The sequence below is a fragment of the Phocoena phocoena genome, chromosome 4, assembly GCF_963924675.1.
Source record: "Phocoena phocoena chromosome 4, mPhoPho1.1, whole genome shotgun sequence".
In the NCBI taxonomy this organism is placed as follows: Eukaryota; Metazoa; Chordata; class Mammalia; order Artiodactyla; family Phocoenidae; genus Phocoena; species Phocoena phocoena.
In genome coordinates, this window is record NC_089222.1 from 47,409,051 (window position 1) to 47,553,229 (window position 144,179).

A 144,179-nucleotide genomic window follows, 5' to 3' on the forward strand; every position below is an offset into this window, starting at 1 on the left:
TCTTCTCCTCCCTCACCCTTTGAACGCCTACTCATTTTAAGTCCCAGCTCAGAGCTGACTTCCACTAATTCCTTCTCATGCCCCAGGCAGAATTAATCTGCCTTCTTCTCTGAGGCGTCCACAGAACCTCATTTGTGGTGGCATGTGTCATGCATTCTGTTGTCCTCAGTAGTTTACATCTGTCTCTCCCTCAAGCCGGTGAAACTTTTTAAAAAAGGAACTATTTTCACTTGCAGAGAAGGCAGATGAGTGGAAATATTTAAAAGGGAGCAAAGAAGAAAAATAGAAAAGCAAAAGAGAGAAAACATCTTTTTTAAACGGTGTGGAAATTATAGAAAAATTTTATATTAAAAAATCCAGGAGAAAACATTCTCTTTGAAAATGTATTAGAGGGTTTTTTGTATTTTCAGTATTTCCAACCAAACATTCACCCCCAAATTCCCCTACACGTCCTCCCTGCCCGTGAGGAGAATTTATCTGCCGATGAAGGAGAATTCTGCTGCAGAACGTGCAAGGCTCCTCACAAAAACAGGAGCTCCCAGGGCTGAGGAGAGGCATTTGCTGCCCTCACCCACTTCCTGGCTCTCCAGCTTCTGCAGTCTCCTTCTCTCCTATTTCTCTTGCCTCTATTCTGACTCCTTGCTCCATCTTGCATGTTCTATGTCTGGACCGTCTTTACACTTTGTTCTGGCTCCCTGGATCTTGTCTTACTGTCTGTTCCCCACATTCTCTTCCGTCTGTGACTCAGCAGGACAAGATAAGTCCTCCCCATGTTTATTCTTGAAGATGAATCATCCTGGGGAAAAAGCAGTAGGCTGATAGACTGAAAGCCCAGTCAGATGCACTAAAGGTTATTTAAAGCCCTAATGTTTGTGGATTCGTGTTTTTAGAAGAAATGAGCAGATATCATAGATGATCCTCCTGAGAGCAAATGAATGATTATAGATTTAGAAAAGAGAAACTGAGAAAAAGCAAAGGAAGCTGATAATAATTAGACTGGAAATATAGCGGTGAGAAATGACAGCTGTACCTTGTTTACAAGTGGAATTAAAAAAAAAAATGTTGACCAGCTGTTATAGGGAACCAAGCAGAGACAAGAGGCTTAAACTTCCCCAAGTGTAGACATCAATGCCTCCCTCCTACAAGGGTTATTATTTCTCAAGGATGATGTTGAACCCCCATCTCAGAGGATTTGAAAAGTTTAGAAACCACAGATATCAGATGGTTTGAGTGCAGTTCTGATCTTTTGACTGTTACAAGTTGAAAACTTCTCTTTTCATTAATTATTTTAAATGAGTTCCCTGCAGTGTCCATATGCTTTCTGAGTGCCTCACTGAGGAGCAGGTTGTGTTGCCTGCACTCCCATCGGGTCCCTCTTTGCAGGTAGGATGCTTGTACAGAAATTACTCTTCAAATTCTTAGACACTCGGAAGCCTATAACAGTCCGAAAAATAGAGCATTCTTTTGCACATCTTGTTTCCAAATCCTCAGAGATCATTCACTTCTGTTTTCTAAATTAAGCTTTCTTGTCGACTCATCATATTAGCCTAGCACAACAGCTGGAAGGCTCTAAGACAATACACTTTAAGTAGCTGCTATTTATAGTATTTCACATGGAAAGAACAAAACCAGATTGTCAGAGACTCTGTTCTGAAGCTGCTTTAGGATATCTCTTTCTCTGGTATCAGATCTGAAAATTAAGATTATTGGGGGGAATGGGTTCTTATTCATAGCAGACTCATTATATATATTCATGGCATTCTGACTTCAGAAAGGTGGCAAAACAAAAATATTCCTCTTATGTATTTTGGCCTGTTGGCTGTTCTTTCTGAGAACACAGATTGGCAGCTGAGCTATAAACCTTAGCAGTCAAACCATACTTCATTTCACTGCAACCTACAAGGTGAACACATGTTACTTTCATGCTTTTCTACTTTGTTTTCTTAATTGGTTGAGTTTCGCAGGGAGAGAGGATGGACACTGTATGATGGTTGAGGACTTACTTTCAGGAAGTGATGGAAGCTCTGGAATTTGGGGACATTCCTCCTCTGGCTCTTCCCTAAAGTATTTCTCAGGGTCTAGAAGAAAAGCTGGTTTATTGACTTCAGGTAGTTCTTTCAAGTTTCCAATGCTTAATGACCTAAAACCGCCTTTACAACAGCAGGTTTTAAGGGAGGATGGAAAAAAAAAGTATAATATCATTAATTCCTCAGAAAGGGCTAGCACATTTCCAAGTTAACTTTTTTTTAAAAAAAAATCTAACCTCCCTGTTACTCAGCTGGCACAGCTGCAGATCAGCAAACCCTATAAACACAGCTGTTCAAGATAAATCCATGTTCCTTTTATGCAAAGGGACCAAAAGAAACTCAAGGCTCCCCATTCATTTATTTTTCATTTTGTATTCTTTGCTATTTTCCCTTGAAAATGAATATTCTGCAGTTTTGGAAAAGCTCCAGTTTCTCTTTTATCTGCAAGAAAACTGTAGGCTTTGTGAGATGGAATCTATTTTTCAGCGTTTAACAACATATCTAAAATTTTGAGTTTGCAGGTTCACTTTCATTTTGCTAAAATGTAAACCAGATCTTTATTATTGTATCTATGATACACACAATGAGATAATGGGAAGGAAGACTCTTAATTATGCCCTTACAGGCAAAGTCTTGGACAAAATTAAAAAGTTTTCTTTTTGCTTCATGGGATAAATGGATAATGGAATGGAAGTCTACAAAAACTTAGTTCAAGATGTGATTCTATGTTTGTTTAACTGTTAGCTCTGTGAAGGTAAAAACTGTCTGTGCTTTTGTCATTGTGGTAGCTCAGTATCTAGGAAAAGTAAACGAACAGGTAAGTAGCACCTGCTCAGAGACAAGTCATGTGCCATGTCAGTGGTTCTCAAACTGTACCAGGCATCAGAATCATCTGCAGGGCTTATCAAAGCATAAACCACTTGCACCATTCCCGTTCCTAACTTAGTTGGGTGGGGATGGGGCCCCAGAATGTACGTAAATTCCCAGTGATGCTGATGCTGGTAGACCAGGGAACGTACTTTGGGAACCAATGTGTTATATTAAACCAAAGGAGAAATCTTCACAACTTTTAAAGTATCATTATGCCCTTTTGACAGATGAGGAAATCAAGGCTCAAGATGCTTTAGTAACTTGCCTGAATTTACATAACTGGTAAATGGTAGACCTTGGACATCAACTCAAGTATATTTCACTCTAAAAGTCATGCTCCAAGGTATAATAATAATAAATAATATTACTAATAAAACTGTACTGAGTTTCTACAATATGCCAGGCACTAAGTGCTTCACATATATTTTCTCATGTAATCCTGACAAAACCCCTATAGAGTAGATTAGTTTATAAATATGCATTGAATACTAACAAATAATAATGTACCTTTTGACAGCAAAATTTCAACAGAAATGAGCACATTTGCTCTGTGAAAGTGCAGCTTCCCCTTGGACATAAGTTGACAAAAGATTTGTAGTGAGTGAAATATTCTCGTCATATGATGGAGCTTCGAGAATGATTCTCACTACTCTTCTAAACAACACACTTCAATATGATAACAATTCTTTTGTTTCAATTACTTTTTTTTACAGTTTTTTTCTGGTCAGCCACACTAAACAAGTACGTTGTTCTGTGTGGCTTTGGGCTTTCTGAGAACAAAAATAGTTTTAATTTTATTTTTATCTTTTAAACACTTAGGAGAGAGAATTAACATCCTGTGCCAACTCTATTTTGGAAACTATAGTGGGCACTTTCCACATGTTTTCTGGTTTAGACCTTATACTTCTGCCTATTGTACACTGTGAAGGCTTGGACAAGTCACTTAATATCTCTGAGCCTCGCTTTCCTCCTTTGTTAAAATGAGATCACAAGAGCTTACTTTCAGATTTATTAAGGAATACCAACATTCCTGGCACATGGAGTAGTTACTTGTTTTCTTCACACCAATCTATAAAATAATAACATGATAAAAATATATCAACAGTGATTACTTACTGAATGGTTTTTTTATAACTTCACCATTGTAAAGGTTATGTGTTTTTTTCTTATAAACATTTCTTTCCTTATATTCATACCTAAATTTATAACTTCTGATGGTCTGACATTGGAAGAAAATAATTTATGATGAAACAAAATATCAACCACAAAGGATGAACAGACACTTTCTGGCTATAAATATACACCTTTAACAAAAAAAATCTCTATCCTGTGGACCTAAGTAGTGACAATTGTTTACACTAATCAAGTTTTATCTTTGAATAAAATGCCTACTAGCCAGGTGATGGTATAAAAGGGTAAGAGCCACGAAGGAGGAGAAGCTAGTTAAGCAAAGGTCCTGTCCCCATAAAAACTGGAAGGTCAGAGAAAAAACTATGAAGAAAATGCCACAGAAACGCACATTATCCTTGCCCTGTGTGTAAATTATATGGGCTAATCAGTGGTATGTGTCAAAAGCTCTTTTATCCAGTGTTATGCCTGGATCTTCATTTATGGTATCCAAAATGCAAAAAGAAAAAAAAGTTCAGTGCTTTTGAGGCTTGTTATATGAATTGATAGATTAGCTTGAATCCACAGGAAAAGTTTTTATCAATAAAACACAGGAAGTGAAACCAGTCCATAGTTGTATATAATTCCAGTCAGGAAACAGGAAATGGTCTCAAATATATTTAACATTCACTGTCACAGACCTCAACCTTAACAGCTACAAGCCATGTTTCCAAAAATTGTTATTATTCTCTTGGAAGCCTCAGGCCAGAAAACATACCTATTTTTCACAAAATCATTGAGAGCCATGGGGTCTGCCCTCTCCCTTCTGCCTCCTTTCCTTGCACCCTTTAACCCTTTGTGACTACTGCTGCCCTTAACCTTTATTCCCTATTTTGCTACACACTAAGCAGCTATAGAACCTTGAGATGTTTCCTATACTCTCAGCCTCAATTTCCTGCTCTGTATGAGATTCTTACTGTGATTTTAAAGGAGATAAGATGGATGAATGCTCAGCGATGTGTCTAATAAATAATAGTATTCAATAAATGTTTATTTCCCTCCTTCCTTTTCCTCTCCCCTACTTGACTGTATCTCCCAAACCCAAATGAGCTTAAAAGTAAAAGTTTCATTTTAGAGTAGTTTTAGAGTTACAGAAAAGTTGCAATGATAGTACAGAGTTCTGGTATACCCCTCACCCAATTTTCCCTGTTGTTAACATCTTATATTACCCTTTGTCACAATCAATACTGATATATTATGATTAACTAACCTTAGTATTTTATTAGGATTTTCCTAGCTTTTCCTAATGTCCTTTTTCTATCCCAGGATACCACATTACATTTAGTTTTCTGACTCCTTAGTTTTCTCTGGTCTATGATAATTTCTCAGACTTGCCTTGTTTTTGATGACCTTGACAATTTTAAGAAATATCAGTCAGTTTTTTTGTAGAATCTCCTTCAATTTGGGTTTGTCTGATGTTTATTTATGGTTACACGAGGATTATGGGTTGTTGGGAGGAAGATAACAGAGATGAAGTGCTATTCTCATTATATCTTATCAAGGGCACAGGCTATCAACCTGACTTACCACTGTTGATGTTAACTTTATCACCTGGCCAAAGTTGTGTTTCCCAAGTTTCTGTAAAGTTACTTTTTCCCTTCCTGTCTATACACTACTCTCTGGAGGCAAGTTTCCAAGCACAGTCTACACTTAAGGAAGATGAAGAGGAGAGTTAAGCTCTACATCCTTGATTGGGGGGCGTATCTACATAAATTATTTGGAATTATAGATTTTGTTTTTAAGGAAATCTTTGCCATCCAAAAGACTGATGGTAGGTAGCAGCTTTTCCCCAAATCACACTGGAATGATCTCCCTCACAACATACTATCTCCCATGAATAAGACATATTATTCAACCCTCAGAATGGGAGAAAATATTTTCAAACAAAGCAACTGACAAAGGATTAATCTCCAAAATATACAAACAGCTCATGCAGCTCAATATCAAAAAACAAATAACCCAATCAAAAAATGGGCAGAAGATCTTCACAGACATTTCTCCAAAGAAGACATACAGATGGATGGCCAACGAACACATGAAAAGATGCTCAATGTCACTAATTAATAGAGAAATGCAAATCAAAACTACAATAAGGTATCACCTCATATGAGTTAGAATGGCCATCATCAAAAAATCTACAAACAATAAATGTTGGAAAGGGTGTGGAGAAACAGGAACTCTCTTACACTGTTGGTGGGAATGTAAATTGATACAGCCACTATGGAGAACAGTATGGAGGTTCCTCAAAAAACTAAAAATAGAACTACCATATGACCCAGCAATCCCACTCCTGGGCATATACCTGGAGAAAACCATAATTCCAAAAGATACATGTACCCCAATATTCATTGCAGCACTATTTACAATAGCCAGGACATGGAAGCAACATAAATGTCCATCAACAGAGGAATGGATAAAGAAGATGTGGTACATATATACAATGAATATTACCCATCTATAAGAAGGAACGAAATAGTGCCACTTGCAGAGACGTTGGTAGACCTAGAGACTGTCATACAGAGTGAGGTAAGTCAGAAAGAGAAAAACAATATTGTATATCACTTATATGTGGAGTCTAGAGAAATGGTACGGATGAACTTATTTGCAAAGCAGAAATAGAGAGAGAGGTAGAGAACAAACATATGGATACCGGGGGGTGGGGGGGAGGGGTTTGGGATGAATTGTGAGATTTGGAATTGACATATACACACTACTATGTATAAAACAGATAACTAATGAGAACCTACTGTATAGCACAGGGAACTCTACTCAGTGCTCTGTGGTGACCTAAACGGGAAGGAAATCTAAAAAAGAGGGGATATGTGTATACATATAACTTATTCACTTTGCTGTATAGCAGAAATTAACACAACATTGTAAAGCAACTATACCCCAATAAAAATTAATTTTAAAAAAAGACATGTTTATTCAGCCACTATCCGGGCTTTGAAGACAAGAATGATGGTATCTTTAGAGAGTCATTTTAAATAGTAAGAGAATCTGTAAAAATAAGAAGTTGGTGGTGGATGCAGGAGAGGTAGATTACGGTGCAGTTAGGTCTTGCAGTTACTAGGTTAAGAATATATTTTTTTCCTCAGAAAAGTATAACTGAAATAAACTGAGGTGCAAAAGTTTGAGGGAGGTCTATCTTTGGACAAGTTAACACCAGACCTTAGTTTTTCTCCAAACACCCTGAATGGTTTCCTGCTTTTACACTCTTTGTTTTCCAGCTCTCTCATCCAGTGGCATTTAAACTGAGTATCTTTTGTATGAAACGAAAGACTTTGTCTATCTCCACTAAAGAATTTAATCCACAGAGGGAAAGAGGAAGGCGGACAGTAAGAGAAACTCTTCTAGAGAGTCATAACAATCTGCACTAATTAGATGACTGCCTAGGAAATGGAGCCATACTGATAAAACTCCAAGACAAAGGGCAGTTCTATGAACAACTAGACTGTAGAATCAACTTCGATTTACAGGCTAACCTACTGCTTCTTTTCCATAGACATTTGACTTCTTGGAAGGTGGTTACTATGGAAATGTACAGGGAAATGGAAAGAGGTGAATATTCCTAAGAGTCCAATATTCCTAGTGGTCGAATACAAAGAAGCTAAAGAATGTAATAAGGAACACAGATAGAGTTTAAAACTTTTCCAAAAATGTCTTATGTGGTGATGCAAGAAGGGAGCCTACTATGGGCTCTGGCATCCTTGCCATCAATTCTATGAGAAGGAAAGACTCTAAATCTGCCATCTCTCTGTTCTGGATGTAGGAAGTAGGAACGATGTGTTACAAGTCCCCAAGTGCCCTAAAGGAAAGTGAAGGTGCCTAGAGTAGTGGCTTACCCATAGCAGGTACTTGACAAAACATTTGATCACTTGACTCAGAGACCAGCAACTTTTCAATATGGTCACATGTTGCTTGTCAGACAGGCAGAATAGAGCCGTGGCAAAGTGTACTGACTCTGGAGTTAGAATGCCTGCTTTGGGGTCCCTGGCTCAGCTCTTGTTCATTGTGTAAATCACTTAACTTTTTTCTGTCTTGCTTTCCTAGTTATGAAATGGAGATTATAATTGTAGATATCACCAAGGATTATAGTGACAATTAAATGTTAAACATAAAAAACCCTAGAACAGTGCCTGGAATATGGTAAGAACTCAATAGTATTGGCTACTATCTCTTTAAGAAAGAATAATACAATATTTTTCACTCAAAGCAGGAGTTCCAACACCCCCTACAGCCAGTTCTAATACTCTTATTTTATTTTATGTTTGTATTTTTTATATTTATAATATTCCTATTTTATTTTCTCACATAAGCTCTACTGGCAGAATAATTAGATAATCAACAGCTTATAAATGATATTAAATATCAGTTCCCATCTAATAATAATATGGAATTTAGAACATAATTATTTCATATTTCTAAGGGACATTAATTTTAAGTGTACCTTCTGCCTTATATAAACTTACAGAGAAATTAATGGAATTTATGTTTCATTTCCCATCTAATTATTTTATCCTGGTTTCTAATAATCATTTCCCCATAAATATTTTTTTAATGGTAGCCAAAGAAAAATTTGTCAGATAGTAGAAGATGGGGTAGATTTGCTCTTTGTTGCCCTAGAATAAGATGAAGATGGATGAGAGCACATCCTACAAATGGATAGATCCGACCTACAATTAGAGCCCTTCTATAACAAAGAGTGGTTGAATAACAGAGAAGGCTATCTGCACAATGGTGAGTGCAGCCCGTACGATATATTCAGAAAGAGGCTGGGATGTGCTTCTCTCAAGGCCTCAAGAAGAATTAGTCTAGCAGACATCAGATACCTCTTTCAAGTTCATTATCAAATTATTAAAGATTAACAAATGTGAAAAAATAATTAAAAAATAAAACTGATGATTTATCAGAGTGGCAATTTAAATTAAAAATAATAATTTTTTAAATTTTTAAAAATTTAAAATTTTCAAATTTAAAATTAAAAAAAAAATAAAACTGATGATTTATCAGAGAGGCAAGTTTACATTTTTTAAAAAATAAAACTGATGATTTATCAGAGTGGCAATTTAAATTAAAAATAATAATTTTTTAAATTTTAAAAAATTAAAAATTTTTTAATTTAAAATTAAAAAAAATAAAACTGATGATTTATCAGAGTGGCAAGTTTAAATTTTTAAAAAAATAAAACTGATGATTTATCAGAGTGGCAATTTTAAGACAATGACAACAGTCAGTGCTGGTTCAGAGACAGCCATTTCTATATACTGCTGGTGGTGGAGTCTTCACACCATTGGGATGGCAATTTAGCAAGATTCAGAGGCCTTTAAAACTTTGACTCAGCAACTCCAATTCAAAGAATTTATTGTAATGATTAATTCAGTCAGGTACTCTTAACACATGCGCATGAAGGTATTTCAATAAATGTTTCTCAGTTAAAATTTGTAAACAGCGTAAATACTTTAAAAGAAGAGAATGTTTAAAAAGCTACGTGATAAATTCCTAAGAGGTCATTTCGAGTACTGATGTCTGTAGATACTCATATTAAGTAACTCGGAAGTGTACTGGCTGTATGTTTTTAAGTAGTAAAACAGGTTATAAACTGTGTGTATTATATCCTCACGTTTATAAAATGTATATTTGTTTATTTGTATACGCATGCTCAGAACAAGACCTGAAGAGTGAAATGCCTAAGTGTTATTGGGTTTGCTGCTAATGATTTCTTGTCATCTTTTTCTTCTTGCTTGTCTGTATTTGTAATTTTTCTCCTAATGAACATGTACTATTTTCATAATAAAGAAATACTCTAAGGTTATATTGTCTAAATTATTCATTCTATCTACAATTTTTCTAGATTACAATAATTTTGTGTTAATCCTGAAACCAAATATTGCCATAGGTTAAGAAAAATGCATGTCCACTGTGGTTTTTGTTCCCCCATTTACTTTTTTCAGTTATTTCTTTTTTTCCCCACTTTCTAGTGGTAATATGACTTTTGCAGAACCTACAGAAGGAGAAAAATCTATTTCTTTGTGTCAATTTTTAACTCAGCATTAGGACTTCCTATTTTCTCTTAAATTCTATATTCATTTGCATATCCCCAGGACTTAAATTGAAGACGACATTTTACCACCTACCTACTTCTCACACACAATACTATAAAATACCTTAAGCACTACGAAAACCTGGCATTTATGTATAAGACAGAACATCATAAATGCCAAGCTTTTATCCTGGAAAGAGAATCTTAGGAGTTAAGGTGAGAACATGGCTTTAAATTATTAAACTTTTCCTTCATTTTTCATGTTTCTTTCATTTTCTATTGGCTTTTTTCTTTCTTCATCTCTATCTTTCTTACTCTTCCTCCCCCTGCATTTAAACATCCCTCCACCCGAATACACACACCAAATGTGCTTTTCCCCTTTTAGTCTCTCTAAATTCTTTCACATATTTACTTTTCTTTCATACTTTTGCATATGGACAAGAACTGGCATGATTTTCTCCTTGGATTTCCTAATCTGATTAGAAATAGGGCACATTCTTCAGAATAATACTTTCTTAGGGAAAAGGTGATCTGTAATCTCTTCAGTACTGGATGGAGGCCACAAGAGACATTCTACATCTGACAATTGTATTTCATTTGTAGGTTTTCTCCATAGGATTCATGGACATGTTTCTGGGAGAAGTGAGGGCTGTACCTGCCAAGTCAATTCTGAGGATACGTTTTTAACCTTTTCCTTTCAAATAGTTCAAAAATTCCAAAATGATATTATTCCCTTCTATCTCGTTATTACAGTCTTAAAATTTATTTCAATTCACTCATTTGAATTAAAGGCAGAAATTGTAAATATCACAGGTATTTTGGGATGTGTTGTCGCTTGAAAAGATGTGGTATAAACAGAGATAACTTTGCTTTTTACTGCCGGAAACATCTCCCAAGGCCCACAGAAATGTATAACGAAGGTGAGATGATCACTCTGCTGTAGTCTTATCTCCTCTGGCAGAATGCAAAGCTCTAGTTTTAAGAGAAATCTGTGAAGTTAGGAACGTATACATCAGCACTAATTTTCAGAAGACGAGTAAAGTGTCATGGAACAATAGGAAATGAAATAAGATGGATAGAAGTCAGGAAAGAAGTCAACAGTTTAAAGTGCCAATTTTTAAATCTAAGGAAAGGCTAATTAAAAAAAAAAGAATAACTGAGACTGTCATAAGTAATGGGAACTTAATATCTTGGCTGAAATACTCAAACAGGAATCTGTGACACTTGCATTCACTCTTCTAGGAGTGTCACAGGAAGAGAAACAATGGTCAATCTGTGTTATCCTGGGGTAACTTTATCTCCTGATCTGTACAATTGAGTTGGGTGACTGGGTGGGGGCATTTTATTGTACACCAAGTCTTTCCATTCTCAGCCCTCTATTCTCGTACAGGGTCGGTCATGCTGTATTTCTAAACTGAAAGATTCTTCTGCCTGAAAGTAAAGTGCCACTTGACATTTCAGCAAGCCATAATTCAAGGAAATGGAAGAACAAATACCAAAAGGTAACTTAGTGTAACAGGATGTTTAAAGGGGAATTTTTTTTTCTCTCCTACCTCGTCATCAGAGGTCCAAAATGTTTGAAAGCAAAATAATTAATTAATTAAGAGGTAAAATGTATTCCCACATTCCAAAGTGAGGTGCTAGATCAATTCCTTGTGCAGGCCCACTTTGTCAAGGAGGTAGCATCTTGTGATACTCAGGCCAACCACCACTCTAGGATAGAAACAGACTAAGGATGCAGCAATCCTAAGAGAGGACTGCACTGGAGAGAGTCGTAGGTGTGCACTGAGAACCACTCCCACGGGAGAGGAGGAATGCTTCCCCCTCAGTTCTAGCTCCTGTTCACATAAACCAGGCAGAGAGTTTAACACATGCCCCCTGGGGTAACCATTAGAGGGACACAGTGAACCAGTGACTCATTAATATCTGAAAAAGTCTACTGTGGTTGAAAGTACCCCAGTGAGAGGAGGAGAAGGGGTAGCTGTGGAGCAGTTGGTGTGGCAAGGACGTGTGAGCTTCCTATTGGTCAAGCAGAAGTTAACCCAAGAGAAGCTGTGCAAGAGGCGAGGCTGCCAGTGTGAGGAGACTGGAACAGAAAAACCCCAACTGGTGGGTTTGAGCCCCAAGAGTTTAGCCAAAGAGTGCATTAATTTAGAAAGGTGCAATGCAGAGGTCTCTGCCTGGTGTCATCAGAGAACCCTCAACTGTACTCCCTTAATGTAAACTATGGACTTTAGTTAACAATAAAGTATCAATATTGGTTCATCAATCATAACAAATGTACCACACTAATGTTTGACACTGTGTGGGATAGGCGTGGGGTATGTAGGAATTCTCTGTGTTTTCTAGGCAATTTTTCTGTAGACCTTAAAAAAAGTAATATAGGCACACGGTAATACAAATGCCAATTGTATCAAAGAAAATACAATGAACAAAATTGTTTTCTCAAAAGATTGTTTAATATGAAAGGTGAAATTATGAGAGCATGAGTTAGCAAGAATATGGGAAACAAAAGAAACAATTAAAACTGCCTGGCATTAGAGTTAGAGGAATGTAAGAATGGGATCCATCAGAGTGGCATGAAAAGAAGAAATGGCTGAACAACAGGAAGGAAAGGCTAGAAGTCATAAAAGGAGAGTGATATCCAATATTCAAAGTCAAGCTCTTTGAACTTCTGACATATATACCTCTGTGTACCTTACCAAAACCAGGAGTAAAATCTGACATACATTCTAAGATGGACAGGTAACTAGCTAGGTAGATACATACATACACATATACACACATATATTGCTTTTAAAGAAAGGGGTTAATTTCCAAAATTAGGTTGATAATGGAATAGAAACAAGAGACTGGAAGACACAGAACAGAAGTCAAGCATTCAACAGAGACAAGAAGTAAGAATCAGATATCACCCTGAGAACATACGTTCTCCCGTTGCTACACACACCAATAACCTAAATGTTAGCAAAATCTTGAAGTAGTCATTGAACATTCCACAAAGCACAGAAGGAATTTAGGGCCAATTTTACTCTTTACAGGTAAGATGTACTTACTTGTATGTTGACTCTTTGTTTTTCTTATCAAGTAGAGAATGTTTTGATGGGTCTAACCATGATTCCTCCTTAGAAAGCAAAGGAATTTCCTTTATGCTTTTCTCTTGAATCTTATCTTCCGTTAAATTAGTATTTCTTTTAGGAAAGGAAAAACAGTTCTCAAGTCGCCAATGCTTTGCCTGAAGAAACAGAGATTTACTTTTATAAAATGTATTTTCCTTGAACATTTATATGTGTCTAACATGTGCTAGATTATTAATTGAAGTCCTGGGGACACCAGAAATGAAGATGATATGGTTCCTGAACTCAAGGAGCTTACAGTCTTCTAAGGGAGATGGGACATATACATGTAACTTTAATAAAGTTAGAAAGTGATGTATCATAAGAAACAAACAGATATTTTCTGAAGAGATAATAATGAACTGCTAAAAAGAAATTAACATTCCCACTTTAAAATCCTGTATAGCAAGATGTATATTAACTAAAAAGAAAAACAAAGCTTCGGTTGAAGAACTGTCTGAATTTTTCACACCACTACTTTCTTTGCATCTTCCCCTCCCCAAATCTCAAAAGCCAGTCCAATTACTGAGTACTTTTTCCTAGAAAAATATATGTGTTACATGGTAATTTTCGCAGATCTTGTCTACCGCTCTTAATGTGTATCCATCTAGTAAGAGCTCCCCATTGACAATTTATGTTTTAAATACAGAAGCAATTTCCTTGTCTTCTATTTGTTCACACGGTATCCACAGGAACGCAGCAGGGAACACAGCCTGTGTGATATGAGGGAACGTTAGGGATCCCCAGCATATCTGACTGGACTATGAATGATCAACCTTTGTCAGAGGATTTACAAAGTACAATGCCTACAGGGGTCAGGAAGGCAGTGTCAATGAATAAATCAAGTCTCGTATAAGATGATAAATAGCAAATGAAAGTCAGCCTCAGTGTTCATAGGCAAAAGGGAAACAAAGGTGGCATTACACTGACTTAGAGGGAACCCATTTTCCATAAAGGGGGCCACAGCTACTCTCAGGGAATGACATGTTCTTTTCCAAGAGAAGCAAGAAATTTGGATATTATATGAAACCTCTTAATGTTTAAACGTGGGCAACTAAATCAAATTTTAAACACTGGGTGAATAGGCTCGATCAAAGTCACTGGCCATCAAAGCAATCAGCTGAGGAGGGGTGCCAGTACACACTCTGCCCAACACAACAGTGGTCAGTGCTGAGATGGACACTGAAGAAGCACAAGCGTCATCTAATTTCTTTTTATACCACAATCATCTGACAGTTTCTTGGGATAAATGTATCTCCACAGATAAACCATCCGTACCCCTATCTCTCCAACTCTAGAAATAGACGTAGCACACCACATACTTTTAAAAATCTAACTTGAAAACCAACCTCAGATCAATAGCTATGTTATAAAACTGATTCACAGTTATTAAAAAAAAACTTCTTTTTTGAAATATACTGAATCACACTGCATTAAATTTTGAATACTTTAATCAGACTGAATGTGATTGGAAAATGAAGCCTTAGTGTAAGAAATTAAAATACACGATTGCTTTTCCTTTTGTTTTTATAACTGCTAGAACAGAATTAATTCCACGAAAAGACAAATGCAACATTCAAATGTAGGTCAAAAGTCACTACACTGTACAAATCAAGCTGGTTCAGGAAAAATTGCTCTGATCCGAGCTATATTTAAGAATTGAGTCTCTTCTTATCTCTGTATTTCCATCTGCCTCCCATATCTTTCTGTTCTTTCTGTGAAAGGGTGTCTCTTCTCACACTATGAGAAGGACATTCACTGTTGCTTTTTTCCAGTATCTACTAATTTTCTCTCTTTCTTCCTCCCCTGCTCTCCATTGCCCTCCCCTCCCACGGCCTCCTATGGCCCTTGGAACTAGCGGCACCCATATCCAAGACAGCTTGACAAAAGTGAGTTCTTAAAAAACATTTAAAGCTCAAGCAGAAGGGACTAGAAAACCCAGCTGTCCCCCGCTTTGCCCGCCTTTACTTTCTAAAACTACCCAGCTCTGGTGGCTCTTTTCCTATCTCGAACAGAAGGGAAAAAAACCAAACTATTTTCACGCAGGCTTTCTGAGGCTGAGTCCTTTGAAATACAAAAGCAGAGATGTGGATGGACCTAGAGACTGTCATACAGAGTGAAGTAAGTCAGAAAGAGAAAAACAAATATCGTATATTAACGCATATACATGGAACCCAGAAAAATGGTACAGAAGAACCAGTGTGCAGGGCAGAAATAGAGACACAGATGTAGAGAACAAACATATGGACACCAGGGGGGAAAAGTGGCAGGGGCGGGGGGCAGTGGTGCGATGAATTGGGAGATTTTGATTGATATATATACACTAATATATATAAAATGGATAACGAATATGTGACGACCTATATACATGATGAAGTTCATCAGTTTCATCAAATAGCTGATTTTACTGTTGATTTTTTTTCTTTCCATCCTCCCCCATCCCCTCCTTCCTTTCTTTCCACTTCTCAAGTTAGTTAAATCAGTTAGAAACCTTTTTTTGAACGTTCATACGATTTTCCTAACCTCTGTTACCATGAGCTGTTCTTTTGCATTTGTATCACGGATTGCTGTTTCCAAATGTACCTTTTTCAATTTCCGTATCAGACTTTAAAAAAAAGTGTTACATCACTGCAATCATTTAATATTTGCACATTTTAGAATTCTGGCATTTCTGTTCATTCAGGAGTACTGTCTTAATTCCAGTAAGAACAAACTCACAGAAGCCCCAACTCTGAAAAGATCGTTCGACCTCACGAAGACTGGATAATTTCCGTAGAGATGTGTGAGCCGGGCGGCCGCTTACTGGTTCTCTCCGCCTCTGAAGACTGCAGCATTTGTGTGACTGTTGTCTGTGGTGCTCCTGTCCAGATCTTTGGTCAGGTAGAAATATCATTTTCTTATTATTCTAATATTTACTTGACATTTATTATGAGCTAGGCCTGATTTCCATTTGAATCTCATCGGCCATTCAAGTTCATTAGTCATGAAAGAACTGACTTCCATTTCTGGAACTGTAGCTCCAGGCCTCCCTTATTAACCAAGGCAGTTCCATCAAATGGAGGACACTGGAGACATGAAAAGTTTGGGGCCTCAACGCAGCTCAAAATGTACCAGGATTTCTGAGAAAAATTTCTCCTCCAAAATAAGTGGATCCCTTCAATTTCAAAATTTAGTAGAAACACACTACAATGTGGATGGATTTACTGCATTATTATCAAACAGATGACTATGACAGCCAAGTAAGAATCAGGTAATAATCAAATATAGAAAATTTTAGGAAAAAACCAAACTCTTCTGTTCATTGTCTGACTTATTCCTGCCTAAATAACAATTGCTAATGTTTGCTGAGTTTCTCCTGTTCTAAGGTCTCTACATGAATAATTTCATGTAATCTTCACAATTGCCCATCCCATGAGGGACGAATGCTCATTATTCCTATTTTATAGATGAGGAAACAGAGGCACAGAGAGTTTGAATAAATTGCCTGAGCTCACAGAAGCTAATAAGTGGTAGAGTTTGGCGTTTGACTCAAGCTGGCCCATTTCAGAGCTCATGCTTTTAACCCCTTCCTCCGATGAAACTAAGCTGTGATTTATACCTGCTTACAAAAAAACAGAAGAAAGAAAATATTTATTGTCTCACATTTCTTTTCTTTTTTCCATTTATTTTCATGGGAACTCAGCTCCTGTTCCCTTTGTACTTTGGGGGACAAAATATCATCCCGATCTGTTTCAACCAGCACTGTTCAGACATGGTGGTGTGAGCATAGCCTGGAACCTCAGTTTCTATCTGGCCAGTTAACATGGTCCTATTCAGCAGCCTCAGGTGCCACTCTCATACCCTGAGTATGGCGATTCTCTTCATGCTGGAAGACGAAGTCTGTTGTTGCTCCCTTTGTGAAGTCGGCTTGAGGATATCAACCTGTGCTGACAGAATTCCGTACAGCCCTTTAGGACACGGAGGGTGATGGTAAATCAGAAAATGATGGTAAATTGTGCAGGTAGACCGTTTTGGGCCGGGTAATGCGGAAGTCTCCAAGAGCTGTACAGCCTCTTCTGCTCTGTAAATAAGGCAAGTGCTAGACTCTTCTCAGGAAAAAGAGTGTCTGGGTGGGAACTCAAATCGGTGTGTGGGCAGGTGTGATGAGACAGCGTGGGGCAAAGCTGGCATTCTGAACATGAAAGGAGTTGAAAAGCTGCTTCTGGCAGTTGGAGAAGTTAATGCAATGTTGACATTGCTATATGGCCATGCCACATGGGCTCCGGTGAGATGAGGTGCAAAAAAAAAAGAGTGTCTTCAAGCGGGTGTTGTCTGGAGTATAAGTCCTTTAGATGGTGCTGAAGCAAGAAATAGGGCTGTTCCAGGTATGGGTGCCACATAAACTGTGTCCACCAAACACAATCTGTACTGCAATTTTATTTTAATTAAGAAATATGTGCTAGTAAAACTGCTCATTTTATACCTTTGATAGTTTTCCTTAGTTATTTCGTAAAGTCTTTTTTTTGTATAAAATACAAAAAATACTACTATTTTATAGTATTATTAGAAAATTGAGCAGGTAATCAGTGACACAAAAATCCCAAACTAACTCAGGATGACAATAATGTTAGATGAAAGGCCAGGACTCTATTTAAATTATGTTTACGGTCTCATTTCAAATAAGGCATATCTTAACTGTTTATTCTCAAACAATGCATGATATATTACTGACAATACTGCGTTCCTAAATTGGGGGATTGATTTGACGATATATTAACAGAGGATTTTCAATATTGAGAAAAATCTGTTTTTCCCCATGAATTATTTAAAAGAAGTCTGATCAATACATATGTTTTCTTTAAAATACTCAGATTGATCGTGTCTTCCTTTATCTAGAAAACAGACAAGACCTGATTCATAGTTATCTGCAACAAAAGGCAGTCAAAAATTATAAAGATAATGTTAGAATTTTTTCAATGTACCTCTGTATTCCAGATTTTCAACCACCCCTCAAGATCTCCTGCGGCGAGGTATCAATTTGACTTATCAGTAGACACAATAATGGAACCAACAACGTTATGAGCCAAAAATTCAGCCAGAAGGTGCTTCTTAAATGTATCCCAGAATCTGACATACCCAGATCCTCCACATGACACCAGGTTGGCTCCCCCTAATATGTAAGAGAACCTCTAATTAGGAAACTACAAACACAAGAAACAACTTCCTCACTGGTTTGCCCTGTAGAAAGCATATGGATGTTGGAGAGGTGAGTAGCCCCAAAATCAACTTCCAGCACTCTGATTCTCTCAAATATAAACTGGAAAAAACCCTATGATACATTCACTGGTTTTTGTTGAATATTAAATGAGATAGGATGTATAAGATGTTCCATTAAATCTAGTTACCACTCCTTCATTCATTGTTTTGATATTATTTGGGTTTTTTAATTTTGATAGAAGTAATCTGTTACTTCAAATAAACTTACAGAATACTAATTTCAACATTATAATAATATTTCAGTTACGTAAAACACATCTTTCTTAATTACCCGTTGGACACATATACCAAAGAAGTAAAACTCCTCTTGCACAGAGCTGGATGCGTATATGTAGTTATAGCAGCATAGCTATTGATTCCTCTATGTAGCTGTATGCTTTGAATTCTACTTATGAGCTTGTTTTTTAATCTTTCATCAAGAATTCATTGTAAGTCCTTATGGAACACTTTCTTGGTTCATAGGCCTAGAACTAACCTTTTCATTTTCCATTTTTATAGGCTTGTAGAAGAACTTTACCTAAATTATTCTTCTGTGGCAAAGTTCCTATTATTATTTGATAAATCTGTAGACTTCCAATTTGCTTCACAAATGTGCTGCCTATTAACAATCGTATCTGTTTAAGGTAGAAATAATGGTATGTAGCCGCTTCAGTGGATACAATTTGGGAATACTGATAGCAGTAAGAAGAATTAGTGTTGAGAGCAATTTCAGGATAATAGTTCATTTTGTAAGTATAAGTGCGTCCTGGAAAATAGTTTTAGAATCTGTTTCAAGGCCTATTCTAAATATTTTGCAATGGTTCTAAAACTCTATAGGGGTATACCTTTATCGACTTTTAATGCAGAAAAATTATATAAGAAAATCATGCAGATTTTCCATCTGCAAATCGAATATGAGAGAGTGAATGTGGAAAACATGGTTCAGATTTCTTTTTTCAATCATATAACATATATATGTCTAGATTCCTATTGTTGAGGAAAAGTATTTCTAAAATTAAAAAATTACTTTTTTAGGTGAAAGGTCAAAACTACGCATTGTTCTCAGGAGCAGATTTTTACTCTGGGAGCATGTAGGCTGCATCAACACCACACTAACACAGCCATTGAAGACAAAGGGGAAATTAAGCAAATAGTTATTCAATCTATTATAATATCAAATAACTATGGTAAATCATACGTTAGCATACATCTTAGAAGAAGCTCTAACCAGAACTCTGACTTATTCTGGAAAGGATTCGTAGTTGGTAAAGACACCCAAAGCATTACCCATAGCCCCACACCAAAAAAAATTAAGACAAAGAGCAGGCAGCTCTCTTGACCTGGGATCAGCAGTTAGCAGCAGCTATTTCAAATTTTGCTATTGCCCCCAATCTCCAAGTTTCTCACTATTTTCTCATAGCCCACTTTGATAATAAGTGCCAGTGTGGTCATCTCAAGACTCAACCCTTCTACCCCATGCAGACCTAAGCTTTGGCTCATATACTTGGAGCATATTTCTTGCTGTGCCCTCCACCCTACCAAATCTCTACGCCATGGCTACAACACCAATTCTGATTGTTGCCCAGAGTTTTTCCTCACTCTGATCCTGACATACACAGCACTGTATAAATTGCTTGTGGGGTCTGGTCTAGCTCCTGTTCTGGACCCATCCTCCTGAATCCTAACCTCGTCTGCCACGGCCTGTGGCTTCTTGTGACCTGGTGCTCACTGTTTGCTAGACGCAGTCAAACTCTACAAGACCTAGATCGGATTAGATTGAACTTTCTTTTTGTTCCCTGCTCCGACACTTTACAATATATCAAAGCAGTCTACAGTCAAAATATAAATATATATTTTACCTGTGGCTGCAATGTTTTTTCTTGCTTCAAGGAAGCAAAGCCTCATAACAGCTTTATTGCACTCAGTGTCTGTCTCAAAGGAACAGGCTCCCAGAGTAGCCTGGTCAGACGTGGGGTGGGTGAAGCAGCTCCTCCCGGCACCAGGAAGCTTTTGAGGCTCTCTATCTGAGATGGAGAGAAGCCAGGTGTCTTAAATGAAGAGACATATGCTTTTCAAACAAAACACTTATGAAAAACAATAGGCTCACCCCCATCACAGCCTCCAAAGACTCCAGCAAATCTCACAATATGTTTCCAGTCAACATCTACGGAGGCTTGTGCTGTTCACTTCCTCAACCCCAACTACAAGGATTGCTTGATTCCATCTTTATTTCTCATGCTCCGTACAAGCTTACTGTGTTTTCCCTTGATGTGAATTAATAGGGACTTCATTTTATAGTCCCTGCTAACACCTTAGAGATCCTGATACGTTCAAGACAAATGTGATTTTAATATCATGGCATTTTCAACTTATTAATCATTAATATTAAGCTTGCAAATAATTTAATGAACATGAGATACGACTATGTAATGTATTTCAATGATCATTCTTAAGCAATATTATTTCAGTGAGTTACCCTGGAAAGGATATTCCTAATGGTGCTTCAATGATCTAATGATATCATCTCCAAGCCACACTGATAAAAACTGGGGATATTCATCTCAGAATCTATAAACAGTCTGCACACAGTTATGAAAAACCTATACAGAGGTGTCTTCAAAATTTCAAAGCAAGAAATCTATAGCAATGCCTCTTGTGTCTTTTATACATTTGACATTATCTGCTTTTCTTTCCTATCTGTCTGTCTGTTTTTAATCATAGCCACAATTAGGTTCACTATCAGAACAAGACTGTGCTCTCCTGAGGACTAATGCAGACAAAGATGCAGAATTCCACCCTCTCCATGGAGGGTTCAGATGAACCCTCATGATTAGCTCTTTGGACATAAAGCAGGTCCGAGTTTTGTGCCTGCAGCCAAGTAAACTCTAAATCTCTTAAGTTAGTCATCTTCTTCCTAAAACATTACTCCCTTAGCTTTTCACACACACACACAAAAGCTGTATCTGATGACCAGTCCTTTCATAAGGTCTAACTCAGCCTCTGTGAGTTTATCCAGTTGAGACAACAGAACCTCACTGGGCCATGAGTAATGACATATTCATTACCCAAATAAATAAGTCTAAGGAAAAACCTTTAGTGTCTAAAGAAACTAAAATAAAATGTGAAAGGCAATTGTCAAGACATTTTGCTTAAGTATAAAATATTCATCTGCTATGCTAAACTCCCATCAAACACAAGTTACTCCCATCTCATGCTTCTCACAGATTTCTAAAGCAAGAAATAATTTAAGATTTCCAGGTGGTATAATATTTAATACAAGCTCTAGATTGAGCCTGAGAAGCCTATCAAGTGAACACGAGTTCCCATTTTCCTACCAAGGGGCACCCAAGGTTCAGCCAAAGGCAATTTGGCGAGGTTTATTGGCAAAAAATAAACTAGATAAAAATGAGAGGCCTGCTCCCTGCTGTCAGTAATTCAGAAACGCTGATGTAGCATAAAGAGAAGGAACAGCAGCCATGGAGAATTTGCTAAGCCAAGTAAATCTCAAGGTTCTTTTTAGTCACTTTGACGAGACGACATCACTAATCCCTTGTGCTTATAGCCAATCATCTATAATTTAGGAGCAAGCTGCAGCAGGTCCATGAACAAACAACCAGGCTTACTGTGGCTGAACTCAGCCACATTATTTTAGTTGCAAACTTAGGCTCACCCGATTTTGATTTTAGCAGCCGCTGATAATCAGGGTGAAGGATATAGTGAGCATTTTCTGTGCTATTGTTCCACAGGACAGTTCCTCCATCACAGCTCCCTATATGAGCCAAGACAGAGAACAGAACTTGCCTCAAAGTTAGATAGAAAATATGAACAACAGCAATTAGAAGAAATCATTGTCAAAATAACTTACATGGAATCTGGTACTTCGTAAGTTCTCACTATGTATTTGGAGACATGAATGAATAGTAATTACTAGTTTTTTTTTTTTTGCAGTATGCGGGCCTCTCACTGCTGTGGCCTCTCCCGTTGCGGAGCACAGGCTCCGGACGCGCAGGCTCAGTGGCCATGGCTCACGGGCCCAGCCGCTCCGCGGCATGTGGGATCTTCCCAGACCAGGGCACGAACCCGTGTCCCCTGCACTGGCAGGCGGACTCTCAACCACTGCGCCACCAGGGAAGCCCATTACTAGTGTTTTTATTAAACTTTAGAACTTAGAAACTTCATGAAATATCTGTTCAGTAAGTGTGACAGAAATTATTGTGATATCTTTTTCATTTTATAGTAATAAAGCATTCAGAATAAAAGCTTTGTAACTAAACAGCTTGAGTCTGAGTCCCAGTTCTACCACCTACTAGCTGTGCAACCTTGGGCAAGTTATTTAACTTTACTTGATGCCACAAGTTCCTCACCTACAAACCTTGGTTAATAATTTTCTTTTTTTCATAGGGCTGCTGTAAAGAATGAAAAGCACTTAGTACCTAGCATATTACAAATACTGAAAAAGTGTGAATAATTTTTATCCTATTTGTTTATTATTGAGTGAGGGCAAACAAATTAAGTCCTTCTTGGTTTCTGTTTCCTACAGTCTTCATGTGTGTATGTGTGTGTGTGTGTGTGTGTGTGTGTATGTATGTGCATGTGTGTTCTTTTTTTTAAATTGAAGTATAGTTGATGTGTGTGTGTTCTTTCAATTCCTTCTCTTTTATGTCCTTTATTGAATGCTACTTTCTCCAATATTAAAACTTTCCCTATACAAAGTCCTTCCCTACTGCTCATTACAGAAAACATAGAAAAGCCCAAATAGCGAGGCTAAGTCTGACCAAGCCTGTCTCGGGAGGAGCAGTGCATGCCCAGACCACTGCTCTCAGCAGTCCAGTGAGCAAAGCTCCCTAGTGAGCAGAGTGCCAACATCAAGTGGAGAGCAGAAGACAAGAGCTGAGTGGGCTGTACTCATGGTGTCTTTCTTGGGATTTGGAGAGAGAAGAGAGTAAAACATGCTGAACTCTGTAAACTGCCCGAGGATGATGGGTTTCCATGGATTAGCTGTCCATGGGAGTAGACTTCCAGCAGCTACATAGCAAATTCAACTGCAGAGTTGGCCCCCCAGAAGATAATCAGGCAAGTTCTGAAAACAATGAAACTTTAAATGTAGATAGAGCAGGAAACCTTGCATTGTAACACTTCATAGATATCCAAGCTCTTTTCCTGTAATTTTTCATTCCTCTTAATTGATGACATTTCTGGTTCTATAAAAAAAAATTAGTCTGTCAAAATACAGACTTGATAATTTCATGGTGCAATCTGTCTCTATAAATTTATTTCTTTGGCTGGAAATGATTCAGCAATTTCTGATCCTCTTTAATATATCATGTCAAAGTATGCCTGTAGATCCTTTCAAGAGCTTGGATTTATAGACGTTTCATGAGACCAGTCTTTAACCAATGTTATTTAGACTAAATTGTGCCACAGGGTTAATGTGTTTCCATTATAAAATATCTGAGTACCACGGAAGTGTGATTTGTACCCAACAGCCCTAATGCTGCTCCTCAAAAAAGGACAATGAAAATAAAAGCTTGTATTTACTGATGAGCTTATTGTGAGCACTGGGTTAAACCCTTACACAGATTATCTTGTGCAATCTTCACTATAAACCAAGATACAATTTTCACAACTGATGGTCAAGTGAAGGTTCAAGTAACCTGTAACAAGAATTTGTGAAGGTAAAAATGCGGTGCATACGATATCATTACGGTGTTGTACTCCTCCCTTCCATTCTTCAGGCTGGATGAAAAACTGATTGAAGTTTTTACTTAGAGTAAAACAGAGTAATAGCCCTAGTAAAAAAGGATATAGCGCTTAGCTGCGGATATAAAAGTGATATAGATATTGAGTAGCCATCATGCACTTGGATGGTATGATTTGAGAGGTCTAAAAGATGCTGCTGCCCAAAATTTTATCCCTACTTGTCATCCATAAGGCTGAATCTCCACACCAAACTTGCTTTTGGATTCTCTCCTGAATTCTCTGGCAAATTATAAATATTTAATATCAGAAGGTTAATCTTCCTTTCATAATCATTAAACCAACCATGCATGCATCTATCAGATTAATTATCCACAACCAAGACCCTAAAACAAAATTTCTCCAACATGGAACCACCAAAAGGTTTTTGACAGTAACAATAAAAAAGGGTAGAGTCTGTGGGTCCTTTTTCATACAGCATCTTGAGGAACTATATTTGTGGAACACTTGAAAATGCCACTTCAAAGAAATGGGATGGAGGACAGATATGTTTTCAACAGAAACAGTAGTTTTGAAAAGGTCAGTACTCTGGGGCACGTCTGGTGAATTTGAGGACAGACCAGAAAAGACAGAGAATAAAATGTCTTGTGCCTGGTAGGGAAGGGAGGAGCCTAAAGTTAAATTGGGGGGGGCATCAAAATATGGGGACACCGTGTTTCCTCTTGATTGCAACTCTGGCTCCCAGCCTCTGGTAAGCCTCTCCCTCCTTCTAGAGCCACACACATTTCAAAGGAGCATTTGTAACCCCAGGCTTGGTTTCTCCACCCACGTTCTCTCTTCACCTTTCTGAAATCTTGCTTTCTATTCCGCCCATGCTAAAGGTCTCCCAACTGCCCTGCCAGTGTAACTAACTCCTCACCCTCTGATGGATGTGAGTTTGTTCCTGGAAACTCTTCCGTTTCCAAACACCCTGCTTCTCTTCCTGCCTCCCCAACCTTTCATTCCTTGTACTCTACTTCACCTCCCTTTTCTCTATTTCTCTTGTTAATATGGACATTACTCACTGTCATTCCTCCACTCCCCTCTCACTGCTCAAAAGGGCTTGTTCAGAGATTTTGTACACCACCGTAATTTCCAATCTCACTTCTGTACAAATGGCTCTTAAATTTATCTACATTTAGAACTTTTTCCAGTGTTGAGTCACTCCCACTTGACACCTGACAGTTCCATTATAGTTTCCATCATCAACACATCAAAAATCCAAATGTTTCATCTTCACTCCACAGGAGGACTCCCTAAATTCCCAAAATTGGTTAATAGACCAGAATTCCACCTTCCTGCATGGCTTTCTTTTCTCTAGTCAAATAAAATACTCAGATTCTTCCTCTGTGATATGTTACATATTCATTCCTTCCTTTTTATTTTAAATAACCAACGACAGCTTCCTAGCTCAGCACTCACTAGCTCATGGTGGAAAATTTTTAATAGCCTCTTAACCCATTTCACTGTTTCTAGGCTACACATCTCTGGTATATTCTTCATCCTGCAACCAGATTAATCGTTCCATTCAGGAGCTCTTAATATACATTCATTCTACAAGCATTTCTTTTCTCCTTGGGAAGTCCCTGTTCATGGTGCTGCAGGGGACAGAGCCATGAACATAAAGTGACTAAAATGCAAAGTGAAATGTGCTAAGTGCCAAGGAAGTACTGACCAACTGCCATGGAAATCCAGGTGTAGAAATCACAGAAGGCTGAGTGAAGGGGTTATTTTTGAGCTGGACCATAACGGATGGGTAAGATTTGGAAGAGGAAGTCGCTCTAGGCAGAGTAGGGAAACAGCATGATCAAAAGGTAAGGCTAAGGCCCTGTTAAAAACCATTTCTTAGTTTTTTCGATTTCCTACATGACAAAATTCAAATGTCTGGGGGCCTGTTATTCAAGATCTAATAATATTTGGATCCAATCAACTTTTTTAGAGTTTTCCCCTTTATCCTTCTATCCTTGGTTTTCAAAGTAAAATGTGAATGTCCAGCTATTTGAGAGGGCTACTAGAAGCCACAGGGTAAATATGGCATGCCTTCCTAAGTGTTCATTTTACTCAAAGGGCTTTAGGGAAAATATTTTTATATTAAAAATAAAGATACATCCCACTACTGGGCATATACCCTGAGAAAACCAAAATTCAAAAAGAGTCATGTACCAAAATGTTCATTGCAGCTCTATTTACAATAGCCCAGAGATGGAAACAACCTAAGTGCCCATCATCGGATGAATGGATAAAGAAGATGTGGCACATATACACAATGGAATATTACTCAGCCATAAAAAGAAACGAAATTGAGCTATTTGTAATGAGGTGGATAGACCTAGAGTCTGTCATACAGAGTGAAGTAAGTCAGAAAGAAAAAGATAAATACCGTATGATAACACATATATATGGAATTTAAGAAAAAAAATGTCATGAAGAACCTAGGGGTAAGACAGGAATAAAGACACAGACCTAGTGGAGAACAGACTTGAGGATATGGGGAGGGGGAAGGGTGAGCTGTGACAGGGCGAGAGAGAGTCATGGACATATATACACTAACAAACGTAAGGTAGATAGCTAGTGGGAAGCAGCTGCATGGCACAGGGATATCGGCTCGGTGCTTTGTGACCACCTGGAGGGGTGGGATAGGGAGGGTGGGAGGGAGGGAGACGCAAGAGGGAAGAGATATGGGAACATATGTATATGTATAACTGATTCACTTTGTTATAAAGCAGAAACTAACACACCATTGTAAAGCAATTATACTCCAATAAAGATGTTTAAAAAAATTTTTAAATAAAGATACATGAATTCATGAAATAGAATGTAAAATTCACCTGGATTTTATAGATAGAATGCAAGTTTTCAAATAACTTTCTTGCTTGTAGGAGCTGTTTTGAGCTGTTAGGAGTATTCAGAGGCTGTTTCTGAAGCACATCTCAGGTTCAAGCCAAGCAATACTCTTACTGCTCTCTAAGTATGCTTTGCATTTCTAGCTGCCTTTTTTTTTTTAATTTATTTATTATTTATTTATTTATTTTACTTATTTTTGGCTGTGTCAGGTCTTAGTTGCGGCACGCGGGATCTTCGTTGAGGCATGGGGATCTTTCGCTGTGGCACGCCGGCTCTTCGCTGTGGTGCGCAGACTTCTCTCTAGCTGTGGTGTGTGGGTTTTCTCTAGTTGTGGTGCACAGGCTCCAGGGCACATGGGCTCTGTAGTTGTGGCATGCGGGTTCCAGAGCTTGTGGGCTCTGTAGTTTGTGGCACGGCGGGCTCTCTACTTGAGGTGCGTGAGCTCAGTAGTTGTGGCGTGCAGGCTTAGTTGCCCCACAGCATGTGGGATCTTAGTTCCCTGATCAGGGATAACCCGCGTCCCCTGCATTGTAAGATGGATGCTTTACCACTGGACCACCAGGGAAGTCCCCTAGCTGCTTTGTTTTTATTCATGATGGGTTTTTCAATTCCTCCATAGATTTCCTTTCACACACAGACCCACATCTACCTGTCTACACACCCATTTGTTAAGTCTATCTTGTTCTGTAGTCTTCCTTAATAACTAGTACTGAAAAAAATATTTCCCTCTTCTGAATTCTTACATCATTTGCAGTTTACTTACAACATTTAATTAATATTATATAGTCTCTGCTCCTCGGCTAGATTGTAAGCTCTCAGAAACCAGGGATCGTGTCTTATTCTACAACCCTCAGTGGCAATCACAGTGACCTACACATATTAAGTATTCAATAAATATTTGTCAAATGAAGGAAGGAAAAATTCTCTGCTCAGCTGTTACCTACTTGGGTAAGCTTTCCCTGACCATCCAAGCAAAAGACTCTTCCTTGAGTTTCTCATTCTTCATCTACATCATTTTTCTTTATTACATTATCATTAAGTGATATTGGGGTCTTGACCTATTTGTCTGTTTCTTTTCTGTCTCTCCTACCATAAATAGGCTCTAGGAGAGCAAAGACTTTGTTTCTTCCCCTCAGCGTCAGTAGTGCCTAGAATAGTACCTAGAAAATAATAGGCATTTCATAAAAACTTGCTGAATCAATATATGAATTATTTTATTTTTAAATCAATAATGTTACCTTAGTATTAATATAAGGCTTAGCAAGAAAAGATAATATAAATAAGGTAATTTGCAGTTCTGAAATTGTCATTAATCTCATAATAGCTTTATATGCATATATTTTTAATTTTCTCTCTACCTATTGGTAAGTTTGGTTGAAGAGGTTACCTTTTGGGAATGGAGAATGTGAGGGTGGGAGTGAGAGAGAAGTGATCAGCCCATATCTCTTCTATTATCTCTCAGACAAAATACAATGTCAGATGTCTTCTTTGCCAAGCTATCCATATTAACTAGGTATATTTAGGGAGTACCACCCAAAGGCACAAAATCCCTTTCATAAGATGGTATAAAAAGCCCTTCTGATATTTGACCTTGTGTGTCAAAATGGTGAGCAACTAATTAGCTGCCACCTTTCCCTTGAAACCTAACCTGAAACTTTCATTTGAAATGACAGTTATCCTTAAAATACCGTCAGAATCCACACTGTATTTCTTACTTTGTACATTTCCAAGATAACTATTTTTTTTGTTTGTACTTTTGCCAAAAGTAAAATTGAAGTGCAGAATGAGCCCATTCTTAGGCCATTTTAGGAGTCTGAGAGATTTGTTCTTTCTGACATTGAAGGAGTTTACTAGCTCCATTCCACACCTCACATTTGAAATCCTGGGAGTACTGCTACCGAGTCATTGTGTCTTCTTATGATGCCAACCTTATCTCTAATTCAGAATTTAGATATGATGAGCAACTCTGTGAAAGCAAAATTAGTTTACCTGTCCAGGGCAAAAATTTTTTTAATGTTTTAAAAAACAATCTCTTTTAGGATGAATGAGATAGGAAAATAACTTTTACCAAAACTTATCATGTAGAAATTGTCATGGTGAGAACAAAAGAACACAGTCAACTATTTGTTCCCTCCGAGATTAATTGTTCATGTTTTGTTAGTCCAATGATCATAAGAACGTATCTGTGTTCAATACATTGCTTTTTAGGCCAAAAGGATTATCTCCAAGATAGAGAATGAGGTCAAAATAAATCAGTTCATTTTTATTCTTTTTCCTAAAATTTGCGGAGTCCAATTTTGGATACTGAAACTGTCACAAAATTAGTTTTGAGGGTTACTTGTGAATTTCAAACATACTCGCCCCCTCCTAGCCTCCAACAATATTATTCAGAATAAGTCACAACTTTGGAAGTTTTCATTCTGATTCTTATCCTAATAATAGAAACTGACTGAGTCATATATAAGATTATGTATAGTTCCCTAGCAAGGCAATTATTAAGAATTTAATATCTTGTGATAGATAAGTTTTATTGTTGAGGAACTTCAAATCCCTAATCTCATTTCCCTTAAAAATACTTTTAGAAATAAAATTATATCAACAGCTATTTACTGACCATTTACCTTTTAAAGGACGCTACTATCAATCATATTTTCAGAATTATTTGTAATTATATGAAAAATTCTCTTTTTATTTGTATAAGTCTAGATATTTTACAGAGATAACACCTTCATAAAGAGAGGTTTCTCCTTTAACTAAAAGAAGAGAAATAAAGTGGAGAAAGCAAAGAGCTTGAGTTTATTTCTACAGAGAGTTGCAAATACAGAATCATGGAATTTTAGGGCATAAAATTAAGATAAAAATAAGATCAAATCTTAAACTATTATAATTATTTATTTGATTTCACCAGAACTATACATATTAGATGACTACTTTTAACAAATGCAAAGGTAATTGATCATCTATTCACTTAGTTTTACCAACATAAATACGGCTAGGTATTTAACCAGGTATTTTTTAACTGACCCTATGTCAATTCACAACTTTGTCTCTTAAGCATATTTTGCTTAAGGTGATAAGAAACATATTTCTAGAAGTTCTGAATTTGGGGCTTCTTTTTTCTGATGGAAATATTCTCTAGATATGAAAGGTCATATTTCTAAATAACCAGCATGGGCTCTCTGATTCAGGCTTTGCTTAGGCCCATTTCACAGTGACATTTTCCATATCTTGCCTTGTATGCTTCAACTCCCCAACTAGAATGTGATGTCGTTGAAGGAAGGAATCCTGCTTCTTCACTTTCAGTCCATCATTGCTCCTAACTCCATGTTTTCCATCTAGGTACAGTTTAAAGGTATTTGTGGAAAGGAAAGGGGAAAAATCATGGTAAGCTAAAATTCTAAGGTATTGTTAAGTTGATAAATGTGTGGGTTTTTATGTGTTTCTTCAAGTGCACAAAACTGATTCGTTAGCTTTGACATGACCAACCTACTCATTCATATTATTTATTTAAAAGAATATAATTGATCTCCCAAGATTTAATGACTCCGTCTGTAACTCAGGAATGGTGGAAAGAGCATGGACCTTGGCATAGAATTCTAACTCGGCTGCCTGCTAGCCTTGGCCAGGCTACCCAACCTCTTCAAGCCTTGCCTCCCTCTTTGTGAAAGAGAATTGGTAATACTTAGCTTTCTGGCTTACTGTAATGAGAGAATAGATTTGAATAGCTACTCTGCTTTCCTCTAATTCGGAGTGTAATTACTGGGTAATCAATCTCTCTAATCCTCAGGTTCCCTGTCTATTCAATAAACATTAATTAAGCCATTCAACAAATATCATTGGGCATCTAATGAGCCCCAGAAACTATATATATATAGCATATGTATATGTATATATATATATATATATATATGCTTATTAAATGCTCAGTATATATATTCTTAGGTTAAATAAAGTACAGGAAACTAAATAACACAAAGACAAAAGGGGGCATATTTCCACCCTGGGCGTAAAGAGAAACGTTCTGATGGAGAAGATATATGAATGAGACTTGAAATAGGAATAAACATTAGCCACATGAAGAATATTGGAGAGAGTTCTAGATAAGGGGAGAGAATAAAGGCATGGGGTTGAGAAACAGTATGGTTTGTATGGGAACAGTCTGACAGCAGGTTGTTATTTGAGTTTGGAATGTACACAAGAATGGGTGAGTATGAAGCTCAGAAAAGTCCAGGCCAGAGGACGTTTCGTGGGTTTTCTTGTAGACACTTTAAAAAGCTTTAAACAGGGAAGTGACATAGACAGATCGCATTGTAGAAAGAAATCACTGTAGAAATCATTAAAATGAGAAAATCTATTTAAGAGGTAAAAGGGAAGCATTACTAGAGGAAAGGACAAATAAGAAGGCTGTGACATTCATGTATGTAGAAATGATGCTCTGAATTATACATTTTAGTAGTAATAGGAACAGATTTGAAAACATATTTAGAACATATAGATAAGGCTTAGAGACTACTTGGTTGTGAAGTTGAGTGAGAAGGGAAAACCAAGGTGGGTGAACAGGGTGTCTAGCAATTAACTGAAGCTCCGAATCTAAGAGAAGCAGCAGATTTGGGGAAAGGGAATGAATAATACATTCAGTTTAGAATATGTAGAATTGGGGATTGCAGTCAGACGCATCCAGGAAGCAAACGGATAAGTGAGCTTGGAGAGAGAAGAGCTGAAGATAGAGATTTGAGATATCTATAAAATATTGCCTACCTTCCGAGAGGAAGCTAAGGATTAAGTTAGATAGTGTATGTAAAGTGGGTAATGCTACAGAGCACTGTGAATAAAATAAATTGGATGGCATATTTATGCACCTAACTCAATAAATGTAATTTCTGTTCCATCTTGGGCAGGATTATCAGATCAATTTCTTTATTTAAATAGAGCCTAAAGTTAAAGTTACAGTATAACTTAACAGCCTCCTCTGGGTTTTAAAGAAAGCTTAATAAGCTGACGGTCAATCTTCCAGTTATTTCTTCTCAAATCACTAAACTATTATGGAGTTGGCTTAATGGACCATCCTCCCCAAGCCAGAACCAAAAAACTGACCTGTTCTCTTGCCTCTTTTGCTAAATGCCTCTTGGTTAAAAAAAGACCCTGCAAAATCCATCCTAACGTAAGACCTTCTACTTAGGAAATATAATTTTTAAATTCATCAACATGAAAGTAAAACAATATAAGCGAGAATGCATTCATTCAACTTTCAATTCCAGCCACAGGGATCCAAGTCCTGACAACCTGGTGGGAGATGGAAAAGATGGAGGAAAATGAGAGGAGTGCTAAGTTTTCCTCCACTCATTTCAATCCTCCCAAAAATTCCTCCCCAAGATTATAGAAAGTGACCACCCACCATGTTGGGGAAGCTAGTAAAGTAGTCTTGTTCAGGCTTCAGAGGTGGCACTAGGCCTCTCTCTGACCAGACAATGACGCTAAAGCTGGCTGCATGCCAAACTGCTGAGGTACACCCAGGCCAGCAGGGGTGGCACCAGCACACATTGTAAACCATTAAATAAAACAGGGAGTAAGTCATGGGACTTCTTGCACCTTGAGGGTCTGGCCAGCCCCCGGGGCTCAAGGACATTCTCAGACTTAAGAGTTAAGACCAAGGCATTTATGACAACAACCAGAGCTGCAAACTTGCACGTAGGTTGATCGTTATCAGCTTGTGGCCTGGTGCTAAAAGCTGGGGTCCTTCGAGTGGCAAACTGAAGTCTCACGCGTGGGGTGGATGCACCGCCCTGGGACCTTCCCAAATGGGACTCCAGATTGCTGTTCAAGGGACTTCCCAGCGCTGCTTGGATCTGCATGTAGCTGCTTCCCCAATTCGGTGATGGGTAAACCTGTCTGTATCATTCTTTCTTAGTTAGTTATACTATTCTTTTCTTAATTAGTATACTGCAAACTTTGTTAACTCAGTAAACTCTCTCTAAATTCTTGTTTGAGTGTAGAGTGGTTATTTTGCCAGCGAATCCTACTAACCTTGAAACCGAAAGTAAGGCTTTCAGCAAAACACATCAATACAGATCAAATCATTGGGTGTTCTTTTAAACCACTTTTGAATGACTCTATATAGCTAATCTTTAAAAATGTCCCCCTGTAACCAATTAAAAAAACTCACATTTGATGCTATTTCTAGCCATGGATGTATAAAAAATATAACTAAGAAAATGGTGTGTCTCCATAGTTTTGACTAACGTTCATTAAGTTTTAAAGTTCTTTTCCGTTACGTTCAAAATTTAAAGTGGCTCAGCTGTATATTACACACCTACCCTGCCATGATATTAGAGAACTTCACTTATTCATTGCCATAGGCTAATTATAGAGGTCATTAGGCCGTAGTCTGCTGGAGTGGTTATGAGTCATTGATGGATCATGATTGTTCCCAGAGATGTGAAGAAGCTGTGTCTTTCAGTGTGTGTCTCTAATAGTATGTAGAATATACATGCTATTAAGAGCTATAATGAATGAACTATACTTTCTTTACTTATAGTCAAACTACCCCTGAAAACTAAGCTGTGTGTGTGTGTCACTATATTTTCTAGTCTGTGTTTACATTTACATTAGGCAAAAGCCTTCCCTGTGACTGATAAAAATCCCCAAATAAATACTGCTGGTTTTCTAGGTATAAAATCTGATTTAGTCCTACTTCAAACCATTAAGGTCATATTTCTATAGTGAGTAATCTTGTGCAAATTACCTATTAGAGCAATATTTTGTGAACTGTCGAATTTACAGACAATATATTTTCAAAACACATCACACTTTAATTTTCCTAGTGCTTATACAATGCCATAGAAAAGGCCATTTATGATCCCTTAGTTCTCTCAGGAAAAGAGGAAAGAAAAGTAATTTTCCTTATAATGAATGGAAAAATTGCTCCTTGAGAACAGTAAGTGGGCTGTGAAAGGCCCTTCTCTGCACTGATATGAAGGAGGCCCTAACATAGATTTCAGCAGGCTGTTCCCCTCTTGTGCTGTCATTGAAACTGAGTAACAAGAGAAGAAGGAATGAGTTCCTTTTACAGTTGAAGGAATGCAATTTATACATTAAGAATTTATTGACTATAAAATTTGGGAAACTTTTGGATTTAATCCCCAGGAAGTGGTATTATGTTTCTATCTGGAATGGTTAAAGAAGAAGATTCCCAACGCCAGGAGAAAGCAAATGTAACACTTCTCAAAGCCACTCAAACTACGTGATCATAAAGTATTTTACTCACAAGCATTCAGTCAATTCCAAATAGAGTTTCACTCACCTAGGTCACCAGTGAGTTAAAGAAGCAGAATCAGTCAGGATTTCTATGTTCTTTTTTCCTTTAGATTTTGATTTAAATAAAACTTTCTCCTTTTACCTTCCTACAGTTTTGCATGAAGCACATCATACCTGTCCCAGCCTGTAACCAGGATTTTCTTCTTAAGAACCAGGATGTGTGAAATATCCACAGCTCCCTCTTGCCCAACATTTAGTGTGTGGTGACGATAGCCATTGAGGTCCCAGACCTTCAAGAGAAATAGTAAAATCAGCTTTGAGACAAGAAAAGAAAATGTCTTCTTCAATGAGTACATTAACAGAGTGTAATAGGATTATTTTACACGGTTTTGTTTACATCCTGGACTAGGGTTGATTCACTTGAGATACATAATAATTAAAGAAAATCCTCTCACCATTTGAATTTAGCTATTATATTTATTACTCATTTTGTAACCTTATCAGTCTATTCTAATATTGTTGATTCAAAGGCTATAAATAAGTGTATATTTTTTAGGGGGAGACAATACAAAATCATGAAAAGCCACATTTTGGAGTCTGTCAAAATCCTGGTTCTTTCTCAAAGTGTCTTTCTAAATTTTAGTTTCCTCATTTACGACACAGGACCTTTACTCTTCAGGCATGCTTGGAACTTTAAACATCTAATACAGAGCCTGAAATACAGTCATCATGTCCTAGGTTTCCTATCTTCTGCCAATAAAACCTCCTGTTGACAGTGCGTGCCAGACCCAAGCCCACAGAAGCACAAGCAATTCCAATTTACCTCCTCAGGCCAGTGGGTGAGGATGTAGACGTGATGGGTGTACTTTAAGAGAGAAGGTCATTAGGTCACCAGCAGTTAAAACTAAGCCCTGCTATGAAACATTATTGGTTCATCATCAAAGAGCAAGTTGGCACCTTCTATCAAGATTAAAACACATACACACTTTGCCTCAAAAATTCAACTTCTAGAAAATCATCACCCAGAGACACTCATATGTATGAAATGACATATTTTGAAGGATATTCTGGATGCTTTGTTTACAAAAGCTAAAGATTTAAATCAACTTAATTGCTCACTAACAAGAGACTGAACATCAGAATATGGAACATCTACAGTAGCATATAATGTAACTATTAAGAAGAATGAGTCACCTCCAAGTGTCCAAGCTTTGCCCAGAGTCGACCAGCTATGGAAACTTAAAGCAAGTTGCTTTATCTCCTTGGGCTTCAGTTTCCTCCTCTGGTATAATAATAGTACCAACCATGTAGAGGTGTGTGTGTGTAAAGTGTTTAGCACAGTGCCTGGCTCATAGTAACCATGCGATAAAATTTAACTAACATCACTGTTGCTGTTGTTTGCATTCATATGAATCAATGTCCAGTACAGGAAAATGCAGAGCAGCATGGACAGTGGACTCTGCCACTGAGAAAAAAATGGTGCTCATGGTCTCGAAAGATGTACAAGAAACTAGTACCACTGGTAGCCACAAGGGAGGAGCTGGGAACAGGGGTAAGAAAGAGACTTTCTCTTCACTGTATATCCCTTTTATGTTTAAAATTTTATTGTGTGCATACATTATTCAAAACAATTAATTTCAAAACAGACACTTCAAAACCGTGATAAATAGGGCATTACTTTTAAATCTTTGATTGCATAGGTACTGGGTTTTAGATTCTAAATTATAAATGAGATTGGAAAATATCATTCATTCTTGTTTCTTCATAGAATATGGCCAGCGCAGCTCAACCTTGATTTACGCATCCTACATACCTACGCTGAAATTGTCAAAGTTCAGAATTCTGTTGTGCTATTGTGATAAAGATAAGTGTACCTTCAAAAGCTGTGACTATAATACTAAATTCACATTAACTTCTAACATGTCAAGGCTTGAGCTGAGACATTGAGGGGTATACATGCTCTTCACCCACATCACTTTGTTCTCCTCTAAATGTGGCTCTTACCAAGTCCACCTAAAATAATACCCACAAAAAAGTATTGTAAAGACCTGACTGTCTCCAGATCCTATCAAGCTGTGACCCTTAGCTGGGACCATTTTTGCAACCATCTACAAGTCTGCCCTACCCTAGACTCTATGACCAGTTATTCCCAAGATAGGGATAAAAATAATCTAATCCATTCCCTTCATTTTTCACTTCAGCCTTGTATCCAAGGACTGGTAAGTGGGATTCTCACTTGTTCCTTTTGCCTAAGCCACCGTCTAATACTCCAGTTCCAATTATTCTTGTTTTATTCTACCTTGACTTATTAGGATTGGGATTATCCCATTGCCTTCCCACATTTTACCAGTTCTCCCATGAACTAGATTACTTTACTTAAACACATTCTCCCAGTCCATACCTCATGCCATTACCCTTCCCAGAGGCCACGTTCTGCTGATTTCTAGAGATTCTCACTGCAACATGCTTCACACTGACCACTGCAGCCTGGAATCTCCCAGAATACTTGCCCCCAGCTTCCATAATATTCTACCTACATACCCAGGTAGCTTTCCACTACCCTCCCATGCAGCCTACCTGAATGCATCTTACAACCTAACACAGAAGGTACATCTAATTAACAGCCTTCTGACCCCAGTTAGGACAGAAATTTGAGAACCATTCAAAGCTTATTCAAGAAACTGCCTTCTGTTGCCTCAGAGTGTCACAAGTCATCTCTCATCCAACACTGTCATCTCTCTTGAAGCTGAGAAGAACAGAGAAGATTCACTGGTAAGCATGATTTCAGATTGTAAGTATCTAGTTTGGCCTGAAATTTTGATCACCTTTGCAAAGTAAAATACCACTTTCCTCCCAGAAGAAATTAACAATAGTTACAAAATTTAAAAACCGAGAGGATGAGATAGTGTTAGTTTGGGATGGATAATAAATAAAGTTATCATTGTCCTTCCTGCTTTCCTTCTTTTTTTTTTTTTTTTTTTTTTTTTTTATGCTGTACGCGGGCCTCTCACTGCTGTGGCCTCTCCCGTTGCGGAGCACAGGCTCTGGACGCGCAGGCTCAGCGGCCATGGCTCACGGGCCCAGCCGCTCCGCGGCACGCGGGATCCTCCCTGACCGGGGCACGAACCCGCGTCCCCTGCATCGGCAGGCGGACTCGCAACCACTGCGCCACCAGGGAAGCCCTGCTTTCCTTCTTTACTGTCTTATTACCTTCACATAAAAATGCAGATGACGAAATGGGTAACTTCTAAATATTCATTTTCCAAAAAATTTGCATCTATGCAATTTTTAAAGTTTACTTACTTGCCCTGATTTCTCATTTTATATACCAAAAAAAACCAAAAAACAAAAGAAAGAAAGAAAAATGAAAACTAGAGACATTAGCTGAAGCACATGAAAATGATTCAGGCTTCTTATTCCCCAGAGTGGTCCTCTATGGCTTTCTGAAATAAGTAAGCCAAGTTGTGTTTTGATTCTAAATAATTTATTCAGAAAAACCATTTATTCATTTTTCCTCAGAGGTTTATTTTCCTAACAGCTTGGTTATTAGATGGTTTGGGTTATTTAGCTCTTCTTATCTTCTCATCTCTCTTCTTGAAAGGCCAAAAATACCAACACAAATATAGCCAAAGCTGTGTCTCCTCACACAATATTTTAGCCCCCTCATATCTGGATAGAAAAGCGTCACTGTGTTCGCACCTTTACAGTCCCATCTGTGCTGCCAGTCAAAAGCCGTGTCTCATTTGCATCGAGGGCCATTGTGCTGATTTCTGCATTGCCATGGCAACCAGTAAACTGTTTGATTTTCTGCCCAGTGTCTATCATCCAGAAGGAAATCGTCGACCCCGCATCAGAACTGATTACCTACAAGAAAATAACACTGTAGAGAAATTAAATATAGTTCCAGAATCCACCATTTTTATTTAAATAAAAGATCCAGCCTGTGCATTTCCACCAGTGAGATTCCCCCAACAGTGACAATTTCGTAATGTATTTGCTTTCTTTTTATTAAGCTGATAACATTTCAATTTCTAGGCCAGAACTTTATCAGAGAAGATAGGAATCTTCTTTCCTTACCCAGCTTAGTGTCTAGAAGCCATCCTGAAATCGAATCCTACTGAAATAAACTTATAAATCTTTCCCATTTAGATGAGAAACTTGATTTTATCAGTCATGATGTTCCGACACTATTTACTATATGAAAAGAAACCTTTTATTATATATTAGCTTCCATTTAGCATTCAGAAAATAAAGCACTACCAGCCATTATGGGGAAAAGTTCATTTCAGCAAGTTGCTAGAGTTACTGCTTCTAATGCCATTAGTCCCTTTTTTTCCTCAAGGTACTGTGTATATTTTTACAACTAACACAATTTTTGATGGGTCACTAAAAACAAAGAACACAGGAAGGTTAAATCTAAATCTGCATATACACTCCAAGAGGAAGGCAACCAACAAATGTAAGAAGGGATAGGATTATATATAATAGTTCCATAGTAAGAAATTTAATAGTGTCAAGTAGATTGCTAATTTCAGCTCTAGGTATTTAGGCATCCTTTAAGAGATTTATAGGTTAAAACTACCTTGCCCATATGACTTTCGGACCCAAAGGCATGAAAGAAAAAACAAAAAAAACACTAAACATAAAAATGTGTAGATAGAAAGTTGCCTGAAGCAATATCTAGATTTTAAGAACATTTAAAGTGCATCGTTACCCACTTAGGTATTGATTACCAATGTATAAATATAAATGTATTAAGAATATGTTAAAATGTCACATTTTCATAATTAAATGGGTTAAAGTTTATCAAATATATGTTCGGAAGGCCTGGATAACTGGCTGTCATACATGTATTCACTCATTCATTCACTCATTCATTCACTCTACAGGCATTCACTGAACGTCCACTGGGTGCCAGCTCCATGGGGGCAGTGGGGTTTCACTGATGCATCCCTGCTCTCAAGGGGTCTATAGTCTAGGCTTGTACACTAGAATCACTTTAAAAATCACAGTTGTGTACCAGACCAGAGACTCAGACTTGATTGGATCAGGCAGTGGAATTTTTAAAGAGCTCTGCAGGTTATTTAAGTATGCAACCGGGTCAGGTACTACTGGGCTAGAGGGAGAAACAGACAAGAAGTAAATCAATGCCCAACAATCCTACAAGTTTAGAGGTATCACTCCTGGGTGATCTGGGGGCACAGAGAGTAAAACCACAAATCCATTCATTGGAGTGGGGAATGGGGATAAAATGTGAGGAGGATCAATCAGGGGTTGAAGATAGGAACATGTATTTATTGAGTGCCAAGCCCTTTACACCCACTACCGCATTTGATCTTTAAAGAAACTCTGTAAGATTATGTTATCACCCTCTCTCTACCAGTGATGAACTTGAGATTCTAATCAGTTAAGTACCATTCCCAAGCTTATATAACGAGGTTTGAATCCTGGGCCTTCTCTGACAGACACATCATAAGGCCTTCCTCTATTTCAGCATCCTACCCCAGATAATTAAGAGTGATGAGAAGACAGAACTTGGAGGCTATTCCAAGCATGAGAAACAGTAAGAAGTGTAATGGAGCCAGAGTACAGACGATGAGATAAATGGTGGAATATCAGGTGAAGAAGCAAACTGACGACAGATATTTGAAATCCCTAATGAGCAATGCCAGAGAATAATGGGTAGTGTGTACTGTTGTTTTTTTTTTAAACTGGGAAAGGGTTCATGGCTTTCATTGGTTATCAGTGGCATGTATGACTCAAAATAAAATTAGGAACAATCTCTTTGTTCTTAATAAGGAGGAGAGAGATATTGCATTTTTGTTGGTTGGTTTGTGAAGGTACCTCTGGCAGCAGTGTGGAAAACAAACAGGTTGTGAGAAGACCATCTAGAGGCTGCTGTATCAGTCCAAGTGGAGATGCTCACCTGAGACAGTAGTCCCAGAGGTAAAAAAGAAGAGGAGGGATTGAATGAAAGGGTCACCGTTTAGCAATCTTTATGCCTCAGCAAGGAACTGATCGTGAGTGTGGGAGCTCTCACAGACCTTTTTTCCCCTGATATTACAACTCTTAATCAGACAATTTCTTAAATGATGTAAAACTATGTCTATGCCACACATTTTCTCTCTGTGAAATCAAAAGTAGCTTCAAAGTTTAATTACCATTATTAAGCTACAGTGCAATTTCTAGAACAAAAGACCCGGATCTTCATAATAATGTGACCTAACACTTTAATTATCATTCCATGTAACTGTGTTTCTATTTGTTTTGGTTTGTGCAATATGCATGGTGGTTAAGCACTGGCTCAAGCCAGCATGCCTGAGTTTAAATGTCAGTGTCTGACCTTGGATTCATTACTTAATCTCTCTAAGCTTCAGTTTCCTCACCTATAAACCAGAGAGAATCATTGTCACTACCTTAAACCATTTTTAAGAGGTTGAAGTAAGCTAATATTTGTAAAGCATTTAGCACAGTTCATGGCATACAATAAATGTCATAAAAGTTAGCTAGCGTTACTATCCTATTTAAGCTTAATCATCTGACCTTTTATTTGGACTCATATCCCTTTTCATATCCAAAACAATTTAAGAAAAACATTTAATGTCTTGTTTTCTTCCAACCATGAGAGTGAATGTAGACAGCTACATTTCAGAAACCAGCTTTTAAGATGTACATTGAAATTTAAAATTATATCACACTTGGAATTTTCTCACATAACTATTTAAGAATTTGGATTGTATTCATTAAAGATAAAGCCATGAAAACATAATATTCCAAGCATGAGTAAAAATTTTGATAGTCATCTTTGAAGAAAAGGTTAGGGGATTTTATGGTTTCAATTCAAAAAGCGTTTATTGAGCATCTATTATATGCTAGGCATTTCAGTACTAAAAGACGAGTATTCCCTGATAGAAACAAAAAAGGCAAAATAAAGTAAACAATGTTCAAAGAAAGACTTGCTTACTTGTTTAAGACTGGCATCACGCACATTACAAAGCATTTCATCATCCACTCACCACTTTTATCTAATGTAGACATTCGATCAAGAATTAGTAACCTCTGCCTTTTGCTATTTTGCACTCTCCCTCCTCTGCCTTACCTGGCTAAACCCCAACGTACTGTTCATCACTTTTCAGCACTTTACTCATTTCACAATTTCTCACGAAATCGGAATCAATAATGACAACAGTGTACAGCCAGTCAGATTTCATTTTATGGCAATCTACCTTAAGGCGCAGTCTTCAGGAAAACAACGTGTTGAAATGCAAGGACCGACTATGTCACAAACACACACCTGGTATTAACCAGAATCTGCTCAAACTATGACAATATCAGAATACAAGAATAACAAGGCAGGTGAAAAGATGTTCAAAGTCAAGTGAGAGAGGAGGGCGTTTACCATCACTTAGCAGATGAAGTGGTTTGACTACAGGACCGTGAGGACCGTGTTTTTAGCAAGCTGTTTTCATCTGCAATAAACTCCAGGAATAAGTATTGGCATCACATTTATATGCCACATTTTGATGATACCAAGTCCCTTTAAGTTTTCAGTTTCCCCTTCGCTGCTTCTTATCAGATGAGACCTTAACCTTTGAGGACAGGGCCTTGGCGTCTGCAGAGCAGAAACGGCACTTTCCTAATAACTACACTTCAGTGCAAATGGACCCTGTGAGCAAATCGTTCTGATGGAGGCACGCTCCACCTTATGTACCTGAGTTAATAACTGTTTAGGAACATATGGGTCTTTTTTGTCTCTCTCATCTGAAACTGTCACAGCCAATCAGACAATTCTAAGATATGTGAGGCTCTATCCATGTCCCCTAATTGTCTTTTTGCTATTCCAACAAAAATAAGCACTTCTGTTCTCTTTTATATACATCTTAAATTCTAGGTCTAAGCAAGAAAAACCAAAAATTGCAGCAGCAAATATTACTGGCTACCAAGGGATCAGGACGTTTGACTTAATTGCTGTTTATAATTTTATTTTTTTAAGTCAGTGCTGTTTGTGGTCCCATAATATAAAGCAGGTTGTCTCCTTTATTTCTATTTCACATCAAATCTCTAGAAGTTACTTACCAGTAAGTAGTGAAGCGAGGAGAATGATAATATCTCAGAGTACTGGTACAAAGAATTCAAATATTTTAAGGCAGCCATTCTCTATTTATAAATCTTATTTGTCAGAATATCACTTCTTTGTAGATTAATTTGTAATTGGATCTTTCGGACTCATTTAGTTTGTCAAACCCTTTAGTTTGTCAAACCCCTACCGTATGCAAGGCACAGGATCTAGGCATTGGGGATCCAACAGTAAAATATTCCTGCCCTTATATTTAGTGAGGGAAGAGGGGAGAGATGCACCTAAATGAGAAGAAAAGCACACACACACACACACACACACACACAAACACACACACACACACACACACGATGTTTAGCGGTGATAAGCGTTATAGAGAAAAATATAACCAAGAAGGAGGTAGAGATCACTGAGAGTGGGTGAAAAGCTGGGGGCTCTGGGAAGGTTTCCCTGAGGAATTAGTTGAAGAAAGACACAGAGGTCAGGGAGGGAGCCATGCAGATACCTGGGTGAAGAGAGTCCCAGGAAAAGGAAACAGCAACACAAAAGCCCTGAGACAGAGTGTCCTTGGTATGTTCAAGGACTAGAAAGGAGGCCAGCAAGGCTTAGGCAGTATGAATAATGGGAAGGACCACGGGCTGTGACCACCTGTGATCATTATACAGGTGCTCAGAACAGTCCCCCAATCAGTAGGCACCCACAGGGATTAGAGTATGAAGTCAAAAAGTATCACTTCCCTTTTTTGGGGTAATTTTATTTAGCTTTTACTCCCACTTTGTTCTATGTATCTTTATACACAATATTCTTTGTCTTTCACAGAAAATCTACACAGGAGGTATTATAATTCTTATTTTACACATAAGAAAACATTGCTTAGAGAAATTCAATTACTTGCTCAATGGAAAGCATTAGGAACTCTGACTCTAAAACTTCACTATGTCCCTCCTTCTAAAAAATTGCTAAGAAAAACTGCTTCAAAAAATAGTTGAGACTGCATTGGACTTGCAGGTCCTGGTGCTGCAAGCTTGGAAGTTGTCACTCCATCCTAACAGTGAGTAAAAACCTGGAAAAGCTGAAAGATCAACAACTCCTCTTAGGTCAGTAAGAGAAGTGAGGTCACAGGGCAGATCACTGCCCTCCAAATTGGGGAGATCAACAGGCAGATCGAGAAAATCACAACCTACCAGAGCAGAAACTCATGAACTGAAAGCTCCCCAGGAAACAGAGCCAAGAGAGGAAAACCTGAACTGTAACTTACGAATCACTGGAGGCTCAAAGTGGATAAGTGTGAGAGTTAAAAATTCTGGGAGCTGGTGATAGTGGAGCCTCCACAAGTTTATGAGTTTTATTTTGAGGTTATGGACCAGGTTCTCCCTATAAATATTAGAGAAAAATCCCCTCATGCTCTGGCAGGGTCAGAGGGAAGGGAACAGCTTCAAAATACGTCAGACAGCTCTCTTCTTAACAAGGTCTGCCCTCAGGAGAAGATGTTTAACAGAGCCTAACTTGCTGGGGTTTCATCAGAGCCTAACTGATAGCCTTCTTGTTTCACCGAAGGGTGGAAGACAACTGAGAAGCATAGGTGAAGTGCACAGTCCAGAGGCACAGGCTCACCAAAAGACTGCGACCTAATCACAGAACTACAGAATACTCCCACCCCCGCCACCTGGCCACCACATCTCGAAAGGCCTGTTTACGTCAGTCCCTTTGGCCCAGCACAACATGTCCGACTATCAAGAAAATTTACAAAACATACTAAAAGGCAAAATAACATAGTCTGAAGAAATAGAGCAAGCATCAGACTCAGACATGGCAGAGATGTTAGAATGATCAGATCTGGAATTCAAGACAACTAATATTAATAAGCTAAGGGGTCTAATGGGTAAAATAGACAGCTTGTAAGAACAGATGGGTTGGGTAACATAAGCAGAGAAATGGAAATCCTTAATAATCAAGAAGAAATGCTAGAGCTAGATCAAAAATATTGTAACAGAAATGAAGCATGCCTTTGATGGGCTTACTAGTAGACTGGATATGGCTGGGGAAAGCATCTCTGAGCTTGAGGATAAATCAGAAACCTCAGAAACTGAAAAGCAAAGCGAGCAGAGACTGAAAAAAAAAATACAGTATCCAAGAACTGTGGGACAACTAAACAAGGTGTAACATTCACATAATGAGAATACCAGAAGGAGAAGAAAGAAAGGAATAGAAGAAATCCTTGAAACAATAATGACTGAGAACTTCCCCTAATTAGTGTTGGACATCAAACCACAGATTCAGGAAGCTCACATAACACCAGGAAGGATAAATGTAAAAAAACTACACCTAGGTATATCATATTCAAACTACAGAAAATCAAGGATAAGGAAAAGATCTTGAAAGAAGCCAGTGGAAAAAGATACCTACCTTACCTACAAAGGAACAAAGATAAGAATTACACCTGACTTCTCAGAAAACATGCAAGCAAGAAGGGATTGGAGTGAAATTAAAGTGCTGACAGCAAAAAGTCACCAACCCAGAATTCTGTATCCTGCAAAAACAACTAAAACTAAAGGAGAAATAAAGACATTCTCAGACAAAGAAAAATCGAGGGAATTTTTTGCCAGTAGACCTGACTTCAAAATAGACTAAAAGACGTTCTTCAGAGAAAAGAAAATTATATAGGTCAGAAAATTGGATCTACAAAAAGAAAGGAAGAATATTGAATAGGAATACGTGAAGATTAAAAAAAACTTTTGTTTTAACCTTAATTGACCTAATAGGTAACAGTTTGCTCAAACCAATAATGGCAACAATGTATTAAATTATATATTTAATATGTATTATGTATATACATAACGTGTAATTATGTATATAATTAAATTATGTACTTAAGGGAAATGAATGACAGCAATGATACATGGGACATGAGGGAGGAATTAGATTATTTTATTAGTATAAGGTACTAACACTACCTGTGAAACAATATAGTGTTATTTGAAAGTAGACTTGGATTAGTTATAAATGTATATTGAAAACTCCAGGGCAATCTAAAGAAAGTTTTAAAAAAATATATATATGACTGATAATGCTAAGAAAGGAAAGGAAACAGAATCATTTAAAATACTCAATTAAAACCACAAGAAGCAAAATAAAATGTAAAAGACAAAAATAGGAGCAAAGAATAAGGGCAACCAACAGAAAACAGTAACAAATATGGTAGATATTAATCCAACTCTATCAATATTAATCCAACTGTATCAATAATCACTTAAAATGTCAAAGGTCAAAATGTACAAATCAAGTCAAATTGTCAGAGCAGATCAAAGATAAGACCAACTATATATATGTAGTCTAAAAAAAACCCACTTGTGGCTCTCTTGTAGACAGTATATATATAGGTCTTCTTTTTGTATCCATTCAGCGAGCCTGTGTCTTATGGTTGGAGCATTTAATCCATTCACATTTAAGGTAATTATCGATATGTATGTTCCTATTACCATTTTCTTGTTTTGGGTTTGTTTTTGTAGGTCCTTTTCTTCTCTTGTGTTTCCCACTTAGAGAAATTCCTTTGGCATTTGTTGCAGAGCTGGTTTGACGGTGCTGAATTCTCTTAGTTTTGCTTGTCTATAAAGCTTTTGATTTCTCCATTGAATGTGAATGAGATCCTTGCCGGGTAGAGTATCCTTGGTTGTAGTTTCTTCCCTTTCATCATTTTAAATATATAGTGCCACTCCCTTCTGGCTTGTAGAGTTTCTGCTGAGATATCAGCTGTTAACCTTATGGGAGTTCCCTTTTAAGTTATTTGTTGTTTTTCCCTTGTTGCTTTTAATAATTTTTCTTTGCCTTTAATTTTTGTCAGTTTGACTACTATGTGTCTCAATGTGTTTCTCCTTGGGTTTATCCTGCCTGGGACTCTCTGTGCTTCCTGGAGTTGGGTGGCTATTTCATTTCCTATGTTAGGGAAGTTTTCAACTATAAACTCTTCAAATATTTTCTCAGGTCCTTTCTCTCTCTCTTCTCCTTCTGGGACCCCTATAATGCAAATGTTGTTGCATTTAATGTTGTCCCAGAGGTCCCTCAGGCTGTCTTTATTTCTTTTGATTCTTTTTTCTTTATTCTGATCCATGGCAGTGAATTCCACCATTCTGTCTTCCAGGTCACTTATCCATTCTTCTGCCTCAGTTATTCTGCTATTGATTCCTTCTAGTGTATTTCTCATTTCAGTTATTGTATTGTTCATCTCTGTTTGTTTGTTCTTTAATTCTTCTCGGTGTTTATTCTTTAATTCTTCTAGGTCTTTGTTAAACATTTCTTGCATTTTCTCGATCTTTGCCTCCATTCTTTTTCCGAGGTCTGGGATCATCTTCACTATCATTATTCTGAATTCTTTTTCTGGAAGGTTGCCTATCTCCACTTCATTTAGTTGTTTTTCAGGGGGTTTATCTTGTTCGTTCATCTGGTACATAGCCCTCTGCCTTCTCATTTTGTCTATGTTTCTGTGAATGTGGTGTTCATTCCACACGCTGCAGGACTGTAGTTCTTCTTGCTTCTGCTGTCTGCCCTCTGCTGGATAAGGCTATCTAGGAGGCTTGTGCAAGTTTCCTGATGGGAGGGACTGGTGGTGGGTAGAGCTGGGTGTTGCTCTGGTGGGCAGAGCTCAGTAAAACTTTAATCTGCTTGTCTGCTGATGGGTAGGGCTGGGTTCTGTCCCTGTTGGTTGTTTGGTCTGAGGCAACCCAACACTGGAGCCTAGCCGGCTCTTTGGTGGGGCTAATGGCCAACTCTGGGAGAGCTCACACTAAGGAGTACTTTCCAGAATTTCTTCTACCAGTGTCCTTGTACTCATGGTGAGCCACAGACACCCCCCGCCTCTGCAGGAGACCCTCCAACGCTAGCAGGTAGGTCTGGTTCAGTCTCCTATGGGGTCACTGCTCCTTCCCCTGGGTCCCGATGTGCACACTACTTTGTGTGTGCCCTCCAAGAGTGGGGTCTCTGTTTTCCCCAGTCCTGTTGATGTCCTGCGATCAAATTCCACTAGCCTTCAAAGTCTGATTCTCTAGGAATTCCTCCTCCCTTTGCTGGACTCCCAGGTTGGGAAGCCTGACATGAGACTCAGAACCTTCACTCTAGTGGGTGGACTTCTGTGGTATAAGTGTTCTCCAGTCTGTGAGTCACCCACCCAGCAGCTATGGGATTCGATTTTACTGTGATTGCACCCCTTCTACTGTCTTATTGTGGCTTCTCTTTTGTCTTTGGATGTGGGATATCTTTTTTGGTGAGTTCCAGTGTCTTCCTGTTGATGATTGTTCAGCAGTTAGTTGTGACTCCGGTGCCCTAGCAAGACGGACTGAGCGCACATCCTCCTACTCTGCCATCTTGAACCAATCTTAAAAAAAAAATTTTTTTAATCAACTCCAACAATGCATCAGAAGAATTTGGTTGGTTCAACTTCTGAAAATTAATTAATGTAAACCAGGGGGCCCCAACCCCTGGGTCTGTAAGGAACCAGGCTGCACAGCAGAAGGTGAGCAGCGGGCAAGCAAGCAAAGTTTCATCCGCTACTCCTCATCACGCCCCAGCACTCACATAACCATCTGAACCATCCCCCACCCCCACCCCCATCCCATCCGTGGAAAAACTGTCTTCCACGAAACCAGTCCCTGGCGCCAAAAAGGTTGGGTAATGCTGATGTAAACCATCATATCAATAGGCTTAAAAAGAAAAATCACATGATTATATCACATGATTATATCACATTATATAATCACATGATTATATCAGATGCAAAAAAAAAAACCCCATGACAAAATCCAACACCCACTTATGATTAAAAACTCTCAGTAAAATAAGAATAGAGGGGAACTTCCTTCACTTGACAAAAAATATCTACAAAAAACATGGAGCTACTATCATACTTAATAGTGAGAATCTTGACTCTTTCTTACTAAGGTCAGGTACAAGGCAAGGATGTTCCCTCTCATCACTCCTTTTCAACATTATATGGAAGCTCTGCCTAATGCAATAAGACAAGTAAAGGGGAAAAGGCATAAAGGTTGGGAACAAAGAAATAAAACTGCTTTTGCTAGCAGATAACATGATCCTCTATGTAGAAAATCTTAAAGAATTGACCAAAAAAATCTCCTGGAGCTAAGAAGCGATTATTGCAGGATTGCAGGATACAAAGTTAATATACAAAAGTCAATCATTTTCCTATACAGCAGCAATGAACAAGAGGAATTTGGAAATAATACCACAATACAATTTACACTAGCATCACAAAGCTGAAATAATATAAATCCAATAAAATATGTAGAAGATCTATATGAGGTAAAGTAAAAAACTCTGATGAATGAAATCAAAGACTAAATAAATGAGAGATATTCCATGTCCATGGTTAGGAAGACTTAATATTGTCCAGATCTCAGTCCTTTCCAAGTTAATCTATATGTTTCATGCAATTCAAATCAAAACCCCAATAAGTTACTTTGTGGATGGATATCAACAAACTGATCTAAAGTTTACAGAGAAAGACCACATACTCAGATGTAGCAACACAATATTGCAGAAGAAGAACAAATCAGAGGATTGACACTACCTGACTTCACAACTTACTATAAAGCTGCAATAATCAAGACAGTATGATATTGGTAAAAGAATAGACAACCAGATCAGTAGAACAAAATAGAGAGCACAAAATTAGACTACATAAATATAGTCAACTGATCTTTGACAAAAAAGCAAAGGCAATACAATGGAGAAAAGATAAACTTTTCAACAAATGGTCCTTGAACAACTGGACATCCACATATAAAAATATGAATTTGGACACAGACTTTACACCTTTCACAAAAACTAACTTGAAATGGATCACAGACCTAAATATAAAACATAAAACTCAAAGAAGATAACATAGGAGAAAATTTAAATAACCTTAGGTTTGATGATGAATTTTTAGATAAAACACCAAAGGTATAGTACATGAAAAAATAATTGAAAGCTAGACTTCATTAAATTTAAAATTTTCTGCCCTGCAAAAGACACTGTCAGGAGAATAAAAAGACAAGCCAAGATCGGGAAAAAATATTTTCAAAAGACATATTTGATGAATCACTGTTACCCAAAATACACAAAGAACACTTAAAATTCAACAATAAGAAAACAAAAAACCCAATTAAAAAAATGGGCCAGAGACATTAACAGACACCTCACTAAGGAAGGTAAACAAATGGCAAGTAAGCATTTGAAAAGATACTTCCCATCATATGTCATCAAGGAAATACAAAGTAAAACAAAAATGTGATACTACACATCTATTAGAGTGGTCTAAATCTAGAACACTGACAACACCAAATGCTGACAAGGACGTGGAGCAATAGGAACTCTCATTCTTTGATAGCGGGAAAGTAAGATGGTACAGCCAATTTAGAAGGCAATTGACAATCTTTTTACAAAACTAAATATACTCTTACCATATAATCCAGCCACCATGCTGTTTGATGTTTACCCTAAGGGGCTGAAAACTCATGTCCGCACGAAAGCCTGCACACAGATGTTTATAGTTGCTTTATTCATAATTGCCAGTACTTGGAAGCAACTAAGATGTCCTTCAGCAGGTGAATGGATAAATAATCTGCAGTACATCCATACAATGGAATATTATTCAGTGTTCTAAAAAAATAAGCTATCAAGACATTAAGATACGTAGAGGAAATGTAAATGCATACTACTGAGTAATAGAAGCCAATCTGAAAAGTCTACATACTGTATTCCAATTATATGACACTCTGAAAAAACTAAACTATGTAGACAGTAAAAATATCAGTGGGTGCCAGGGGTTAGGGGAGGTGGGATAAACAGGTGGAGCACAGAGGATTTTTATGATGCTATAATGATGGACATGTCATTATACATTTGTCTAAACTCTTAAAGCATATAACACCAAGAGTGGACCCCTTATATAAACTGTGATTACACTTGATGGTAAGGATGTGTCAATATAGTTTTATCAAGTGTAACAAATATACCATTCTACTGGGGAATGTGGATAAAGGAAGAGGTTATGCATGTGAGGGACAGGAGTATACGGAATGTTTCTGTACTTTGTTCTTAATTTTGCTATGAACCTAAAAATGCTCTTTAAAAAAAATTTTTTTTAAATAGTCTTAAAAAAATAGCTGAGGGGCCTCCCTGGTGGCGCAGTGGTTGAGAGTCTGCCTGCCGATGCAGGGGACACAGATTCGTGCCCCGGTCCGGGAAGATCCCACATGCTGTGGAGCGGCTGGGTCCATGAGCCATGGCCGCTGAGCCTGCGCGTCCGGAGCCTGTGCTCCACAACGGGAGAGGCCACAACAGTGAGAGGCCTGCGTACCGCCAAAAGAAAAAACAAACAAGCAAACAAACAAAAATAGCTGAGACTGTGTTAATGAGAGAGGCTAAGGAAAGGGTGATCTTTTATCCTGCTGATGGATTTAATGCACCTTTTATGCAGAAAATTAGACAACATCTGTCAAGGTTACTGTCATAAATACTCTCTGACCCACTAATTCCAGTTCTAGAAATTTATCTCACAGATATTTCCTCACTAGTGCCAAAATTTGTGCATTCAAGGTAAAAAATTACTACATTATTTGTAATACAAAAATACTGGACTCCGTCTAAATGCCCAGAAGAACTGATTAATAAAGTTTGGCACACCCATTTAATATAATACCATGCAGCTGACAAAACAAAAGAGGATACTCTGGATAAGGAGATAAATAAAATGATCTTTCGGCTGTATCGTTGGGTGGAAAATCAATGTACAGAGCAGTGTTTCTGTGCAAAGAGCAATTAAAATAATAAATATTCTTAAATATTAAGAATTATTATATACATCTATTTAAAAGTGAGTATACATATTTACTTGTATATGAATACAACAGCCCTTAAAGGGTTGCTCATGGATCTCATGAGCTGGTTGCCTCCAGGGAAGGAAACTGGTAGGTAAAAACAGGGATAAGAGGAAATTTTCACTGTATACCCTTTGTCCATTTGAGTTTTATAACACTGAAATGTATTATTCGTTCTAAGTAATCACATTTAAATAAGTGTGTGTGTGTATGTGTGTGTGTGTGTGTGTGTGTGTGTTGGTTTAACCTTAAGGCTAGGGTGTTTCCCACAACTCCATCAAGTGACCAGAGCTCATAGCCTCAGTATTGACATGTAACCAAGGACAGCCTTAAGCTGACCAGTGAAGAAAAGCCACGTTAACTGAAGGCTGGTCACTTGGAGCCCAGCAGTAAGCAGGCAAAGAGAAAGTTTTCACTCGTGTTCATCCAGTTCTGTTCAATTAGAAGCTCATTGATTTTGCCTTAAATACAAGCACTGAAGAGGTGCTTTGTAAGGTGGGGATAAATTTCCCTCAAGCTTGTCCCCTTCCCTCTGCTCAGATATTACATTTCCCACAGGAACTACCGATTGAATTGGTTAGATTCTCAAATATCTCAATTCCCCCAAAATCGTATGCAGAAACGAGGACAGGAGATGCACTGCCACTAAAAAATTATACCCCAGTCCCATGTTTAATGAATGATTGGCATCATGTTACCTGTGAGAGTGTGAGAGCTGGTCCTCAAGAAAAAACACCACTCTGGGTAAAGTAGAGGTCTAATCTTCAAATTTTCAAAGCCAACATCCCATGCTGAATTACAGGAGCCCTGTCAGGGATCTCAGGAGTCCTGCCCGGAGGCCGCCAGGCAGCCACTGTCTGACAGGTCTCTTTACGTACGTATGTGATTAATGTTTTTACAGGTAAAATGGGAAGGTAAAATGGGAAGATTCAGGAAGCCATTTTTGTATCAAATTGTCTCATACGCATATATTGTAACCTAGAAATTCATTCTCAAGATTTTACCTTACAGAGATAAAGTCATGAGTGTGAATATATTTATGCATAAAGAAATGCATAATAGCAAAATGCTCGTCAAGGCAAATGGATCAGTAAATTATGATACATACGTGTAATGAGACACTGCTGCCTTTTAAAACTGATGAAGTTGATCTACATTTAGGTACAAGGAAATAATTCCACTATGTTTCAGAATAAGAAAGTAAGTTACAGAACCATATTCAGGTGAAATAGTCTATGCACAGAGAGATATTTAGATATTTTGATGATGTTTCAGCAATATTTAATTCTTTACCTGAACCTACTGCGTTGTTTTAATTTCTTATAATAAGCAAGTAATGTTTTACAAAAAATAAATTATTTCAATGAGAAAAATAGTAAATATCATTGTCTGTCAAGATTTGATGATACTGATATATTTAGCCTGACGATAAATATGTCTAGATGCAAAACACACTGAAACATTACCTATTTTACAAAAACACATAAACCCACATCATTAGGATGAGAGCCATGGTGGTAAATCAGAAATTTTATCTATTCCAGTTTATATGTTACCTACAAATACATTTTTAAAGTTCCCCAGCATTCATGGGTTTTTAAGAAAAGCTTTATTTAAGGATTCTATGCAAAGACAGTTCATTAGAACTACCTCCAGGATACTGAGTGACTTTGATTCTTTCAAAATTGTGCATTCCAATGACTCCCTCAACCTGTCCCAACTTGTTCCGCCACTAGCTGTGAGGGCAAGCTTTGCTGGGTGAAATAAAGCATAAGGTTCCTTTTCAAAGGCTCTGTGTGGCTTAACATCACTTTCTTAGATTAGGATGCAAGGGTACCAAAAGGCAGGAAGATAAAGAAAAGTCACAGAAATATGCCATGTCACTTTCATATAGAAATAATGGTAGGTTCCCACTGATGACCAAATAGAATGAAATAATAGTAAAGTGTCAGCAACATGTTGAAATGACAATGGAAGGGAAGGTTTTCATTAGATTCAGATAAAAGGAAAGTCTTTCAAAAAGACACCAAACCAAATAACCAAAGAGCAAGCACCAGTGGACTGAAAAAGCATGGGTTCGTTTTGAACTTAGAAATAGCAGTAAAAGGAATCGAACATCCATTGGTGCTCAGAAGAGTGTTGGGAGTTGTAGGAAAACACAGAAGGGGAAGACAAGGATCTTTCCCTTCCATCAAACATGTGAGGGGAGAAAGTGAGAATTTAGCCAAGTGTTTAATTGGAAAACAACTAGAAATGCAACCGACGCGCAGAGAGGGGAGAGAGGTATGGTAGGAGATGTCCCTGGAGACCTCGGATGTCGAAAGGACCAGAGATGAGCCCCGGAACTGAATGTTTACCAGCAGGAACTTCGATGGCAGAGAAGAGAAGGGCAGAAAAAAACTCTTCCTCACCTCAAGGGACCAGAGACAAAGCCCAATTCAGGGGCCCCTCCTCCTTTCTAACTCTTCCCAACATCTGCTTTCATATGACACATGGGTAAAATAAAGAGTAAGAAATATCAAGATGTTAATAAGAAAAAGAGGTGTCCTAAAGCATCACCCTTCAACCTGAGAGGTATGGGGGAGCGGGGGAGACTTGTCAGGGCTGGCCGCCTGGGAGGAAGGAGGACGACTTCCAAGAGGCAGGACACAGTAAGGCAATGCTGCAGAGATACCTGTTGTTACCATTATTACGTCTATGCTCACACCACCCCCGCCCTGCCACACACACTTTTGAAAGTCAATAAACTGAAGCTTAGACACGATAAATAGTCTGCCCAACATTTGAACTCACATTTCTCTAACTCAGCAGTTCTCAAAACTTTTGATCTCGGAATCCCTTTATACTACTAAAAATTACTGAAGAATCCAAATAGCTTCTATTTATGTGGGCAATAGAGACAGAGACAGAGGTAGAGATAAAGACAGAGACAGACAGAGAAACATATATATTTACCAAAGTAGAAATTTAAACTGAGAAACTGTTAAAACACAGGAATACAAAAGCACATATTCCTTTAGCCATCAGAACAACGATGTCCTCACTCATCATAGAGCCTCTAGAAAGCTCCCTTATACACTCATGAAACAAGAGAGGAAAAAGTAAACAGCAAGTTAATATTATAATGAAAAGAGCTGTGATCTTGAAGATCTTTTGAAAGGATCTGACTTCCCCAGGGACCTGAGATCACGCTGTGAGAACTGCTGTTCTAACCTCAAGTCTATATTTTTCCAAGACTAGACCTTGGTACATTGAGTGAATGACCTTCACAATCTGGCTCTAAGCTCCCTTTACTGCCTCAAGTCCCACAGTTTTTGCCAAGTCTCCCAAAACTAGCCATACCAGAATAAACCCTCTCCCTGAAAAAAAATGTAGAGTCTGTACTCAAGCTTCTTTGCAGGTGGCCATGTTGTACCTTCTGTCTGGAGCTACTTCCTTCTCTCCTCTTAGGGGTTCCCACTCTAGATTTCAGGGCTCTGCTGAATGTCACCCACCCCAGCCCCAGCCAGATTTGATCACTTTCCAAGGATGGCACTTTTCTTTTACCCCTATTCATTTCACTGTACTCCATTGTTTCCTTGTGAGTTGGTCATGTGTCTACTTCCTCTTCTTTCACCCCACCATCCTGTAATGAGCACCTACCCAGCAATGAGCTCTTGGAAGACGCCCAGAACCTAAGTCTCCCTGACCTACGGGGGCAAAGAAACTGTGTGGCACGTGAATCTCTGATCCCTCATTCCTGGCACCTGAAACTTATTCAAAACTGTTTTATTTGCTTTGTCTAATTATTCTGAAATGATAAATTATCACTGGCTGATGGGACTGTGGGTGATATTATTTTCTTTGCACTTGACTGCAACATATTTTTACAATTATAAATGTTATACAACATTAAAGTGTTTCTCTATAACTTAGCTGCTAATAGTCAGGAAACACTTATGTATGACACACAGCTCTATGTGCTCTATATACATATTAATGCATTTAATTATTTATACTTTTAACAGCAGAAGTAAGTAGAGGCATGAATATCCACCTCACATTTGTACAGATTCTTTCTATATGATATTCCATATGTGCATAGTCTATTGCTGCCTGTAACTTGCATATCTTTGTGTTATCTTGGCTTTATCTTCATGTTCCAAATGGAAGATTCCAGACCTTCTTTGTGTCCCATTTCCTGAATTCCTCATGGAAGATTGCTCATTTTATGGTCAGGCCATAGCAGATCATAACATCAACACACAAACCTAGCACTTTAACTTTGCAGATCTCAATTAGCAGAATGTTCTCCTGGAAACAAATACATCTCTCAGTGGCCACCAGGGAGTCGCATTAACTGGTTGCGTTCACAAAGTTCAGTAAAACATTTACGAGGGAATGTTCTCCCTGAAGATGGAATTCAAAATGGATCGTTTTGTAAAGGATTTTTAGCTCCTAGAATAACCGGAAAACAGACTGTTTGAAGTAGTGACATGACACACTACTCATTACTGACAAAGGGCTCTCCTCCCCTTGCACCCAATCTGAACTACTCATTTCTGTGGAAATGCAGAAGCTTCTGCAGCAAGGAAAGAAAGAATGGGCTAGAGTTACTGTTTAATTGGCCACAAGCTGGATACCGGCTGTCTGCTTGGCTCCGGCTGTGCTGTGACTATCAGGCCTGAGGTGATCGTGGTCGCAGACGAAGCTCCATGGGTGCCCGCTCGCTCTGTGATATCCACAGGCTGGCCCTCCCTTTCCTCTAAGAAGGCCTGTGGTCCTTGCGGCGTCTCCACTCCAGAGGAGCCCGCTTCCTCATTGACATGCAGGGAGCGCTCCCACAAGCAAAAGCTGCAAAGCATCATTACCGTGGTCGGGAGACAAACAACACTCGCGCGGCATACCAAGTGGCACCACATTTAACTGAATCATTTTATTATGAATACATTCCGGGCTGCCACTGTGAGCCACTTGCCTAAACTACGCCGGCAAAATGGATCTTTGCTAATTACATTTCATGCATATTTCAGATCTTTCCATGGGGATGCAGGAGGATGGTGGTCATAAAACGGAACTTTACAGCCAGGTTCACTTGCATTTGGCATCAAAACCCAAACTAGCGGGTAACAAAGGTAAGTTCAATTACATTCCGTGTTGTGTTTGTTTTAGCTGGAATGTTTCCTCCTAGTAACTCTATCAGTGCTGTTGTGGTCACTGGTTGAAAATGAAATCACTCTTCAAATCCACCTGAATACACATTATTGCAGAAATACACACAGTTATTAAATCATTTCTTTTCCACATTTCCTTTTCTATATTTGTCCTTAGATTGAATTAAGGAAATAAGCCTCTGGCTGTGGGGACATGTCAGGAGAGTGACAGAAAAACATCATTACCTGCTTCAAGACTGAATTGTAAAACACACAAGTGACTGCTTTCTTGTGGCTTTTTACCCTCTTGCCGGAATCACTTTTCACTGCCAGCAATGCTAGCTGGTTATTAAATGAGATGAAAAGCCGTCCGTGGGCTTCATCAAAGTGGAAGAGACATCTGAAGTCCTGACTTTTGGAGAAAGAACAAGCTATCCTCTGGATGGACAGCTGGCGCCGAAAACCTGCATGAAACGTAACAAAGTCACAGGAGTATGTCAAGAATAATTCTAATTTTTTAGCCAGATTTTCTCTAGCTCACCCTCGATCCCAGGCAGGCTCTGCATAGTGCTGTAATTGTTCACACTTCTCTCATAGCACATATTTTTTGTATTTCCCTTCTCTGTTTCAGTATCTCCTCAACCGTAATCTCTTCTAGGGAAGGGACTGTGTTTTGCCTCAGTCCCCAGAAAAGTGCCTGCATTTAGTAGGTGCTTATGATAGGCAGAGTAATCATCTTCAAAGATGCCCACGTCCTAATCCCTGGAAAATGTGAATATGCTATCTTACATGCCAAAAGAGATTTTGCAGATGTCACAAATTAAGGCCTTTGAGATGGAGAGATTATCCTGGTTGACTTGGGCAAGTCCAATGTAATCACAAGGGAGATCAGAGTGATGGGATGTGAGATGGACTCTACCTAATGTTCCTGGCTTCAAGGAAGGAGAAAGGGGACCGTGAACCAGGAGAGCTGGAGAAGGCAAGGAAACGATTCTCCCCCAGAACCTCCAGAAAAGAAGACAGCCCTTGGAGTACCTTGATTTTAAGCCCAGTGAGACCCAGGCTGGAATTCTAACCTGCAAAACATTAAAGGTGTGTTGTTCCAAACCACTGTCACACTAGCAATAGAAAACGAATACAACCTCTTTCGATAGATAGATAGGTAGACAGATAATATATGTATATATTTTTTGATGAAATAAAAGACTTGTTATTAAATTGAAATCAAGTTCAGATAAAACACAGACAATTAAGACACAAAAAAATGACATGCAGATGGAACAAGGTAAACACTGAAGGAAATGGGAAGAGCAGCTCTGCAGATGCAAATGTTGCCAACTGTCAGTCATGGTGCAGAATTAACACAGGGCAGTGAGGGAGAGTCAGAGTGAAGACAGCGAAAATCCTCTCCAATAGGGGCCAGCAGGCCAGCTCTAGGGCCAAACTTTTGGGGTTCTGATTTTGGCTCTATCCCTTACTGCAGGGTGACCTCTAGTAAGTTTCTTTGTCTCTCTGAGTTTTTGATGTGGTACCTACCTAATCTGATGCTATGAAGAGGGAATGAGAGCCCATGTCAAGCATTTAGCATGATGACCAGTATGTGGTCAGTGCTCAGTAAATGTTTTTTTTTTCATTATTAAGTGTAGTTTATTCTTTTTATTGTATAAACATTAGAACCTAAGAGCAAAAAAGTTTCTTTCAAATAAACTAGTGCATCTTATCCAGTATGAGAATTATTTTAAATTATCTATAAAAGATGACCTCTGTTTACACGAGTGTTTATTACTCCATAGGGCAAGCTACCCAGTAGTTTTTAACCTATTTTAAATCATATACTCCTTTGGGGGAAAAAAAAATCATTTGAAAACGATGGTCCGTCTCCTCCTCCTAAATGCATATACCCATACATGCACACAATTTTCCACATAATTTCTTTGGATACATAGACACACACATCTCCCATACAGATCCTGATATCCCATGGGATAGGAATTCCTAGAGTAGTCATTATGATTAGCCAAAGATGTCCTCTTCTACCTTTTGATTCTATCCTACTCTCTTTTCCTACATAAGCCTCTTCGTATACCTCTTTGTTCAGGGTAAATGGGCCCAGTTCTTTCAACATCATAACATCATTTTCAGATCCCCCTCCACCATGGCAGCCTCTTGATTTTCTCACTTTGTCCTTTTTTTTCCATTTTCTCTCCAGGGGAGGATGGTTATCAAGGCCTTGTTTACTTTTTTTTTTTTTTTTTTTTTTTTTTTTTTTTTTTGTGGTACACGGGCCTCTCACTGTCGTGGCCTCTCCCGTTGCGGAGCACAGGCTCTGGACGCGCAGGCTCAGCGGCCATGGCTCACGGGCCCAGCCGCTCCGTGGCATGTGGGATCTTCCCGGACCGGGGCACGAACCCGTGTCCCCTGCATCGGCAGGCGGACTCTCAACCACTGCGCCACCAGGGAAGCCCCTTGTTTACTTTTTTAAAAATATAATAAGATATGTCCATGGTGTAAAATGCAATAGCACCGAAGGGATTTTTCTTCACCCCATCCCTCTCGGCCTCAAGTCCCACTCCTCAGAGACAGCCTTCTTTAACTATTTTTTTTTTTTTTTTTTTTTTTTTGCGGTACACGGGCCTCTCACTGTTGTGGCTTCTCCCGTTGCGGAGCACAGGCTCCGGACGCGCAGGCCCAGCGGCCATGGCTCATGGGCCCAGCCGCTCCGTGGCACGTGGGATCCTCCCGGACCGGGGCACGAACCCGCGTCCCCTGCATCGGCAGGCGGACTTTCAACCACTGCGCCACCAGGGAAGCCCTTCTTTAATTTTTTTTGAGTTACGGTTTTCCCCGTAACACCAAATAATAGCTGTGTGTGTGTGTGTGTGTGTGTGAACACAGCATATATTAATCATACATTGAATGACATTCTCCTCTGAAAGTAATGCAGTTACTTACACTCATTTTCTCCCTTTCTCTTCCCATTGCCCCAATCTAAACATTGTATTTTTTTAGTCCTATTGTATTATGCTTTAAACTAATACACTTACACATTAATTACCACACTATCAATATAAGACAGTATCTCTCTGCTCACTAATATGTAAAATGAATACCTTAGGGTCCTCAAGGACCTCTTTAAGCAAAGTGCTCAGAATTGAGCCAGTATTTCAGGAGTGTTCTAACAACAGTTACAGGCACTGTGACTTCTTTAAAGCAGTCTACTTTTACGTGAGCTGATTAAGCCACTCCAACATGCATTGCCCTTACCTTGGGGTCCTGACTGAGCAAAACTCTAAATCTTATTCCCATGAACAAATAATCAAGCCAGACATCTAGCATCCTACCTTCAAAAATCTGATGTTGTAAGCTAAAACTAGGATTTTTCTAGTTTCAAAGTGTAAAGATATAATCTTGAATCCTAATTCTATTATATTGATAATTCCTCCCTGATGTGTCCACACATCCCATGGAATACAGTAGATGGTCAATAGATATTTTCTTAATTTGTTGAAGGTTGTGGTTCATTTAACAACTACGCTTTTATCCCACTCACTGTTAAAAATATTAGCTAGGATAAGTCCAAAAATATAACACTTCCATAAAAAAGCTTGCCTCACTTCTACATGGTTATTTACCCAATTGCAGATCTCAACTAATTCACATTGAAATTTTATGAGACTTTTTCAAACATCTTGCAGAAATGAGTATGCTTGATGTATAGGGTAACCTCTCTATTTACTAACACTTATAACAAACTTAAACTGACCTAGTCAAATTCTACCAGATAAGCAGCATTACCAATCCCTCTAATCCCAAGAATATATATTTATAAAGTAAATTGGGTTTTCTTGGCAAGAATTTTTTATTAAACAACTTATTCTAGTTCTTAAACCTTACTATTTTTATTTAAAACATTCTGGCCACTCTCCAGAAAATGTTTATCCTCAAAAATATAAACTCTATAAGAACTAAGACTTGCAAATATATTTCAAAGTGTTCTAAATATAAATAGGATTGATAAGCTATTATTTTGAATGTTAAAACCACATAGATTAGATGCATCTAAGATTAGATGCATCTAGATCATTCTCAAACACCCATATAACTTACAATAGTCATATCAGCATTGTTCAAAATCCTGTCTTGTTTGGTATGGACTCCCTCCTAAAAAGCTGAAATTAACTTCATTTCAGAAAAATACTCTGGGGCATGGTTGAGTATAGATTAACAATAACTCAACAGTATTAATGGACTATAATTTCCCCAGAATCATTTTCTGCATGTTGTTCAAATCATTTATGTCAACTTTAATATTTCATTGACATTTAGTCACATAAATTAAATGAAATATTAAAAATAGATGAGTGATAACCTCTACTCTATGACAGGTGAGTTCTTGCTATTAGCAATTAAACTTAGAGGTGCGTTTTTTAAGCAAAATGTGTATATTCATTAATTTTTCTTAAAATTAGTTTTTACTTTTCTTCTTTCCCCTCTTCCCTTGAAGAACCCTTGACTCTCATAATTAGTGATCCTACTAAGTCCCCTTCCATCTTTAATTCTCTAATTTTTCTTTCCACTGAGAACCAAAGCCAACAACATTTATATACTGTCATCAATGTATAAAACAGTGTTTCAGCATTCTCCCAGAAATCATATCATGGTAGGTGACCTCCCATATGCTTTTCAATTTTTTCTACACTTCACATTCTATACCAGTGGTTCTTAATCTTGACACTAGAAACACCTATGCTGTTTAGAAATTGCTTATGTTTGAGACTTTTCTCAAACCTATTAAATCAGACTCTCTGAGGATGGGGCTCAGGTATTAGTTTTTTGGTTTTTTTTTTTTTAATTTCTCAAGTATTTTCATTGTATTGTACTTTAACTTCTCAATTTGGTTTTACAATCAACGCTAATCTCCTTGAACAAGACATCTTTCTCTCAGCTTAATCAGTAATACCATGTGGCTTGGCTTTAAACCAGATAACTGTACTCCCCTATTCAGTCTATATCTTTTTAATCAAGAAAAAATCTCACATTAATTCTATTTTATTAATCAAGTCCTTTTGCAAAATATCACTTAAATATCTAGTTAATATTTGAGAATCCTTGATTTTCCTTTTTTTGTATTCAAATTGACTTCTGAAATAGAATTAGGTCACATTTCAGAAAGCAGTATATTTAATATCATTTTCCATTCTGATATCCTAGAGAAGTTTTCTTTATTCTTAGTAGGAAAAATAAAGAAATTGGTAAACACCCAGGCTTAAAAATTATAATTGAGGAACTGATTATTTTTTAATTTATATTTTCCATATATTTTTATCTAAACTGTACTTTTTATTTTCATCATGATACCTGAGAACTTGTGATGCTTGTCCAAACTCAGACTTACTAAGCCTAGTCCTTGAAATGCTTTACATAGGGGCTCTTTACTTCATCTCCATTTTTATAGTATTAGGAGGAGTAAGCATCCAAGCTTGTGATTTTATATCAAGGCAAAATTTAGCTTTTCACATAATGATAAGGACTTATTTTTCTACTTAATCTTTATCTTGTTTCAACTGTTACCCAGTTAATAATGCAGGATTATAAAAGCAAATCCTGTATTATTCATATACACTAGCCCTAGAAACCAGTGGATTGGGACTCCAGACTCCAGGCATCTCGACCCTAGTTTTAATATTCCTCAGGTCTGTCAGCTTAGGTATATTATATTACTTCTCCATTTTCTCACCTTTATATGGAAGGGGACGCCGCCAGCTCTAAAATTCTGCCAATTTTGTCTAGAATGTACTGAAATTGCTAAATCCATTATCTATAGATTCCAAAATAACAACTGAAGCAATTTCAAGAAGGTGTATTGTGAAGATTGGACTAAAGAAATGTAGTCTGATTTTACAAAAAATTTCTTCCTGTCCCCTGCCAGAGATGGACAGAATCGTTTCACATAGGCATAATAAAAGTATAATGAATAAATAATAAATAAATTAACAAAGCTTTTCTTTTATCCTATAAATATTAGAATTATAAATGGGTAACTTCATGGATGGGTGGGTACAAAAATATATGTATGGATGGATACAGAATCTGTTTTCAGTGCACTTTTTAAAACCAAACAGCATTATGTACATATTGGCAACATGTCCAAATTTAATTCAAAGTAGTTAGGGGGAAAAAAGATTCATAATTTCCTAATAATGATATAAAAGTGAGGGAAAAGTAGAAGACAGACTTAGAGAACTGCATCAAAATGAGATTTGTTTGGCTGCATCAAATATTTGCTACTAACTCCTACCATCCTGTAGGGCATAGATATAAAATGACAATAAGAAAAAGAGAGAGAGAGCGTATATATCGCTAAGGGGATTTTGAAGACAGCAGCGCAGCAGCCCAGCTCTCCGGGATAATCCACAAAGATGGATAGCCTACTCGCAGATAATAGGATAACAGGAACTGAGGGCATTGGCTTTCCTGAATATACCTTTATGTATTAACAAGTCTATTTATTTAGAATTTAAGCCTTTGGATAATCCACAAAGGCATAATCAGTGAATGCTTAAAGGCAATTTTGTTTGACATGATATATGCTAGCACACATATTCTACTGAATAGCTCAGCTAATGTTTTTATCTTGAAGTAATATAACAGATCTTCCTTTAAGAAATATTTTTGCCATTTTTTTCCTCAGGATTGAGGTCCACCTTAAAATATTAGTGGGAGGTTAAAATCTTCTCTTGTGCTATTCATTGTTAAATTATTACCATAGCCATTATCATCTTTTTATCATTCTTTTCAACAAAAATAAAAGAAGACATACAGCTCTAGGACACAGATTTCTATTGTGTGTCTGTTTGTGTATTCTATCATTGACCTTGAAAAAGTCAAAATGTTTCTTAATGCTATGAATTGTTCTGCAAAAATCTCATTAATTTCCCAGTTGAAGTTCAGCAATAAATTTAACTAATATCAACATTTTATTTAATTGGCTTTCTTTTCAGAACAAAAGTCCTTTGGGGAATTGTTAAATTTCAGTTAAATTGATTTTTTTGCTATTACCATTGCTCACATAACACAGAAAAACATAACAGAATTTTTCGCAGGCTTTAAACAAAAGTTTTCTAACTTTGCCTTTCAAAGATCACTGTTCCTCTTTTACTTCACAAAGTAAACCTAAACACTTTAAATTTTTTTCTTTCTTTTTTAACTCAATATTTATACTAACAACTGCTTGGAAGAAAGTAAGTGAAAACCAGCTAGAACAAGGGAATCTTGGTTCAATTATCATTCCAGACTAGGTTTTTGTGGGGGGCCTTCCTGCTTCAAAGAAAAACAACTCTGAATAAAACATAATTTCTGCTGCCTTGCTGGACCTTCAGGGATTGGAGACAATCTCCACAGGTCCAAAAGAAGAAGGAGGAAAAAAAGAAGCAAACTTCACAAGGAGACAGTGGACAGTAGGCATAAATGAGTAGACTATAACCAGGAGAGAGGGCAGACAGCAGAAGCAAGAAGAACTACAATCCTGTAGCCTGTGGAACAAAAAACATATTTACAGAAAGATAGACAAAATGAAAAGGCAGAGGACTATGTACCAGATGAAGGAAAAAGATAAAACCTCAGAAAAACAACCAAATGAAGTGAACATAGGGAACCTTCTAAAAAAGAATTCAGAATAATGATAGTAAAGATGATCCAAGACCTCAGAAAAAGAATGGACACAAAGATCGAGAAGATGCAAGAAATGTTTAACAAACACCTAGAAGAATTAAAGAACACCTAGAAGAATTAAAAACCAAACAGAGATGAACAATACAATAATTGAAATGAAAAATACACTAGAAGGAATCAAAAACAGAATAACTGAGGCAGAAGAATGGATAAGTAACGTGGAAGACATAATGGTGGAATTCACTGCCACGAAAAGAATACAGAAAAAGAATGAAAAGAAAAGAAGACAGCCTAAAAGACCTCTGGGACAACATTAAATGCACCAATATTAGCATTATAGGGGTCCCAGAAGGAGAAGAGAGAGAGAAAGGACCTGAGAAAATATTTGAAGAGTTTATAGTCAAAACTTCCCTAACATAGGAAATGAAATAGCCACCCAACTCCAGGAAGCACAGAGAGTCCCAGGCAGGATAAATGCAAAGAGAAACACATTGAGACACATAGTAATCAAACTGACAAAAATTAAAGACAAAGAAAAATTATTAAAAGCAACAAGGGAAAAACAACAAATAATATAAAAGGGAACTCCCAAAAGGTTAACAGCTGATTTCTCAGCAGAAACTCTACAAGCCAGAAGGGAGTGGCATGATATATTTAAAGTGAAGAAAAGGAAGAACCTACAACCAAGGTTACTCTACCTGGCAAGGATCTCATTCACACTCAACAGAGAAATCAAAAGCTTTACAGACAAGCAAAAGCTAAGAGAATTTGGCACCACCAAACCAGCTGTACAACAAATGCTAAGGGAACTTCTCTAAGTGGGAAATACAAGAGAAGAAAAGGACCGACAAAAAGAAACCTAGGGCTTCCCTGGTGGCACAGTGGTTGAGAATCCGCCTGCCAATGCAGGGGACACAGGTTTGTGCCCCGGTCCGGGAAGATCCCACATGCTGCAGAGCAGCTAGGCCCGTGAGTCATGGCCGCTGAGCCTGCACGTCCGGAGCCTGTGCTCCACAATGGGAGAGGCCATGACAGTGAGAGGCCCATGTACCACAAAAAAAAAAAAAAAGAAGAAGAAAAAGAAACCTAAAACAATTAAGAAAATGGTAATAGGAACATACATATTGATAATTACCTTAAATGTGAATGGATTAAATGCTCCAACCAAAAGACACAGGCTTACTGAATGGATACAAAAAGAAGACCTATATATATACTGTCTATAAGAGACCCACTTCAGACCGAGGGACACATACAGACTGAAAATTATGGGATAGAAAAAGATATTCCATAAAAATGGAAATCAAAAGAAAGCTGGAGTAGCAATACTCATATCAGATAAAATAGACTTTAAAATAAAGAATGTTATAAGAGACAAGGAAGGACACAACATAATGATCAAGGGATCAGTCCAAGAAGAACATATAACAATTATAAATATATATGCATCCAACATAAGAGCACCTCAATACATAAGGCAAATACTAAGAGCTATAAAACAGGAAATCGACAGTAACACAATAATAGTGGGGGAATTTAACACCTCACTTACACCAATGGACAGATCATTCAGACAGAAAATTAATAAGGAAACACAAGCTTTAAATGACACAATAGACCAGATAATTTATTGATATTTATAGGACATTCTATCTGAAAACAGCAGATTACACCTTCTTCTCAAGTGCACACGGAACATTCTCCAGGATAGATCACATCTTGTGTCACAAATCCAGCTTCAGTAAATTTATGAAATTGAAATCACATCAAGCATCTGTTCTGACCACAACACTATGAGATTAGAAATCAATTACAGGGAAAAAAACCCATAAAAAGCACAAATACATGGAGGCTAAACAATATGTTACTAAATAACCAAGAGATCACTGAAGAAATCAAAGAGGAAATCAGAAAATACCTAGAGACAAACGACAATGAAAACACAATGATCCAAAACCTATGGGATGCAGCAAAAGCAGTTCTAAGAGGGAAGTTTATAGCAATACAAGCCTACCTGAAGAAACAAGAAAAATCTCACATAAACAATCTAAGCTTACACCTAAAGGAACTAGAGAAAGAACAAACAAAACCCAAAGTTAGTAGAAAGAAAGGATCATAAAGACCAGTGCAGAAGTAAATGAAATAGAAACAAAGAAAACAATAGCAAAGATCAATAAAACTAAAAGCTGGTTCTTTGAGAAGATAAACAAATTGATAAGCCTTTAGCCAGACTCATCAAGAAAAAGAGGGATAGGACTCAAATCATAACATTAGAAACAAAAAAGAAGAAGTTACAATGGACACCACAGAAATACAAAGCAACCTAAGAGACTACTACAAGCAATTCTATGTCAATAAAATGGACAACCTGGAAGAAATGGACAAATTCTTAGAAAGGTATAACCTTCCAAGACTGAACCAGGAAGAAATAGAAAATATGAACAGACCAATCACAAGTAATGAAATTGAAACTGTGATTAAAAATTTTCCAACAAACAAAAGTCCAGGACCAGATGGCTTCACAGGTGAATTCTATCAAATATTTAGAGAAGAGCTAACACCCGTCCTTCTCAAACTCTTCCAAAAAATTGCAGAGGAAGAAACACTTCCCAACTCATTCTATGAGGCCATCATCACCCTGATACCAAAACCAGAAAAAGATACTACAAAAAAAGAAAATTACAGACCAATATCACTGATGAATATAGATACAAAAATCCTCAACAAAATACTAGCAAACAGAATCCAACAATACATAAAAGGATCATACACCATGATCAAGTGGGATTTATCCCACGGATGCAAGGATTCTTCAATATACCCAAATCAATCAATGTGATACACCGTATTAACAAATTGAAGAATAAACACCATATGATCATCTCACTAGATGCAGAAAAAGCTTTTGACAAAATTCGACACCCATTTAGGATAAAAACTCTCCAGAAAGTGGGCATTGAGGGAACCTACCTCAACATAATAAAGGCCATATACGACAAATCCATAGCAAACATCATTCTCAATGGTGAAAATCTGAAAGCATTTCCTCTAAGATCAGGAACAAGACAAGGATGTCCACTCTCTCCACTATTATCCAACATAGTTTTGGAAGTCCTAGCCACGACAGTCAGAGCAGAAAAAGAAATAAAAGGAATACAATTGGAAAAGAAGTAAAACTGTCACTGTTTGCAGATGACATGATGTTATACATAGATAATCCTAAAGATGCCACCAGAAAATGACTAGAGCTAATCAATGAATTTGGTAATGTTGCAGTATACAAAATTAATGCACAGAAATCTCTTGCATTACTATACACTAATAATGAAAGATCATAAAGAGAAATTAAGGAAACACTCCCATTCACCGCTGCAACAAAAAGAATAAAATACCTGGGAATAAACCTACCTTAGGAGGTAAAAGACTTGTAATCAGAAAACTATAAGACACTGCTGAAAGAAATCAAAGATGACACAAACAGATGGAGAGATATACAATGTTCTTGGATTGGAAGAATCAATATGGTGAAAAATGACAGTACTACCCAAACCAATCTACAGATTCAATGTAATCTCTATGAAATTACCAATGGAATTTGTTACAGAACTAGAACAAAAAAATCTTACACTTTGTATGGAGACACAAAAGACACCAAATAGCCAAAGCAGTCTTGAGGGACAAAAAAACAGACCTGGAGGAATCAGACTCCCTGACTTCAGACGATACTACAAAGCTACAGTAATCAAGACAATATGGTATGGGCACAAAAACAGAAATATAGATCAATGGAACAGGATAGAAAGCCCAGATATAAACCCACGCACATATGGTCACCTTATGTTTGATAAAGGAGGCAAGAATATACAATGGAGAAAAGACAGCCTCTTCAATAAGTGGTGCTGAGAAAACTGAACAGCTACATGTAAAAGAATGAAATTAGAACACTCCCTAACACCATACACAAAAATAAACTCAAAATGGACTCAAGACCTAAATGTAAGGCCAGACACTATAAAACTCTTAGAGGAAAACATCAGCAGAACACTCTATGACATAAATCACAGCAATATCCTTTTTGACCCACCTCCTAGAGAAATGGAAATAAAAACAAAAATAAACAAATGGGACCTAATGAAACTTAAAAGCTTTTGCACAGCAAAGGAAACTATAAACAAGACGAAAAGACAACCCTCAGAATGGGAGAAGATATTTGCAAATGAATCAACAGACAAAGGATTAATCTCCAAAATATACAAACAACTCATGCAGCTCAATATTTAAAAAAACAAAGAACCCAATCAAAAAATGGGCAGAAGACCTAAATAGACATTTCTCTAAAGAAGACATACAGATGGCCAAGAGGCACATGAAAAGCTGCTCAACGTCACTAATTATTAGAGAAATGCAAATCAAAACTACAATGAGTTATCACCTCACACCAGTTAGAATGGGCATCATTGGAAAATCTACAAACAACAAATGCTGGAGAGGGTGTGGAGAAAAGGGAACCCTCTAGCATTGTTGGTGGGAATGTAAATTGATACAGCCACTATGGAGGACAGTCTGGAGGTTCCTTAAAAAAACTAAAAGTACAATTACCATATGACCCAGCAATCCCACTACTGGGCATATACCCAGAGAAAACTATAATTCAAAAAGACACATGCACCCCAATGTTCACTGCAGCACTATTTACATTAGCTAGGTCGTGGAAGCAACCTAAATGTCCATGGACAGACGAATGGATAAAGAAGATGTGGTACATATATACAATGGAATATTACTCACCCATACAAAGCAATGAAATTGGGTCATTTGTAGAGACATGGATGGACCTAGAGACTTTAGTACAGAGTGAAGTAAGTCAGAAAGAGAAAAACAAATATTGTATGTTAACGTATATATGTGGAATCTAGAAAAATGGTACAGATGAACCAGTTTGCAAGGCAGAAATAGAGACACAGATGTAGAGAATAAACGTATGGACACCAAGTGGGGAAAGCAGCGTGGGGAGTGGTGGTGGGATGAATTGGGAGATTGGGATTGACATATATACACTAATATGTATAAAACAGATAACTAATAAGAAAGAACCTGCTGTATAAAAAAGTAAAAACTATAACCAGGAGCCTGAGCCCTGGACCAGCAGTGAGTCGGAGGCACTGAGGCAAGACCGTTCAATTAAAAGGACAACAGGGGCTTCCCTGGTGGCGCAGTGGTTGAGAATCTGCCTGCCAATGCAGGGGACACGGGTTCAAGCCCTGGTCTGGGAAGATCCCACATGCCGCGGAGCAACTAGGCCCGTGAGCCACAACTACTGAGCCTGCGCGTCTGGAGCCTGTGCTCTGCAACAAGAGAGGCCGCGACAGTGAAAGGCCCGCGCACCGCGATGAAGAGTGGCCTCCGCTCGCCGCAACTGGAGAAAGCCCTCGCACAGAAAGAAAGACCCAACACTGCCAAAAATAAATAAATAAATTTAAAAGGACAACAAATAAGGAAAATGCAGTAGCCTCAGGACAGTAGCTTTACTCATTTTCATTCTGCAGAGACAAACACAAATCTTCTCTGGAGGAAAGCATTTTCAGTTTCATTCCTCAGAATGCTTATAGTTTAGCAATAGCAAAAAATTGAGGTAAAAATAAAAGATACCAAACATAGAAAGGAAACAATAAGGAACAATTCACCATAAGGAAGAATCATCAGAATAGTAAATATCTAATTTGGATCCCCAAGGACTCCAGGTATTAGAATTATTTGATAAGAAAATGCAGTAATTAATATGAAATTAAAGAGCTAAAAGTCAAAATCCCCTAAATGAGCAAACAACAAAAGAGCATACAAAATTACCAGGAAGTTAAAAAATGTTTTAGGAAAAAGTTACATTTTAAAACTCAATGTATAGGTTATATAGAAAGTGGGCACATCCCATTATAAACATTCCCATAAAAGTCAAGAATATGATAAGATGCCACCTGAAATGTGCAGGAGAAACCTCAATAAGGAATGGGAAATTTTTGTACAATTTTTCTGAAAGGCATTTAAAAAAATGAATAAATGGATAAATACAGGGTGTGCTTTCTCAATATTTTAAAGATGTCACCTATCAAATTCAATGTAAATCCAATCCAAAAATTAATATGGTTTTTCATGAAACATGAATACTGATCCTAACATTTACTTAGAAGGATAAGATGCCAGAGGATTGTTAAAATTAAAAACAAAAAAACCCCACAGAAGTAGGAATTTCTCTACCAGATATCAAAACATACAATAAAGCTATGCTGGTTAAAGCAGTGGTGTACTTACTCAGGAAAAGGCAAATAGACTAATGGAAAGAATAAAGCATCCAGAAACAAATTCATGTATACCTGGAAATTCAAATGATAACAATGGAACTTCAAACCAGTGAGGGAGAAAAATTTTTCAAAAGAAATTATTCAAAAAAACCTTGGATGTCCATTTGTAGAAAAAAAAACATTTTACACAAAAATAAACTGCCAAGTTAAATGGAAAAAAAAATTCGACAACAGAATAAGTATTAGCAGAAACTAAAGGAGAACACCTCTATAAATATGAATTGTGGAACATGTTCCTAAGCTAGATACAAAACCAGAGCCACAAAGAAAATCATTTCTTAGACTCAACTTCATAAAAATTTAAAACTTTTGAATGATAAAAATTACATAAACAGGGCTTCCCTGGTGGCGCAGTGGTTGAGAGTCCGCCTGCCGATTCAGGGGATACGGGTTCGTGCCCCGGTCCGGGAGGATCCCACATGCCACGGAGCGGCTATGCCCGTGAGCCATGGCCGCTGAGCCTGCACGTCTGGAGCCTGTGCTCCGCAACGGGAGAGGCCACAACAGTGAGAGGCCCGCGTATCGCAAAAAAAAAAAAATAATAATCACATAAACAAAGTTAAAAGATGTATGCTTGAAAGAGACAAGATATTTGCATCATATATAATAAAGGATAATCAATATATCTTTCAAACTACTACTATTGATAGTATTCCCGAGTCCAGTTGATAGGATAAAGGGCTTGATCAGATAACGCACAAAAAACAAGAAATATAAATGGCTAATAAATAATTGAAGAAATTCATCCTTATTTTTTGTCCATTAGATTCACAAAAGAATGAACACATTAGTGGTATCTATCATTGACAAGAATGTGGGGAAAGAAACACCTTTACACACCTCTGACGTGTATACCAATTGGAAAAATATTCCTGCATCTAAACCATCCTTTAAGAATTGAATCCCTGTTGACCCAATAGCATCGCTTCTAGAAATGTATCTCAAAGAACATATCACAAGAAATTAGTTATGTGGTCTTAAAGATGTGTGTGTGCATGTGTGTGTAAATGTGTGTGTGTATGTGTGACAGTTGGTTAGAGATAATATCTATTATAATCAACAGGTGATTGAATAATTAAAGTATGACCATCCATACTATGAATTACTATGTAGCAGGTAAAAATTCAGGTCTATGTATACTCACATTGAAAGATCTCCAGGAGATATTGTTTAGCAAAAAGCAAGTTGCAAGAAAGTATGTCTCACGTGATGCCACTTACATAAAAATTAATAATACATACTCCCTTGTATTTGTATACACACATAGAATGGTATACAGTATATAATAATAAATTATAACACCACATATTATTATAATACAATATGTTACAGTATATAAGTATGTGATATAAATATAAGACAATACACATCGTGTTAATAACAGATATTTCTTGGAAGAGGGATTGATTTGAAGGGGGCGTGAAGAAAAGGGATATTCACTTCTTGTACTACATGCTTTCTCATTTGTAATTTTTACAGAAGAGCATTAATCTGTTTACTTGGCATAATTTAAACAAAATGAAAGTGGCTTTGTCTCTGGATGGATAGAGGAAAGTTGAGGAGAGAGGGTACGCAGAAGGGGAATGAAGACACACAGGTAAGAGCTAGTCACCAGCACAAGAGTCTTTGAATTTTCCTTCCAAACCTTGGGTGCACAATACAGAAACCAGACTCTGGGAAAAATCAAAACCTCAAACAAAAGATTAAGTTACAAACTGATCTGATTCTGGTGGTCAAATCAGGATAAGTAGCCCAGGAGAGAAGAGTTAGGAGCAATAGAAAAGACTAATCAGATTCACTGGTTGAGATATTTCCCAGAGGCTTTGAAAATCCTTTTACTCCCATGGTGATTCCTCCTCTAAATGACCAAGTTACTGGCTCCCAGCAGGGCCTTGCCATCAGTGATTGCCATCTTAGGAGACAATTTAGGAGTCCAAAGCAAAATGCAATTGGACTATTACTTATACCAAATGCTATAGGGATAAACTTATTGCTTAATAATCACTGGAAAGCACAATAGAGAAGTTTTCCAAAAAAGAACTGAAGTAAGTCTCAGGAAATTATTTGGATCTAAATTACTTTGGTCTGAAAATCCTCTAATTTAGCAATTCATAGACCAAAATATGGTTCAATCAAAGGCTCTTTGAAAAAAGAATGCTTTCTCTCATTTTCCCTGTTCCCTAAATTAACCCTAGTCCTATAAAATATCCAAAAGAATTTTATGCAATAAAACAAAGGCTTAACCTGGTAGCTGAAAGCTCTGTTGTTTGTTGTGAAGACATACAGGCTAAGATTATTATGCATTTATCGAAGTGAAATGGATTTAGACTAATGTGAAAGACGGCATGACAAGCTTCATTACAATGTAATGGTTTAAAAGTCAAAGCAAATATAGGATGATAAAACTGACTTGAAAGAGGCCAGGTAGTCTTAACATTGATGATAGCTATACACAATCAATTCTGACTCTAAGAACATTTTTTCACTTGCTTTTAAAGTTACAATACCTTTCAGGGAATTCTATAATGATAAAATATCTGTTATTTCTTTCATATTTAGCTTTGATAAAGATTTGTTCATTTAACTAAGATTTATTGAGGACCTACTATGTATATAGCACAACCCAAAAAGAGAGCTGCAAACCTCGTGAATCCTGTCGGTTAGTTGATAGTTACACTATTTTATATGCTTTATTCAACATGTATTTAATGTATATTAATATGTGCTAGATACTGGGAAACACAAAAATGAATTCAACAAATAATCTTTGTCTTTAAGCACTCAAAATACAGTGAAAGATAGAGTATACACATACAACCTTCAAGTATACATGTCAGGCTGTGTTAAATTCAATAATGGGGGACTTCCCTGGTGGTTCAGTGGTTAAGAATCCGTCTTGCAGTGCAGGGGATGCCGGTTCGATCCCTGGTCAGGGAAATAAGATTCCCACATGCCGTGGGGCAACTAAGCCCGCAGGCCACAACTACAGCAACAAAGAGCCCACGCACCACACGGAAAGATCCTGCACGCGCAACTAAGATCTGAGGCAGCCAAAAAAAACCCACAAATAAATAAATATTTTAAAAAACAAATTCAATAATGGGAGTTAGAACAAAGTGCTAAAAGATCTCAGAAAATAGAACAACTAAAAGCTAAGGCATCAGAAAAGTCTTCATTCTGAATTTCTTTGGTATTTAAGATTCACAGTAATATGTATTCACTTCAAACTGTCAAAAAATAATCACTGGGGCTTCCTGATGGCGCAGTGGTTAAGAATCTGCCTGCCAATGCAGGGGACACGGGTTCAAGCCCTGGTCCGGGAAGATCCCACATGCCACAGAGCAACTAAGCCTGTGCGCCACAACTATTGAGCCTGTGCTCTAGAGCCTGTGAGCTACAACTACTGAGCTTGTGAACCTAGAGCCCGTGCTCCGCAACAAGAGAAGCCACCGCAGTGAGAAGCCCACTTGCTGCCACTAGAGAAAGCCCGCATGCAGCAACGAAGACCCAATGCAGCCAAAAAAAAAAAAAAAAAAACCACTGAACAAACACTGCAAGGTGCCAAGCACTGTGACTGATACCAAGTGTACAAGCTGAAAGGACACTGACCCTACTTAGGAAAGTTAACTACAATTTCAGTACAACAGAACACGTGTTCTAAGGAGGGACACACAGGTGCAATGGGAGTGCAGAGAAAGAAACACCTAGGTCTGTCTGAAAGACTCCAGAAAGTCTGAAACTTCAAGGATAAATAGGCTTTTGCCAGTTGAGAATGGAGGAGAGGGAACTGAAGGCAGAAAGAAGGGCACGTGGCAGAGCCATGAGGCAGCATGGTGGAAACAGGCAAAGTGTGATGCGGAGCATCAGATGAATGGAAGAGAAAAGCAAGAAGTGAGGTGGGCCTGGTAGACTGGGGGAGGGCTTTATATAAAAGCTTAAGAATTTTAGAGCTGATATTTAGAATGAGGGTAAGAGGAGGTATTGAAGATTTTTTTCTTAGACACCACTTAATTAACAGGATGAAGGGCAGATTGGAATCAGACCCGTATGCAAGAAGGGAGACATGTTAGGCAACCTTGCAATGTTTTGGATGAGCTAACTCGAAAGATAATAATTCAAAAGAAGATGAGATTTTGAATTAGAGCAATGGCAGTTGAGAGGGAGAGGTGAGGCTGATAAGTATATTTGATGGTAGAATCAACTAGAATTGGCAGTTGAGTGGTGAAGTTTCAGGTGAAGGGAGGAGATTTACGGTCTGATAGGTAATACAGTAAAATAAGCAAGTTTGGCAGGACTTATGCACAGGGTGAGGCTAAGGATTTGAAGATGAATTTCTATTTTTTCTATTTAATTTTCACATATACAAGTATCACTTTAGAATAGAATTAAAAGTCAGAGTCACTGAAAAAGTCTCAGAGGCTGTCCCCGATAAGCCTACTGCCCATCCTTCTTCTCTTCATAGATTTCTGTTCTTGAAATCTATCACATGTTAACTGGATCTATATCAGGCATTATGTAAAACAGAAGCTTTACAGAGGAACACATGATGAGATTATTAGAGATAAAGAAATTTTTCTGGGAGATACGAGTAGTGAATAATGTGATCAGGATACAACCGGGACTACCTGGTTTTGGTACAATGTTTTTTCCACCATATTTAGAATTTGCACCAATATTGTCAAATAGAATGGGCTAATATATTTAACTGAAATGTTATTAATGTACTTGATATTCTTCAGATTAACTTTGATTTCTAATTTACTGAGTCTCTTCAGTGGAAAAGCAACAATAGTTAATTGGCTGTGCCAATTAACAAGAATTCTATATCTTATCAAAGCAACATTTTCTCATTCCCATTTCTGTTTTGTATTTTTATTGGATTAGTGAGTACTTTGGAAACTCTCAAAATGTGGCCTATTGAGAACCCAAAAATAAGGATTACATCTATGAGTACATGGTTTAAAACATTTTTTTTAATGAAACACCTTGTCCAGTTGCCCAGGACTATTCCTAAATTACCGTAGTATCATTTTTAAAATACAGATTTCCAAAAACATAGTAGTAAGTCACTATATTATAAAAATCTATACCAGCTCTAAGAGGAATTTCAGACCAAAGATAGATTTGGGTAGGAACTGGGGAGGCAGAACTAAATAAATTAAATGCACACTGTTACTAACTTTATCTTTGGAGAAGATGAAAAGTTGTTTTCTTGCAGCAAAGACTTGGACAGCTATTACACTGGCTGAGTGACCCCAAAGGACACCAACCGGCTTAGAGACAACATAGGGGTTCCAAAGGCAAACTTTATTGTTAAAGCCAGCAGCTGCTAATCAGAATTAGAAAGAAAAAAAAATGTTTTTAATAACATGAATACTCTACTTTTTTTTGAAACGAGTATATCACATCCTATATCACCGTAGGTAGATAAAAGCCTTCTGAGCACTAATGCACCCTTGTCTTGAAGGAAGGAAAATCTTATCATTGTCCAATAGCCCAGGCTAATGCATGAATGCTATCACTGGAAATAGCTGAAATGCCGGGTGGAGGGGAGAAGGAGTCTGCATGGGGTGAAAGGACAAGACAGTTCCATTAAGAGGCAACCAGTAGCCCAACCCGGAGGGCAGAAAATCCTTCTCCCAGTCCCAAAGTTCCCCCTCTACAGCCATCACAGCCTAGGAATGCAGACCACGTTAAAATTATCCCAGGGGTAAGAGAGAACTAAAACAATACTTAAAGTTCCCAAATTAATGAAAAAGTGTAAGGAAACCAATTATTTTCACTGTCATGTAAATAATCAAGTATTTGCAGCAAATAAGCAGCAGAAATATGTTTGACCTGCTCTCTTGAGGCAATAATTTTGTTTTGTTTTTTTTTTAACACAAATTGATTATATTCAGGGAAGCACATCAAAAACTGGGGATGCACAGTGCTTCTTGAGGTCTGGGGAAACCCAGCAGAGCACTCTTTGTCGTTCCCTTGTTTAGGGCCAACTGTGGAGCGTAACTTATTCACATTTATGGAATCGCCATAAATGGCGGACCCCTATTTGGATTAATACCCAGTGTAAGGGTTATAGCAATAAGAGGAAGCGAATCCACTCTTGTTTCAAGTCTTTACCCCATAGTATGAAATTAGTAAGACAACTGATAAATTTTACCCTGAGTGTTACTGCATACCGTAATATGTAATACCAGCACTGTGCCAGGTACAAGGTAGCGATCAGTATGAAGGGGCTGAAATAATCCATGAATCAATGCAATGGTTGATATTTGAGTCCTCCCAAACTCAATTCACTAACTCCTCCAGCTTTCTCTAATAAATCTACAATCCTCCTTGAAAGTCTGATGTTGGCATATTCCTGAGTTCAAAGTCAAGGTCTCTTTTTACCGTGATTGTCAGCTGTGACTGTTGGGAATTTTAGAGACTCTTCTTAGCTGATATCAATACTCTATATAAATGATAATTTTTGAAACAGGGTTAATATGACCCATTCTGTAGGCCATGTACATTCATTCTCTGTACTACCCTATTAATTTTTAAAATAATACCTCACTTTTTTATAATATTTGAACTAATATCGTATACATCAAATTATCAGCTTTCAAAATACCTAAATATTTTATTTAAATAGATAATGCCTGAAAACCTTTATCGCTTATTTCTTCAGCTAAAATTTCCATCAGAAAAAGAACTCTCCTTTAGTATGCTAAAGGACAAATCTGAAAATTTTCAAAAACCATTAGAAGTTGTATTCTGAAAGGTGACTGAAAAACATTCTACATTTTGCATTTCTCTAGTAAGTGAGTGAGTGTGTGTGTGCGTGTGTGTGCGTGTGTGTGCGCACATAAGAAAATGATGTATAGGTTGAGCATTGGGTGATGTTAGGAAGATGGCAGAAGGCAGACACTGCATTCTTTCTCTATGTCATTTTACATTCCCCACCAATTCTGATAAAAAGACTCATTAAAGCACTGGGGAACTTTCTCATCTTGTCACCCCAATGCAGTTCATATACACTGCACACCATAATGCATCATTGTCAGACGTAATAAAATGTGAGCTGCTCAAGTTGGTCTCCCTGGCGGTAAAGCAACATGGTGAAGAGGCTCCATGTGTGCGGCTATGCATCCCAGACTATTGATGAGTCCCTCGTAGTTATCATGATTTATTTTACATACCAATTAACTTGATACGAGAGTGGTAATCAAAAGCACGAATGCCCTGGGCAATGTTGAAGGATGTCATGTTAAGACGCTTTTTTGATTTCTCTCTCCATGCCAGCACCCCAGTGTGTGTATTGCTGGTTGTACTGGAAATAATAGCATCTAAGGACGCATTGTAAGTAACTGATTAAAAAAGAAAAGAAAAGAAAACAACCTTTAGTCGATTTCTCAAAAGATACAGGCAAAATAGAATTGTTTTAAAAGATGAAATTCAACTCAGATTATGATGATGCAAACTGACACTTAGAAGACACCTCACTAAACCCTTCTCTCACCAAAGAACCCACAGTGAAAAGTTACATCAAAGTCTGCATCCAGACTTTTCCTCCCTCCCCCAACGATAGCTTAAACATTTTTATAATTAGAACACATGACAGGAAACAATATTAATGACAAGAATCATGTGGGATTCTCGAGATATAAGCATCGGGCCAAAACACTGGGTTCTTCCTCCTGGGCCGAAAGCAGGCAAACAGGAACTCAGCAGCTATCTGCTGCTCTCAAGGTCCGGCTCACGCCCAACCCATTGTTTTGTTTATGTTTTGACCGGTCTAGAATGTTTGAAAGTGCGGTGTCCTGGACTCAATGCTCTGCCAAGAGTCACAAACACAGCTAGAAGCCCAGGCTGATTGGCTGTTCCCCTGTTCCTGATTATCTAGTACTAAACGGGCAGCAAAATCCCACTTCCCAAGCAACAAAAGTGATCCTGCTGCCTTTTGTCAGAACGACCTGTGCATTCCTATCAGACTCTCCAAAAGACATAGCTACTCTGTCACCAACTTCAAACCACTAAGCCCTCCACGGTTAGAGGGCAGTTCTCTTTTGCATTTTAGTAAGACAATGATTTGTGCCCCAAGGTGAAAGATTTCTGATTTGACCTCAAGCCCAAATTTCTGCCTCACATCAAGAGGGATGTTGGAACTTTGTACAGCTTAAGAAAAGTTGCTTTAATAGGACAGCTCTTGAAAATGTTTCTGATCTGTTTATTATACAGAATCAAAAATAACACTCTTGGAATACAATTCTCAAAGGATCACTAGCATTCCTGCACTTCTTACGAAACTAATCCCTGACAGCAGTTCGTTCCACACTACCTTGTTAAAGATGTTTACATAGAAAACAGCCTTAGAATGTAAGATCGCTTCTCCCTTTGCAGCAAATGATAGACAAACTTACTACCAAGAATAACTCTGGAGCAAAAGATAGCACGCGCCTGCCCACTGTAGAAGATTCAGGTTCTCTAAACTCAGGGTTCCTCTCCTGTAACATGACCCACTGCGTGCACAGGCATTCATCTGCAAATGTCTGCTTTGCCTCTGTGGGACTTGGGTGTCAAGGGGAACTGACACAAATATGCGGATACTCATGGGGCTTGCTGTGCTGGGAGTAACGAAGTCTTTTTTCTCTAACACAGGAGTCTTCTGTCCTCTGTCATTTTAAGATTATTTTAAAAATTCTTTCTCCAAGTGAGAACCACAGTATTTGTATTGTTAGCTGTGCTGGAAATGGCAAGCTAACTTATTAGTAACTAACTTGGAAATAGTCTTACTATTTTGGTGAAAGAATTTAATTTGCTTTATATAGATGTGTGTATATACATATGCATATATATATACACACATATATATGAATACATACATTTCCGAATTTCTAAAGACAAGGAAATTCTGAGAGGCAGAAGTATAGCTCAATACATTCTTTCCTTTGAGCTTATTCTATTAAGATGATTGCTTCTGAAAGCAACAGGGACTTATATGTTTTAACATGACCAATTTAAAACTAAGGAGATTGGGGCTCTTCATGTGTCACATATAGATGTCCTCTCTCAAAACACAGCATCCAATCTTCAGATTTATTAGGCGTCTACTACATGCCCTGTGCTGTGATACCTTTAATAAGAAAAGAAATAGACATAGCTTGGACGGTCCCAAGCTTGGAAAACAAGATACACAAATCAAACAATTACAGAAAACTTTAGTATACAATAAAGGGATAAATTGAGTAGTACAGAAATTATAATAGAGGTTCAAAGATGAAAGAAACCAGTGTGGGCTTCAGGGTTTGGAAGACATTTGGTGGGCCCTGACAAAAAGAGAGCATTTCAAGGGATAAGTGGTGACAAAACACATGTGTGGGAAACAAAAGGTAAATTCAGAGCTCAAAGAAGACGAATCTACTCCTTTATTTTACAGGCTAAGAAATAGAGACCCGTGCAGGTTCAGAGATTTGGCCAAAGTCAGCAACTGACTGTTGTCCAACTCAGAACTAGAGCCCAAGCATTCTGATTCTGAGTTTGGTAGTTTAATGTCATATAATGTGCAATATTAAAAATCCAGTCGGGATTGGACATTAGCGTTTGGCAGAGCCAGAGTACAAAGTCAAATCTGATCTCCTGACGCCTGGAACAGGGCTTCTCATATTTTCATATGCACAACTGTCACCTAGAGATCAGTGTTAAAACGCAGATACTCATTCAGAAAACCTAAGGTGCTGCATTGCTGACGATCCGCAGTTGTGGTTGTTGATGCTCTCTTAGGACCACACTTGGAGCAGCAAGACACTAGAATACATTCCTTAGAGCACTGCCATCCTTCTGTAGTCTAGAGAATTAAACCATAGTTCTTAAAACTTGAGATATTAAATGCTCCTTTGGGAATCTGATGAAAGATATAGACCTTCTCCACCAGAAAGATGTGTATACACACAAAATTTTGTATAAAATATCAGGATCTGGGGAACCTCCCCCCTTCTACTCATGAAGCCCAACCATGATAGATCTGAAGAACTCAGGTAATTAATCTCCAGCTACCAAGTAATTTGGGATTGCAAAACACTTCACCTGCTTTTTCAAGTGATTCTTAAAGTTTCTGTTACTAACGATGGATCTGCTTTGCTCTTTGTAGGGAACAGCCCTTTGCAGGAAGCAGCTCTCTGCAGGAGGCCCCTTTTGTCTTGTCACTTTAGCAAAGCTATATTGTAACTAACCTTTAAACTAGGCACCCCCATGCTCTACTCACCTCCTGCCCAAGCACAATGCCTTGCCTAACCTGTTGATTCTTTCCTTAGATCAAAGAAATAGAAATGAAGACTAAGTAATTAACAGATGACTAGATCTTTTCCCCAGCTTCCCCTTCTGTAATCCCTCAAGCCAACTGTGTGAACAAGACAGCATTTAAAGAAAGATCACAAGGAGTCCACAAGTCTGCATGCAATGGGAGATGGTGATGAATCTGACCCCCTACCTCAATGATTAAATGAGTTTACTCCCCCTTTTTCCCTTTAAAAACTTTCATGGCCAAGCAGAATCTTGAGTTGGTTCTAGAACACAAGTCTGCCTTCTCCCCAGGTTGCAGGCCTCCTGAATAAAGCAACCTTTCCATTCCTACCAGCACTTGTCTCTCAAGTATTGACTTTCAAGTGGCGAGCAGTCCAACCTGAGTTCAGTAATGCCCACTTTGGCGCAGCTAAGGAGCCCGCAAGCTGCAACTAAGGAGGCCGCCTGCCACAACTAAGACCCCACACAACCTAATTAATTAATTAATTTTTTAAAAATACCCACTTTGGGCTTCTCTTTTTAGTTTCTACTTCTTTAAAATAAATGAGTTTAACTGATCTTTGATGCCGGGGTTCTACAAATCAATTCCAGAAAACAATTTCTAAGGAAAAAAGGAGGAGGTGCAATAATGCAAAGGAGATTTTCAGAAAGGAGAGCTCACAGAGCTCTAGGCAAACAGAATAATTCACTGAGCAGTGTATTGTGAAATGTTGTGAAACACAAAAAGACTGCTAAGGGCCAAACTGGTCTATTTCTCCACTCTGCCCAGAATTCACCTGGATGGTATGTTTCTTGCTCATCCCCCATCATGTAATCTCCCTCAATCTATGGATTACTTATAATAATTATGTGGGTAATTTTTTGAATCCCTCCCATTCATTACCAGGTATCATCATGCCAGATGCCCTCACCCTGTAGTCATCTTTAGTGGGCAGATATCCCAAATTTACTGATGAGGAAATAGTCCAAAAGCCATATCACCCAAAGGCACGTGGCTAATTGGAGGTGGAGATGAGATTGAGCCCAGTCCTGTCTGGCTGTGAGCTTTCCATTTTGTACTACTGCATCCTTATTTTTCACTAAGCCACACTGCTGTATGTATGCCAGGTTCTTTCTATTACGTGATCTGAAGTTCTTTCTATTACCAACTACATTTATGTTCCCCATACTCTCAATCCCAGACCAAACTCCCACTTCATCTTTAGTTTTTCCTGATCTCTTCACTTTTTTATTGCTACTTATCCCCCTAGGACATAGTATTCCTATGTCCTCTTGTTTTCCATCTTTTTCTCTTCTACTCTTTCCTTCTTAAAAAAAAAAAAAAAGAAAGAAAGAGAGATAAATGAAGGAAGGAAGGAAGGAAGGAAGGAGTAATCAGCTCCTATAAAACTGAGTTCTTTGAGCCTCATTGGGGAGCAATTAATTTTAGGAGCGTAAAGGTTGCTGATCACTTTTACACTAACACCGCTACTTTACTAGACGGACCAACAGTATAAAATCTGAGGACAAGTATCCTCAACAGGAGCAACCTCAATGAAAATATTCCCTTTGTTTACAGAAAATGCTAAGAGTTATTATAACTTGACTTAATGAAGCAATATTATAATACATAAAGTATATAACACAGCACTATAATTATATGTTCAAATCCATGGAAATTCCATAATATCATTACACTACAATCAAAATAAAGTATTTCTACCCAGAAAATTGCTTTGTCATGTGTTTCCACATTATATCCAAGTATCTTCTTTAGTTTTGAGGCTATAAAGAAAGACAGATAAAGAAGTACATTCTGCCCTGGTATTTAAAGTATTGCTGTAAGATTTGAACCTGGAGGTTAGCAAGTGACATTCATGGGCCTGTAGTACATATTAGAGGCTCAACAATTCACACTTTATTTCTAACCCAAGATATAACCCGTTTCTGATTAAATTGTAAAATGCCAGAGCTCCTGAAAATGCCTGAGTAAAAGGTGAAAGTAAAGCCATTTCCTTAAAATCAGATTACCTGATACATAAAAATGTGTCAATGTGTTCCTCCCTTCTTGAAGAGAGGAAAGGAAATAATGGGTTATGATGAAAACATTTTTAAAACATCAAGCTAGGGAATGGGATGAACTGATAAAGTATATGAGTTATTTTTAACATTCTCACTGAGTTTGGGGATTGGTAAAGAAACATTTAAAAATTACTTTTCGATAATATTTGAGAGGATAAAAGACAATTTGATCATGTCTGTCCATTACGATGGTAACTTTCAGCTCTTCCACTGTCTTGCCCCTTAGTCATAGAAAAGGCATTAAGGGAAGCTGTCATGGATTTTTGTCCTCATGTTGCTGTCAAAATAACCCTGTGTAATAACAATTAGTTAACGTGAAAAAAGTGATTTGAAAATGAAAAGTGATGCCTAAAAACTAAGTAAGTAATTCTATTAAGTACCCTTAGAGTAAGCTAGAATGAGGCCACTCTTTTATCACTTGCCAACAGATGAAAGCTATAGCAGGGTAGAAAATGGGGCCATTTCTAACTAGGAATTCTTATTATCATTTTTCAGGCTTTTACTTTATGAGTCATGTGACTTAGGAAAACTCCCTACCTTGAACTTTCTTTGATGCCCTCTTGTTTGAGGGAGTTTATTTTCAGTTGCGTTTCTTATTTTGAAGTTGGAGTCCCATTCTCTGAGACCACCACAGGGCTCTCTACATTCTGAGCAGCTGCCATTTCAAAGAGGAAAGATAAGAAAGAATAATTCTATCTATTCCATTTTTAAAAATCAAAATACATCTAACTCAGCACTGGTAGGTACATTAAAAATAATAATGCAATTCATTTAATGAATTTTCAGAATACTGATGAGACCTAGGTTCACAATACAATGGATCTTACCCTTCCACCGCACTGTGGAACGAGCTGCAGGAAAAGATCTTTTACTTCAAACTGAGGCCAGTGGCTCACAGCTGATTTCAACTGCTTTAAACCCAGTGAGGGCGCTGGCAGGAAGGGCAGCGTGTTCCAGCTGACTCAGTGGTGCACCATTTTTGTCTGGAGGACTGATTTAGATGCAGGGAAGTGGAAAAACACACCAGCAAGACACTAAATCTGGCTTCTCTTCCAAACTTAGTCCCATCAATTATGAAGGCTCCCGAAGGAAACGACCTGCTGCCTGGATTCTAAATTCCCTGGCACAGTTCCATTAATTAGCTCAGCAATTAGTGATTTTATCAGTTCAAACTCGCAGCAGTGGTCAAACAAAGGGGGAGAAACACCTTTCAACATAATAAAAAGTCAATCACTTTCATTATTGGCAATTTAGTATTCACTCTTTCCAGAGCTGTACTTCAGTCTCTGGTTTCCAAGGTTTCCAGTGATATTGTCTATATGAAAAGGCAATTCTTTGGGACCAAAAAAAAAGAGAAACTTCTTTGAGGTTGAAGACATTTATGTCTTGCCACTACTGCCCAAAATCACTGTACTTACTTTTCAAGCATTTCAGAAGGTAATTATTTTTCCATTAACATACACCACAGAACCACTCAGACACAACGAAAACATTTTCTCCTTCAAAGTTTTAAATAAGTATGAACCTTACCTTAAAGCAGTAAGCTAATATTCACATGTCTGAAACTGAGTTTTTCTTTTGACATTTCAATTTTACAGATATTTTGTCATTAGCTTCAGTGAAACATTATCACCAAACTTGCCATGTATTAGTTTCTTTCCTCAATTGTACATTCCCTCCTCACACTGAGAAGGAAATCAGTACAAATATTTCTTTTTCTTTTTTTTTTTTTGCGGTACGCGGGCCTCTCACTATTGTGGCCTCTCCCGTTGTGGAGCACAGGCTCCGGACGCGCAGGCTCAGCGGCCATGGCTCACGGGCCCAGCCGCTCCGCGGCATGTGGGATCCTCCCGGACTGGGGCACGAACCTGTGTCCTCTGCATCGGCAGGAGGACTCTCAACCACTGCGCCACCAGGGAAGCCTAGTACAAATATTTCTTGAGGAGGTCTAAGAATATCAACTCATGTTGCTGGGGTAAAAAGAGTATCACATGGATGCAGCCATTGTTTGCTTGCTGCCGACACAGTAAGTCTTGCAGACCAAGGAGCACAATCACTACTAAGCCCACTGTCCTCTACTTGACTCCAGCCTGCCTTCTTCCTTTTCCTGGCTCCTCATTTCAGCCTTCTTGCATTCTCCTCATAGGGAAATAACTGACCTGCAAGCAAACCCAAAACAAAAAAGCTGTATTTAAGCTTCGAGTCCCAGTGACTAAATCTGGGAGAAGGCAGTCATCCACTGCTTAGGACAGAAGCCAGTCCCCTTTCAGAGGTACCTGAGTTTTAAATCTAAAACTTGAAAGAAGACAAAGTCTTATATAGATACTTCACCTTTCCATATTCTCTACTTTCTCCTTTTTGAGTTATCTTCTCTTCTATTGCATTTCTTCAACAGCCATTCATAGAGTATTACACTATACATTATCGGTAAATATATTTTTCTCACCCTGACCATTTTCTTTTTACCATAAATAACCCCCCTTAAAAAAAAAGTCTACCAATATTTGCAAGATTTCTTTTGGTTTCTCTTTTCTTCTGAAATATTTTTAATAACATTTATTCAATGTCTTAGTCCAGGCTGCTGTAACAAAATATAGAGACCTAGTGATTTAAACAACAAACATTTATCTCCCACAGTTCTGGAGACTGGGAAGTCCAAGATCAAGGTGCTGACAGATTTGGTGTCTGGTCAGGGTCTACTTCCTAGTTCACAGATGCCCTACTTCTCACTGTGCCCTCATGTGGGGAAGAAGTGAGAGAGCTCTCTGGGGGTCTCTTTCTGTTCACAAGAGCTACACCTTCATGACTTAATCATCTCCCAAAGGCACCATTATAAGGGAGTAGGCGGTGGGCTTAGGACTTCAACATATGAATTTGGGGGGGAGAAGGACACAAAAATCCAGTCCATACACTCTGCCCCTGCCCCTCTCCCCAAATTCATGTCCTTCTCACATGTAAAATACATCTCAACAGTCCTAGAAGTCTTAACTCATTCCAACAACAACTCTACAGTCTAAGTTCAAATCTCATCCAGATAGCGAAATCAGACACGGGTAAAACTCAGGATACAATCCATCCTGAGGTAAATTGCTCTCCAAGCTGTGAACTTGTGAAATCAAACAAGTTACACGTTTCCAAAATAAAATGGTAGAACAGGCATGTGACAGGTCTCAAGTAAACATAAAACCTAACAGGGGGAAACTCCATTAAACTTTATGGCTCAAAAATAGCCCATTGGTCTGATAATCTGCCTTCCAAATGTACTGGGATAGCAACATCACCCCCAAAGGTACTGCCCACGCTGTGGCAACGGCCCCACCTATGCTGCAGCTCTCTGAAGTAGCCCCACTCTTGTCAGGGCTCCATTGGCTGCAGCCCACACCACAGGTCTCTACAGGGATGCCCCCAAGTGAGGCACTAGACTGGGGCACGCTAGCCCACCTGAACCACAGAGGCAGCCTCACTCACCCTTTGAAACCACTCTGCAATATCTCAGAAGATCCAGGAACTTGAAGACATAGAAATAGAATCCAACTCAACTAAAGCATAGTGATTTAAAAAAAGAACCAGCTGAATAAAAATGAAAAAGCCTCCATAACTAGTAGGGCAATATCAAGCATCTTAGAGAAAAGAAAAAAAAAAAGAGGGGGAGACAAAAAACTTCAGAAAAAATAGCAATAGAAAAATTTTCAAATTTAATGAAGATCCAAGAATCACAATGAATTCCAGTCAGCATAAACACACACACACACACACACACCAAGAAAACTGAGACACATCACAATCAGATCGCTTAAAATCAGTGAGAAAGGGAAAGTTGTATGAAACATTATACTATGTGTTATAAAGGACACTAAGAGAATAAAGGACATATTTCCTGCCCTAAGAATATTAATTTTCAATTTATGTATAAATGTGATTTGTAGGTGAGACATCCAAATTTGGGACATCTGGGATTGGGAGGGTTATGACAGGCAGAACCAAAATTCTGATGTGGGTACAGAAATTTGTAGGAACCCAGGAGCAAAGCCAAAATTGAGAAGTTTGCAAATTACACAAGGAAGAGTCCATCTGAATTAGATGGTTGAAGAGACAAACATGAAGCTTGGCAAAGGGAAGGGAAGTATCAGAACCATACTGGTAAGAAAGATTCTTCTTTTGTGGCAGATCAGGAGTATCTCAGAATAAAGAATCCTAGAAGTAGTCAACATTGAGAAAGTGAGCCGGGGAGAGTCTGAGCATTGGGCCCAGGAGGGCATCTGTCAACTGCAAGTAGAACATTCCCAACCTGGGAACAGAAGTCTTTGTGAGATATTCTAAAACGGCTCATCATTCCACATTTCAGACCTCAAGTCCTGAAGATTCCTGTTTCAAAAGGTTGCTTGTTTGTCTCCTTGCTTTATCATTTCCATTTTCTCATGATCCCAACTAGCCAATCTGATTGCAGTTTCTTTCTTTGTCCTCCAATCTATGCTGGACAGAACTACTAAATAAAATTTTCCTAAATGCTGTCTACGTCAGGTCTGCCCAAATTTCCTCAAAAACATTCAATGCTTCCCTGTTTCATTTTTTATGTTAAATGTGAACTTGGCCTGGTTGCCAAGATCTTCCAACAGACATCCTTATTAGACCTAGGCACTGTTATGTCCTTAATACTCCATCTCTGATCTATTCATGTCCATCTCGCCCTCCATTATTGTGCCTACTTGCCTACCTTTATTTATGTTCACCATGCTCTCTTTTTTTCCCTCTACCCATCCATCCTTCGAATACCACCACTCACCCTTGAAGTTCTTCCTCATGTCTTTTCCTGCTTAAGAATTACAATAGGAGTCAAAATCTTGTTTATATGATTTAGTAGTTAATTTTCAGTACCATTGTACAATGTTCAAATACATGCTTTTATATGTCTTTAATTCTTACTTACCTATTAAGTTTTTTGAGTTAAGCCTATAATTTATCTTTCTTCGACTGCTTCCAATGCTTAAGACAGTTTTAAAGCACATAAAATATAAATAATTGTCGACTGATTTAAATAAGTGGACTAAAGTAAATATATCCTTTCAGCTATTCTTCCAAAGACTATTCGCTTGATTATGAGTTTTAATTCAAAGAGCTAAGACATATATAATCCAAATTAGATAACAAAGATCCCTAACTTTTTAATATATATAAAACTTGTCTGTAGCCAATTCCTAATTGCCGTGGTTTAGAGGCTAAACTCCAAAGGTGGATTCCTTAGGTCATAAACATGAATATCTACTGCTGATACTAAACTAAGTTCGCATATTCTTTTGTCAGTAAGTAAAAGAACTACAAATCAGAATGATACGTTGGAAATATGATGAGCAATGAATTCACATTGACCTAGAGAAAAATTCTTGTCCTGCAACTTAACAGACAAGAGCTCATCAGCAGATTACTTCACCAGTAGCGTTGGTTTTTGAGAGGTTTAAATGAAATTGTGACAGAGTCTAGAGTGAGAGCTTTTCATTCTCTCCCTGAGTGTGAAGAGAGTATTTAGACACTACTCATATTCAGACAAATGATCTCAATTTTAAAACCTTGTTTACATCCCCAACCTTTTCAAAAACAAAATTCTATTAGCTAGCTTCTTCTCTGTATTTATTCATATTAATTTAAGGTCATGGAACTCAAACTAAACTTCAGGGAACTTACTACAAGCAGATTTCAAGAACTATAACTTTACTACTGTGGTCTTTTTAGTCTTTAGTTTATGTATTAAAATATCATGCTTGTTTGGAAGCAGCTGTAATACCTCCCTCACTTTCAAGGACTCTCTTCACTTTCTAGTACTTTCTTGTTTCCAAGTATGAAAACATAACACATAATTTTGTGCCTGTCACACATAGTGGATGACCAAAAAATTTTATCTTTTGGTCTTCCCACAATTTATATCATGCCAGAATTACAGGATAGGTAGAAAGTACCAAAGACATGGTATGATTTATATTGAAGAAAAAAGTGCAGAACCTATAGCTCATCATGTGGGATATTATTATTGTAGGTTATGCATTAAGGAATTAGTTCCAAACTCCTAAAACTCAAAGAGGGGAAAACTACCATAAAAGCCAACAGTTGGGTCCATTTTGACTACCTCTTCTTCAAAGAATATTAGGAATATACCTACAATACAACAATGAGATTGACAGTTTCCATTCCAATCATTATTGGAATGCAGCATTATTTAATGTAGCAGTTTAGAAGTGAGAAAAATAACATAGTCCTTAGTGCCTGGACCAAAGGAGGTATCAGAGCAGAAACTGCACGTATGGATCTTGAACTATCAGATGCAAATTTTGTAAAACATTAGGCATACTGCGAAACTAACAAACTCATTGTTGACTAGGTTTTAAGAAAGTCCTGGCCTTCCATAGATGCTGTTTTATAACATAATCCTATCACACAGAAAACTGCCACTCAAGTACTCTAGATCAGAGCAACTCAGTCATTATATCGAAAAAGAGAAAAAAGAAAAGAAAACTGAGAAGAGCCCATTCTGAAGGCAGTCAAACTAATACACTTCCCATGAGAATATAAAGAAAGCAAGGGAGTGTTTTGAGGGTACCTGTTAAATTCTTTTATTAAGTAGGCCCAAATGTGACTAAACAAAATTAGTTCGGATCAGAGTTGGGGTGAAGTTAAATAGATTCTGTGACAATTTTCTCTCCTGTCTTGAGATTTCTTGACTACGCAGCTCGCCTGAATTAATTGTTTGAGGCATACATTTTAGGAGGAAAAAAAAGAAAGAAGTAATTCCTGCTAGTGTGCAGGGGATAGCAGAGTCCAGGTCAAAACCTCCAGGGAATCAATTATTAGTTTCTAGACTTGAACACTGTGTGTGAAACATTTTCATTAAGAATGTAAATGTAGAAGTCTAAGGTGACTGTTTCCTTCATTGTTGTTTAAATTCAGTACCTTGTCTGACCCAGTCTCCACAATGAAGTTTGTGCCCTAACGTATAGCAACATTTGTGACGTCCAGAGCACGGCTCTGCCCAGTTAATGGTCACAGTTGCTTCTTCATCTTCACATGCACCAGCAGGATGCTGAAAAAAGGAAATCAAGGCCCTTGTGAAAGCAATTACTTGAACCTTGAGAGAGACATTACAAGAAAAACATGGGTAGGGTAACTGTTGCAAGAAGATTCTATGCTCTTTATGATTAATAAGGAATAGGTATTGAATTAACAGGCATTTCTTTAATATTATTTAAAGGTTGCAGGCAGTTGTATTGAAAGACATGACACTACAAGGTTGCTAATGCAATTACCAAGGGCATTTTATTTGTTTGCTTTTATGATCTATTTGTCATTAAAAACAGTAAAGATGAGGGCTTCCCTGGTGGCTCAGTGGTTGAGAGTCCGCCTGCGGTTGCAGGGGACACGGGTTCGTGCCCCGGTCCGGGAAGATCCCACATGCCACGGAGCGGCTGGGCCCGTGAGCCGTGGCCGCTGAGCCTGCGCGTCCGGAGCCTGTGCTCCGCAACGGGAGAGGCCCCAACAGCGAGGGGCCCGCATACTGGAAAAAAAAAAAAAAAATCAGTAAAGATGAAAGGCTTACATAATTATGAGTGGAAATCGTTCAGGTTAGACTATTTCAGCATTTACAGGCATATTCTCCTGTCATTCAGTAAGAAGTCATTTTTCAGAGGTCGGGTGGAATTTGATGGGAAGACAGAAATCATTGTATGCAGTGTCTGGGGCTCAGTGCTGCTCTCTCTAATGCACCTATTCCTTTGTCACATGAGACAGGAAATAAGCATTTCCCAGGAGCTTGCTACTGAGAAGCCTGAAATCTTATAAATGAAAATGTGAACAATTTGAAAGAATTATTAGAGATAACTTTAGACACAATATTAAATGTTTATTAATATTGGGTTCTAATAGATTAAGCATCTTATGGTGAAAAAGTTAGCAAATACATTTTTCCTAAATAAGGAAGATGATAATATACACAGGCAAGCAAACCATAGGGCAGATTGGTTTTCATATGCAAGGAGGGGAATTATGACCTAATCCATGTCCAAGGTGTGTGGCCTTATAATCTATAAAGTAGTTCAATTAGGGGGTCACATTCATTGTACTCTATTTCTATTTTGAGCTAAGCTTTGATGATTAAATCCATAGTGTTCAACCTTATCCTTCCCTTACTTACCTTTCCGGTTATGTCCCCAAGAGAAAGAATTGACTCATTGGCATCAAAAGGGTCGTACCAATAATCCATGCAAATTGGTGTTCCTTTCAGGCCTTGGAGTTTATATTGACAAGGAAATTCTTCTTTGGACAGCAGATCATAGAAACAAATCTCTTTTCTTGTAAAAGCCACTGCTATCTAAAGTAGCAAAGTAGAAAATCAGAAAATATTTCTGATGGATTTAGTGAAAACAATATGAAAAGCAGACATGCAAATCTTAGCACCAAATCAGACATTTTCACCTGAGGGTCCTTAATGTATTACAGAAGTATAGCATGGTGGCACAAATGTGCTTTATTCTAACCAAGTATTCTAGGCAAGATAAAAACTTTCCCATTTGAACACACTTTCTTCCCTATCGCTACTTCACAGACCCCCAACTTCTTCCACCCATGGGAGACTAGGCAACTAATCACAGGAAAGACAAAGACATAGAGGTCTACAGCATCACACAACCATACAGAAACTTTACAAACCATGTTTTATGAGGCAAGCAGAGGCTTTCACAGAAATAAATTGATAAAAATTCTGTAAGTAGCCTTTCTAAGTCAAATAAAATCCTAAAAACTATTTAAGAAAGGGTAAAGACATTTGTAAATAAAATTGACAAAACTTTAGCTAGAGTAACCCCCCCCAAAAAAGAGAGAAGATACACATTACTAAATCCAGAAATAAAAGAGTAGATATTACCATCAACCTTACAGAAGTTGAGAAAAGGATTATAAGAGAATACCATGAACAACTGTAAGCCAACAAATTAGATAACTGAAATGAAAGGTACAAATGCCTAGAAACACAAAATGACCTAAACTAACTTAAGAAGAAATAGAAAATCTCAGCAGACATATAATAAATAGAAAGATTGAATTTGTAATCAAAAAAATCTCCCACAAAGAAAATCCCAGGCCTGGGTGGCTTTTCATTAATAAGTTCTATCAAACATTTAAAGAATTAACCCCAATCTTTCTCAGACTCTTCCAAAAACTAGAAATGGAGAGAACACTTTCCAAATCATTTTATGAGGCCAGTATTTCCTAATACCAAAACCACACGAAGATATCACAAGAAAAGAAAACTGCAGACCAATATTCCTAATGAATAGAGATGTAAAAATCTTCAGCTAAATCCCATCAAAGAGAACCTAGCAACATATAAAAAAGGTTACACACCGTGACCAAGTAATATTTATACCATTGTAGGGAAACAAAATTTGCCACCTCAAAATGTGTCTATTTGGCATGAGGATTAATTTAGGTTGATTATTTTTAAGAAACAGAAGACTCAAGAAGTTTTTCTTTTTACCTGCCCCCTAGCTGCCTGAAGAATTTGGATAAAGGGCCTGTTCATAGAATAGAGCTATCACCAGAGATATCTGCAAAGACCATGGGCTAGATGCAATGGTAGAAACTCAGGGTCTAGAGTCCACTCTGAGTCCCAGCATCTCTGTATGGCCCAGCAAATATTTGTATACCAAATATTTGCTTTTCCATCCTCATGTAAATTGCCTTCATCCCCTTTGAGATCCCAAACCACCATCCCAACACCCTCTTTTATCTTTGTTAAAGATGATATTTAAGGTGAAGACTTTGGACACTTTGGTGAGTTACTCAGTTTTCCTGGGTCCCTTCCATATATACATGTTATTAGACTTTTGTTTGATTTCCCTTGTTAATCTGTCTCATTTCAGTTTAATTATTGGACCAACCTAGAAGGGTAGAGAAAAATTTCTTCCTCCCAACACCAGGAATACCAGGTTAGTTTAACACATACAAATATCAACTAATGTAATACACCACATTAATAGAATAAAGGAAAAATGTGGTATGATCATCTTAATAAAAACAGAAAAGCATTTAACAAAACCCAACGCATTTTCATGATAAGAGTATTCAACAACTTAGGAATAGAAAGAAACTTGATAAAGAGCATGTACAAAACAAAACAAAAACACAACCTATAGCTGATATCATACTTAATGGTGAAAATTTGATTGTATTCTCCCTAAGATCAGAAATAAGACGAGGCTGTTCTCTCTCACCACTTCTATTCAACACAGTGCTGGAGTTTCTAGCCAGGGAAATTAGGCAAGAAAAGTAAATAAAAGGCATCCAGATTGGAAAGGAAGAAGTTAAACTAACTCTATTCGTAGATGACACGATCTTATATACAGAAAATCTTAGGGAATCAACAACAACAAAACCAATTAGAACCAATAAGTGAGTTCAGCAAAGTTGTAGAATATAAGATTACTTTTTAAAACTATTTATATTCACCAGCAATGAACAATCTTGAAAATGAAATATCAAAGGCAGTGTAAGAGAAAGAAAAGACAAAGCACAAACTGGGATACAATATTTGTAAATTAGCCATCATATAATTGCATATAACCAGAATATATAAAGAACTCTCAAAACTCAATAATAACAAAATAAACTCAATAAAAAATGGGCAAAGGATTTGGACAGACACTTCACCGAAGAGGATAAATAGCAAATCAGCACATGGAAATATACTCAACATTATTAGTCATTAGGTGATTCAAACTATCAAACAAATAATTAACAAACTATTAAAAAAATCATAAGACACAGAAATATGTACATGAGTGGATATTTGATGATATTAAGGAATTATTGCTATTGATATTAAATGTGATATGGTATTATGGTTATGCTAAAAAGAGAGACTTTTTTCGAGATACTGAAATATTTACAGATTAGATGATTGGATGTTTTGGATTTCAATAGGGGGAGATGTAGATGAAACAAGATTGGCTGTGAATTGTAAATGGCTACGGGTGGATATTGGTTCTTAATGGGATTATCTCTGCTTGTGTGTAAACTTAAATTTTTTCATAGTAAAATTTACCATCTGCTTAATGTAAAATACTAAGAATATGGATTTTTTAAGCTGCATTATTCCCTCACAAATTGATTTTCCTTTCAGCATGTTATCTTTCTCATAGGTCTAGTTATATGAGGGTATTTGGGCTGAACGGGCCCAACCCAGCAAAATTAAGAAACTGACTAGTACACTGGTCAACATCAGATAAGCAATTCCCTGAAATTGCACTGAGCTGTGCTATGCACTGATATAGCCTCTCAGCTCTGCGTACAGACCCAAGACTCTGCTAAAAACTAGAGTCATAAGGTCTTATCAGCTAGTAATGCAGCATGGCCTCACTGGGGACAGAGCCAACAATCTGAGTCACTACCAGCCTTGCTATTTAAAGGCACAAAACAACAGTCTGTGAATTGGAGTAACTCACTTGGCTTTACTTGCATTCCCTCCAGGTGAGATGAGAGGTACAAAAGAGTGATGCAGCTCTCTGTCACTGCTAGTGTTATACTTGCTATTGATCAGGAGCCCTGTCCTATCATTTCCCCCATTTTACAAGCAATAAATTTATTTCTAAAGACTCTGTACCTTGTTTACATTTTCCAGAGAAGTCATACTTGTCAGCCACAGGTGTTTAAGCTTGTTGGCATCTGAAGTGATGGGAAGCATTTCTTGCAGCTTTAAATTCTCTCCCCAGATTCCTACTACACCTTCCTTCCTGATGATCAGATAACGACTTGAACTTTTTAAGAAAATTACTTTTTGAATGGTGTCCTTGCGTTTCACTGGGAGGCATTCAAGGTCTTTCCACTGGGGAACCACCATTGCCTTTGCTTGTTCATCTTTCTCATAAAGTGTTAACAGCATAAATGAAGTCAGCTTGTCCCAATTAATACAGCCATCTTGGGCCACATCCACTTTATCAAAGAGCTCTCCACGGGCTTCCCTGGTGGCGCAGTGGTTGAGAGTCCTCCTGCCGATGCAGGGGGCACGGGTTCGTGCCCCGATCCGGGAGGATCCCACGTGCCGCGGAGCGGCTGGGCCCGTGAGCCATGGCCGCTGAGCCTGCGCGTCCGGAGCCTGTGCTCCGCAACGGGAGAGGCCGCAACAGTGAGAGGCCTGCGTACCACAAAAAAAAAAAAAAAAAAAAAAAGAGCTCTCCATATTCTTCCTTTGTGCCCCAACCAACAATCTCTGTCATCCTCTGCACAAACTCTTCTCTGGACATACAAATGGTTTGACTTGGCTCTGAGGGCTAGAAACAGGAAAAAAAACAAGACATCAGTGAAAACGTCCTAAATACCAGAGCACTGTGCTACCCCCAAAGGTGGATCTAATCAGCGATTCTTCCAAGATGCAAAGAAAAACATCTACTTTATAATGGTGCTATACTTAAATGAATTGGGGCTGCAGAGCAAATAACTGACAGACCTACAAGCTGACATCCTCAATCACAGATGTCCTTATAACTGGCAGAGGGAGATAGGAGAGTCAGAGGTTTGATATGATGATGGATGCAGAGGTCAGAGTGATGCAGGGCTATGAACCAAGGACTGCAGATGACCTCTAGAAGCTGGACAAGGTAAGGAAAGAGATTATCCCCTAGAGGCTCCAGAAGGAAGACAATCTTGACAACACATTGATTTCAGCCCTGTAAAACCCATTTTGGAATTCTGAGCTGTAGAACTGTAAAATGATACATTTGTGAGGTTTGTGCTACTAAGTTTGTGGGAATTTGTTAGAGCATCAATAGGAAACAAATACAGTGGTTTAGAGAAAATGGGTGAATCCCTGAAGAGAGCTTAGCATAGCCAGTAAAATGATATCCCAGTGATACTTTAATCCAAGGGCAAGAAGTCACCTCTATGAACACACCATTACAAAGACAGTGAAACCTTATAAGCTGATTTTCTTTATTCGTGGTAGTTATGTTCTATAAAGCCTTTGCAAACACTAAATTAGCAGATACTGAACCATGGCTTTTGTGAGAAATACAACATTAGGTTTCTGTGAGCCTCTGGTCACAATATTTTCATCGTCAATTCAAAATTTTGTTTCATGTCTGTTTCCACTGAAAGACATTTTAATATATATTGTTAATTCATTAACAGTGAATTCATGGCCAACATTACTATAAGTCAAGACTGAGTGAAGCTTATCTAACACACGTATTTTCTCCATAAGGCACAGCACAACCTTCTTGCACTTAGAACTTTACACTACACTTGGGGAGCCATTTTAAACAGTGAAATCACCGAAAAAAGCACAAAATGCAAAACCTTGGCACCAAGTGGAGCACAAATAGGACACTTGTTTACAGTACGAGAGCTGGAATAAGAAGGTAGGGTATCACTGAGTTTGACCTCAGCACTGAACCAGCACACTGGAAGACTGCAACTTTTTGCCACTCTGTACATGTGTGTGAATGACCATGAAGGTGCCTTGAGTATTGACTTGGGGGTTACAAATAAATTTTAGCAAGTAGGCAAATTCGCAAATACAGAATCCGTGAATAATGAGAAGCATCTGTATTTCAAATAAGTATATAGCTTAATATTGATAGGCTGTTTAGTTCGGTGAGCTTCATGATGAGAGAATCTATTTTTCTACTACCTCAGAGCCAAAGAGTCAGAATTGACAGTAAGCACAGGGAGGCAGCATATTGCAGAGCAGGTCAAACAATTGTAGGTTTAATCCTGGTTCCACCAGAGACTGTGGGAACTACTGGCAAGTTACTTCACTGTTGAGGCTTAATTCTCCCATCTGTGAAGTGGATATAGCAAAATATCAGTCTCAAGAAAATGATTATGAAGGTTAAATGACATATCAGTAAATGCAGAAAAAGCATTTGACAAAATTCAACACCCATTCATGATCAAAACTCTCAGTAAACTAAGAATAGAAGGAAACTTCCTCAACTTGGTAAAGAATATCTGCCAAAAACATACAGCTAACATCATACTTAATGGTGAAACTTTTAGCATTCCTACTAAGGCTCAGGTACAAGGCAAGCAAGTCTTCCTCTCACCATTGCTTTTCAACATCATATTGGAAGCTCTATTTAATGCAATAAGACAAGAAAAGGAAGTAAAATAATAATGATTGGGAAGAAAAATAAAACTGTCTTTGTTCACAGATGACATGATCATCTATGTAGAAAATCTGAAAGAATCAACAAAAAAGCTCCTGGAACTAAGAAGCGATGAAAACAAGATTGCAGGATACAAGATTAATATACAAAAGTCAGTAGATTTCCTATACACCAGCAATGAATGAGAAGAATTTGATATTAAAACCATAGTATCATTTTACATTAGCACCCTCAAAAATGAAATACATATAAATCTAACAAAGTGTGTATGAGATCTATATGAGGAAAACTACAAAATTCCTATCAGCAAAGTCAAGAACTAAATTATTGGAGAGATATTCCATGTTCATAGAGAGGAAGATTCAGTATTGTCAAGATCTCAGTTCTTCCCAAGATAATCTATAGATTCCATGCAATTCCAATAAAAGTCTCAGCAAGTTATTTTGTGGATATTGAAAAACTGACTCCAAATTTATATGGTGAGGCCAAAGACTGAGATGAGCTAACACAATGTGAAGGGACAAGAACAAAGTTGGAAGCCTGACTCTACCCAACTTCAAGATTTATTATAAAACTGCAGTAACCCAGACAGTGTTGTTGGCATAAGAATTGGCATAAGAATATAGAACCAGATCAATGAAACAGAATAGAGAGCCCAGAAACAGACCCATATAAACACAGTCAACTGATCTTTGACAAAGGACCAAAAGCAATACAACGGAGAAAAAATAAAATCTTCAACAAATGGTGCTGGAATAACTGGACATCCACATAGCAAAAAAATGAATCTAGACACAGCCCTTATACCATTCACAAAGATTAACTCAAAATGGATCACAGACCTAAATGTAAAACACAAAACTATAAAACTCTTAGAAGATAACATAGAAACAAACCTAAATGACCTTGAGTTTGGTCATTTAGGTTTGTTTTTAGATGCAACAACAAAGGCACAATCCATGAAAGAAAGAATTCATAATCTGGATTTCATTAAAATTTAAAACCTTCTCATGAAAAACAATTTCAAGAGAATTAGTAGACAAGCCATAGACAGGGAAGTATTTTCAAAAGATACATCCGATAAATAATTCATCCAACATATACAAAGAATTCTTAAAGTTCAACAATAAGAAAACAAATAATCCAATTAAAAATGGGCCAAGGACCTTAATAGATACCTCACCAAAGAACATATACAGATGGCAAATAAGCATATGAAAGGATGTTCCATATCATATGTCATCAGGGAAATGCAAATTAAAACAACAGTGATATATTGTTAGAATGGCCATACTTGTTAGAATGGCCAAAATCTGGAACACTAACAACAGTAAATGCTGACACAGATGTAAAGTAACAGGAATTCTCATACGTTGCTGGTGGCAACATAAAATCATAGAGCCACTTTGGAAGAGAGGTCAGCAGTTTCTTACAAAATTAAACATACTCTTACCATATGTAGATCCAGCAATCACACTCCTTAGGATTTACTCAAAGGATTTGAAAACGAATATCCACACGAAAGCCTGCACACTGATCTTTATAGCAGCTTTATTCATAACTAGCAATACTTGGAAGCAACCAAGATGTACTTCATAGGTGAATGGATAAATAAACTATAGTACATCCACAGAATAGAATAGTATTCAGTGCTAAAAAGAAATGAGCTCTCAAGCCATGAAAAGACATGGAGCAAACTTAAATGCAGGTTACTAACTGAAAGAAGCCAATCTGAAAAGGGTACACGCTGTATGATTCCAACTACATGACATTCTGGAAAAGGCAAAATTACGGAGACAGTAAAAAGATCAGTGGTTGCCAGGGACTGGAGAAGTGGAGGACGATGAATAGGCAGAGCACAGAGAATTTTCAGGGCAGTGAAGCTACTCTGTATGGAACCGCATTAACGCATACATGTCGTGATACATTCGTCCAAACCCATAGAACGTACAACACCAAGAGTGAACCTTAATGCAAACTGTGGACTTTGGGTGAGTATGATGTGTCAAAGTAGATTTATGAGTTGTAACAAGTGTACTACTCTGGTGGGGATGTGGATAATGGGGGAGGGTATGCAGGTTTTAGGGTAAGGGGTATATGAGTAACCTCTGTACATTCCCCTTAATTTTGTTGTGAACCTAAAACTGCTCTAAAAATATAAAGTCTTAATAAGAACGGTTAACTGAGATACCACGTGTGTGAGAACTAAGTAATCAAGTGTTTAATAGAAGTTAGTCTAAGCTTTTAATTAAATTAACTTTCTGAGAAATCATTGGTATTTAGCCATTTGAACTACTCAGAAGTCCATCATTCTTAACTTTGTTAAATTATTTTTAGACTAAAAAGTTTAGATGATGGAAATTTTTCAGTGACCCAGATTTTGAGTACGGAAAGAAACCTGATCTTAACAACACTCCATTTGAGCCCGAACTGCAAACTGTTCCTGAAAGCTAAGTCAAGTTGATCTTGTATTTTAAACTATTATGTAATGACATCAATCAGCCTCTCAAATCTATATCATTATCCCTTTAACAAAAAGCATTTTAAAGCCAAACCTTATTTTCTTCCTATAAGTTTGTAATTTATTTTTATTTCTACTAAAAAGAACCTGTTCTGACAAATACCAAGACAACTTCTTTTTTTACATTCTAGAATATGGAATGGCAAATAGACCATAAACAAAGAAGAAAATAAATTTTCTTCCCCAAAGTAACATATACGATCAACTTTATAATTTTCTGCACATGGATAATGCCAATATGCACCGGGGGAAAATTTGAGAAATACTTCCAATTTATGAAATGTGACAGAGAAGCACAATTGTATGACATACTTGGCAATTCTATTACTAATTGTTCACTCACTAGCATTTTTGCTTTTAGTTTTAAAATAAAACCATGGTTTTACCATGAAAATCCTTCATTCTAAATAAATATGCACCAGGGAAGTCCCACATTAAACAATTTTATTCAAACAATATTTATTATTGTTGAAGACACATCCACGTCAAGTTAAATTCACAAGCATATATTTAGTCTAGCTAGGGAAATATTAAGAATTTATGAAATTGGATTTCATTGTAAAACGTAGAGCATAAAATAATTTTCAGTCCCTTCAACTGAAAATTTAATTAGTATAGCTTTAACAAAACCTTCTTCCCATAGACAATTTGTTCTAATTTGAATGTAGGCCTTCCAAATAAAAACTACCTCATAATGTTTTAAAGTATACCCTTTCACTCCTATTAGTCATGATTCTCTGTCTGGTCTTTTTGAGCAATAATTAGTACTCCTGCATCTATTAGAACTCCTTTTCTAATAAAATTGAAGAGTGAATGATCCATTAGAAAACGTATTCTCATTCAGCTCTTTCTAAGATGATGTTAACAAATTTATTTTGCTATGTCTAGGTAACTATGAGTAAGAAAATAACCAGCTATGGCCTCTCATTGTTCTTGCAAGGAAGCTAATATACTCAGAATGTCTGGCTGATTATCTCAGCAAGCACGACTTTAGACCTTTAGAAAATCTTCCTGTCTTCCTGAATCCCTTTCAAAGAATATTCTAAAAATCATCTCCTCTTGCCTAGAAAGCGTTTTCTGCAGCTACAGTCAGTTCTTGTGAGCTGTCTTTAAGAAGGAAAAAAAAAAGCATGAACTCTGTTACATACTCTTCAGCTTTTGAGCTTTGTTAAGATTTGGATTTCACTGTAACTTATATAAAAACTGAGCACTAAGGCTAAGCAGAAAATTCTGAAAATATACCCTTTCTAAGAAACTTGACAGCCCTTTTTTTCACCAAGAAGAGATCACGTACTTTCAATTAGCAATATATGAGTGTGCCAACACATTTAAAATTTATTTATTTTTGCATAAAATAATCCTTGTTTACTATAGAAAAGGCAAAATATAGATAAGCCAAAAATTAAAATCCTCCGTAACGCCAAAAGCCTACCAGACTTGTTCCTAGGCAGAAACAGAGATACCTGTGCATTATTTACCAAATGGTGTCATGATTTACATACCTTTGTGTGCTGCTTTTTCCATCATACCATGAAGCTATGCCTTGTATAATATATATTGGTCTTTAACATCATTTTAATGGCCACGGAATATTCTACGGAAAGGCATAAAATTTATAACCCCTGTTAATAAAAACTTCAATAGTTCCCAATGCGTTCCCGTTTCATATAAACCACCCTGCAACATACATCTTTGCTTGTTTGTCCAATTATTTCCTGAGGGAAATTCCCTAGAAGCAGAATTGCTGAGTCAAAGAATTTGCACAAGTTTTTGATATATTTTACGAAATCTTCCTCCAGAAGACTCAACAAATTTATATTTCCATTAACAAAGTATGAGACTGCCTATACCTCACCAAGCTGGGGTATTCTCATTCTTCTTAAGAGTCACCAACTGGTTTCTAAAAAATAGTTCCAGTACGGCTGAACACCGACATACTTGCTGGCAAAACAGATCAAACATTCCCAAAGCAGACACAAATCTTTCCAAATCTGCCGACTCTTAGAAATGTTGTTTATCTTTGTTTTTTCCTTGACTTTTTCCTATAGCAATATTTTATAATGAAATGAGGGGGAAAAATTTTTTCTTTTTTTTCCTACTCTGTAAACATGGACTTTCCCAAGACAAGAATACAAGTCCTACTTTAAAACTACAGAGAGATCACAATCCAATTTAGTCAGAAATCTGGGTATTTTCTCCTTTGTCAAAGCTGATAGTGGGTTAACATGTCACCGACCCAAGTTGCACTGCCTTTATCCATTGCTGAGTATTTACTTTCAGATTCTGAAAATTAATGTCAAATGGCAAGTTGTAAACCACTTAGAGAAGTACTTCCATCCATTGATCTATTTATTAATAAAAATATATATTGAACATGTACATCATACAAGGTATCATGAGGTAGATTTATTCATTCATTCAACAAACACTTATTAAGTGACTTCTCCAGGCCAAACACTATTCTAAGCCCTCAGCACCAGCTCTGAACAAGGTAGTTGAAGTCTATGCTCTTCGAGTACTTACGTTAGATTGGGGAGCCCAGGGATGCTGATCCCATTGAATGACACATGGCTCTAGGTTACCAAAAGTAAAAAAATCACAAGAATCACACTAATTATTGCTTTTCCTAATTTCAAACTGAATTTAGGACTTAAACATGGCAAAAACATTCCATGAACTGAAATCTTGTGTGGACCAGAAATCTTTCTTAAGTCTGAAAAAAAAAACTTTTTTTTAGTTGATTAAAATTCTGCAGTGCTTCTTTTTCTCTACATAAAAAAATAGTTTCTAATAGGATCTCAGAATCTTGTTTTCCCCAGAATCTGCTGGTTTTATCAAGTGCTTAACCAAAAATAATATTTCTTCTGTCAAATATGTAGCATGATTTTTTGGTAATGCTCCATGACAGCTGGATGAAGATATACTATCTCAGTGCATCCTTCCCCCCATCTCTATAATTAAATTTAAAATTGGCATGCTGCTTCCTCACACTTCATTCCATTGCACTTGCCTCAATTTCCCTTGGTCACAAAGTGTATTGGTTATGAATATGTATTAGAGTTTGCTGTCAAACCCTGTGAACATCTTCTGGAGCAGAAGATTAGATATGTTATTTCAAACAGATGCATCAGTTTATATCATCCCTTGCAATTTTCATTTACCAATGAACATTCATGAGAGATTGAACAACAGAAGAGACTAGTCTGCCAGCCAAGGTTCATACTGCTATCTTTTCTTGCTTCAATGGATTTTAGTTGGTTTTAATTTTCATTTACATTATGATATCAATGATTCAAGAGCTCACCAATCTAAATGGAGTTAAATTTTTGTGACTAACAACGACACAGGCCTTGAAACCCCCATACTGAATTTAAGGTTTAGAACTAAACTCTTGCAAACCAAAAATTCAACAGTTAGATTTCCTATCCAACTGGTAAATTAGAATTGAATGGCAGCTGCAAAATAGAAAGTCAATAAATCTTTCTCTTTTAAATAAAGATCATATTCCCTGAGAAGCGTAAGTGTCATAATATTTTTCTCTAAGTCTATGGAAGTCTTTAATTTTCTGCTATGGACCTAAACCATGTTTATCTCTATCATCTGTTTTGCCTAAGCTTAAAAACTTGGAGGGATCAGCCTGACCAGTGGAATGGTATAGCCAAGAGACATTTGAGCTTCACTGATCTTCATTTGGAAATATCCTTACAGTAGGATAAACATATACTGTTTTTGAAAACAATTGCTCTCTCTTCACTGGAAACCACAGACGGAGTCAAAGAGTTGCACACATCCATGAACTTCAGGCATGTTAGAGCTGGAAGAAAGTTTAGAGAGTCTACACCAAACCCTTCATTTAAAAGGAAGAAACTGAGGCCCAGAGAATTAAAAAGACTTCTCTGAGGTCACATAGCTCACTGTTGGCAGAAACAGGCTTAGAACCTAGGATTTCCAATTCCTAACCACTTTCATCATGTCACAAATATGTTGACTTCAACAAAATCTGATTCTCTCTACGATAGCACATTCATCAAAAAAACAGAAAAGTATGAGGTTGGAATGTGTATACCCAAACGGTCTCACGCAATTTTGCTAAAATCTATTTACTTAGAACCCTAAAGCTTTCTGTTGGTCTACTTAAAATTTACATATGAACTCTGAATCAATAGAGTAAGCAGGAAGTGACTAAACAGTCCGAAAGATTCCAACCCAGGTTCCAGAGGAAAATTTTTTAAACCAAATTATCAGCTCCTTCCTGCTCTTAGTATCTTCCTCAAACCAGAAATCCAACACTTCAACCAATCTCTGGCCATTATACTCATTCCTTTTCTCTGTCACACTTCCATCCCAGGTGTCTAGCGAAACACTAGCCCTGGAAAAGCATCTTCTCCATGCCTACATCCTGGCTGCTGAACAAATATCACGGAAATGGGGAGAATGGTGTCACAGTAATAAAATGCATGATCTCCAACCTCAAAAGGTCCCTCCTATGCTACTAGGAACGCTACCATGTTTCCCGGCTGAACTCTTACCCTTATTTTCACTTTCTTCAAACACCTACTTGATCATTTCCCTGTCCATTCCTAACAGAGAAGTCTGACTACTAATTCACAGCAATGAAGAAGGAAAATAGAGAGGAAGAGGAAGAGGGGTAGGGGACGTCAAGCAGTTGGGAACTTCCTCAGTTTTCTGCACGTACATAGAGATTGACCTGCATCTGTAGCCATTTCCTTCCTTCCTTCCTGTGGTAACAGAAATCCTCCCGTTTCCTTCACCCACCACCTCGGTGACTCTCTTCTCTTGCTCTCTATTGACTCCTTTTCATAAGAATTTCAACATAATCAAATTACTTGAACTGTTAAAAATCTTCCCTGACATTCCCATCTGCTTTCAGCTACTGGCCCACCTTCTCCTTTCAAACAACCATCTCAAAGGAATCACGTTCACACACTGTCTCAATTTCCTTTCCTCCAATTTACTCAACCTTTGCAGTCCACCTTCTTTCCCTTCACCTCCACTGAAATGGTTCTTACCAAGAAAATTAAAAGCCTTTAACTAAATCTTTTAGTGGATTCTTTCCAGTTCTTATAAGGTGAAAAATGTACCAAGTTAATATTTGATGACAAAATACCTTTGTTTGAGAAAATTTCTTGAGACTTCTATTTAGTTAGAAAGTGAAACCTGAGGCCCATGAAAGACCAAGATCAAGAAAGCAAAAGGTTCAAGCTGCTCTAAAGGAGAGAAGAAGAATTTGGTATTTGTTTTTGTTGTTTGTTTAAGCAGACAGGAAGAGAATAGTGTCAGAAAGGGCAGGTGGACAGGATGGGAGACAACAAGAGAGCAGACGGTGACGTGGCAATAAAGGGCCATTGAGAAAATCCCGTAGGCAACACAGCCATTGATAAAATATAGATATGAATACTTGTTAGTTTTTCATGAACCTCCCTCCATGTGGCTTCAAGCCACTAAGATACAGCCCCCCCACACACACACACATATGCACACACCCTTAATCTCCTCCTCAGCTCTTCTGCTGAAGAACTGGGCCTCCCATGCACCTACGGTCACCTAATCTATGATATAGGAGGCAAGAATATACAATGGAGAAAAGACAGTCTCTTCAATAAGTGGTGCTGGGGAAACTGGACAGCTACATGTAAAAGAATGAAATTAGAGCACTCCCTAACACCATACACAAAAATAAACTCAAAATGGATTCGAGACCTAAATGTAAGGCCAGACACTATAAAACTCTTCGAGGAAAACATAGGGAGAACACTCACAGCAAGACCTTTTTTGACCCACCTCCTAGAATAATGAAAACAAAAACAAAAATAAACAAATGGGACCTAATGAAACTTAAAAGCTTTTGCACTGCAAAGGAAACCATAAATAAGATGAAAAGACAGCCCTCAGAATGGGAGAAAATATTTGCAAATGAAGCAACTGACAAGGGACTAATCTCCAAAATATACAAACAGCTCATGCAGCTCAACATCAAAAAACAAACAACCCCATCAAAAAATGGGCAGAAGACCTAAATAGACATTTCTCCTAATAAGACAATACAGATGGCCAAGAGGCACATGAAAAGATACTCAACATCACTAATTATTAGAGAAATGCAAATCAAAACTACAATGAGGTATCACCTCACACCAGTCAGAATGGGCATCGTCAAAAAATCTACAAACAATAAATGCTGGAAAGGGTATGGAGAAAAGGGAACCCTCCTACACTGTTGGTGGGAATGTAAATTGATACAGCCACTATGGAGAACAGTATGGAAGTTCCTTAACAAACTAAAAATAGAACTACCATACGACCCAGCAATCCCACTACTGGGCATATACCCGGAGAAAACCATAATTCAAAAGGATACACGCACCCCAATGTTCAGCGCAGCACTATTTACAATAGCCAGGTCATGCAAGCAACGTAAATGTCCATCAACAGAGGAATGGATAAAGAAGATGTGGTACATATATACAACGGAATATTACTCAGCCATAAGAAGGAATGAAATAGTGCCATTTGTAGAGACGTGGATGGAACTAGAGACTGTCATACAGAGTGAAGTAAGTCAGAAAGAGAAAAACAAGTATTGTATAATATCACTTATACGTGGAGTCTAGAAAAATGGTGCAGATGACTTATTGGCAGCAAAGCAGAAATAGAGACATAGATGTAGAGAACAAACATATGGATACCAAGGTGGGGGGGAAGGCGGGGGTGGGATGAACTGGGAGATTGGGATTGACATATATACACTATTGATACTGTGTATAAAATAGATAACTAATGAGAACCTGTTGTATAGCACAGGGAACTCTATTCAGTGCTCTGTGGTGACCTAAATGGGAAGGAAATCCAAAAAGGAGGGGATATACATTTACGTATAGCTGATTCACTTTGCTGTACAGCAGAAAATAACACAACATTGTAAAGCAACTCTACTCCAATAAAAATATTTTTTTTTAAACTCATCAAACTGAAAAAAAAAAAAAGAATTTGGCCTTTATGACAGGCTGCTTTGGGGGTTTTTCCTTCCCCAGAACTTTATAGTAGTCTAGTCATACCACATCAATGGTGGGAGAAGCTCCAGTATTTTTTCTGGCAGCATTTACCAGTGTCTGTTCACTGACCAAAGTCCACAGTTGTTTAAGGTTGACTGTTATGCAGAAGCTCTGCCAGAAAGCAAGGAAGTGATAAAAGATTGATGGAAACATGTAAAAAGGATGCAGGAGCTGGCTTGAAGGGGCTCACACTGTCCAAACTTTGGCAATTTCAGTATCAGAAAGAATAATGATGGTAATAGATAGTAATGCATTGAATAGAATAAATGAATCCACGAGTCTGTAGTAACACCCAAGATACAGACAGACAGACAGACAATAGAAGGAAGAGAGAAAAGGGAGTGAGAAAGAGGAAGCCTCTTTATTACAGAGGAATGCTACATTGAGAATAAACAAGGATCAAAAGAATTTAAAAGTCACCATTTTCCAAGCCTATGTAGTCATTGTTTCAAGCAAAGATCATCAATTAATGCTTAAACTAATGGGTGAAAGGTATTGAAGAATACTATAACACAGTATCATAGTACCACGCCACAGGTACCTTTAAAAGGTAGAACTCTAGTGGACCCACTTTATCAAGCGATCCAACTTATACCATCACCAGTAATGAGACAAACTGACATGCTGTGCCTCTGGTGTCATTCAAGAGGTGGACATAACATTTCTTACTTAGTATCCTTTCCAAAAATGGTGAACCTAAATCTAACAGTGAAGAATCAATAAGAAAATCCAGATTGTGAGATGTTCTAGACATCTGACATGACCCTTCAAAAATATCTATGTCATGATAGATGTGAAAAAGTAAGAGAATGCTTCTAGACTAAAGGAAACTAAAGGAAATGTGTGATCCTGGAAAGGATCTATAATTAAAAAAAAAAAAAAACATGAAAGACATTACCAGGGCAAACAGGGATATTTTAATACACACATTTTTATTAGGTAATATATGAAGTTAAATTTCCTGGGTAAGATAATTTCATTGTTGTTATTTAGAAGAAGACCCTTGTTCCTAGGAGATATATTTTGAGTTAATTGGGGCAAACTATCATCATGCCTGAAATAACTTTTAAATGACTGAGGTAAAACCGTGTGCTATGTTCTGAATATTCGTGTCCCCCCAAAATTCACAAGTTGAAACCTTAATGCCCCATGTGTTGATATTAGGAGGTGGGACCATTGGGAAGTGATAAGTTATGAAGATGGAGCCCTTATAGATGGAATTAGTGCTCTTATAAAAGAGACCTCAGAGAGCTCCCTAGCCCCTTCCACCATGTGAAGACACAACAAGAAGTCTACAGCCTGGGAGTGGGCCCTCACCCACCCAAGCTGGTACCCTGATCTCAGACTCCCAGCCTCCAGAACTGTGAGAAATAAGTTTCTGTTGTTTATAAGCTACCCAGGAAGCAAAATATTAACAACTGCTGAATCTGGGTGGAGGGTATATATTCACTGCACTTGTCTTTCCATTTTCAAATTTCTGTAGGTTTGATATTTTTCAAAATAAAAAGTTCAAGGAGAAAAAAAACAATACTCATTTCTCTTCCTGTGTTCCCCAACTCAATGTATGTTACCGCCTTAATACACTCAATTGATCAACGAGTTCTGTGCACCATCACTCCCGCATCTCTCCACTAATCTCTGCTGTGCAGGCAGGCCATTGTACCAGCCCTCTAAGTGGCCTCTCCGCCTCCTTTTGGTCCTGCTCCCACCTCCACCCCCCCGAACCATTTCAAAAACTACAGCCTTAGTGATCATATCCAAAATGTCAATCCCATCATGTCATTCCCATGATTAAAACATGTCAGGGGCTCCGTACAGTCCCCCAATATCTGCCTCTTTATTTGTGTGTGTGTGTGTGTGTGTGTGTGTGTGTGTGTGTGTGTATCTCTTCTTCTTTATCCATTCATCTATTGATGTAGGTTGCTTCCACATATTGACTATTATAAATAATGCTGAAATGAACCTAAGGGTGCATACATTTTTTTCAATTTTATTTTATTTATTTTTTATACAACAGGTTCTTACTAGCTATCTATTTTATACATATTAGTGTATATATGTCAATCCCAATCTCCCAATTCATCCCACCACCACCACCACCACCCACTTCCCCCCTTGGTGTCCATACATTTGTTCTCTACATCTGTGTCTCTATTTCTGCCTTGCAAACCTGTTCATCTGTACCATTTTTCTAGATCCCACATACATGCGTTAATATACGATATTTGTTTTTCTCTTTCTGACTTACTTCACTCTGTATGACAGTCTCTAGGTCCACCCACGTCTCTACAAATGACCCAATTTCGTTCCTTTTTATGGCTGAGTAATACTCCATTGTATATATGTACCACATCTTCTTTATCTGCCCGTCTCTTTAACACAGCTCTCTAAGGCCCTCTAGATGGTTCTGGCTTGATGCTCCAGCCTTATCTTTCCTTCCTTTCCCCTTTGCAGATGAGTTTTCTGACTTCTTCAAAAAGCATCATACTGCTTCTGCTCAAGCAAACTTTGTACTTCCCGTCCTCTTTCTAGAAAACTACTCTCCCAAGCCCCATTTACCTGCCTGAGTGATGCTCTTCTGTCAGATGGCAGCCTGGATGTTACTTCCTCCAGGAAGCCTCCCCGGAGTCCCCTCCCCAATGTGAGCTATGTGCTCCCCCAGCATTGCTCTCTCCTCAGAGCACTGAGTGATTACACAATAACTCCAAGTTTATTTGTCAATATAGCTCTCCGTGAGGGAAGGTCTGGGTCTAGGCAGTTTTCAACTTCCAAAGGGTAAACATTCAATAAATATCTGTTGTAAGAATCAGTAAATGAATGAATGTATTGTTAATATTCTCATCTATATTGTAGAAGTGGTGCTCATCTGTTTTACCAATAATAGCCAGGTTGGGGAGGGGGTCAGAGTAGTGAACAATGGTCAAGTTATAGAATCATACTGTGTAAAATAATGTTGGAAGATGAGAAATAAATTTGAGTAAAGTTTAGCGTTGTTCACTAAGAGAAAAGAGACAAAAATGGAAATCAGACCACTTTGGGTGATGTTCTGGTTTTGCCAACAACTCAAATGGACAAATCCCTTCATTTGGATTTTTGTTTCCTCACCTGAGAAATAAAGGCAACAATGCCTCTCTATAGTCTCTCTCTTAATGCTAAAGTTCAATGAAAGGAAGGGGATGGAGAAAACTACTTCATAGAGAGACAAAGTATGTATAAAAGGTGCTGCTTTTAAATTCAGCATCATTAGACCATACGTTTAGAAAATAGTAGCACCGAGTCTTTAGGCTATTAAGATATACTGACACTTTAATAACATTTACCTTTGCATTGAATTATGGTATAGATAAGGAGTCCACAAAGCCATTTGCCATACCTTACCCTGCTACAAGCACAGTTCTATTTTCCCATAATTGAGACCTTGACACACAAGGTCTCAATTATGGAAAATACACACATTTTTCATTTTAGAATATGATTATGCACTGTTCTGCAATTTTCTTTTTTTCACTGGACAGTAAATCTTGGCAATCTTATGTCTTCCTTATTCTTTTTAATAGCGGAGTAGTAGAAGTATACCATAATTCATTTATCCATTAATTTATTGATGAATATTTGGGGTGTTTTAAATACTCCATTTTATTGACAATATTACAATGAATATTTTTATACAAATTTTATTTCTGTACCTGTCATAATTTATTTAGGATAGCTTGTAGAATTGGAATTGCTGGTTCAAAAAGTATGCATTTGATACATTTTACATTTGATATATTCCAGAAAATTGCCTACCAAAAAAGCCTTCACAATTTACAATCTTAGTAATAGTGTTCATTTCCCTGATTCTTTGCCAACAGTAAACATTATTGATCATTTTAATCTTTGCCAAGTTGATGAATGAAGAAGGATGTCTTCTTTTTTGATTAAAGTTTCAAATCCAGCTCCTAGTGAGTTGGAGTATCTTTTCACATGATTAGCAGCTATTTATGTGGCACTCTCCCTTGAATGCACAAAATAAAATATGGAATATATATTATATGTAAAATACACTGTATGTAAAATAAAGCTACATGTAATATGTGTACATGCATATATGGGTAGAAATGAATGAAAAATACACTAGAAGTATGCAATGTTAAGAGTAGTTACCCAGGGTACTGTAGTTGCTAAGGGTAAGTCATGGTAAGAGGAGACTTTCATGTGTAACTTTGATTTTGTACAATGAAAATAATGTATTCCTTCTTTATCTTTTAATAATAAAAGAACTGTTAAATAAATAGGAATCATAAAAATTGTATATGACTGCACCCCTTTTTTCTGTTTGTTTGTTTCTCCTTCCTCAACTTCCAGGAAATAACCCTGCTTCTTTATTTATGGTATGGACTCCAGTTGTTTCTCTACCCTCTTGAAGGATTCCCCTAAGATCCTGTCTTAGACACTCTGCTCTTTCCTCAAGATAATCTCATTTGCACCCAGGGTCGCCACGCTCTGGGGTCTCACACCGATTTCTCCCTGCCTGCCTGATCCTTCTACATGGCTCTGCTTGTACTTAATCAGAGCATCTGCAATTAGAGAAAGAAAAGAACACACAGGAGCTATGAAGAGAGAAAACAGGAACAGGATAAGGTGCTAACCCAGCCTGGGTAGTGAGAGAAGACTTTCTGGGATGGTGGTATTTAAACATGAAGTATGAGTAGGAGTTGCCTGGAGACTGGGGGGAGGGAAGCGGGAATATTCCAACGTGAGGCACCAGCATTTGATAGGTCCTAAAACAGGAATACTGTTAAAGCATTCAAGTAACTAAAATACCACCAGCATGAACAATTTGGGTAATGTGCCAGTGTCAGATAACTTTGTGACTGACTTGTTGGAACCATAAATCCAGACTGAATACCAGTGGCGACGGGAGGGGGCCTTGAAGGAGGAGGTAAGGATTCCCTTGAAAGAAATAGATGTTCCCATTCTTTACAGCCCTAGGAAAGTGGAGAGATAGGTCTTAGACTAAAGTAAAGGAAAATATTTTCTGGTATCTCTGGGGCCAATAATCAGTTTGGTCTCCAGGCTCTAAGGAATGAGCAGTCTGGTATATTTCCAGGGGGATTAAGGCGCTGAAAGTAGCCCCTTGGCCATATAAATGTGGCCAGAAGTGAGGAAGGGGAACAAGTTAGAAGGATACCAAGAGAAAGGTCTGACACAGCCTTATCCAATAGGACTTTCTGTGATGAAGAAAATCTTCTGTTATCTGCACTATCGGATGTGATGCCTACAAGCTACATGAGCCTCCGGAATACTTTAGATGTGGCTGGTGCTTGTGAGTAACTGAATTTTTTATTTTATTAAATTCTAACTTTATTTCATTTTAACTTAAATAGCCACATGTGGCCCATGGCCACCATATTGGACAGATCTGGAGGAAGACCAGTGTGACAACCTGGCCTTGGGGGTGTTGAGAGAATTAGGGAGGGAGAAAATGGGAGGCGATGGAGTAGAGGAAAACCGTGTCCCTGGAAGTCCTCAGCAGAGAATGCTGGCGCCCAGAGAATCAATACCTCACAAAATGCTTATCCATAACATGGTGGTAAGACGTGAGGAGGGAAGAAAAGACCCAAGGGATTCGTGTCTGAGCAAGCATGAGGCAGAGCTTCAGGCAAAGGTCAGAAATCAACAAGAGACAATTCAGAGGATTCCTATTTCTAGGAACAAAGTTGGTAGGGTCTCATCTCATCATTGGGTGTGCTATACTTGTCAACACAGGACAAACGTGAAATCAAAATGGCACAAATTATAGTTCTCCAGTTGTCTTTCTTCGTGTTCCTTCTTTAATTTTCAGGAAATTACAAAGGTAGGCTGTGCCCTAGGTCTAAAGGTCTGGCTAAGTTGATATACTACAAATGAATAGCAATAGGGATCTTTGCTTTCTTTCTTTCTCCTTTATGACCAGTTTCTTGGTTGCCTTCTCTGCTTCAGTCCTGGCAAAGCTTAAGGTTAAAATATCTGTCCCCCAAAAGCACTCTTCACCACCCTCTCTGACCAAGATTAATTTTTATAAGCACCTGTTATGAAAGCACACAGAGAAATTAGAAAAGGCATGAAGCCGTTAGAACTTGTCACAAAATTTACCACAAAGGCAGCAGTGTTCAGGAAGACTGATTTTTCGTATGTGTTGACAAAGAACTTCACTTGCTTGTGCTTTGGTGATGGCATCGTTTGTTAACCTCACCCATGAACTCTAGCAACTCGGACAAAACCACCAAAGAATTCCTCTGTCGTTTCCAGTTGTGCCAGCTGCAGGGCTGTTGGATTTGTCTTCACGCTATTACCTTAGTGCTGAGGAGGGGTGCCTGCAGGGTTCACTGATTTTCTACTGCCATCCAAAATAGGTTTTTTGGATTCCACTAAGGGAGTTGGGGCGAGAAATGCTCTGCCCTGCTGCCTTTGTTCAGCAGGTGATGGATTGACTGAGCTTGCTGAATGTACTTTGCACTATGGAATAAAGTTATAGATTAAGCTTTACCTGTTTACTTTCTCTCAAGCCTCCATTGAATGCCTTTAGAAAGGAAAAAATAATAATAAAAAAGCAATGAGTTATTCCTATCTTTCCCTTTTATTCTTCCACCCTTCTCTGCATTGATTTTATTGTAGGAAGTGTTGATTATTTGCTGATTGTACATTAATTCCAAGTTACCAAGGCACAGTGCCTGTGTGCTACTAACTTGACATGCTCTTTTTGTTAATGAAGTCCTTATCCTATTGGATTCCTATTCCTTAGAGCAAATCTCAAAGGGAGATTGCCTGGTGGCCAGTGGTAGCCATGCCATACAATGGGCTGGGAAGTTGGCAATCTACCACAGAACCCTGGCTCTGCCCCATGGGACAACTCAATTAAATATCTTTGAGCTTTATTCTCCTTATGTGTAAATGGGAAATAAAAATATCTGCCCTGCCTACATTTCAGGCTGGTGAGAGGATCAAATAACACGATACCTACAGAAGTATTTTATAAAATCTTATTGAACTTCAAAGATATTAAATTTTTATTCATCATTTTTACCTCCACTGATTTCTAGAAAGAGTTTTAATTCAGTTACAATAGAAGGTACATAGGCAGTTGGACCATTAAAGCAAAGATAAAACAGCAAGGATCATATAATGAAAACAGAAGATAATTGTTCCAGAAAAATCTATGTTAAGAATAGTTGTATCAGTTGAACACTGAATTTAGCTTTGAACTTCCTGGCAGCTAAGGTGAAACACAAAACACCATTAGGCACACGACTTTCCTTAATCTATGAAATAAGTACGCTGGTTTATTAGGAGAGATGGAAATTTTCCTACCATTCACTCTAAGGATTGTGGGTGAGACTGTTTTCCGGGCACACGCCTGCCTACACTTTCCAGATGGCCTTGCAATTGGGACGGGAACCTGGCCCACAAAACCTTTCCCCATGTGCTCCTTCATGCTCTTTCCCCATGACTAGCTTGACATATGGCCATTGTGGAAGGAGGAAGATGGAAGGAGCCTGGGGACCAGAATCCCTACTTGGAGCTGCCTGCCTATTAGAAATATCTGCTCTCTATATGAGCAAGAAATAAGTCTTTATCATGAATGTGCTATTATATATTTTACACAGTTTGCACACCCTATAAAAATAAAGATTTTCTAATTTTGGAACTTTATTGGATTCCATAATATACAGTTTTTAACTATCAGTCTTACCTTAAAAATATATTTTTTAAATGGTCTTCATGGGCTGTATCATATTTTGACAGAGGCAAGCAAAATCTAACAGTTCTGAGGAAAGGGAATGAAACAAAGATGGGTGATTTTATTTATGTGTTTGGAATGGTGATGTCTGGGGTAGAAAAGAAAGAAGCAAGAGGTAAGAATAGTTCTGGAACATGAGCCGTAGCCAGGAAGGCCTGTCCATTTGGGTAACTTAATAGTGAAGATACAGTGAGCAATGAGAAGGCGGGTCCCTAATGAACTGGGAGAATCCTGACAGTTCGGAAAGAAGGATAAATAATGGAAAGGTGGGAATCTGATTGTCTGTATATTTTTTTTCAAACTCATAGTCTTTTAATAGATTAGCCCCACCTCACTTTAAAAATACAGACCAACACTGTCACCACCAAGCGGGTTCCTCATTTCTCCTTCTCATTCCTGGGAGAGGTAAGGATGGAAGGGGTGGGGCAGGAGGTCTTGGGTTTTTTTTGGGGGGTTAATATGATTTATTTAATTGTAAATGTATGTAATTAAATTTTTTGTAACAGTTACTGTCTGTATTCCCTTAGAGTCTAGCCTGCCCAGCAGGGCATCAGAACTCTCATCTTTGTCCTGTTGGTACAAGGAAGCGTTGTTCATAGGCCCTACTGCAGACAGGAATCTTGGGAATTTTATAAAGACAATCAAGCATGAAGATATCACACATTCTGTGGATTTAATCATTTATTATACCTTAAGCACAATTTTCAGACCTGCAAAAGTGCCTTCTGAATTTCTCTGGTCTTTTTAGATTGTCAGCACAAGTGTGTTGTGTTTAGATTCCATTCAGCTCCCCAAGACAAGTTTGTTCAGAGAACCTTCCCCTAACATCTCTGGGGACTTCCTGTTAGGATTTTTATTCTTCCTTTCTCACACTGAACTGTCCTGGCCCTTCCTACTTTAAGCAGAAATAGTTCACCTTTTACATGCGGTTTAGGAGATTTCATTTCAAGCTATTTAACCTAAAGATTTAGTAGGACTTCAGCAAACGGCAGCATGAAGTAGACAGGGTAGGGCCAGGCCATGGCTCTGGGCCAGAAAGAATGTACCAGGAGGTGATACAGACACAGTTGCTGACAGAGGCAGGTCAGGACCCAGTCCAGTGAGTCCAGCAGTATAGGCAAACTAGATACAGGCCAAATAGGCAACAAGGCTTCCAAGATCAAAGAGCAGACTGTCCTGACATGAAGTGGTCAACAATGGAGAAATAAAGAAAAGAAGTATTCAGGAACCTACATAGCCACAGTCTTGGAAGAAAGTCAGTATACATCAAGTCTCAATGCGGCTTTTCCAAAATTCCATTTCCCTTGGACCATAATTTCTATTTTTCAGAATTCCTATAAAATTAGCAAATCACAGCCATCCTTCCTCACACAGTAACTGACTTCTGAAGTATCTAAGAAAATGTAAAATATGTTTGGCATTAAAACAATATGAATATCCAGAAACCACATCATTTCTCTAAGCATTACAAGTGCTACAGGAAAGTTTAAGTAACAAGCATTTTACAATTCTATGAATAATACAAGTTTCATTCCCTGCGAGCTGATATATGACTTTTTGGGCACCATCACTTGAAAGAAAAAGAAATCCACAAGTTACTTTTCTAGTACTTCTATCCAGATAACTCCTTTGTTCTAAAGAAGGGGTTCAAGACATCACCTAAAATCTTTCACATGCTAATAGAATATGAAGACATGGAAAGATGATGCTTTTGTACTCTTCTGTGTGAATTTGTGTCTTTGCAAACATTGCTTCCGTTTCCTACCCCAATTAAAAGGAATGTAAAAGCATAGTTGTGAGTGTTATTCAAAGCTTAATTTTTTTTTAGGAAATGCATGAGTTAAAATTAAGAGAATGTTAAAGACCATATTGTTCAACCTCTACTCACTGAACATATAATACCTATGTTAATTGAGCACTTTTTCTGTGTCAAGCACTCTTTCGAGTGCTTTCCGGATAATACCCCATTTAATCCTCACAACAACCCTATTATTTGCACGTTAGAAACAAAGGAAACTGAGGCTCAGAGAGATTAAGCAATTTGCACAAAGTCTCATTGTCGGTGGCAAAACTGGGACTCAAATCCAAGAAGTCTGACCCCTGACTCTTATACACTAAGTGATTCTGACTCATATACCATCATGCAATAAACATAAGCATTACTCACTTCATTGCTAAATGTTACTACTAAGATTTATATGATATGTAATATCTCATTTGGAAACATATGTGAAACATTGACTACAGGAAGACTCAGCTTCCCATTTTTCAATAAAGCATTGCTACTGCTATTTAAAGACATGGACTTTACCTACTGTCTGAAAACTCTTCAGCCCCAAATAAGCAATCTGGGTACAAAAAACAAAATAGGAGATGAAAGGATCCAGTGCCAGAATCGTGGCATTCCAAGAGCATGTCTTTAGTGACTGGACTACAAATCACTGACTTTGGGGTTCTGTGTTGCAGGACAGCCCCTGAGGGCAATTTTTCTTTTCACAACAGTCTACACCTGTGGCCTGTGGGCCCAACGCTCATGGCAGATGGAAGAGAGTCCACAGAAATCATCTAGTATATGATTCTTCTCTAGGTGTCCATGCTGTGTGTGGAAACGGTGTTGTCTCAAGGGCCTACCTTTTATTCCCGGTTGTACATTTGCCATTGGATCGTTCCATTCTGTCTGTTGAATCTGGTAAACATCGATGGACTTCATTTTTTCTTGAAGTATGCCTGCAAAGCTCAATTTTTTAAAAAAATTACATTTTTAAAAAAGATTGTAATTAGATTGTCTAGATTCATGCAAGCCCTGAATAGCAATTTCTTTCTCCCTTTTGGTCCATCAGTGGTACCTGCTGTTCCAACTGGTTAATTTCAAAATAAGTGATCCAGCCTTTGAAACATTTAAAGTTAAAAAAATATATATCTTGAGATCCAACTTTCCTATTTCACTGGGTTCACTCCAGACTAATTGGTAATTTGAAAAGAACACCCACCCCTAACCTTTTATAGCAGTTTCACTTTCTAACACATTGACTTTATACAGTTGACCCTCCTAATAGACCCTAGAGTTCAACTTTGTGTTCTTAACACCAGAAAAAAACTGCCACATTTCTGTTCATTCCAGAGTCAAAGCTGTCATAGTCTGCTCTTACGTTTTTCTGAATGTCCTCAAGCTGTCAAAATGTTTGCTATGTCTATCAAAACATGCCAGATTCATCTGGGGCATTGGACGTGAGCATCACTAAAACCTTTCAGACAAATGGGTTTGGATGAACTGCAAATACCTGAAGATTAAAATGAGAAAAGTGTAGGGCAGAGCATGTCTTTGCTACTAAATATGATAGATTCTATTAAAAAGAAATGATTGATACTATTGGGACATTCTCAACACAGGTCAAATTTAACTTGTTATACAAAACAGGGTATAGTAGAGTATTTCAGTTGTTAGCAACTCTTTTTTTTTTGGATAGGTAAAGATTAAAATTTGTGCCAACTATAGGCCAATATAAAGGTGAGATTTCATCATGCTTTATTAAGTTCAAGGTGGTATTCCCAAACATTGTATGTCTGTTTCGAATTAATATGACATTCTCAAGCACCCCAGAGGACATTCTGAAGCCCTGAGATCATATTTTAGCAACTGTAATGCAGCAGGAAGGATGGAGGGTCATGTCTACCTAAATTCCACAGCACGGAAGAGCACTTCTTCCTATCAGTATGAGAAGCTAAGAATCATTTTGATATATGCTGTTCATTAGGCATAAATGCAGAATTCAAAATTAAGATAGAGAGAAGGAACTTATTCATTTACAGTTAAAATTCCTATGGTAATTAAAATTTTTTTAATTTTTTTTTCATTGGCATTGCTCCAATATTTGCAAAAAGAGTGGCAGACTGGTCCCTCCCATGGGATCTGGGACAATGAAGTGCCACAATCTGCTTTGAAAAGGAGCTGCGTCGCTGGGGTGACGCAGGGGAGAATGTTTGCACACCGGGAAGTGGCTATTTGCATTTCCAGAGGGATACTTCCATGTTACCTGCAAGGACAGTTATTATTGGGAGCCACCCTAGAGATCTGGCTTCCCCCTGTCACCGTCGTAACTTTCTGTTTTCCAAAAATATGTTGATCTCTAAGAAAAAAATTTGTCCAAGAATTCATTTTCCTTCCTGGATGGTAATGATATTCAACAGCAGCAATTTCAGACTAAATAATATTATTTGTCCCGAAGAATTGAGGGGTAAAGTTACTCTGGTGTTAAATCCAGGTCTGACCAATTCTTTTCAGTTCCCTGTTTTAACCATTAAATATATTAAAAAAAAAAAAAAAAAACTTTTAAGAGAGAAATCTCTTTCTGTTTCATCCTGGTCTCCTTCATAAGCAACTCAAAGTCTCCAGGAAATAAGATTAACGCTTACCTCAAAGGCTCTTTGTATTTGGACAAAGTCGCCCAGGCTGAGTTGGTTTTCAAGCAGGGCTATGCAGGCATGTTCCTCTGCAGTTTCACCTTGTGAAATTCTTTCTGGGTTCTCTGGCCCGGGTTGGGATCCTTCGTTCAACTCAAGGGTAGCATTCTGGCAACTCATAATGGCTTTACCTCTTTTTAACAGCCGTCAACTCTCTAAGTATTTTTCTTTTTCTTTTTCTTTTCCTTCAACAGGTGCCTTTGAAAAGAAACAACTTAGCAATCGAATTCCAGAATCAAAGTACATTTCAAGGTACTCAATTAGGAGGCAAAAAGTTCAAGCCCCGAGGTAGGGAATGAAAGCTCCCAACCCCCACACTTCCTTAATTCCACAGTTTATTTTCAAAACCCACTGTTGAATTGTTTTAAAACATCCCCTCCTTATACTCTGTTTAACCTGGCTTGATTTTAAAAAGTGTAAAAGCTTCCCCTGTGTTTATAGCAACTGACACAGAATGCAACATCTAATACTCATTTTAAATGCATTAGAAAAGCAATTTCTCAAAATCTCTTTGGCTAACCTTGCTTCTATTCACGTTGTGGTTTTAAAGTCCATTTTCCTGTGTGGAGGCGTGAGGTAACACAGCTGCAAGGTTTCCGCCCCAGTGAAGCCCTTGCCTCTGAAGGCCACCTTCCCAGCAATGTGGCCTCCTTTGTTTCATCCCTCCCTGCTGCCTTTGTGTGCTTCCTGGCAAGCAACATAAAGCCCTTCACCTCCCCAACTAATGAATGACCTGAAGGTTAGAATATACAATGTAAACATTGAGGCTTTTTTAAAGGGCAATTCAGCCACTCATTTTTTATTAAATTTCAGCCCTGCATTATTTAATGACAACTTTTATAAATACATTTTCTATGAAGCCTGTTACGTATTATGAAACAAGATGATTAGCCAAAGAAAAGAGCAATGAATTTAGGAATGTTACATTTTCCATATAAAAAAATGTTTCATTCTTATTTAATAAGAATCCATTCCTATATTCTCTTTGTCTTAGTTTCTATGTATATAAAATGGGGATGGTTTAGCATAGGCTTCCAATTCATTGAAAGTACGTGGGGGGGTGGGGAACACAGCATAACGTAATATGATAAACCTTATGATAAAACTACTTACAGTACCATCACTGGTTCAGCTAATATTAATGAAAAGGAAGGAAAAAGGAGAAAGTTAATATTTTGTTTTAGTATTTACCATATGCCGGGCACTAACTACACTAAGCACTTTGTAATTCCTTATCTTGTTAAAGCTTCACAATAACCCTGCAAGGCAGACAAGATCACTCTTCCCACTTTACAGATGAAGAAGCAACATAAAGGCCAAAGGCCATGCAGTCAGTAAGGTGTGGAAAATGACAGAGTGGCTCTGCCTCCGGAGCCTGCCCTTTAGATGGAGGCCATCTCTGCACTTTATTTTCATCTCTGTAAAACTGAAAAGTTGTCACTAGATATTCTCTAAGTTCTTTTTCCTACAATTTCATTCAATGAGCTAGTGTTCACAGGCACGTGGTGGTACAAAGCACACTCCCTACAACACAGAGATGCAAGTATCCCAAAGCTTTCCTGGACCAGTTTTGGAAAAAAAAAATGAAATATCATTCATGCAGCCATTAATTCATCAATTTCTCTGTCCATCATTCATTCCAAAATCCATTTACGAAGGACCTGGTGCCTACCGGTGAGGGGTTTACAGTCTTATAGGAGCTGTTACCTGTCTAGTTCATCTTTCACGCCAATCCCAACCTCTTGCTGTCTATAGTGCTGTGTTGAGAAGAATCGTGAAGTTATACGTAGGCTCAGAGGAAAAGAGTGGCATTATAAATTACAGATGTGTATCATGGGGACAGAAGGGCTGAGGGAAGCATATTTACCACACATTTGCCTTTCCTGGTTTAGCCCTTCATGTAAATTAGAAAAACAACTTTAAGCCCTAATATGATAAATTTCCCTAAATCATCTCACATAGGGATAAAATTTGTCTTCTTACCATCCTAATTAGTAAATTAATAATAGTTTAGTTCAGCCACATCAGTCCTATAAATGTCTATAAAATGTTTTATGGTGATATGTTGAGGAGTTGGGCTTAAATAACAGACACTAAAGAGGGAAGGAAGAGGAAACAGAAAAAGTATTCTGTGAAGCTGCACAGGGAGAGGTAGGCATCCCACTGGATGACGATGCAAAATTCTCTAATTATTCTAAGACAGTCAAACTGCCTGGACTACTTAGTTTTCATAAAGATGCAGCTCTAAATGTTTTCATTAGTCAAAACAGGAGAGTATAATGAACAGCTAACAAATTACTGTGGAAGTTAATTAACTGACACAGTTTTCTTTCGGTAAAATCGTGGCATTAGAAATCATTCTTGATCATAAAATCTTCGATGGCTTTCACCTTCTTTGTAACTGTGTGGTTAATTTTCAGGTTAAATTTCCACTGCTGTGAAAAGTCCACAACTAGCCTCTTGCCGATACTGAAATTTTCCTTCTTGCCTGCCATGAATCAATTATGAGTTTGTGAAAATCTGCCACATGCCCAGTGCCATCCTAGGCTCTGTGGGGAACGGTGCACTGATGAAGACAGTCTGTGCTCTCAAAAAGTGGAAGGTTCAGGACTTCCCTCGTGGCACAGTGGTTAAGAATCAGCCTGCCAATGCAGGGAACACGGGTTCAAGCCCTGGTCCAGGAAGATCCCACATGCTGCGGAGCAACTAAACCCGTGCGCCACAACTACTGAAGCCACGTGCCACAACTACTGAAGCCCACACGCCTAGAGCCCGTGCTCCACAACAAGAGAAGCCACCACAATGAGAAGCCTGTGTGCCACAACAAAGAGTAGCCCCCTCTCGAGGCAACTAGAGAAAGCCCGCACACAGCAATGAAGACCCAACACAGCCAAAAATAAATGACTAAATAAATAAGTAAATAAAATTTTTTTTTTAAGTGTAAGGTTCAGTCTGGAGAGAAAGCTGACTGACTGACGGACACTTGCTCTCTTCTCCGGTAGGGACCAGCCAACAGCTTCTAGCATAGCGGAGCACTCAGCACCCAAGAGGACAATGCAAGCAGATACATCCACTAGCTTTTGCTTTTCTTGGAACCTTGGGACTGAATCATTCTCCCCCACTGAACAGACACTTCCATACGTGTCCTTGTCACAACTTCCAGTCCACCCCCAAATCCCTGCGCTCTTCCTCCCCCGAAATTCATCCGCACCAACACAAATGCAGGCCCTGTCTTTCCTCTTAATTTCCCTTCCCTTTTGTTCGTCCTGTCACCCCGGTCCTGTTCTTACTAACATTCTTCATCTTTGCCTAGAATTCTCCCACCACCTCCTTCCTATAAGAAAAAGCCGCTTCCCCTTATAAACCCCATTTCCCACCAAACCATTTCAAGCTGAAGCTCCTCCTTGGCCCAGGCTCCGTCCCTCAGGGTCAGTGGACAGGTGTCCTCTCACGGTCTCTTCGCTTCTTGAACCCACACCTTCCCAACGTGGTCCCAGTGGCCAAACACCCCTACAGCCCTCCCCCTTCAGCCCCCAGCTCACTTTAAACATCACCTGCTCCCAGAGCCTGAAAGCACCAGCCCAGCCTTTGGCACCTTTATTTTTTATTTTTTAATAGATCTTTATTGGAGTATAACTGCTTCACAATACCGTGTTAGTTTCTGTTGCACAACAAAGCGAATCACCCATATGTATACATATACCCGCATACCGTACCTCCCTCTTGAGCCTCCCTCCCACCCTCCCTGTCCCACCTTTCTGGGTGGTCACAAAGCACGGAGCTGATCTCCCTCTGCTATGCAGCTGCTTCCCACCAGCCAATTATTTTACATTCCGTCGTGTACCTTTTAAGCCCTCAATAAATACTAGTTTCTTTCCTTCCTTGTTCCGGATCCTCCTGGTTCAAATTAATTCCTCCTTCCACTCTGCAACCACAGCATCATGTTTACACTTTCACTACAGCAGTTTTTCTTTCTGCCTTGCAATATAATTAGTTGCCTTTGTATCTATCTCTCTCCCACAACATTAACTCCCTGAGAACAAGGATGGTACCTCACTAACGCCCATTACCCAACGCAGAACTTTGTATAAACTACACAGTGGTATGGTCATGTGTACTCATTTGTAAAATAGGATGGGCTGAAAGCGAAATTCTCCTATAGTTTTGAGTTTTCAGTGCCGGGTCCTGGGAATGGGTGGCACTGAGTCCGAAATGGAGGCAGAATTCCACAAAAAAAAATTAATGAGGGAAACAAAGTTTGAGGTTGTATCTTCAAGGCTCTTAGAATAAACTGTTCAAGCACTTTTGAAACAAAGCATTTGTTTTTTTTAATTTTTATTTATTTTTTGGCTGTGTTGGATCTTCATTGCTGCATGCAGGCTTTCTCTAGTTGCGGCGAGCGGGGGCTACTCTTCGTTGCGGTGCGCGGGCTTCTCATTGCAGTGGGTTCTCTTGTGGAGCACAGGCTCTAGGGATGCAGGCTTCAGTAGTGGCCCATGGGCTCAGTAGTTGTGGCTCATGGGCTCTAAAGCACAGACTCAGTAGTTGTGGCGTACGGGCTTAGCTGCTCCGCGGCATGTGGGATCTTCCCGGACCAGGGCTCGAACTCATGTCCCCTGTATCAGCAGGCAGATTCTCAACCACTGCGCCACCAGGGAAGCCCAAGCATTTATTTTTATACACAAAATTTCTACGTAAGATGCTCCCGTGTTGAGGCCCTACTCTGTCCCAGGCATTGCTTTAGACACCAGAAAAGCAAAAATGAATTAGACACAGCTCTGTGCTCACTGTTGCTCAGAGACATATAACAGTAAACACTGGTTTTAAGTTAATTTTACCTTTGGACAAAGCAGGTCCCCTGTTAACTCTTAGGCAACAAAATATTTCCTTTTTTTGATCTGCTGAACAATGTCTAAAGTAAGAAAACTATATTTTTATAACAGCATTTCTCAGGCTGTTCAAGTATTTAAACACTGAGAATTCATGAAATAATGATATCCTGAAATAACTAAATGTATCATTTTGCAATAAATTGCAAATTGTTATATGTCAAGTTCTAGTCTAAGCAAGCAGTTGTAGACAAATTTTAAAATATATGGAAGTGGGGCTTCCCTGGTGGCGCAGTGGTTGAGAGTCCGCCTGCCGATGCAGAGGACACAGGTTCATGCCCCGGTCTGGGAAGATCCCACATGCCGCGGAGCGGCTGGGCCCGTGAGCCATGGCCGCTGAGCCTGCGGGTCCGGAGCCTGTGCTCCGCAACGGGAGAGGCCACAACAGTGAGAGGCCCGCGTACCGCAATAAATAAATAAATAAATAAAATATATGGAAGTGGAAGGTAAAATTAGGAAAATCCCAATTTTTGACTTAAGCATTCCTACTCATTTGAAAAAAGCAACTGCGATTTTTATATTATCAGTAGATACTTAGGATCCACTGAACTGAATATTGAGAATAAGTGCTTAAAAATATTCTCAAATTCAATCTTTTTTACGCAAATTCTGATAGGCCTTCCCAACAGTTAATCACTTTTTGAGCCCTCTTTGCTTTAACATAAAAATCCTTGTCTTTGAAATCCAGTGTCCACGTTCAAAGTCCCACATGGGCTTGTTGTTGGTCAGCAGGATTTCCACGAGGGAGCCACTTTCTGGGCAATTACTCTGAACTACCAAATTCCTTTATGTTTCCGATCTAAGAGGACACTGAATTTTATTCCATTTGGAGATTGAGAACAGTTTGTCAAAGTCACCTTGATATTGAACACTTGCATCCATGTATAGAACCACTAAAAAGTAGTCACAAAATCATTGCATGAAAGGAGTCACTGAAAATCCAGTAAACATTTATTGATTTCTTCCTTGAAGAAAGAAGGAAAGCAGGTAGGTGGGAAATTAACAATTATTGAGTCCCTAGTATCTGCTAAACACTGTGTTAGGCACTTTCACAAATGTAATTTTATTAAGCCTCATGATATCGCTGCAAGACACCTGATATCTTCCCAATTTTGTTTTACTGATGAGGGTACCAAACAAGATTAAGTATCTTGCCCAACTTCACACAAACTTGCAAATTACATAATATAATAATATCATAGTATGGTCTCTGCTAAGACTTGACACATTTTTTCATTTAATTCTCTTTGAAACTCTATGATGTGGGCACCATTATGGTCACCATTTTACAGATGAAGAAACTGAGGCTTAGATGGATCACCCAGCAAAGCTGTAATTCAAAACTCAAATCCTTCTATGTACTCCACGGTGTAGAACCCTGTAAAGAGTAATCTGCTAGACGCCATAGTAAATTCTAATCCAGTTTGGGAGCTGAGATGTGTGAAAAGTGGGGAAACGAGAAAGCATATATTTGGTAATAAAGTCAAACGAACTTAAGAATTTGGACTCAGCATACCGGGCTTAAGTCTTAATTCTCTCACTTTCAATCCTTTATTTCTTGGGCAAGCTGAATCATTTCTCAAAACGAAGACAGTAATATTGTTTATTTCAGAATAGTTTTAAGGTTAAAATGAGATAATATGATGAAAGCTGTATGTAAATTGTAAAACTTTATGCACATGAATTAGCATTAATGTTAGTACACAGTCAGAGAAAGGGAAATTCCCTGCAAACTCAGAAAGATTGGGTAGGAGTTCACAGAGAGATTGGAATATTGTAATTGTAAAACAGAATGAAGCAAAATCATCCATGTCATGACATTTTCTATTGAAGCTGAGATTCTATAACCATCTTCATTGCTCCTAGGAAGTTCTTACATCTAAATCCATCCCAGAGAGATCAAAGCCATATCAATATATTCAAGGTTAGTTATTAAAAACAATGCTTATTGTGTGTGTGTGTGTGTGTTATACTTAACACTTTGAAAAAACATTTTCTGCCTTAGAATTAGTTAGAGATAATGGCAGCTACAGAAGTCTCCTCTAATGGATCTGGTCTGCTTGGCACTGAACCTACTTTTTTTTTTTTTTTTTTTTTTGTGGTACGCAGACCTCTCACTGTTGTGGCCTCTCCCGTTGCGGAGCACGGGCTCCAGACGCGCAAGCTCAGCGGCCATGGCTCACGGGCCCAGCCGCTCCGCGGCATGTGGGATCCTCCCGGACCGGGGCACGAACCCATGTCCCCTGCATCGGCAGGCAGACTCTCAACCACTGCACCACGAGGGAAGCCCTGAACCTACTTTTAATAACAACAGAAATAGCTCTTCAGCATCACCAAAACAGTGTTACCACTATCCGTCATAACATGAGCGTCTTACTCTTCAAGTGCCCAAATCCCCAGAATCAGATGTTTTGTTTATAAAACTCTGTTTTAGAAGGAAAGTACTCTCTAGATGGCTTAGCCTCAAGGGAGGATACATGCATGTAAACATATACATATGCATATGCATATAGGAGAAGAAAGACAGAGGGGGAGGAGCCACGTAAGAGTGTAAGATTGGGAGCTTCTAGACAAGTTGTCTCAAAGCAAGGGAGGGTCATAGGCAGCCACAGCACTGGTCACTACCTGGGGTGGCAGAGGTGTAATTGAGAGAGAAAAATATCTCCAGAAGAGATAAAATGTAAGGGAACAAGAGCTCTAAGGTCAGAGTCAGGAGACCTGGATCTTAATGTAGTCCTACCATGTCCATGTAACACTGGACATTTACCTTTAGGCTTCAGTTTCCTCGGTCGTAAGTGGAGATAATAATTCCTACAAACCCACTTCAAAGACTCGCTTTAAGGCTCCAAGAAGATCATGTATGTGAAAACATTTGCCAACCAGAAAGAGCTATGTAAATATTTATTTGTTGGTTGATACATTCACTCATTTTATAATACTTTTATGTCACTTAACATGTGTAGGGCATCATCGTCATGATAGCAATGCTTATCAGTCATGGGTCTTAACAGTAAAGGGCCTAAAGTCTAAAAAATGAATCATGTAGGTAAAATAAATGTTATAGATGAAGTACTACGTGGATTTGGTTAAGAAAGAGATTGCTTAAATATATTTGAGGGGGCATTGTGAATGGAGCAAAGATGGCTTTGGAAGAGGTGGCACTGGAGTTGCTGTTATGGCTTGCTTTATGTATCCCTGAAATTCGTATGTTGAAGTCCTAAGCCCTGATACCTCAGCATGTGACTTTATACATTACAGGGTCATTGCAGAGCCAATTAGTTAAATTAAGATGAGGTCATATTGGAGTAAGGTTGGCCGCTAAGCCAGTATGACTGGTATTCTTATAAAAAGAGGAAATTTGTACATAAACACACACACACACACACACACACACACACACACACACACACACACACACAGTACCACGTGAAGATTAGAGTTACTCTGCTACCAGCCAAGGAAATACTAGAAGCTAGAAGTGAGGGCTGGAACAGATCTTTCCTTAGTGCTTGCAGAGGGAGCATGCCTGCTGTCACCTTGATTTCAGACTTCCAGCCTCCAGAACTGTGAGATAATAAATTTCTGTTGTTTAATGAAGCCACTCGGTCTGTGGTACTGTGTTATGGCAGCCCTTGGAAATTACTACGATTGTTTATATAGTAATACAAGAAAAACTGTTTATGTATAGAAATGTATGTTATTAATATATTTATTATTTTTATTATTAAGCTGATAAAAATGTAAATATAATCATTGTAATACAATAATATGCTATTATTATATAATTATATTGATATAATATACTATTATAATATTATGTAATAATAAGCACCTAGCACAGTGCTTGGTACATAGTAGGCACAAAATATTGATAAATACTTATTGAGTTAATTTTTTTATATTTATTTATTCATTTATTTGGCTGTGCTAGGTCTTAGTTGCGGCATGCGGGATCTAGTTCCGTGACCCGGGATCAAACCTGGGCCCCCTGCATTGGGAGCATGGAGTCTTAACCACTGGACCACCAGGGAAGTCCCCGAATGAATGTTTTAATAAATAAAAAGGAGATCGCAGAAAGAGGAATGGATTGGCAACAAACATATATTTTTTATCTGTTTCATACTTTCTTTTCCCCCCCTGGACCAATCCTTTACTTATCACACACAAGAAAAATCAGAAAAATCCACACTCCTATGAAAAATGCTGCCATTTCACCTTTGTTTACTCTAAGAAATTCTGTCTAGGAAAGCAAAGAAATAGAAAAAGTCAAAACTTGTAAAAATCAAAGTTCTGAGACAAACTTTAAAAGATTTTAAAAGATTTTAAAGATTGAAAGCTATGATCCCCAGAGAGAACACTGCCACAACAATATTTCTCACAGAACATAATGCTCCCAGACACGGGGCTCTGATGAAAGCCCTGAAGACCACAGGCCTCTATTTTTCTGCAGCAGAAACAGCAACGGTCAAATTAATATCAGAAATACACTCCTAAATCAATTGTTGTACGTGTACCCATAGAGAAGGCATCTTGGAAAATGCAGATGGAATGTTTGCAATCATTGCTTAGACCAAATGCTGTCAGAGAAAATGGATCTTAAATTTACTCAACACATTTTGGTTTTATAATTTTCACAATTAATTCTTGACAATGTCTGAAAAAACATGAGGCCCCTAAAGGCAAGCTTTAAAAATGCACTCTGGAATGGGACAGCGAGCTAGGCATGTTCAGAGCAGATGGCAGGAGGTTTGATTACTCTGTTCATGTGTGTGTGTGTAGGGGGCCAGTTAGCTCAGGAAAAAGCTTATCTACCTGTTGGGAAAATACAGCAGTGGTAACGGTCAGGAACACAAATTTACCAAGTGGGATGCTAAATTTAGGGAAGTGAGTCAGATTTTCAACTAAGGAGAAAAATGATACAAATCTATGATCATAACCAGCTGCACGACCTTGAGAAAGTTACTCAACTTCTCTGGTTTCAGAATCTTCATCTGTAAAATTAAAAGATTAAATCATGTGATCTTTAAGTTCTCTTCCAGTACCTAATTTTAAGAAAGAGGGGAGGGGAAAGCATAAGAGCCCTGTGAGCTCTGCAGGAAAAGAAAATATTCCATGTACTAGGTAATATTATTGCATTTGTACCCACAGTACCCAGGACATGTCTTTTGACGTCATAAATACTTTTTTGATGATACATTAAATTATCATATGGACCAACTAACGGACCTGTCAGTCAAGCATTTGCCCACCTGCCACACTCTGAGCCCAGCACTACCTGCTTCTCTCATTGGATTAGCAGTGGAGATTTCAGCAGTTGATTATGGCAAATGGATTCTGTCAAAAGAATACAGTTCAAATGGATTTGTTTATTCACACATTTATTTCCCCAGACACTGATTGGTAGTGTGGGCCACGCATAGTGTTATGCACTGGTGCTATAAAGTGACAAAGAAAGACTGGCTCCTACTCTCATGAAGCTTACAATCTAGTAGGGTAAGAGGTGGATTCAAGGAAGAACATACAGGGGCTCCTAATCCAGAGTTGGAAAGATGGTGAAAGGAAGATGCATTGAAAACAAAGTCATAGTTATGATAACTCCCAAATGATGAGTAGGTATTAGCCATATAAAGAATAGGATGAAGGGGGTTTAAATAGAAGAAACAATATGTGCAAAGGTCTGGAGGTGACTGAGTTCATGGTGGATTCCTGGGGATAAAAATAATTTAGTTTGGATGGCTCATACAGCATAGGGAAGGAGGGCTGGGGGAAGGGGTGGGAGTCTGGCTGGAGAAGTGAGCTGGGCTAGATCATGACAGCTGTGCTGGGGAGCCAGGTGGTCATGCTGAGGGCAGTGAAGCTATGGAAAATTTAAGCAGAGGATGTAACATGATGAGATGTGCATTCATGGAAGATCACTGATGCCCAGTGGTTCTCATCTAGGTAATTTTTAAGTGATCTAGGCAGCTTTAAAAAAATTCAATGCCCAGTTCCACTTCAGAACAATTATTTAAAATCTCTGGAGGTGGGGAGCTTCCCTGGTGGCACAGTGGTTAAGAATCCACCTGCCAATACAGGGGACGTGGGTTCGAGCTCTGGTCTGGGAAGATCCCACATGCCATAGGGCAACTAAGCCCATGCACCACAACTACTGAGCCTGTGCTCTAGAGCCCGCAAGCCACAACTACTGAAGCCGGCGCGCCTAGAGCCCATGCTCCGCAACAAAAGAAGCCACTGTAATGAGAAGCCCTCACACTACAGCGAAGACACAACCCAGCCAAAAATAAATTTATTAAAAAAATTAAATCTCTGGAGGTGGAATCCAGGCACCAGTAATTTTTCGAGTTCCTCAGATGATTCCATTGTACAACTAAAATTTAGAACTACTGGGTCAAAAAGAGGCAGGGGCTTCCCTGGTGGCGCTCTGGTTGAGAGTCCGCCTGACGATGCAGGGGACACGGGTTCGTGCCCCGGTCCGGGAAGATCCCACATGCCGCGGAGCGGCTGGGCCCGTGAGCCATGGCCGCTGAGCCTGTGCATCCGGAGCCTGTTGCTCCGCAACGGGAGAAGCCACAACAGTGAGAGGCCCGCATACCACAAAAAAAAAAAAAAGAGTCAGGATCAACTAGGAGACAATTGAAGTAATAAAGCTGACAGCTGATGATGGTTTTTATTTATCCCAGAAACGTATCAGAAATACAAGAGAGAGTATTTGATAAGTGTGGAGGAGAGAAAAATCCAGAATAAGCCTCAGCACAATTCTGAAACCTCTTATTGTATGGTTTAGATTTCAGAAATCATTTTAATAGTTGAAATATTTTTAAAAATAATTAAATAAGATGGGGGAAAAAATGAAAATTGAACACAAATAGAAACAAGTGTACCCAGCCAAATGCATAACATAAACACAAGGAAAGAAAAAACAAAACCAGTCCAGAGAATGCTTGAGCATAGGACCTTGATTATATAACCTCAATTTAAGGACAAAAAGAACTACAAAGAATCTTGAACTCTAATAGTTTTCTTGATTGCAGTGACATTTTGAAACTATTCTGAAACATTTTGTGTGTATTACAGGGTTGCACAAATAAATGAACATTGATTTTGTTAGGAATCAGGGTTTTCACTGTAGCAGAAGGGAGATACAAATACGGAATGGGAAGAGGCGAGAAGAACTCTATGCTGTTGCATTGGAATTAGAAGATATCAGTATAAACTAATTTCTCTCTCTCTCTCTCTCACACACACACACACACACACACACACACACACACACACTTATTTCCTAGCTCTGACTGCTGAGAGAACTCCAATGCGATAAGCACATTTAGCCCAGGTCTTCATTTCTAAATATGATTCTCCTTGGAGAACTAAATGATTCCAGAACCAGGGCAGGAGTAGTACACGATAAACCTTGGATATCTTGTTTGCTAGAAAGTAAAAAAAAAAAAAAAAAAAGCTTTAAAAATGATAGACACATCAAAAAGAAATCAGTGAAGGCAAAAAGGGACTCACACTGGCTAAACTGGAGTCAATTGAGCAACAAAATGAATAATGACAGGAATGGGTAACACAAAGAACTTTTAAGAAGGGTCCATGATTCTATACTGATACAAATAAATAAATATATATATATATATTTGTATCTGTATACAAATATGCTTTCCACTTTCTTCCTCTCTCTCTCTCTCTCTCTCTCTCTCTCTCTCTATATATATATATATATATATATATATATATATACATAGAGAGAGAGAGAGAGAGAGAGAGAGAGAGAGAGAGAGAGAGGAAGAAAGTGGAAAGAAGGAAACAAGGAAGGAAGGAAGGGAGGGAGGAAGGGAGGAAGGAAAGGGTGGAAGGAAGGAAGTGGACAGGTAGGGAATAAAAAGAGGTAAAATGATAGGGTTAGAAAATCACTATTTCACAACCAACTTTAGTAATAATTGATTCAGGAAAAGATCATCAATTGATTAAAGTTTCTTAAAAAATAAAATATTTACACAATTTCAAAGTATCTTCCCCACAGATTACTTATATTACAGAAGCAAAAGGGGTACCTTGCAGTGGAGTAAGTTATTGGAGTTAACATCGCCAATAATGGGACAGACTGACATCATGTGCATCTGGATGTGATGTGCTGAGAAGGACCCAGCATCACTTCCACAGTATCCCTGCCAAACCCCAAACTGAATCTATTCATGAGTAAACAGACACATCCAAATAGATAGAATTCCATAAGACATCCAACCATCCTCTTCCCAAAATGTCAATGTCATGAAATGATAAAGAATCATTGAAACTGAAAACACAAGGCAACTACATGCAACTCATAATCCCAGATTGGCTTCTTGAATTGGGGTTGAGTGAAGGGAGGGAAGAGCATTGGGAGGAAAGGCAACATTTAAATATGGACTGTATATTAGAAAATAGTATTGAATCAATATGAAATTTTCCAAATTTGATAATTGCCCCGTGGTTATATAAGAGAATGTATTTGTTCTTAGAGATAAATGGCAATGTATTTAGGATAAGGGTCATGATGCCTGTAATGTCTGCAACTGGCTCAACAATAATGATCATATATAACAACTCTAAATACACACATCGATGTATATTATTGTACTCTTCTTACAGCTCTGTAGCTTTAAATTTTTTTCAAGATAAAAGTACAAACTTCAGGATTTGAGCTTCAGAAGGGGAAGCACCCACTGTCACCCAGCTGAGTGTGTGAGGACATCCTCACTTACGGAAGCCAGTGGCTTTGGGGTCACTTTGGCTTTTACAGCTGGGAGTCACCCAGTACCCCTCCTCCCACCCAGGTGCCCAAGACCGTGTCTATTCTCCAGCACAGCCTGCATCTCATAGTACTGAAGACACTATGAGAATACCGTGTTAGGAAAATAAATACAAGTACCTAAATATCAATACTCCACAAAGAGAGCTACCCAAACACTACCATTAGGCAATGCAGGTCAGGCTATTTGGGTCATAAAAACCAAACTCACTTACATAGTCAAGTAATGGGGGTTTGTTATATAGTGTGATTAAAAAGAGGAAGAGAGGGATACACTGGGCACTCCTGGAGAAGTAACGAATTACAGGCGTACCTTGTTTTATTGTGCTTCACAAATACAGCATGTTTTACAAAATGAAGGTTTGTGGACACCACAGTTAGCTGGTTCCCAGAAACCTAAGTCCAGCAAGTCTAAAACTGTGCTTATTGCTTTTAACCTTGTGTATTCTCCAGTATTTTCTAACAAGACAAATGTTATCATCTTCCTAATTGTTTGTAACTATTAGGAATGTACTAGCTTGCAAGTAGCAACAGGAATTGTTTTTTTTTTTTTGTTTTAATGTAGCTAGAAATCTAGAAAAAGGCAGTTGGTTAAGTGACTCCAGTATGAACTTCCTGAGGATGAAGGGAAGAGGGAACACGCTTCCTATTTTATCATGTAAAAACAAAGGCCTTTCCAGAGCCCCAAACAGTCTTCCCCTTATGGTTTCATTTGCCAGAATCGTGTCATTTGTCATGTGGTCATTTCTGCCTATGAGGCAGTCTGGGAAATGCAGGCTATCTTGCCTGGTGTTGGGTACAATGTTCTGTATGAAAACAGGGTTTTGTTACCAAGGAAGAGACAGGGAAGGGATGCTGGGTAGGAAACCCGAACTGCTTGCAAGATGGCTAGAAAAAAATTAATGGCTGTTTCAGTAGGTTTTCAAGTGAATCGCCCTTGCCATATTAACTCCAGGACTTATAAGGAGTTTATGTATACTGGACCTAAGAAAAATGAGAGTCTGACTAAGGACTGCCACAATTCAAGCACCTGTACTTCCCTGTTGCAAATGACTTTGGAGAAATGAATAACCAGTACTATGAGAGGCAGGCTGTGCTGGAGAATGGACGCGGTCTTGGGCACCTGGTTGGGAGGAGGGATGCTGGGTGATTTCTAGCTGTAAAAGCCAAAGTGGCAACCCTGTGTCGAGCAATTTTTCCAATAGCATTTGCTCACTTTGTGTCTTTGTGTAATTTTTGAAACTTTTTCATTATTAATTTGTTATGGTCACCTGTGATCAGTGATTTTGACGTTACTGTTGCAAAAAGATTACAACTCACTAAAGGCTCAGATGACAGCATTTTTTAGCAAAAAAGTATTTTTTAATTAAGGCATGTACTTTTTTTTTAGACATAATGCTATCACACACTTACTAGACTACAGTATAGTGTAGACATAACTTGTATATGCAACGGGAAACCAAAAAATTTTTGTGACTTGCTTTATTGTGGCGATCTGGAACTGAACCCTCAACACCTCCGAGGTATGCCTTCACAGTAGTGCCGAGTCTGATGCAGTACTGGAAGGTTATTCTGGAACAAAACCAAGTCTGGGAATTGGATTATCTTATCTCAATAGCAGTCAATTGAATTTTCACCTAAATGTAACTCGAGCAACTCTTCTGCTGCTTGTTTCTGTGTTTCTACACCCTACTTTTTCACTACCAACGGACAACTTATCCTCTGATCAATTTTCTCCACCTCATCCTTACTGGTGGTCTCTGTTTCCTCCTAATGTTGGCCCATATGTCTTCTGCTTCATGGCTTCATTGTATTATTTTAGTTTCCTCTCCCACTGCCAAGTAATTTTCAGAATTACCTAGTTTAGAATTTAGAGCGAGGGTCTGAAGTGGCCCAGCTCATCACGGTGGAGCAGAGCTGTACTTCAGACTGGCTATCTCAAAGGCCAACCCCAGTGATTTTTGCCATTGGATAAGCTTTCCACCCCTGTTCCAATCAGTGTTGATAGGGAGGGTCACGTAAAAATAGCCAAGATCCCTTTCCTTCAGCAATGACCATGGCTGGGGCAGTTTCCTTCAAGAGAGGAGTCTGGAGGACACCAAGTAACTCATGTAGGGCTTGTGAGTACTATCAGAAAAAAAGGGAAACATAGGAAATATGTTAGTGCTTTTTGTGTCCAGGAGTCCCACTGGGTCCTGCTTGGTTTCAGTAGGGGCTTGGATCCAGGCATTTTACATGCACTTATCCTCCCAACAAAACAGACTGCTAACCCTGACTCTGTTCTACAGACAGGGAACAGGTTCAGAGAGTGTGTATGTGTATTCTTCTTTGTGTGCTTTTGTCTGCATAGCTTTGTTTTTACCATTTGTCCTAGGGTTCTGTCTGTCCGTTTTATTTTTTGTTTGTTTGTTTGTTTTTTAGTATAGTTTTTAGCGCTTCTTATCACTGGTGGATTTCTTTTTTTGGTTTGGTTGCTCTCTTCTTTCTTTTTCTTATTACTTTTTAATTTTTAATAATATTTAAAATTTTTTTTATTTTAATAACTTTACTTATTTTCTTTCTGTTCCTTTCTTTTCTTTCTTTCATTCTTTTTTTTTTCTCCCTTTTCTTCTGAGGCCGTGTGGCTGACAGGATCTTGGTGCTCCAGCTAGGTGTCAGGCCTGAGCCTCTGAGGTGGGAGAGCCAAGTTCAGGACATTGGTCCATCAGAGACCTCCTGGCTCCACATAATATCAAATGGCTAAACCTCTTCCAGAAATCTCCATCTGAACACTAAGACCCAGCTCCACTCAATGACCAGCAAGCTACAGTGCTGGACACCCTATGCCAAACAACTAGCAAGACAGGAACACAACACCACCCATTAACAGAGAGGCTGCCTAAAATCATAATAAGGTCACAGACACCCCAAAACAAACCACCAGACGTGGACCTGCCCACCAGAAAGACAAGATCCAGCCTCATTCAGCAGAACACAGGCACCAGTCCCCTCCACCAGCAACCCTATACAACCCACTGAACCAACCTTAGCCACTGGGGGCGGACACCAAAAACAATGGGAACTGCGAACCTGCAGCCTGCGAAAAGGAGACCCCAAACACAGTAAGTTAAGGAAAATGAAAAGACAGATAAATACGCAGCAGATGAAGGAGCAAGGTAAAAACCCACCAGGCCAAGCAAACTAAGAGGAAATAGGCAGTCTACCTGAAGAAGGATTCAGAGTAATGATGGTAAACATGATCCAAAATCTTGGAAAGAGAATGGAGAAAATACAAGAAACATTCAACAAGGACATAGAAGAACTAAAGAGCAAACAAACAAAGATGAACAACACAATAAATGAAATTAAAAATTCTCTAGAAGGAATCAATAGCAGAAGAACCGATAAGTGACCTGGAAGATAAAATAGTGGAAATAACTACCACAGAGCAGAATAAAGGAAAAAGAATGAAAAGAATTGAAGACAGTCTTAGAGACCTCTGGGACAACATTAAATGCACCAACATTTGAATTATAGGGGTCCCAGAAGAGGAAGAGAAAAAAAAAGTGGCTGCGAAAACATTTGAAGAGATTATAGTTGAAAACTTCCCCAATATGGGAAAGGAAATAGTCAATCAAGTCCAGGAAGCACAGAAAGTCCCATACAGGATAAATCCAAGGAGAAACATGCCAAAACACATATTAATTAAACTATCAAAAATTAATTACAAAGAAAAAATATTAAAAGCAGCAAGGGAAAAGCAACAATTAACATACAAGGGAATCCCCATAAGGTTAACAGCTGATCTTTCAGCAGAAACTCTGCAAGCCAGAAGGGACATATTTAAAGTGATGAAAGGGAAAAACCTACAACCAAGATTATTCTACCCAGCAAGGATCTCATTCAGAATTGATGGAGAAATTAAAACCTTTACAGACAAGCAAAAGCTAAGAGAATTCAGCACCACCAAACCAGCTTTACAACAAATGCCAAAGGAACTTCTCTAGGCAGGAAACACAACAGAAGGAAAAGACCTACAAAAACAAACCCAAAACAATTAAGAAAATGGTAATAGGAACATACATATCTATAACTACCTTAAATGTAAATGGATTAAATGCTCCAACCAAAAGACACAGACTGGCTGAATGGATACAAAAACAAGACCTGTATATATATGCTGTCTACAAGAGTCCCACTTCAGATCTAGGGACACATACAGACTGACAGTCAGGGGATGGAAAAAGATATTCTATGCAAATGGAAATCAAAAGAAAGCTGGAGTAGCAGTTCTTATATCAGATAAAATAGACTTTAAAATAAAGACTATTACAAGAGACAAAGAAGGACACTACATAATGATCAAGGGATCAATCCAAGAAGAAGATATAACAATTGTAAATACTTATGCACCCAACATAGGAGCACCTCAATACATAAGGCAAATGCTAACAGCCATAAGGGAAAATTGACAGTGACACAATAATAGTAGCGGACTTTAACACCCCACTTTCACCAATGGACAGATCATCCAAAATGAAAATAAATAAGGAAACGCAAGCTCTAAATGATACATTAAACGAGAGATTTAATTGATATTTATAGGACATTCCATCCAAAAACAACAGAATACACTTTCTTCTCAAGTGCACATGGAACGTTCTCCAGGATAGATGGTATCTTGGGTCACAAATAAAGCCTTGGTAAACTTAAGAAAATTGAAATTGTATAAAGTATCTTTTCTGACCACAACGCTATGAGACTAGATACTAATTACAGGAAAAAATCTGTAAAAAATACACACACATGGAGGCTAAACAATACACTACCAAATAACCAAGAGATCACTGAAGAAATCAAAGAGGAAATCAAAAATATATCTAGAAACAAATGACAAAGAAAATATGATGACCCAAAACCTATGGGATGCAGCAAAAGCAGTTCTAAGAGGGAAGTTTATAGCAATAAAATCCTACCTCAAGAAACAAGAAACATCTCAAATAAACAACCTAAATTGACACTTAAAGCAATTAGAGACAGAAGAACAAAAAATCCCCAAAGTTAGCAGAAGGAAAGAAATCATAAGTATCAGATCAGAAATAAATGAAAAAGAAATGAAGGAAATGATAGGAAAGATCAATAAAACTAAAAGGTGGTTCTTTGAGAAGATAAACAAAATTGATAAACCACTGGCCAAACTCATCAAGAAAAAGAGGGAGAAGACTCAGATCAATAGAATTAGAAATGAAAAAGAAGAAGTAACAACTGACACTGCAGAAATACAAAGGATCATGAGAGATTACTACAAGCAAGTATATGCCAATAAAATGGACAACCTGGAAGAAATGGACAAATTCTTAGAAAAGCACAGCCTTGCAAGACTGAACCAGGAAGAAATAGAAAATATAAACAGACTAATCACAAGCACTGAAATTGAAACTGTGATTAAACATCTTCCAAAAAACAAAAGCCCAGGACCAGATGGCTTCACAGGCGAATTCTATAAAACATTTAGAGAAGAGCTAACACCTATCCTTCTCAAACTCTTCCAAAATATAGCAGAGGGAGGAACACTCCCAAAGTCATTCTATGAGGCCACCATCACCCTGATACCAAAACCAGACAAAGATGTCACAAAGAAAGAAAACTACAGGCCAATATCATTGATGAAAATAGATGCAAAAATCCTCAACAAAATACCAGCACACAGTATCCAACAGCACATTGAAAGGATCATACACCATATTCAAGTGGGGTTTATCCCAGGAACGCAAGAATTCTTCAATATACGCAAATCAATCAATGTGATACACTACATTAACAAACTGAAGGATAAAACCATATGATCATCTCAGTAGATGCAAAAAAAGCTTTCAACAAAATTCAACACGCATTTATGATAAAAACCCTCCAGGAAGCAGGCATAGAGGGAACTTACCTCAACATAATAAAGGCCATATATGACACACCCACAGCCAACATGGTTCTCAATGGTGAAAAACTGAAACCATTTCCACTAAGGTCAGGAACAAGACAAGGTTGCCCACTCTCACCACTACTATTCAACATAGTTTTGGAAGTTTCAGCCACATCAATACAAGAAGAAAAAGAAATAAAAGGAATCCAAATCAGAAAAGAAGAAGTTAAAACTGTCATTGTTTGCAGATGACATGACATTATACATAGAGAATCCTAAAGATGCCACCAGAAAACTACTAGAGCTAATCAATGAATTTGGTAAAGCAGCAGGATACAAAATTAATGCACAAAAATCTCTTGTGTTCCTATACACTAATGATGAAAAATCTGAAAGAGAAATTACGGAAACACTCCCATTTACCACTGCAACAAAAAAAATAAAATATCTAGGAATAAACCTACCTAAGGAGACAAAAGACCTGTATGCAGAAAACTATAAGACACTGATGAAAGAAATTAAAGATGATACAAATAGATAGAGAGATATACGATGTTCTTGGAGGGGAAGAATCAACATTGTGAAAATGACTCTACTACCCAAAGCAATCTACAGATTCAATGCAATCCCTATCAAATTACCAATGGCATTTTTCACAGAACTAGAATAAAAAATTGCACAATTTGGGCTTCCCTGGTAGCGCAGTGGTTGGGAGTCTGCCTGCCAATGCAGGGGACACGGGTTCGTGCCCTGGTCCGGGAAGATCCCACATGCCACAGAGCAGCTGGGCCCATGAGCCATAGCCACTGAGCCTGCGCATCTGGAGCCTGTGCCCCGCAACGGGAGAGGCCACAACAGTGAGAGGCCTGCATACCTCAAAAAAAAAAAAAAATTGTACAATTTGTTTGGAAACAAAAAAGACCCCGAATAGCCAAAGCAATGTTGAGAAATAAAAATGGAGCTGGAGCAACCAGGCTCCCTGACCTCAGACTGTACTACAAAGCTACAGTAATCAAGACAGTATGGTACTGGCACAAAAACAAATATAGATCAATGGAACAGGATAGAAAGCCCAGAGATAAACCCACGCACATATGGTCACCTTATGTTTGATAAAGGAGGCAAGAATATACAATGGAGAAAAGACAGCCTCTTCAATAAGTGGTGCTGGGAAAACTGGACAGCTACATGTAAAAGAATGAAATTAGAACACTCCCTAACACCATACACAAAAATAAACTCAATTAAAGACCTAGCTGTAAGACCAGACACTATAAAACTCTTAGAGGAAAACATAGGCAGAATACGCTATGACATAAATCACAGCAAGATCCTTTTTGACCCACCTCCTAGAGAAATGGAAAAACAAAAATAAACAAATGGGACCTAATGAAACTTAAAAGCTTTTGCACAGCAAAGGAAACCATAAACAAGATGAAAAGACAATCCTCAGAATGGAAGAAAATATTTGCAAATGAAGCAACTGACAAAGGATTAATCTACAAAATTTACAGCAAATGCAGCTCAATATCAAAAAAAAAGAAACAACCCAATCCAAAAATGGGCAGAAGACCTAAATAAACATTTCTCCAAAGAAGATATACAGATTGCCAACAAACACATGAAAGGATGCTCAATGTCACAAATCATTAGAGAAATGCAAATCAAAACTACAATGAGGTATCACCTCACACCGGTCAGAATGGTCATCATCAAAAAATCTACAAACGAGAAATGCTGGAGAGGATGTGGAGAAAAGGGAACACTTTTGCACTGTTGGTGGGAATGTAAATTGATACAGCCACTATGGAGAACAGTTTGGAGGTTCCTTAAAAAACTAAAAATAGAACTACCATATGACCCAGCAATCCCACTACTGGGCATATACCCTGAGAAAACCATAATTCAAAAAGTTTCATGTACCACAATGTTCATTGCAGCTCTATTTACAATAGCCAGGATATGGAAGCAAATTAAGTGTCCATCGACAGATGAATGGATAAAGAAGATGTGGCACATACATACAATGGAATATTACTCAGCCATAAAAGGAAACGAAATTGAGTTATTTTTAGTGATGTGGATGGACCTAGAGACTGTCATACAGAGTGAAATAAGTCAGAAGGAGAAAAACAAATACCATATGCTAATACATATATATGGAATCAAAAAAAAAAAAAGTTCTGAAGAGCCTAGGGGCAGAACAGGAATAAAGATGCAGATGTAGAGAATGGACTTGAGGACATGGGGAGGGGGAAGGGTAAGCTGGGACGAAGCGAGAGATGTCATGAACATATATACACTACCAAACGTAAAATAGATAGCACGTGGGAAGCAGCCGCATAGCACAGGGAGATCAGCTCTGTGCTTTGTGACCACCTAGAGGGGTGGGATAGGGAGGGTGGGAGGGAGACACAAGAGGGAGGAGATATGGGGATATATGTATATGCATAGCTGATTCACTTTGTTATAAAGCAGAAACTAACACACCATTGTAAAGCAATTATATTCCAATAAAGATGTTTAAAAAAAAATGAAATGTTAGTGAGTATAATGGTATTCAGAGAATAACTTTATAACTATACTTGCAAAGCCAGACTCTGTAGGATAATTATAGATGAAATGAGATATTAAATATGCTGTTATGAATAGCTGATTTGATTTAGAGGGATGAGTGCTATTTCTTGGCAGTGGTATCAAATGACTGGGTTTATTTTCTCAAAGTCCTTAGTAACACATGCTTGAAAAAGCTTAGCCCTAAAAAAAAAAAAAAAAAGCTTAGCCCTTTTGCTTGGAATGTAAATGTCAAACTGTCAAAATCATAAAAATCTCTCAATTTCTGGAAAAAGCTTAATAGAAAAGAGAAATGCATAAACATTATAAAAGAGGTCAAATATAAATGCCAACCAAGAAAATAGGTGAAATAGATCAGTATTCAGCTATAATTGATGCTCCCCCAATCTTAATTTCATTTGGAATTCAATCTATGTAATTTCTTCTTTTTCCAATTCCATTTAGAATAATATTCTGTTGATAATTTGTAGCTTTTCATGCAGTGTGCCCAGGTGATGAGATCTTTTCTGAAGCACTCTTTGCTCTCTTATTTAGCATCTTTACAAAACAAGAACATATATCTTTATTATTTCATACTGAGTGAAACATTTCAGCACATTTATAAGGCAATGTTACTTAGAATCATCTTCCAGGCCATTTTCCTTCTTCCTCTAATATCTTGTAGCTGAAAGCCACGGTATGCAAATTCATTTTTACATTCTTGTGTGATTTTTTCATGGGGTCCCTCCCTCCTTTCTTTAGTATTAATTTTAGCAAGTGAGACCATCTATCTTAGGTCTTCCTTAACATAGCTGCAGTTCAATGGTTTTACTTAGCATTCTCTTCCCTGATTTTCTTTTCTGTTGCTAATCTCAGACTTCCAGCCTCCAAATCTGTGAGAAAATGAAATTTTGTTGTTTAAGCCATGCAGTTTATGGTATTTCATGACAGCCAGATTAGACTAATACAAGTGGGCTTATCCTCATTAATAACACTAGGCTTTACTCAAAATGCGTGCTTTTACATTTACCACAGTTGATTTGCATAGTTCACTGGATGGCTGGAAACAGTCTTTGGACTTTCTAGACATATTATTTCTTAATTTGAAGCCCAGGAGTATCCTATCTTAGCCAACATGAGTATGCCAATTTAGAACCTTCTCAGAATAGAAAATTGTCTCCCAGGTTAACCTGACAGTTAACAGCAAGAGCACCAAGACCAGGGAAAAGAGAAATGGAGCTTACTTCCTACCAGTGCTCCCTGTGGAAGAAGGGGACTGGAAGGATTGAGGGAGCCCACAGCTTTCCCCTGAATCTGTCCTCCCAAAACACAGGGTCTTCATTTACCTCTAAAGCTCAGTCTTTTCGGTACGTGGGCCTCTCACTGCTGTGGCCTCTCCAGTTGCGGAGCACAGGCTCCGGACGCTCAGGCTCAGCGGCCATGGTTCACAGGCCTAGCCGCTCCGCGGCATGTGTGATCTTCCTGGACCGGGACACGAACCCGTGTCCCCTGCATCGGCAGGCAGACTCTCAACCACTGCGCCACCAGGGAAGCCCTAAAGCTCAGTCTTTTAATTCATAGGTTTCAGGAAGTTTGAATTTCACAAACCAGCAAAATTATTTGAAATATTGGAAAAGGAAGTTCCAGGTTTGGAGAACAATGGTGGCTGTCTGATTCTTAATATCCCACACATTCTCCTATTTGAAACGAGAAATTCAGTAAGACTAAATGAAACCTTAGCTGACTTATGCCTTCAGTATTACTAGGAGACAGCAAACACTGCGACCTTCAAATCACCTGTGAGTCGAGAAGAAAAATCCAAGAGTTCTTACTTCTCTCCTGCTGCTGGCAAGCCTGTGAGCAGGGAGAGCAAGTAAGGGGAAGTTTAAGAGAGCCTCTGAAAAGGAGCAGAAAGGAAAAGAGGACTTAGAAAAAGCAAAGGTAAAATCATCTCTAGAAAGAGAAAGTGCAACATTAAAGGCCAGTATTCTGAAAAGAGGTGGGTACTTGATAGAAAGTTTGCAGCACGAGTTGCAGGGAAGAGGCAGGACTGGATGTGACAGCTTTTTTTTTTTTTTTTTTTTGCGGTACGCAGGCCTCTCACTGCTGTGGCCTCTCCTGTTGCTGAGCACAGGCTCCGGATGCGCAGGCTCAGCGGCCATGGCTCACGGGCCCAGCCACTCTGCGGCATGTGGGATCTTCCCGGACCGGGGCACGAACCCGTGTCCCCTGCATCGGCAGGCGGACTCTCAACCACTGCGCCACCAGGGAAGCCCTGGATGTGACAGCTTTGATGAAGCACCGCATCCAGAGAAGAATGAGGCAGAGAAGGAAAGAAGAAAATAAGAGGGGGAAATTAAGTATCTGGTGGTAATAGAAAAGAAACAAGGCACACTGGGCTTCCTCTTTCCCCAACAGCAACACAATTCATTTTCGCTGCTGAAAATCCCCCTACCTTGAAAAAATAATGAAAAAAAAAGCTGCTAAAAGAAAACTGAGTCAGTATACCCCAACTAAATAAAATATCCTCAAATAAGCATGTGATATATGAGGTCAGTTTAGTGTTTGTTTTTTTGCGGTACGCGGGACGCACAGGCTCAGCGGCCATGGTTCACGGGCCCAGCCTCTCCGTGGCATGTGGGATCTTCCCGGACCGGGGCACGAACCCGTGTCCCCTGCATTGGCAGGCGGACTCTCAACCACTGCGCCACCAGGGAAGCCCCAGCATGTGATATATGAAAAAGTATACTAAATCAGAAATACAAGTACTAAGGACTCAAATGCATGAAAATAGGGAGATATGAGAGTTGGTTGAATGTGGGAAAGAAATAGAAAAAAATTACACCAGAAATAAAGGTTAACATAATTCAAAAAGAGTCATCTATCACAAGGTTCATTGCAGCTCTATTTACAATAGCCAGGACATGGAAGCAACCTAGGTGTCCATCGACAGATGAATGGATAAAGAAGATGTGTCACATATATACAATGGAATATTACTCAGCCATAAAAAGAAATGAAATTGAGTTATTTGTAGTGAGGTGGATGGACCTAGAGTCTGTCATACAGAGTGAAGTAAGTCAAAAAGAGAAAAATAAATACTGTAGACTAACACATATATATGGGATATAAGAAAAAATGCTTCTGAAGAACCTAGGGGCAGGACAGGAATAAAGATGCAGACATAGAGAATGGACTTGAGGACACAGGGAGGGCGAAGGGTAAGCTGGGACGAAGTGAGAGAGTGGCATGGACTTATAAATACTACCAAATGTAAAATAGATAGCTAGTGGGAGGCAGCCGCATAGCACAGGGAGATCAGCTCGGTGCTTTGTGACCACCTAGAGGG

General features: G+C 38.2%; 1 protein-coding gene across 1 annotated transcript; it reads right to left on the reverse strand.

The window, feature by feature from the left end:
* Positions 1–1,330: 1,330 nt before the first annotated feature.
* Positions 1,331–118,821, reverse strand: WDR49 (WD repeat domain 49). The gene is given in 19 exon segments (XM_065875813.1): positions 1,331–1,434; positions 2,004–2,150; positions 4,014–4,093; positions 13,164–13,231; positions 18,185–18,372; positions 20,318–20,482; positions 22,129–22,227; positions 24,113–24,222; positions 34,443–34,582; positions 37,992–38,156; positions 56,618–56,835; positions 62,022–62,027; positions 75,569–75,727; positions 77,580–77,747; positions 89,680–89,854; positions 90,917–91,093; positions 94,382–94,730; positions 94,957–95,048; positions 118,654–118,821. Coding segments are annotated over 19 exon segments (2,778 nt in total).
* Between the last annotated feature and the right edge of the window lie 25,358 nt (positions 118,822–144,179).